This window comes from Panthera onca, chromosome F2 (assembly GCF_046562875.1).
Source record: "Panthera onca isolate mPanOnc1 chromosome F2, mPanOnc1 haplotype 2, whole genome shotgun sequence".
Classification (NCBI taxonomy): Eukaryota; Metazoa; Chordata; class Mammalia; order Carnivora; family Felidae; genus Panthera; species Panthera onca.
The window spans coordinates 82,590,401-82,706,386 of record NC_138356.1 but is presented as its reverse complement, the minus strand read 5'-3'; the positions used below and the strand labels follow the sequence as shown (position 1 = coordinate 82,706,386).

General features: G+C 62.5%; 8 protein-coding genes and 4 long non-coding RNA genes across 49 annotated transcripts; 7 read left to right on the top strand and 5 right to left on the bottom strand.

Annotated features, from left to right (window-relative positions):
• The first annotated feature begins 2,699 nt into the window (after positions 1 to 2,699).
• EPPK1 (epiplakin 1) lies at positions 2,700 to 18,735 on the top strand. 3 transcript variants are annotated; one of them, XM_078441742.2, is made up of 3 exons: positions 2,700 to 3,663; positions 8,083 to 8,178; positions 9,070 to 18,735. In XM_078441742.2, the coding sequence occupies exon 3, from the start codon at positions 9,125 to 9,127 to the stop codon at positions 17,954 to 17,956; it is 8,832 nt and encodes a 2,943-aa protein (XP_078297868.2). In that variant the 5' UTR covers positions 2,700 to 3,663; positions 8,083 to 8,178; positions 9,070 to 9,124; the 3' UTR covers positions 17,957 to 18,735. The 3 variants fall into 3 exon arrangements, with proteins under 3 accessions (XP_078297868.2, XP_078297869.2, XP_081648166.1); XM_078441743.2 differs by lacking the exon at positions 8,083 to 8,178; XM_081792040.1 differs by lacking the exons at positions 2,700 to 3,663; positions 8,083 to 8,178 and adding an exon at positions 4,219 to 4,295.
• Positions 18,736 to 20,971: 2,236 nt separating this feature from the next.
• NRBP2 (nuclear receptor binding protein 2) lies at positions 20,972 to 29,042 on the top strand. 4 transcript variants are annotated; one of them, XM_060611628.3, is made up of 18 exons: positions 20,976 to 21,385; positions 21,921 to 22,043; positions 22,119 to 22,220; positions 22,343 to 22,432; positions 22,599 to 22,639; positions 22,726 to 22,820; positions 22,946 to 22,969; positions 23,040 to 23,123; positions 23,209 to 23,264; positions 23,361 to 23,456; positions 24,512 to 24,644; positions 24,777 to 24,879; positions 25,005 to 25,055; positions 25,130 to 25,265; positions 26,126 to 26,179; positions 26,279 to 26,342; positions 26,445 to 26,500; positions 26,587 to 29,042. In XM_060611628.3, the coding sequence occupies exons 1-18, from the start codon at positions 21,251 to 21,253 to the stop codon at positions 26,653 to 26,655; spliced, it is 1,512 nt and encodes a 503-aa protein (XP_060467611.1). In that variant the 5' UTR covers positions 20,976 to 21,250; the 3' UTR covers positions 26,656 to 29,042. The 4 variants fall into 4 exon arrangements, with proteins under 4 accessions (XP_060467612.1, XP_060467613.1, XP_060467611.1 ...); XM_060611631.3 differs by having other exon boundaries at positions 21,272 to 21,385; positions 21,886 to 22,043; XM_060611629.3 differs by lacking the exon at positions 22,119 to 22,220 and having other exon boundaries at positions 20,972 to 21,385.
• A 3,127-nt stretch (positions 29,043 to 32,169) lies between these two features.
• PUF60 (poly(U) binding splicing factor 60) lies at positions 32,170 to 44,942 on the top strand. Of its 9 annotated transcripts, none has more exons than XM_060611622.3 (12): positions 32,170 to 32,341; positions 36,952 to 37,053; positions 39,370 to 39,465; positions 39,583 to 39,672; positions 40,615 to 40,665; positions 42,792 to 42,953; positions 43,041 to 43,133; positions 43,271 to 43,484; positions 43,564 to 43,754; positions 43,895 to 44,030; positions 44,197 to 44,432; positions 44,515 to 44,942. In XM_060611622.3, exons 1-12 carry the CDS (start codon positions 32,318 to 32,320, stop codon positions 44,812 to 44,814), a joined length of 1,695 nt encoding a protein of 564 aa, XP_060467605.1. In that variant the 5' UTR covers positions 32,170 to 32,317; the 3' UTR covers positions 44,815 to 44,942. The 9 variants fall into 9 exon arrangements, with proteins under 9 accessions (XP_060467605.1, XP_060467602.1, XP_060467606.1 ...); XM_060611617.3 differs by having other exon boundaries at positions 32,213 to 32,341; positions 36,955 to 37,053; XM_060611621.3 differs by lacking the exon at positions 32,170 to 32,341 and adding an exon at positions 32,568 to 32,697.
• Positions 37,466 to 39,373, bottom strand: LOC132664777 (uncharacterized). Its single transcript, XR_009603828.3, has 3 exons — positions 39,112 to 39,373; positions 38,585 to 38,682; positions 37,466 to 37,784 (listed from the first exon to the last, which is right to left on the bottom strand). It is a non-coding gene; the product is annotated as an uncharacterized LOC132664777 (long non-coding RNA).
• Positions 44,943 to 45,922: 980 nt separating the features above from the next.
• On the top strand, positions 45,923 to 67,027 carry SCRIB (scribble planar cell polarity protein). Of its 5 annotated transcripts, none has more exons than XM_060611587.3 (37): positions 45,923 to 46,084; positions 47,317 to 47,434; positions 47,543 to 47,621; positions 47,719 to 47,808; positions 47,912 to 47,968; positions 48,067 to 48,130; positions 48,226 to 48,300; positions 48,369 to 48,513; positions 48,851 to 48,969; positions 49,191 to 49,390; positions 49,485 to 49,651; positions 49,734 to 49,861; positions 49,937 to 50,062; positions 50,830 to 50,997; positions 51,120 to 51,521; positions 52,184 to 52,228; positions 52,631 to 52,720; positions 53,230 to 53,307; positions 53,960 to 54,283; positions 54,437 to 54,517; positions 54,602 to 54,856; positions 55,399 to 55,509; positions 55,612 to 55,905; positions 55,996 to 56,184; positions 62,829 to 62,939; positions 63,043 to 63,090; positions 63,285 to 63,359; positions 64,277 to 64,345; positions 64,960 to 65,064; positions 65,152 to 65,311; positions 65,409 to 65,538; positions 65,641 to 65,826; positions 65,920 to 66,062; positions 66,151 to 66,188; positions 66,298 to 66,372; positions 66,555 to 66,606; positions 66,687 to 67,027. In XM_060611587.3, exons 1-37 carry the CDS (start codon positions 45,926 to 45,928, stop codon positions 66,821 to 66,823), a joined length of 4,893 nt encoding a protein of 1,630 aa, XP_060467570.3. In that variant the 5' UTR covers positions 45,923 to 45,925; the 3' UTR covers positions 66,824 to 67,027. The 5 variants fall into 5 exon arrangements, with proteins under 5 accessions (XP_060467570.3, XP_060467569.3, XP_060467572.3 ...); XM_060611586.3 differs by having other exon boundaries at positions 52,166 to 52,228; XM_060611589.3 differs by lacking the exon at positions 52,184 to 52,228.
• Positions 67,028 to 67,106: 79 nt separating this feature from the next.
• IQANK1 (IQ motif and ankyrin repeat containing 1) lies at positions 67,107 to 90,881 on the bottom strand. The gene is given in 15 exon segments (XM_081792039.1): positions 67,107 to 67,585; positions 67,648 to 67,782; positions 67,859 to 67,967; positions 68,056 to 68,173; positions 68,365 to 68,457; positions 68,600 to 68,725; positions 68,727 to 68,876; positions 69,337 to 69,465; positions 69,543 to 69,731; positions 69,793 to 69,888; positions 69,891 to 69,959; positions 70,089 to 70,222; positions 85,426 to 85,494; positions 88,919 to 89,019; positions 90,766 to 90,881. Coding segments are annotated over 14 exon segments (1,818 nt in total). The 5' UTR covers positions 89,016 to 89,019; positions 90,766 to 90,881; the 3' UTR covers positions 67,107 to 67,281.
• On the bottom strand, positions 78,488 to 80,631 carry LOC145713390 (uncharacterized). Its single transcript, XR_014136504.1, has 2 exons — positions 80,453 to 80,631; positions 78,488 to 79,981 (listed from the first exon to the last, which is right to left on the bottom strand). It is a non-coding gene; the product is annotated as an uncharacterized LOC145713390 (long non-coding RNA).
• On the top strand, positions 79,957 to 80,565 carry LOC144615039 (uncharacterized). Its single transcript, XR_013553382.2, has 2 exons — positions 79,957 to 80,044; positions 80,301 to 80,565. It is a non-coding gene; the product is annotated as an uncharacterized LOC144615039 (long non-coding RNA).
• Positions 90,882 to 91,013: 132 nt separating the features above from the next.
• On the top strand, positions 91,014 to 100,728 carry SACK1H (scaffolding CK1 anchoring protein H). 5 transcript variants are annotated; one of them, XM_060611600.3, is made up of 5 exons: positions 91,014 to 91,256; positions 94,458 to 94,919; positions 95,754 to 95,918; positions 95,993 to 96,117; positions 96,315 to 100,728. In XM_060611600.3, the coding sequence occupies exons 2-5, from the start codon at positions 94,473 to 94,475 to the stop codon at positions 99,058 to 99,060; spliced, it is 3,483 nt and encodes a 1,160-aa protein (XP_060467583.3). In that variant the 5' UTR covers positions 91,014 to 91,256; positions 94,458 to 94,472; the 3' UTR covers positions 99,061 to 100,728. The 5 variants fall into 5 exon arrangements, with proteins under 5 accessions (XP_060467583.3, XP_060467585.3, XP_060467584.3 ...); XM_060611602.3 differs by lacking the exon at positions 91,014 to 91,256 and adding an exon at positions 91,275 to 93,891; XM_060611601.3 differs by lacking the exon at positions 91,014 to 91,256 and adding an exon at positions 94,188 to 94,348.
• A 1,400-nt stretch (positions 100,729 to 102,128) lies between these two features.
• MAPK15 (mitogen-activated protein kinase 15) lies at positions 102,129 to 108,381 on the bottom strand. 2 transcript variants are annotated; one of them, XM_078441925.2, is made up of 13 exons: positions 108,082 to 108,381; positions 106,780 to 106,878; positions 106,299 to 106,328; positions 106,091 to 106,181; positions 105,436 to 105,566; positions 105,192 to 105,355; positions 104,846 to 104,985; positions 104,106 to 104,163; positions 103,616 to 103,753; positions 103,388 to 103,493; positions 103,047 to 103,248; positions 102,806 to 102,948; positions 102,129 to 102,718 (listed from the first exon to the last, which is right to left on the bottom strand). In XM_078441925.2, the coding sequence occupies exons 1-13, from the start codon at positions 108,148 to 108,150 to the stop codon at positions 102,323 to 102,325; spliced, it is 1,767 nt and encodes a 588-aa protein (XP_078298051.2). In that variant the 5' UTR covers positions 108,151 to 108,381; the 3' UTR covers positions 102,129 to 102,322. The 2 variants fall into 2 exon arrangements, with proteins under 2 accessions (XP_078298051.2, XP_078298052.1); XM_078441926.2 differs by lacking the exon at positions 102,806 to 102,948.
• Positions 108,382 to 108,571: 190 nt separating this feature from the next.
• On the top strand, positions 108,572 to 111,413 carry LOC132664700 (uncharacterized). Its single transcript, XM_060611558.3, has 2 exons — positions 108,572 to 108,732; positions 109,923 to 111,413. The coding sequence occupies exons 1-2, from the start codon at positions 108,691 to 108,693 to the stop codon at positions 110,946 to 110,948; spliced, it is 1,068 nt and encodes a 355-aa protein (XP_060467541.3). The 5' UTR covers positions 108,572 to 108,690; the 3' UTR covers positions 110,949 to 111,413.
• On the bottom strand, positions 109,575 to 110,991 carry LOC144615131 (uncharacterized). 16 transcript variants are annotated; one of them, XR_014136491.1, is made up of 6 exons: positions 110,889 to 110,991; positions 110,729 to 110,835; positions 110,568 to 110,688; positions 110,364 to 110,485; positions 110,045 to 110,218; positions 109,575 to 110,003 (listed from the first exon to the last, which is right to left on the bottom strand). It is a non-coding gene; the product is annotated as an uncharacterized LOC144615131 (long non-coding RNA). The 16 variants fall into 16 exon arrangements; XR_014136502.1 differs by having other exon boundaries at positions 109,575 to 109,990; XR_014136500.1 differs by having other exon boundaries at positions 109,575 to 109,990; positions 110,058 to 110,218.
• Positions 111,414 to 115,986: the final 4,573 nt, after the last annotated feature.

Genomic DNA, 115,986 nt, shown 5'->3' with positions numbered 1-115,986 from the left:
GCATCTTGCCTAGTTTAATCCACCCTCGATGCCCAGCCTGGGAGTCGCCAGATGGGTCCACCCTGGCCGCACCTTCCCCTCGCCCCCTTCATCTGTCCTGTAGCACAGGGGCGGCGGGGCCTGAAGGAGCGGCTTCCAGGTCTCCCCCTGTGCCGAAGTCCCAGACCCCGTCTTCACTTGCTCTGCCAGGTTTGGTTCTCACAACTGGGGACTATCTCCGTTTGCACAGGCTGAGTGGTTTAAGCAACAGAAATGAAAAACGAGGGGCGCCAGGGTGGCTCAGTCGGTTAAGCATCCGACTTCAGCTCGGGTCACGATCTCGTCATCCATGGGTTCGAGCCCTGCATCCGGCTGTGTGCTGACGGCTCAGAGCCTGGAGCCTGCTTCGGATTCTGTGTCTCCCTCTCTCTCTGCCCCTCCCCCGCTTGCTCTCTCTATCTCTCTCTGTCTCTCTCTCTCTGTCTTTCTCTCAAAAATAAATAAGCATTAAAACAATTTAAAAAAAAAAAAAGGAAAAACAAATTGACTCACGGTTCTGGAGTCTGGAAGCCCGCAGTCCAGCCATGGGCAGGGTTGATTCCTTTTAAAGGGTACAAGGGAAGGGTCTGCTCCAGGCCCCCTGCCTTGGTTTGCAGGTGGTATCTTCCCTCGTGCGTCTGTCCAAAATCCCCTTTTCGTGAGGACGGCAGTCGGGACTTCAGGAGGCCCCATCTTAACTGATTACCCCTGCAACGACCTTCGATATGAGGGCATGTTCTCAGGAGCTCAGGGGTCAAGACTTCATATATGAGCATGGGGGAGGGACACAATGCCACCCCTAACAGGGCATAACCCTGTCAGCTCACCCCAGCGCTGAGCGTCCGGCACGACAGCCTGTCTGGGCAGAGGCTCCCCGCCCCCACCCCCCCAGCTATGTCCTGAGGCTCACAGCCGCCTGGGCTAAGCCAGGCCATGGCCCAGTCCTCCGGCTGCACTGCCCGGGCCCGCCTGTGCCGTGAGTCCTTGCTGACAGAGGGAGCAGCATGAGGCACGGGGTGGGGGGCCCAGGATAGGGGGGTACTGAGGGGGTAAGAGGCAGCGGCGCCTCTTGGAGGCAGGCATGTCATGAGGCCCCTCTAATGACAGGGGTTCCCGTGGGAGCCGCGGGGAGCACAGCTTCCTTCTGCCCCTTTGCTGGAGGGGCCCGGCCCTGCAAGGAGGGGCTGCCTTCGTGGGTACCAACCCCCGGGCCTGCCGCTGGAGCCACTGGGCTGCCACAGAGACGTCAGCCGGCCGCTCCGCTCCCTGCCCACCTCTGCCACGCTGCCACGCTAGGCTGCGCCTCCTGGAGGAGACAGGGCCGCTCTCCGAGGGCCACTCTGTGGACGAGCTGCCGTACGGACCCATAGGCTGAGTCGGGCCGAGCCCTACAGGCCCCTAGTGGGGCCTGTAGCCGAGCGCCGCAGCCCACACGGCCACCTCCTAGACCAGGCCAGGGTCAGCACGGTAACATGGCCCTGGGACCCCCTCCTCGGAGCCTCTGGCCCACAGGGCCTCTAGGGGAAGCAGGACAGCTGGCTGGGGTAGGGCCACCAGCTTCAGGACATGATGGCCACAGGTAGAGCAGTTGGCAGGACTGAATAGGGGGAGTCACCCCACTGGCCTCCTGACACCACAGCCCCTCCCCCTAATTCCCTGAGGCCCTCCCTGCTGTGCCGCAGTGCAGGCCTAGGCCTGGGGGTGGCTGGGCAGACGCACTGGGCTGGGGCTCTGGGAAGGCACCGGCTCTGAGAGGTCCTGATCGGGGTCGGCTTGGGGGCCGGGGAGGTAGGACAGTCACCCAGGCTTGCTCCCCAGGGGGTCCCGGAGGCTGACCTGGAGGCTCCTGCAAGAAACTGGAGACACCGGGAGAGGACCAGTGGGCACAGCGCGGGGACAGGGCCAGCCTTTGTCCTCCTTCCCACGAGAGGGGCTGGCACGCACCTGGGTTTCGAGGCCTGGTGGCGATGCTGCCTGCACGGCTTGGTCGTGGGCAGGAGTGACTCTGAGGCACTTTCTGGGCCACAAGCCACAGCCAGCACAGCCACGCTTCCCAGCGGGCCATCGCGGACGGTGTCCCGGGGCCTCGCGGGCAGAGATGCAGCTGGGCCAGCGCCCCTTGCTGGACACGGGCCCCTGCCGGAGCTCACTACCCTTGGGGGTGGGGGCTCCCCGGTGGCCAGCGGCAGCCACACAGAACGTCAAGCGTGGATGGGTGGATGTGCACCAGGGCACACAGGTGGCCAGAGGCCAGCTCCGGGGGCCAGGGAGCCTTGGTGAGCAGGTGGGAGTGTGGGCCTGGTAGGTGGGGGTGAGGGCAGAGCCACGGGGGTGGACCCCAGAACCCTCCACCCCAGAAATGCCTGCACCTGCACGGGCGTCTCCAGGTACACTTTCGGTGACTGTCAGGGTGGCCCTGTTCAAGTATGTGGTCAAGAATGAACCAGGCAGGGGTGCCCGGGTGGCTCAGTCGGTTAAGCGTCCGACTTCGGCTCAGGTCACGATCTCACAGTTCGTGAGTTCGAGACCTGCGTCAGGCCCTGTGCTGACAGCTCAGAGCCTGGAGCCTGCCTCGGATACTGTGTCTCCCTCTCTCTCTGCCCCATCCCCACTCATGCTCTGTCTCTCTCTGTCTTAAAAATAAATAAAACATTTAAAAACAAAATTAAAAAAAAAAAATAACCAGGCAAAGATAAGGGCTAGGGGGGCAGAGAGACTGAGCCCTCGAGGCAGGGACTGGGGGATGGGAGAGAGCCTCGGGCTCTGCTTTGGTGGGAGGCACCAAGGTGGTGCCCCCAAGGTTCCGGGCCTCTATCCCCAACACCTCTAGCAGCCACTGCCTCACGGTGCCAGGGTGGGCCTCTGAGAGGAGGGCCAGGAGCTCTGGGATACACCCGGGACCTCCTCTGAGCCCAGGGGGAGGCTCCTCAGCCGAGGTAGGGTGAAGTCTGGCCATCTTTTCCAGACAGGGGAACCAGCTGGGGACACAGAAACCCCAGTTCTTCCAAGGGGCACACAGAGGGGAGCCCCTGCGGAACCCTGGCTCAGCCCACCCAGGACCTAAGCAGCAGTGGGGGGAGCTGACCCCCAGCCCCCCTGACTGAGCAGACCCAGCAGGTGGCCAGCAGTGCGCACTCCCCCCACACCCCCACACACATGTGAGCAGAGGAGCTGTGCGAACCCCTCCCGACCGGCTCTCCGCAATACAGTCGCGTTTTGGAAAGTGAAACCGCCGGTCAGGTGTGCATTTCCTTTACAAAGTCCACTGAACCCGCTGAGAGGGGCGGGGGGGATGGACCCCTCCCCCAGCACCCTGTGCCCACCTCCGCTCCCTCGCGGGGACTCTGGGGAAGGGGTCAAAGGGGCAGGAGGGAGAGGGCAGCCGCCCCCCTGCAATTCGGGGCCATTCCTCACCAGGGGTGCTCACGGGTGGCCAGCCTACCGAGGGGCGCGCCCGGGGCGCCGCCCTGGCCCCCGCCGGGTTCTGGGTACCCGCCCGCCCCACCCGGATTCGGGGCGCGCCCCCCACCCCGGGCCGCCGCCCCCAGATGAGGGCGGGGCCGCGGCCGGTTTAAATTCGGGTGGCGCGGGCCCAGCCGCGAGCCGAGAGACTGCGTTCGGAGCGCTGGGGCGCCGCGCGGGCAGGTGGGACACCCAGGCCTGGGCCAGACCCGGGCAGGCCAGGGAGCAGAGACCGAAGCTCCTTCGACGGGCGCTGAGCTCGGGTCCGGGAGGCTGGGGCGGGCGTGGGGGGGCAAGGCGCCGGTGGAGCGGGGAGCGGCCGGGAGCTCCGCGCTCTGGCTCGCCCGGACCCGGCAGTCTGAGCCCCGGGCCGGCCGCCCTCCCTGGTGGGCGAGGGTGCAGGTTACCGGCAGGGACGTGGGAGATGCGGCCCGGGGAGGTGGGGGTGGGCGGTGGCGGGGTGGGGGTGGGGGTTCCTCCCGGCTCCAGCGGTTTCCCGGCAGGGGGCAGGGCTGGGGTGGCCCCGGGCGGGTGTGCGGGTCAGGTTCCGCCTGCCGCCCCCCTTCGGCGGAGGGTGGAGGCGCCCTGGGCGGAGGTAATCGGTAATCAGGCTGACAGATTGAGAGGGCGGTGCTGCTCCTGGCTGGGGCGCTGACCAATCCGGGAGCCACCTGCTGTCCCCCGTGGGGAGGCGGCAGGGACACCGCATGGGGTCATCTCAAGACCCTTGCCAGGACGGGGCTCAGGAGGGCTGCCTTCCCTGTACCCACCTGTCTTACCAAGCTCCTTCTGCCGCTGGCCTCTGACCCGAGGAGGTGAGTGGGATCCTTCCGCAGCTGCCCGATGGGGCAGAGCCAAGATTGCCGCCTCCCTGTGTGGGCCTGAGGCAGCCTGCAACCTAGTTCTGTCCTTATCTGGCTCAGGTGGACAGCCAGCCCTCTGCCCTCCTCCCGGCCCCAGGCTGGAGAGGGGGGATGTCCTTCAGGGCAGAGGCAGAAGGTGGCCCACAGCCAAGGAATGCAGACCCACCCTCCTCAGGATTGTCCTCCCTCCCCTTGTCACCCAGGGCTGTCCCCCCACCGTCCCCTCCTCCAGGGAAGCCGCAGGAAGAGCCCTCTTCCCTTTCAGATTCCCTTTTCCTTCCTGGAAAATCTGCTCAGCCCCAAGGCCCTTACCCCTCGGGTCACACACCATGCCCACCTTCTGCTGCTGGCCACCTCTGTGGGACATTGGGCTGGCCAGGGTGTCCTGCCCTTGAAGCCGCCCCCTCCCCCACTCCCTGGGCCCTGGACACCAGTCACATACCATGGTCTTCTCTCCCGAGCTCCAGACCCCTCTGTCCAGCTGCCTTCCCAAGGTCTCCACTCCACAACCCTGCTCCTGTCTCACCTGGGCAGAGTCCAAAGAGGCTCCTACCTGGCCCAAGGTCACTGCCAACCAAATAGGGGGCGTGGCCCAACTGCCAAGGGCACAGGGCCTGTCCTGGCCTTAGGCCCCCACTTCCTGCTCGAGTACTCCGTCAGGCTCCTGGGTCCCCTCTCCCACCATGAATCCCCTTTGTTTGTTTTTTTAATTTTTTAATGTTTATTTTTGAGAGAGAGAGAGAGAGAGAGAGAGCACGAGAGAGAGCAGGGGAGGGTCAGAAAGAAGGAGACACAGAATCTGAAGCAGGCTCCAGGCTCCAGCTGTCAGCACAGAGCCCGACGTGGGGCTCAAACCCATGAAACTTGAGATCATGACCTGATCATGAGCTGAAGTTGGACGCTTAACCGACGGAGCCCCCCAGGCACCCTCCCCCATGAGTCCCCTTTGTGCGGGGAACTGGAACCTCCTGCTCCCCAAGCTGGTGACTGCTCTGGTTTTCCTGTCTGGGTGCTGCCCCTCCCCAACCAGCACAGCCCCATCAGGGCTCTGGGCCGGCTATGTCCAGGCCAAGGGCTGGCTCCGAATGTCCCTCCTTCCCTTTGCTGGGCAGTGAGGTCCCTCTCCTCTCCACACCTTTGTCCATTGCCAAGGGAAAGTCACGCTCTTCTAGCTATCTAACTGCCCCAGTAGCCGTGTCACCTGGCATTCCTGCCGAGACGGGCAGGCCTGTCCCGGGCTCACAGACCCACTGAAGGCAGTCCTGGCACAGGGCACCCTGTGCCAAGGGAGTATCCCGGCCGGCAGCCAGGCATGTGTCCAGGCCGGGCCCCAGAAGCAGGGTCTGATGGCAAGCATATTGGGGAGTGGACTCGGGGTGGCCCCTGTTGAGTGCAGGACACAAAACAGGAGAGAGCCAGCCTCTGGTGCAGCCCCGCTCGCAGCTGGAAGGAGGTCGAGGCAGCCGTGCACTCACCGCCGTCAACCAGGCCCTGGAACCCTGCTCCCAGGGCACCCGTGGGCTTCTCTTCCTGGGGAGACGCACGGGGGACGGTGAACAGGTGGGCCCCCAGCCAGAGCTGCGGCATGGGCCTCGTCTCTAAGGCTCCACTCCTCCTTCTCCTCGCCCACCCCTACCGCACATCTGCCTGGCCTGGTGCTCACCTGGGGTGTGCAAACCCTTGCCCCTGAGGTCCCTTGTGGCTACACGTGTCCATTAGCTGCAGGAATGGCCACACCCCTGCCTCCACCCCACCCAGACCCTGCCTTCTCCTGGTGGTCGGGTCACTCCCGGACCCTTGGTCCTGGACGCAAGGAGCCGGGGTGCCCTGGGAGCAGCCGTGGCCTTCAGCTCAGTGGGACTGCGGCTGTGTCCGTGGCAGAAGTACTCATCCTGTGGGACTGACCCCGGAGCTGCAGGGATGGGTGGCGGGGTCATCGGAGGCATGGTGGGGGCCACGTCTGCTCCCATCGCTTGGTTCCTGGACCCATATGGTCCAGCTGCAGGGACAGACACATCACATTCTAGAATGGTCACTGCCCCTCCCCGCCCCCCCCCCCCCCCCCCCCGCCCCGGGCACGGGACCACCGGTGAGCTGGTGCTGGAGCTTGCCTGCGGTGGCCCTTTCACGATGGAGCCTTCAGCCTGCCCTGCGCTGCAGAGATCAGAGCCTCTTGACTGGTCACTACAAAGCCTCAGGTGTCCACAAGGACTTTTTGTCATCCAGCTGGTCACTCACAGCCTTTTGTGTTCGTCCAAAGTCTCGTTGTTTAGCAATGCCCCCCACCCCCACCGTGTGCTCTGCACTAACCCCCATCCCAGATGCCTGATCCCACACTCCGTTTACTCGGAACGCTGGCAGACGGAGGCACTTCCCCGATCCCTGCTCACACGGCCAGCCGGGTGGCAGTGTGCCCCTCCAGAGCCTCGCCCAGTGTCTGCCTGGTCCTGGCACCACCAGTCTGAGCTGAGCAGCACGCGAGCTGCAGGGGGTGGGAAGGGCCCCTCGTCTGTGTAGGGAAGGGGTGAGGCAGGATTTCACCCACTCCCAGGGGCTGGGCTTACGTGCGGGCCCCATGTCAAGTCAAGGGCCTGAGCCAGTGCAGCCCCAGGACGGGCAAGGCAATTCCCGAGGGGGCCGAAGCGGGGGCCGTCTGCCAACAGCCCTCCTGAAGCCCCAGATGGGGTCTGGGTCACACCCCCAAGCGTCCACCCTTCCAGATGTGTGTGTTGTCGGAGCCCCCAGCTTCTTACTGTCACTGGGGGGCGCTCGACACCCCCTGGGCCATGCTGCCCCCTGCACCGCCCTGGCGCTGAGGCCTCCCATGGATGCCTCATGGCCACTTGCTGATCCCACCCTGCTCCTGGGCCGGAGGTCGGTGGAGAGGGCAGGAGCAACGAAGGTGGCCTTGAGCGCCACAGTAGGTAACTAGCAAGCCACGGAGGCTGTAGGACAGGAGAGGGGCCGGCGTGAAACAGCGACCCCATGTGGGGCCAGTGAGGGCGAGTGGGGGCTGAGCAATTCAGGGCTCAGGCTGCACGGAGAGGGTGTGGGGGAACCCTTTACAGAACACCAGCAGTCGTGGGGGTGCAGTGGAGTTTGAGGCACCTTGTGAGACCGGGGCACGTGGTTCTTGGACTCCGGGACGGGCTGGGCCTGAGACACGGTGTGAGGGGTTCCCTGATGTAATGGGCGAGTGGGGGCAGAGCGGAGCCCTGTCACCGGCGAGAAGGCCCCACACCCACGACCCAGAGGCAATGAGATCCAAAATGCATTTGTTGGGTTTGGCAACCACAGTCCGAGTTCATCTTAGTGAGAGCTTCGGGGCGGGGGCGAGCCAGCTGCCTGAGCGGGCACGGGAGCAGGCTTGGGGGGCAGGCTGGGGGCTGGCTGGGAGGCCAGGACAGACGTGTTCGGGCTCTTGAGCAGACAGCCGGTGCCAGCGGGAGCAAAGTGTGGGCTTGCGCCCGGGGGGAGGGGGAAGGGGGGCCCGGGTGTGGTTCTGCAGAAACCGGGTGTGGGCCGGCTGGAAGGGCGGAGGCGGGAGGGAGGCTATGGCTCCCTAAGCTGTCGCAACAATTACCACAACCTGGATGGCTTCAAACAACAGAAACTCCTTCTCGGTTCAAGGGGCCGAAATCTGAGGTCAATGCTTCTGGGCTTGGTGGTCCTCGATGCGTCTGGGCTTGTGGCCGCTCCAGACGGCGCCCCATGGGCTCTCTCCTGTGTCTTCCTATAGAGACTCAAGTCATTTTGGATTAGGGCCATTCCTCCTCCGTGACCTCAACTGAGTTACATCTGCAAAGACTATTTCCAAATAAGGCTACAGTCATAGGTACTGGCGGTCAGGACTTGGATATATCTCTCAGGGGGACACAATTTAATCCCACAGGAAGGGGACAGGCCTGGGTGGAGGAGTTGGTGTGCAGGTGTGAAGCACTTGTCACTGCTGCTCAGAGAATTGGGGCACAGAGCCGTCTGCTGAGAGGGGACAGCCTTGGAGCCTCTCTGGGGCTTGGAGCCAGCTGACCAGAGACGTGGCCATACCCATGGCTCCCACGGGACTGGCACGCAAACACGGAGTCTGTGTTCCCTCAGGCCCCCGAGTCGAGTGCGGGCACAAAGAGGCCATAGCCCAGAGAGCACAAGGATTGGAGTGGGCAGAGGAGGACACAGACAGAGCCAGCCTGGGGCGGGACACCGTGGGGGCTTCTGGCTGGAGCCCAGTGGAGATCTGGGAAGGAACAGAAGCCAGAGCAGAGGGTCTGGGGCAGGGCCGGGGGTTGGAGGCGGTGACTGGAAGAGGGAAGGGTGCTGATGTCCCTGAACCCAAGGATGGGGGAGGAGCCCTGGGGAGCAGACGGGAGGTTAGGGTGAGAGATGGGGGGAGGGGCTCTGGCCCAGGTGGCCCAGCCCCCACCACGGGACCCTGAGGGCAGGAGCTGAGGGGATTGGGCTGGGATGGAGAGCAGAGGATGGCCTGCAGGAAAACAGAGCCCACGCGTCCTGGAGGCCGCCCTGGCTGGCCGGAGGTCCCCCATGGTCCCTCCTGGGACCCCATGGGGCAAGGCAAAAGACCTTACTTGGATGCTGACCCCCATCCCCCAGGAGGGCAAGCCATGTCTGGAGGCTGATTCAGGGTCTGGGATTGACCTCTTGACTCTCTCCCTCCCGTCCACCTGGGCCATTCCAGGGCCCCTAACAGGGCCTTTTCTACCCCCTACAGGGAGCAGACGCAGTGGACCTTGGGTGAGTGAGTTCTACACAACAGGCTGAGCGTGATGAATGGCCACGCCTCTCCTCCTCTTGATGTCCTGGTCACCAACAACACTGACCCGGCCATCGTCCCCAAGACCATGAAGGCCGTGCCGGGAACCAGCACCCCTTCTGGGCCTCCGTCTGCCCAGCCTAAGAGCATCGCTGGGGTGTACGTGGAGGCCTCCGGCCAGGCACAGAGTCTCTACGCTGCCATGAAGCAGGGCCTCCTGCCCGTTGAGCTTGGGCTGGCTCTGCTGGAGGCCCAGGCGGCCACCGGGGGCCTCGTGGACCCCACGCAAGGCCGGTTCCTCCCTGTGTCCGAGGCCCTGCAGCAGGGCCTGGTGGGCCTGGAGCTAAAGGAGAAGCTGCTGGTGGCCGAGCGCGCAGTCACTGGGTACCCTGACCCCTACGGTGGCGGGAAGCTGGCACTTTTCCAGGCCATCGGGAAGGAGGTGGTAGACCGAGCGCTGGGGCGGGGCTGGCTGGAGGCCCAGCTGGCCACAGGGGGCTTGGTGGATCCCATTCGGGCTACACGGGTGGCCCCGGGGCCGGCCTGTCAGCAGGGTCTCCTGGACCAGGACACGTGGCGTGGCCTGTCTGAGCGCAAGCCCAGCCCCAGTGCCCCTGGCTTCCTGGACCCCAACACCCTGGAGCGGCTGTCATACCGCGAGCTGCTGGGCCGGTGTGTGAGAGCCCCTGACACAGGGTTGGCGCTGCTGCCCCTCAAGACCACCTTCCCCACCCTGAGTGGGGCAGTGAGCTTGGCCGAGCTGCTAGAGGTGGGGGTCCTGGATGACGAGGCCGCCCGGGGCCTTCGGGAAGGCAGGCTGGCGGCCCGAGAGGTGAGCGCGCGGGCTGACGTGAGGCGCTACCTGCAGGGCACCGGCAGCATCGCGGGGGCTGTCCTGCTGCCCGCGGGCCACAAGAAGAGCTTCTTCCGGGCCGTCAGCGAGCACCTGCTCGCCATGGGCACCGCGCTCCCGCTCCTGGAGGCTCAGGCCGCCACCGGCACACTGGTGGACCCGGCCACCGGCCGGCGGCTCCGGGTGGACGAGGCGGTCAGGTCGGGCCTGGTCGGCCCAGAGCTCCACAGGCAGCTCCTGGTGGCGGAAGAGGCGGTGACGGGGTACCATGACCCCTTCAGCGGCGCCCGAGTGCCCCTCTTCCAGGCCATGAAGAAGGAGCTGGTGGACAGGCCTCTGGCTCTGCGACTCCTAGATGCCCAGCTGGCCACAGGTGGGCTGGTATGTCCGGCCCGCAGGCTCCGGCTGCCCCCGGAGGCCGCCCTGCGCTTCAGATGCCTGGACCAAGAGACTCAGCAGTGTCTGTCCCGGGCCACCGGCTTCTGGGACCCCAACACACAGGAGAGCGTGGGCTATGGGCAGCTACTGGCCCGCTGCGTCACCGACCCAGAAACAGGACTGGCCTTCCTCCCCCTCTCAGGGGGCCCCCTTGGAGAAGAGCCACGAGGACTCCCGTTCATTGACCACAGCACCCGGGAGGCCTTGAGTGAGGCCATGACCACCGTCACCGTGGGCGAGTTCCAGGGCCGGCCTGCCTCACTCTGGGACCTGCTCTTCTCTGAGCCCATCCCTGCGCAGCAGCGGGCGGCACTGGCCCAGCGCCACAAGGAAGGTGCCATCTCGGGGGAGGAACTGGCAGCTGCGCTGAGGGCCACCCTTGAGCAGGCTGCGGCCACGGCCAGGACCACCTTTGCCGGCCTGAGGGTGCCCGTGGCCCCAGGAGAGCTGCTGAGAGCAGAGATCATCGACCAGGACACGTACGAGCGGCTGGAGCGAGGGCAGACCACAGCCCAGGAGGTGGGCAGGCTGGGCTCGGTGCACAGGTTCCTGCAGGGCACCGGCGGCATCGCAGGCCTGCTGCTGCCGGGCTCCCAGGAGCGGCTCGCCATCTACGAGGCTCGCGGGAGGGGGCTCCTCAGGCACGGCACGGCCCTCATCCTCCTGGAGGCACAGGCGGCCACGGGCTTCATTCTCGACCCGAAGGAAAACAAGAGATATTCTGTGGAGGAGGCACTGAGGGCTGGCCTCGTAGGGCCCGACGTGTTTGCAAAGCTGCTGTCGGCCGAGCGCGCCGTCACCGGCTACACCGACCCCTACACCGGGGAGCGCATCTCCCTCTTCCAGGCCATGAAGAAGGACCTCATCGTGCGGGAGCACGGCATCCGCCTGCTGGAGGCCCAGATCGCCACGGGCGGCATCATCGACCCGGTGCACAGCCACCGCCTGCCCGTGGACGTGGCCTACCGGCGCGGCTACTTCGACGAGGAGACGAACCGCGTCCTGGCGGACCCGAGCGACGACACCAAGGGCTTCTTCGACCCCAACACGCACGAGAACCTCACCTACCTGCAGCTGCTGGAGCGCTGCGTGGAGGACCCCGAGACGGGCCTGCGCCTGCTGCCCCTGAACGGCACCCAGCCCCCGCTCGTGGACGGCACCACCCGGCAGGCCTTCCAGAGCCTGCTGCTGTCGGGGAAGTTCGGGCGTTTCCAGGGGCGGAGAGTTTCCGCGTGGGAGCTGATCAACTCAGAATGCTTCAGCGAGGACCAGAGGAGGCAGCTCCTGCGGAGGTACCGGCAGCACAGCATCTCCCTGGAGCAGGTGGCGCAGTGGCTGGAGAGGGAGATGGGGAGGTGGGCGGACATCACGCTGCCCGGGCTGCGGGGCCCGGTCGCGGCCTACCAGCTCCTGGAGGCCCGTATCATCGACCAGGAGCTCCTGGACCGGGTGCTGGAGGGGGCGGTCAGCCCCGAAGCCCTCCTCCACACGGACTGCGTCCGGAGGTACCTACGCGGCTCCGGCGCCCTCGGCGGCGTGCTGCTGGGACCCGCCAGCCGGCGGCTCAGCCTGTACGAGGCCATGAGGCAGAAGGTCCTGGGGCCAGGGGTGGCCCTCGCCCTGCTGGAGGCCCAAGCGGCCACTGGAGCCATCGTGGACCCCCACAGTCTGGAGACCCTGTCGGTGGATGAGGCCGTGCGCGGGAAGCTGGTGGGGCCAGAGCTGTATCGCCAGCTGAGACGGGCTGAGGACGCTGTCACTGGCTTCCGAGATCCCTTCTCTGGGAAGCGTGTGTCCCTGTTCCAGGCCATGAAGAAGGGCCTCATCCCTGAGGAGCAGGCCGCCCGCCTCCTGGATGCCCAGCTGGCCACAGGGGGGGTCATTGACCCCACAGGCCACTACCGCCTCCCCATGCCCGTGGCCACCCAGCGGGGCTACATAGACCAGGAGATGGAGGAGGCCTTGTCCAGCTCATCCGAGACCTTCCCCACGCCGGACGGCCGGGGACACACCAGCTACGCCCGGCTGCTGGAGCGGTGTCTGAGGGATGAGGCTTCTGGCCTTTACTTCCTGCCCCTGCCCGAAGACGCTCCGGCCATCCCCACCGACAAGCAGGTCCAGGAGACCCTACGGGCGGCGCAGGGGACTGAGGACGGCACGTCCCTCTGGGAGCTGCTGGGCTCTGGCCACTTCACCGAGGAGCAGCGGAACAGCTTCGTGGAGGACTTCAGGCTGGGGAGGACCACCTTGCAGCAGCTGCAGGCAGCTGTGCACAAGCGGGTGCGGGAGGCGGAACTCCTGGCGCGGGCTCACGTCACAGTGCCCGGCCCCAGGGGGGAGGTTCCCGCCGTCTGGCTGCGTGACGCCGGCATCATCACCGCGGAGACCCTGGCGGCCCTGGCTCGGGGCACGCGGTCACCCGCGGAGGTCGCCGAGGAGCCCAGCGTGAAGGCCCATCTGTGGGGGACGGGCTGCGTGGCGGGCCTGCTGTTGCAGCCGTCGGGGACCAAGGCCAGCATCGGCCAGGCCATGAGGGACGGCCTCCTACCCGAGGGCCTGGGGCGAAGGCTGCTGGAGGCCCAAGTGGCATGTGGCTCCCTCATTGACCCTCTGACCAGCCAGAGACTGTCTGTGGAAGGCGCAGTGAAGGCGGGCCTGGTGGGCGGGGCACTGAGCGAGCAGCTCCAGCAGGCCGAGAGGGCCGTGGCTGGGTACACGGACCCCTACACAGGAGGCTCCCTCTCACTGTGGCAGGCCGTGGAGAAGGGGCTGGTGCCCCAAAGTGAGGGCCTCCGGCTCCTACAGGTGCAGCTGGCCACGGGGGGCGCAGTGGACCCTGTGCACGGGGTGCACCTGCCCCAGGAGGCAGCCTGCAGGTTTGGCCTCCTGGATGAGCAGGTCAGCCGGGTGCTGACCTCAAAAGACGAGGACAACAAGTTCTTCTTCGACCCCAGCACGCGAGACAAGGTGACGTACATGCAGCTCAAGGAGGGCTGTGTCTCCGACAGGGACACCGGCCTCTGGCTGCTGCCGCTCGCCCAGGACATGGTGCTCGAAGTGGATGAGCACACGGTGGTGGCCCTGAGGGCCACGAAGGTACCTGTCAGCACCGGGAGGTTCAAAGGTCTCCGCGTGTCACTGTGGGACCTGCTGCACTCCGAGTACGTCGGCGTCCACAAGCGGCGAGAGCTGGCGGCCCTCTGCCAGTCCGGGAGGGCCACAGCCGTGCGGCAGGTGGCTACGGCAGTCAGCACCCTGGTCGAGGCTGCAGAGACACAGCCCTCACGGGCCGCCTTTAGAGGACTCCGGAAGCAGGTGTCGGCCAACGACTTGTTCAGGTCCCAGCTCATTGACAAGGAGACACTGGACGAGCTGAATCAGGGGAGAAAGACTGTGCAGGAGGTGACAGAGATGGACAGTGTGAGGCGGTACCTGGAGGGAAGCAACTTCATTGCCGGGGTCCTCGTCCAGGGCACGAAGGAGAAGATGAGCGTCTCCGAGGCCCTAAGGAGGCACATCCTGCGGCCGGGCACGGCCCTGGTGCTGCTGGAGGCGCAGGCGGCCACCGGCTTCCTCATCGACCCCGTGCGCAACCAGAGGCTGACTGTGGAGGAGGCGTTCGCATCAGGGATGTTTGGCAGGGAAACCTACCAGAAGCTGCTGTCGGCCGAGCGCGCCGTCACCGGCTACACCGACCCCTACACCGGGGAGCGCATCTCCCTCTTCCAGGCCATGAAGAAGGACCTCATCGTGCGGGAGCACGGCATCCGCCTGCTGGAGGCCCAGATCGCCACGGGCGGCATCATCGACCCGGTGCACAGCCACCGCCTGCCCGTGGACGTGGCCTACCGGCGCGGCTACTTCGACGAGGAGATGAACCGCGTCCTGGCGGACCCGAGCGACGACACCAAGGGCTTCTTCGACCCCAACACGCACGAGAACCTCACCTACCTGCAGCTGCTGGAGCGCTGCGTGGAGGACCCCGAGACGGGCCTGTACATGTTACAAATTGTAAAGAAAGGAGAGACCTACGTTTATATCGATGAAACCACAAAACAAGTCCTACGGTCCAGAACTACACAAATGCACGTGGGGAGGTTTGCCAATCAGAAAGTCTCCTTCTGGGACCTGCTTTCCTCCCAGTACTTCCCAGAGGAAAGGAAGCGGGAACTCATCCAGGAGTATAGAGCCCAGAATCTACCCCTCGAGCGGCTGCTGGAGCTCATCACGGCTACCGTGGAGGAAACAGAAAAGCAGTACGAGGCGATCCAGGTGCCAGGCATCGGTGGACAGGTGACAGCTGCGGAGTTGTTCAACTCTGGAATCATCGATAAAAGGACCCTGGATGTACTGCACAGAGAGGCACGGGGTGAGCAGGATCTCAGCCGGTTGGCACATGTGAAGACCTATCTGGAAGGTCGTGGCTGCATCGCGGGGGTGACTATGCCCTCCACCCAAGAGGTGATGAGCCTCTATGACGCCAGCAGGAAAGGACTCATCCCCATGGGCTTTGCGGCTCAGCTGCTGGAGGCCCAGGCGGCCACTGGGTTCATGCTGGATCCCTGCAGCCATAGGAGGCTCTCTGTGCAACAGGCCGTGGCTGAGGGCCTGGTGGGTGAGGACATGCAGGAAAGGCTTCTGGACGCCCAGAAGGCCGCCCAAGGCTACACAGACCCGGTCACGGGACACAAAGTCCCGCTATTCCAGGCCATGAAAAAGAACTTAGTCAGAAGAGAGGACGCGCTCAGACTGCTTGAGGCACAGGAGGCCACAGGGGGTATCATCGACCCACAGCACCACCACCGCCTGCCTGTGGATGTGGCCTACAGACGGGGGTGTCTACACCAGGACACATACCCGCTCATTTCAGATCAGAAGCACATGAATAAAAGGTTTGTGGATCCGAACACTCGGGAGAGGGTCACCTACCGACGACTACAGGAAAGGAGCCAAAAGGAAGCAGGGACAGGCTGGGCGCTCTTCCCGGTGGTAAAGGACCAACAGAAGCCTGCCTACATCGATGAGCCAACGAGGAGGGCCCTGGAGGCTGAGCAGGTGGAAGTACAGGTGGGAAGGTTCAAGGACCAGAAGCCATCGCTATGGGAGATCCTGAACTCAGAATACGTGACGGAGGAGAGAAAGCTCGACTTGACAGGTGAATACAAAAAGGGCACGGCCCAAGAGTTACAGAAGGTAGTAAACATCGTCTTAGGAATAATCGATGAGAGGGAAAAAGGCAACAAACAATTGTGGTTCCGAGGGATCAGAAAACAAATCACAGCTTCCGAACTGTTCGACTCTGGAATCATCACCCAGGAGATGCTAGAGGACATGGTCAAGGGGGCCAGCACCTCAGATGTCATCGGAGAAAAAGAACAGGTCAAACGCTACCTGCAGGGCACGAGCTGCATCGCGGGCGTGCTGGTGCCCGCCAAGGACGAGCCCGGGCGGCAGGAGAAGATGAGCATCTACCAGGCCATGTGGAAGGGCGTCCTGCGGCCCGGCACGGCCCTGGTGCTGCTGGAGGCGCAGGCGGCCACCGGCTTCGTCGTCGACCCCGTGCGCAACCAGAGGCTGTCCGTGGAGGAGGCGGTGGCGGCGGGCGTGGTGGGCGGCGAGATCCAGGAGAAGCTGCTGTCGGCCGAGCGCGCCGTCACCGGCTACACCGACCCCTACACCGGGGAGCGCATCTCCCTCTTCCAGGCCATGAAGAAGGACCTCATCGTGCGGGAGCACGGCATCCGCCTGCTGGAGGCCCAGATCGCCACGGGCGGCATCATCGACCCGGTGCACAGCCACCGCCTGCCCGTGGACGTGGCCTACCGGCGCGGCTACTTCGACGAGGAGATGAACCGCGTCCTGGCGGACCCGAGCGACGACACCAAGGGCTTCTTCGACCCCAACACGCACGAGAACCTCACCTACGTGCAGCTGCTTCGCCGCTGCGTGCAGGACCCCGGCACCGGGCTCTACATGCTGCAGCTGGCCGGCCGGGGCTCCGCCGTGCACGAGCTGAGCGAGGAGCTGCGCGGCGCCCTGCGTGAGGCCCGCGTGACCCCGGACGCGGGCGCCCTCCGGGGCCAGAGCGTCTCCATCTGGGAGCTCCTCTTCTACCGGGAGGTGCCCGAGGGCCTGAGGCAGGACCTGCTGCGCAGGTACCAGGCGGGCACGCTGACCGCGCAGGAGGTGGGGGCCGCCCTCACCCCGCTGCTGGCCCGTGCCGAGGACGGGAGCCCACGCCCGGCGCCCCCGGACCCTCGGGGGGCCCTGCGTGCCGCCACCATGGAGGTCAAGGTGGGCCGCCTGCGCGGGCCGGCGGTGCCCGTGTGGGACGTGCTGGCGTCCAGCTACGTGAGCGGCGTTACGCGCGAGCACCTGCTGGCCGGCTTCGGCTCGGGGACGCTGGGCCTGCCCGCGCTGACCCGCAGGCTGACCACCATCATCGAGGAGGCGGAGGCGGCCGGCGGGACCGAGGGCGCGTCGGGGGACGCCGCCCGCGGCCAGCGGGAGCCCCGGCCCCCCGGGCGCGGCGACGGCGACGCGGGCCCCTCCCCGGCCGGGGCCGACGCCGAGCCCGCCAGCGGCCTCCAGGAGCGGGCCCTGCGTGCCGCCACCATGGAGGTGCGCGCCGGGCAGTTCCGGGGCCAGCGCCCCTCCGTGTGGGACGTCCTCTTCTCCTCCTACCTGAGCCAGGCCCGCCGGGACGAGCTCCTGGCCCAGCACGCGGCCGGCGCCCTGGCCGTGCCCGCCCTCATCGCCATCCTCACCCAGGCCATCGAGGAGGCGGAGGAGCGGCTGAGCAAGGCGTCCTTCCCGGGCCTGAGGCGCCAGGTGTCCGCGTCCGAGCTGCACACGTCCGGGATCCTGGGCCCCGAGACCCTGCGGGACCTGGCCCAGGGCACCAAGACCCTGCAGGAGGTGACAGAGATGGACTCGGTCAAACGCTACCTGCAGGGCACGAGCTGCATCGCGGGCGTGCTGGTGCCCGCCAAGGACGAGCCCGGGCGGCAGGAGAAGATGAGCATCTACCAGGCCATGTGGAAGGGCGTCCTGCGGCCCGGCACGGCCCTGGTGCTGCTGGAGGCGCAGGCGGCCACCGGCTTCGTCGTCGACCCCGTGCGCAACCAGAGGCTGTCCGTGGAGGAGGCGGTGGCGGCGGGCGTGGTGGGCGGCGAGATCCAGGAGAAGCTGCTGTCGGCCGAGCGCGCCGTCACCGGCTACACCGACCCCTACACCGGGGAGCGCATCTCCCTCTTCCAGGCCATGAAGAAGGACCTCATCGTGCGGGAGCACGGCATCCGCCTGCTGGAGGCCCAGATCGCCACGGGCGGCATCATCGACCCGGTGCACAGCCACCGCCTGCCCGTGGACGTGGCCTACCGGCGCGGCTACTTCGACGAGGAGATGAACCGCGTCCTGGCGGACCCGAGCGACGACACCAAGGGCTTCTTCGACCCCAACACGCACGAGAACCTCACCTACCTGCAACTCATGGAGAGAGCTACTGCTGATCCTGAGACTGGACTGTTATTTATGTCTCTGAGTGGAGTTTGAATCGCCGTTCTCCTTGTTGCTATGTAGAGATATAAAAGCATCTGTCATTAATGCAAAATTCTAGGTATATTCCAATTAATTGTCTTTCTTTTGTCACTCGTGCTATATATGTATCTGGTAAGGTACCCAAAATTCTTATCATCCCCCTAGTTCCCCCACATCCCATTTTGTGGGAAAATAACATAACCCCCACTCCTCATACCGGTCTGCACTTCTCCCTGTTTTCTTACTTGTGAATTTTTATTATGTGTGTGTCTTTTGGATGGATGTTGAGACATTCTGTATTAAACTGTGTTGCAGTAATAGTTAAAATAGTTAAAATTTTTCCCTTTTTTGTTGCTGTTTTTGTATATACGTTAGTTTCTTATGTTCTTTTTTTTTAAATGCTCTGTTTTCCATTTTATTTTTTCCTTTTTTTAAAGTTTAGTTATGTTGAGAAAGACAAAGAAAACATGAGGGGGGAGGGGTAAAGATGGGAGAGAGAGAAGAGGGAGAATCCCCAACAGGATCCCGAGCTGTCAGCACACGGCCCAAGGTGGGGCTTGAACCCATGAACTGTGAGATCATGACCCGACTCAAAACCAAGTGTCAAACGCTTCACTCACTGAGCCATCCAGGTACCCCTTTCCTTTCCACTTTTAAGATATGTCCTGCTTGTGGATTAACTCATTTCCCATCAAGTTTTGTTTTCAATTCAGTGGTTCGTGGCTATTTCGGGTCCCTCTTTGGTCGCCGTGTTTCCCATTGCTTTGCTCAATAAAGCTCAGCCTGAATATGTTCTTGGCATGGCCCTTCTATTAGGTATGTCCCCTCGTGGGTTGGTAACTAGCACGTTTTGTAACTATGTGCTTTATAATTTACAAAGAAATGTTTGTGTTTAACGAAAGGTCTCTGATTTCAGAGTTTTGAGTGGTGGATGTTTTAATTGTAGAAATAAGTTAAACAAGGAAAATAACCATCACAAATGTAGGGTGACATAGACTTACATTTAGAATAGTCTCTTAAAACGCTGCAGCTAATGGGTGCGTGGGTAGCTCTGTTGGTTGAGCATCTGATTCTTGATTTTACCTCAGGTCACGATCCCAGGGACGTGGGATTCAGCCCCATGTTGGGCTCCACGCTGAGTATGGAGCCTGCTTAAGAATCTCAGGGCACCTGGGTGGCTCAGTTGGTTAAGTGTCCGACTCTTAGTTTTAGCTCAGGTCATGATCTCGCAGTCTGTGGGTTCGAGCCCTGCATTGGGCTCTATGCTGACAGCTCAGAGCCTGCTGGGGAGTCTCTCTCTCCCTTTCTGCCCCTCTCCCCACTCTCTCTCTCTCTCTCTGTGTCTCAAAAATAAACATTAAAAAAAGATCTCTCCTCTCTCTTTCCCTCTCCCCCTCTCCCCACTGGTGCTCACTCGTTGTCTCTCTAAAATGAAATAGTAATAAAAGAACACTGTAGTTAGGTCATACTCAAAGACTGCTTGAAGAGCTTGGTAATTCAGTCATTAATTAAAGGGTGTGCAGTTGGGACAAAGGGCCAGTCCTCCCTGGTCTCCTTCTTCATTATATGGAGTAGTGAGAGGGTGAGTGACATTTTCAAAGTACTGCTGGGTCCTGGGGGGGAAGCTGGGACACAGGGAGCAAGCTGCTGGGTGGTCTTGGTGAGCAAAGCTGGTCATAGAAGCCTGACAGCCACAGGGATGTTGGAAGCAGTCAGATGTCATCCACAGCAGCATCTGGGGAAAAGAGAAGTGTCCCTATTGACTCTGATACACCAGTGGGGCTGAAGGCCTATACACAGAAATAAGAGTTCAAGGTTGGGGTTCGAGTGTGAGAGGAGGCACGTGTGTGCGTGCACCACTTTTCTCTCTAGAAAGAAATGATGAAGTTGGGGTGAGGGATCAGCAGCTGTGACAGGGTGAAACCATGGGAAGGCAGTGGGGAGGTGTGGGGTAAAGGGAGCCTTTGGACAAGAATTCGAGAGCCTGTCTCTTGTTGACATGGCCAGAGGGTGTCGCCGGGGGCCTCCTGGAGAGAAAGGCGCTGCATGTGAGGAGGGAGGGGCTCCCCACGCTGGGCTCCTCTGTGCCAGGGGAGCCATCAGCAGAACGGCAAGAGAAAAGAATAAATTGGCATTTTGGAGTGTGGGAAGGTGACCGAGCAAGTGAAAGGCAAGCCCAGAAGGGCAGGCGGGATGGGGGGGGGGGGGGGGGGGCGGGGAGGGGCGGGGCGGGTTGTGATCATGAATTAAAGTCTCCCGGTCAGCCTGCTGGTGTGTTTATCACTTCAGTGGCCCTCCCACGTGTTCCCTGGCGGAGGCGCGACGCACCAGGAGAGCTGGCCTTCCAGATGCCCCATCCCAGGTCCTCTCCTAGACCCTCGGGGAGCAGCCCCCAGGCCGCGCTCCACACTGGGCCCACACTGGGCCCACCCTGGGACGGAAGCCTGGAGACAACCGCAGTGCCGCGCGAGGGTGGTGGGCAAGTGGTGCGGGAAGGACCTGCGGCTCCAAGGGCTGCACAGGGGCGTTTCCCGGAGCCCCGGGCCCGGTCCATGCAGGTCACGGAGCGCCCGTGGAGGACCCGACGTACACGGCTCCAGGCCGGCGCCGAACCCCCTGTGGTCGGCTCGCTGGACTCCGGCTGGCGGCGTGGCCTCTTCTGAGAGCGGAGGCTTGCTGCAGGAGCGTCTTACCCCGACCGGAGCTGGACGCCCGGGGCGCGGGCTCTAGTCCGGATAGGCTGGGCCTCAGCCCGGGCGGACTCCTTGGGGCGGGGCCTTAGGCAGGGCTACGGCCTGGGAGGGCGCCTCACATGGGATGGGGCTCGCGAGTGGGGTCTCTGCCCAGGGCGACCCCTCGGGTGGGGCGGGGCCAAAGGGCGCGGCCTTACCTGGGGGTGGGCGGGGCCTGGGGCTTGCGGCCTCAGATGGGGCGTGGCCGTAGCGGGGCGGGGGGGGTGGGGAGGCCGGAGGCGGGACCTTCACCTTCATGGGGCCTGGGGTGTGGCCCGGGGCGTGGCCTTGTCCGGTGGTGGGCGGGGCCAGCGCGGGCTCTGCCCTCCGCCAGGAATCTCCATTAGGGCTCCGGCCCCAGGAGGCGGCTCCGGAGGGGCGGGCGGGTTCCACCCCCGGCTGGCCGCGCGCCCGCGCCTCCCAATTCCCGGAGCAGGGCGCGGGCTCCCGGCGGCAGTCGGCGGCTCCGCTCCCGCCTGGGCGTCTGGGCTCTGGGCCAGGGCGGGCTGGGAGCGGCGGCGGCGGCGGCTCGGGGCCGCGGATCCCACGGAGGGCGGCGGCCTGGGCCAGCCAAGCCATGGCGGCTCCGGAGCCGGCGCCGAGGCGGGGCCGGGAGCGGGAGCGGGAGCGGGAGCGGGAGGATGAGAGCGAGGACGAGAGCGACATCCTGGAGGAGAGCCCTTGCGGCCGCTGGCAGAAGCGGCGGGAGCAGGTGGGCACGGCGGAGCGGGGAGGGGGGAGCGGGGGGGGGGGTAGGGTGGTCATCCCCCACCTCCGGCGGAGGGCCCGGGAGGCCACGGCGGGGCCGTGGGACCTCTGGGCAAGCCGGGAGGCCAGAAACCTCTCCGCGGCTTCGCGCAGACAGCCCCCTAATTGGGCGGCCCTTGCACCCGTCTGGTCTGGTCCCCACGCCCTGGTGACGACCCTCCCAATTTCCTAAAGTCCAGCCTCCTCCCAGGACCACTTCCCCGTGCCTCTGTGACCAGACCAGCCGCCCCCCACCCCCCGCCCCCCACACCATCCTGAATCCCCCGAACCTCGCTCCGAATCTCTTCGGCCCAGCCCCTGGATACCACCACTTAGCCGGTAGAGCCCAACCTGCCTCCAGTCCCGCGGCTTCCCCTAGAGGGGGTCAGAGCCAGCACCCCAAGCTAGCTTCCCCCTCCAAGGGTGTGGGCGGAGACCAAGCCCCCACTCCGTCTCCTGACACAGATCAGCACACTCATACGCCCTTCCCCCACTGCCAGGTGAACCAGGGGAACATGCCAGGGGTCCAGAGCACCTTCCTGGCCATGGACACTGAGGAGGGGGTGGAGGTGGTGTGGAATGAGTTGCACTTCGGGGACAGGAAGGCTTTCGCAACCCATGAGGTGAGGCTTGCCCACCCCTCGAGCGACTGCGGCCCCCCCACCCCCACCACCCCGTGACCGCACCCCCCTTCCCAGGAGAAGATCCAGACCATGTTTGAGCAGCTGGCGCTGGTAGACCACCCCAACATTGTCAAGCTGCACAAACACTGGCTGGATGCCTCGGAAGCCCGGGCACGGGTGAGCCACGGTCACGGGCACACCACGGGCACACCACGGGGTGGGATGTGGCCACAGGCCGGGTGGGGGTGGGGCGGTGGCAGCCATCCACCCGCAGTTGGCGGAGCTTGCCCGCCCCACAGGTCATCTTCATCACCGAGTACGTGTCGTCAGGCAGCCTCAAGCAATTCCTCAAGAAGACCAAGAAAAACCACAAAGCCATGAACGCCCGGGTATGGGGAGTGGGACAGGGCTGCGCTGGGGAGGTGGGTGAGGGGCAGCTCCGGGGACCTAAACGGGCCGGGGCCAGGGCAGGGATGCGAGGTGAGGGTGCAGGGTGGGCACCGAAGGCCCAGCTGCCTCTCCCGCACCGGTCGGACAGAGTCCATCCGCCACCAGGCCTGGAAGCGCTGGTGCACACAGATCCTGTCGGCGCTCAGGTGAGGGTCTGGGCTCACCCCGCCACACGCCTACGGCCCCCGGTGACCCCTGACCTGACCGCACGTGCTCTCCTTTCCCCCTGCAGCTTTCTACACGCCTGCAACCCCCCCATCATCCACGGGAACCTGACCAGCGATACCATCTTCATACAACACAATGGCCTCATCAAGATTGGCTCTGGTGCTGGCGGGGCTGGGGGGGGGGGCTGCAGGGGGAGGAGGGGGCTGCCGGAAGCCGTGGGCAGAAGACACGCGGCGCCCCACCACACTGACGCCTGCTCTTTCTCCCTGCGGTGGCGGGTGCAGTGTGGCACCGCATCTTCTCCAATGGTGCGTGGGGGCCCTGGGGGGATGGAGGGCATGGAGAGGCCAGCCTGCTCATCTTCGCCTGTCTCCACAGCGCTCCCAGATGATCTCCGGAGCCCTATCCGTGTGGAGCGTGAGGAACCACGGAACCTGCACTTCTTCCCACCAGAGTACGGCGGTGAGTCCAGAATCCAGGCGCCCCGGCCGTGCCCCGCGAACACCTCGTGTGCCGCACCCAGCCTGACTTGCTCCCCCACTTTCAGAGGTGGCTGATGGCACTGCCGTGGACATCTTCTCCTTTGGGATGTGTGCACTGGAGGTACCAGCCCGGTGGCCTTGTGGCCTCCCAGCTAGCTCACCCTGCTTCTTACCTGTGCTGTCTCTTTTCCACGCCTGACCTGGCCCTGCCTCCCAGATGGCTGTGCTGGAGATCCAAGCCAATGGAGACACCCGGGTCACAGAGGAGGCCATCACTCGCGCCAGGCACTCACTCAGCGACCCCAACATGCGGGTAAGCACCTTGCCTTGCCCCTCCCGGCTGACTCTCAGTGCTCCGGGTAGGGCCAGGAAGGTGCTTCGAGCAGGCCTGGAGGTGCAGCGGGCCGGTGCCGCTGAGGGGTATGCCAGCCCCGGTGCCCAAAGGCCTGCCCGCAGGAGGCCCTTACCCACCGCCCTAAGGCTCTGAGGCGCATTCTAAGGAAGGGGAGACCAGAGGGATGCTCCTCGTGTGAGCACCATCGTTGTGCCTGTCTTGGAGATGAGAAAGAGGCTCAGAGAGGCCAAGTACTTTGCCCAAGGCTTTGGGAGAAGTGGCAGACCCAGGGTTCTACCCCGCATCCCTGCCTTTAGGCCTCCAGGAAACAAGGTAGAGGCAATGTGGCTCCAGCTTAGGTGGGGGGGGAGGGGGGGGGGGCGGGGTAGGGGAGAAGGGGAGTAGGGAGCTGTAGGGGGATGTAGTTGTAGCCACAATCTCTCTAGAGATTGTGCTTGACCACATGGCTTCTGGGGTCAGAAGTGATAGGGCCTTGGGGAGCCTGGGTGGCTCAGTCGGCTAAGCATCTGACTCTTGGTTTTGGCTCACGTCGTGATCTCAGAGTCTGTGAGATCAAGCCCAAGTCAGGCTCCTCACTGAGTGTGGAGCCTGCTTGAGATTCTCTCTCTCTCTGTGCCTCCCCTGCTCACACACACACGTGTGTGTGTGTGTGTGTGTGTTCTCTATCTTTCTTAAATTAAGTAAATAAACTTAAAAAAAAAAAAAAAGGAGTGATGGGACTAGATGAGGCTGGTGAGAAGTAGGCCCGGAATAGATATGAGAGGCGACAGAGGACATGTGTGCAGTAGGGTAGAGAGCTGTGAAGGTCATCTTAGGAGTCGGGCCTGAACGGACGCAATCAAAAGAGGGGCAGTCTGTGGGTAGGGGGGTTTCTGCTAGGCTACACTGACCTGCAAGAGCCTGGAGGACGGGACCCTTGGGGTCTGGGGACTTCAGGGGCCTCCTCTCCTCACCCTGTGGAGCTACGGCACCGAGGCTCCACCCACTGTGGCCTTTCCCCTCCACGTCCCCAGGAGTTCATCCTCTCCTGCCTGGCCCGGGACCCCAGCCGGCGGCCCTCAGCCCACAACCTCCTCTTCCACCGCGTGCTCTTCGAAGTGCACTCCCTGAAGCTCCTGGCCGCTCACTGCTTCCTCCAGCACCAATGTGAGGGGCAGGCAGGCTGGGGGTGCACCAAAGGCCTGGCCGGGGTGGGGGGTGGGGGGCGGGACACGAGAAGGGCCCTGGCAGGACCTGTGGCTCGGGGTGCGCTGCCCTGACTGCTCCTGCGGCCTGCAGACCTCATGCCTGAGAACGTGGTGGAGGAAAAGACCAAGGCGGTGGACCTGAATGCAGTCCTGGCGGAGCTTCCCCGGCCGCCCCGGCCCCCACTGCAGTGGCGGTGCGTGCCTGTTGCCCAGAGGCCTCCGCTCTCGGCCAGCCCCTCCCCCAGTCCTGTCCCCACCCCCCCCCACCCCCCAGCGGGGCGGACTGGCTGCCCTCATGTGGTTGTCCCCCCCATGCCAGGTACTCAGAGGTCTCCTACCTGGAGCTCGACAAATTCCTGGAGGATGTCAGGTGAGAGCTGTCTTAAGTTTGGGGATCCGGTGGCTACCAGGCCTGGGCCCCCAGCCACCCCAGTGTATCCCCAGGAATGGGATCTACCCGCTGATGAACTTTGCCGCTGCTCGACCCCTGGGGCTTCCCCGAGTGCTGGCCCCACCGCCTGAGGAGACCCAGAAGGCCAAGACCCCGACACCGGAACCTTTTGACTCAGAGACCAGAAAGGTGAGCCCCTGCTCCTGCTGCATGGTGCCCATCCTCAGGCCTGTCCACAGCCCACAGGGGTCCCTTTTCTGGCGCTTTGAGCGGCCCCCCCCCCCCCCCCGCCACCGCTCAGCTCTCTTCCCGGCTGCCAGAGACCAGGTCCCAGCTGACCCTTTTGTTGGGGGTAGGAGACAAGCCAGGATACCCCCTTTTCAGAGGCTCCTTGCCCCCTGAAGTCCCCTCCCCTTGCTCCCTGCCTCCCCCCCCCCACCTACCCCCTGCCTGCCAGCCCCCCATCCCTGCCCCATCCTTGCTGTGTTCCAAGCAGCCTCCATCTGGGAATCTCATCCACCCCTAGGCATCTCTGCTTCCCTGCCCTTGGCTTGGCTTGCTAAGCCTCCCCCCCCCCCCCCCCCCCCCCCCCCCCCCCCCCCCCGACTTCCCTCCACAGTGCAGCCAGGATTCATGTGCTAACGTCCAAAGCGGCGATGGTGGGGGGTCCTCAGCATGACTCCCAGGTGCTCTGAGGCCTGGCCCTGCTGGCGCCCCCTGCGTCTGCTCCTTCATGTTCCTCCTGACCCCTCTCCTCCACTGCTGTCCCAGCTGGCTCCTTATTGAGGTGTTCTCTCCACCTGTGAAAACTCTGTTTCTCCCTCATTGCCCAGACTCGGTGTCTACTCTTCTGGAAGTTTTCCTTAACTTGCCAGACCACTCATGTGATGTGATGTGACGTGAGATGTGCTTTCTAGGCTCTCCTTAGAGATTTACCCCCGTTTCCAGTCCTTACTCTTCCTTCTGGGCCCCCTAAGGTGGCATCTGCCCTTGTACTCGGTGCTGAGGTCAAGCCTCTGAGGGTGACCTTGATCCGCCCCTATCCCCAGGTGATCCAGATGCAATGCAACCTGGAGAGGAGTGAGGACAAGGCCCGCTGGCATGTGAGCAGGGCCGGCGCTGGGACCCGCAGAGGTACAGGGTAAGGGAAGTGGGGGATGGGGTGGACTCTAGGAGCCAACCGCGCCCTCCTGCCTCCCCAGCTCACTCTGCTGCTGGTGCTGGAGGACCGGCTGCACCGGCAGCTCACTTACGACCTGCTCCCAAGTAAGCCGGGCGGGCGGGGCCCTGGGCAGGGATGAGTGCGGGTGTGGGCACAGGCGGTGGCCTCACGCCTCTGCCCCGCCCCTGCCTGTGTCCCTGCCTCAGCGGACAGTGCCCAGGACCTTGCTGCCGAGCTGGTACACTACGGCTTCGTTCACGAGGTGTGTGGCCAGCCCGGCCAGCTGGGAGGGGGGCACAGCAGAGTCTGCACCCCTCTGTCACCCCACGCCTTCCTCCCACCCTGCAGGATGACCGGACCAAGCTGGCTGCCTTCCTGGAAAGCACCTTCCTCAAGTACCTTGGAGCTCAGCCGTGACCTCCCAACCCCAGCCCCTAGGGACCAGCCCTGGCAGCCCGCATGGGGATGCTCAGCATTGGCCCAGGGTTCAGAGGACCAGGGGCTGTCCTCTGCTTACATGCTGGGGGCTGATGACCAAACACCTGCCTTCTACAGCTTCCAAGGAGGCCCTGGAGTGGGGTGGGGAAGGTGGTGGCTTTGGAGCTACAGGGGGACGATCAGGGGGTGAAGGAGCCTAGGTTGGGGGTCAGGGGAGTCATTAGGTCCCACATGTCCTTAGGATCAGGATCCCCCCCCCACCTAGCCAGCTTCCACAACTCAGAATCCCTTCCCGTGTCCGCCATTTCCTGGCCAGAGCTCTCCCCCCACCCCAGGATATCCGGCCAGTGATTGTACCTTCAGCATGGGGGAGGCTGCCCCTCAGGGAAGCCCAGTGCTGAGGGTGGGGGACCCGTGTTCTGGACAGATGTCTGGCCAGGGAAATGCTCCACCCCCTGTTGGAACCACAGACCCACGTGAGGAACCCCCACATTAAGCCAGTGGCACCACACCTGCAGACGTCAGGCACAGTGCTGGGCACAGGACAGGGCCACAACCTGGCAGGAGAAGCAGTTGACAGAGAAGTTTCCAGGAGCCCAAGTTCATAGTTTGATGTGGCCTCTGCACAGCCCTCCAACCGCTGCCCAGTGCAGACCCACCATGGAGCCCCCTTCAGACTTTCCACTGCTCTGAGACAGGGATCTGCCAGCCCTCTGCAGATACTCTCTGGTCCCTGCACCCCTCCAAAGGGCTCTTTTCTCTTCCATTCCCTGGCCTGGACGGGTTGGGCTCGGGCAGATACCCGCTCTTCACTGTGCCTCCTCTCAAACCCCTTACCCCCTTTGTTACCTCCCTCACCTCTTCCCATGGCGGCTGCCTCCCAGGTCCTGAGACTGTCAGCTCCTGATTCCCCGTCTCTCCCCCTCAACTCCTTCCCACCCCTCATTGCCCTGGCCTCATTTCTCCCAGACTGCCTCCCCTCCATCTTCAAATTGAGTTTAACATTCTTAAACATTTTAAATCGCATGTATACATTTAGTGCGTTCAGATTCCTTTTTAAGTATTTCTAGTATCAAATCAGGAAAGCCCACGGTTGCATTAGTTCTCTGTCGTTGCTATAAGAATTTACCACAAACTTAGTGGCTTAAAATACCACAAATTTATTATAGTTCTGCAAGTCAAAAGTCTGGTACAGGTCTCACCAGACTAAACTCAAGCTGTTAGCAAGGCTATGTTCCTTTCTGGAAGTTCTAGGGGAGCCTAGAGCCATTTCCTAGGTTTCCATTTTCTGTTCCTTCAGCTTGGGTCTGCAGGTGTCAGGCATGGTGCAAGCTGTGGGCACTGGGCAGGAATTCATTTCCTTGCAATGGTAGGGCCAAGGTCCCCATTTTCTTGCCCTGAAAGAAACTGAAGGTCATTGTCAGCTTCCACAGGCACCACATTCCTTGGCTCACGTACCCATCTTCCATCTCCAAAGCCAGCAACAACTAGTTAAGTCTTTCTCATGAACCGTCTGTCTGGTTTTTTGCAGCCAGGAAAGCCTCATGTAATTAGGTTGGGTCTACCTGGATAATCCAGAATAATCTCCCTACCGCAAGGTTCCTTAATCATACCTACAAAATCCTTTTTGCCATATAAAGTAACATTCACAGGTTCTGGGGTTACAGCACGGACATCTTGGAGGGAAGGTGTCCTTTCTCCACCTACCACATTGCCCTAACCAAAAACCAAACCAAAACCAAGTTACCAAGGTGTCTCAAATAAATTAAATGTACAAACATGGTGAATCTCAAGTTGTCTTAAACACCCCAATACTCTACAAAGTTATCCAAATTCTTACATCTTCCAACTTAAATAACAAATCTAAAATAACTTACACGTCCAGTTAGAAATCCTAATGCTATCACCTTAAAATAATTTGAGTGTCAAATGCATAACAGATTGTACCCGTGATTTTTTTTTTAATTTTTTTTTTAGCGTTTATTCATTTTTGAGACAGAGAGAGACAGAGCATGAATGGGGGAAGGTCAGAGAGAGAGAGAGGGAGACACAGAATCTGAAACAGGCTCCAGGCTCTGAGCTGTCAGCACAGAGCCCGATGCGGGGCTCAAACTCACGGACCGCGAGATCATGACCTGAGCCGAGGTCGGATGCCCAACTGACTGAGCCACCCAGGCGCCCCAGATTGTACCCGTGATTAAACTGAACGCAAAAATATCAATACTATCATGGCTCCATTTAATCATGCTTATGTTGAGGTTTTCATTTCAACTTTTATCTTTTCAAAGTTATATACATATCGTTTTAAAAGTGGAATGCATTTTTTTTTTTTTTAACCAACAATAAATAACCAATGCAGCCTCCAACTCTGTTTCCAAATTTAACTCTTAGCTATTTCTTCGGGCGTGTAAAACCCATCTTCCACAAAACGACAGATGCTTTTACTGCTTTTTATTGGGTTTTCTACATTAAGGTCTTCCCCGGCTGGTGTCCTGGGAGAAGAGCAGGATCACTAGCCTCAGTTTCCTGACCCAGCATCATCCCAGTGTGGTGGGTATTATTACAGCTTCATTACTGCAGGTCTCAGCAGAGAACAAGGTGTCCTAGGGTTATATTTGCTTTCTTGCACAACTTTTTGTTTTGCCTGGAGTTAATAATTGCCTTATTTTTTGGTTTGCTTAGTTTTCTATACATGTCTCATGAATTCATTCTTAGATTCTCCTACTGAAGTGTGAACCTCTCAATACTTGAGATTCATTGCATAACTGACTTCTCAGTTTCATCTTTTCCCAGAGCCCCCACTGTGCCAGCTCTCTGCCTGCCCCAGGCTGCTTGTTCTTGGGCCTGTGACCCAGCTGTCAGCATGAGTTAGTTGTTCCTTCACCAGCATCCTGGAGCACCTCCTTTCTCTTTTGGATCCTTAGCTCTCATCTTCCTTCCTTCACCCTCTGTTTGAGGAGGAACATCCTCCAAGTTTCCTGAGAGAGGGTACATGGGAAGTTATGGAGTCTGCCTATTTGTCCCTAGCCTACTCTTACATCTGCTTGTTAGTGTAGCTAGGCACAAAAGTTTGCCTAAGTTGAAAATTATTTCTCCCAAGGATTTTGAGAGTATCATGTGATTTTCTTCTAGTCCCAAGAATTCTCATGCCTTTCTGAATTCTGACCCCTTGTGATTTCTGTCTCTCTCACTTCCTCTTCCTCTCTCTCCCTCCCTTTGGAAATTCTCAATGATAGTTCTTCATTTAAAACTTCTCTTTTATCTGTTGTCCAGAGATCCCAATCTTCGGTTCTAGGAATTTTTTTTTTTTTTGGTTGACTTTCCCCTTCTTATTTTGAGGAATTTTTATTATTTAGATGTTGAGCTTTGAGAGGCACAATACACGGTAGTTAAGGGCATAGGCTGTGGGGCCATTCCGCTTCCTGAGGTATGATAGCATGCCCCTACTTTCTTGTCTGTAAAAATGGGATAATAACAGTACCCACTCCATGGGATCATTGTAAAGATCACACAGGTAATGTTTGTAAAGTAACGAGAACAGTGCCCAGAACACAAGCACTCTGAATGCCTTTTATACATCAATGTCAAATGTCACAGGGGAAGCTGCCACCAGACAGTGGTGCTTGTGCCTCCCACTCTCCTGCAGTGGTGGTGGTGGCAAGCCCCAGCCCATTCACTACTTCACCCATCCCTCTCTATCATGGAGGCCACTGAAGTGCCAGTCCAGTTGTAAGCACTGAAGAATACTGATCAGTGTGATTATGGTTACATTTGATCTTCTCTACCTATCTGGTTTTGTTCTATACATCCTAGAAGATTTCAACTGTATCTTTCAACCCTCTACTGAATTGTTCATTTTCCTCCCATATGTTTCATTTGTAAGCACTCTTTAACATTTGCTGAATATTCTTTCTTTATAGCCTCCTGTTCTTGATTTTGTTTTTCTTTTTTAAAAAAGTTCTCATTTTACTTCCAGTTAGCTGACGTGCAGTGTTAGGTTTCAGGTGTGCAATATATTGCTTGTTCTTGATTTTGGATGCAACATCCTCTCTAGTGTCTGAGGATATGAGTTTAGCTTTTCTTCTTTTTTTCTTTGCTTTATTGTCTCTGCTCCTTCTGAGTTCCTTTTCCATTTCCATTTTTGTTCCTTCTCCTTAGGTGTCTGGTGATCCTGGGCTGTCCAGTTGCTCTTAAGAGTGATACGATCTTAATGGTGGGGCTTATTGCCTGGTGAGCTTTGAGGCCAGGGATCTAGCCAGGCCATTCTCCTGAGCACCCTCCAGCTACCAGTCTTCTTTTGAGCCAGGAGCTACTGCAGAGAGGAGCTCTGAGTTTTGTGGTGGGCACATGCTGGGGGCTAGACTTCGAGCCAGGGTGGAGGTGGGGACAGGGCAAGAATCTCACTCCCTTTCAGAACAGGGTTCTGCTCTGACAGCCCAGCCACTGCCAGTAGGGATAGAGGTCCTGGGGGTCTCCTCTTTCTTGCAGCTGCATTTTCACACACGACCCCTCAGATGCTAACCTCCAGGTGGCTAAACAGACCCCCTTCTCCACCTTCCTCCAGTTCCACAATATTTCACTTCTGTGTTCGTGGGTTTTTGTCTTTATAAAATTCTATCATTTTAGAGGGGAGGGGTATGAAGAAAATATCCAACCCTGTTTAACTAGACGGTAAAGCCTCCCAGGATTGAGAAGAGACCTGCCTAACTGGGAAAGACACTTTGTTGCCTCAGGTAGGCCGAAGTTGTTGGACTGACAATTTCACTGAGCTTACAGATGTGGCTTCATTGTGTTACGGTCTTGGGGCTGGGTGTGACATATGGCAGACGTCTAGGGCAGCTCAAGGCCCCGATGGGGACTCTGGGTGCAGGCCCTTCCCACTGGATGGGTTCACAAGCCTGTCTTTTGGATCCCCGTTCTACCGACTGCATGTCATTGAATCCATGACGCCATCAGTTTCAAGATGCACTGCTGTCTTATGACTCACTAGGAAAGAGAATGAGGCTAATTAAACGAAGGCACATCATTCACTGGTAGGCGCATGCTGACTTCAGAGACGGCACGACGCAAAGAAGATGTAACTTGAAATCTGACTCTGAAATATGGCGACTCTTCGTGACCTCTTTCAACAAGATCGTTTGGGCAGATGGGACTTCTTCAGCCCTGGAGGGGATCCAAACTTCCTCTGTCCTGCCTCTTGGGTGAGAGCGGGGACGCAGGAGACACACACATCACCCGTTTTTCTGTTAAGGAGGCAGAAAAGTGGAGCAGCGGCGGGAAGAGGGGCAGGAGGGCGAAGCGAGGGGCTAACAGACACACTGAGCCTGGACGGCCCTCCGCCGGCGAAGGGTAAGCGCTGCGAAAGACAAGATGTGTGAGGCAACCGGGAAAGAGGTGCGCGCCGCCGGCCCCGCCCACACGGCCCCGGCCCCGCCCCGTCCGCCGGCTCCTCTTCGGGCCCTTAACGGTCCCTCCCCACACCGGAAGCTCATTCCTCTGTCTTCCCTCGTCGAGGGCGAAGGGGCCTTTTGTCGCGAGACTTCCCCCCTTCTCCGGGCGCATCCGCTGGCAAACCAGATCGCGCGAGACCGCGGAGGGAGCAGGAGCGTGTGGCGCGCGCGGCGGCCGCGACGGACGCAAGATGGCGACGGCGACCATAGCTCTCGTAAGTGAGCCGCCGGTGAGCGCAGGCCGCCGCTCGGTCGGCGGGAGTGGGTCGTCGGCCGGGCCAGGGCGCCGAAGGCCTCTTGGGGACGCAGCGGTAGCTCCCGGGCCCCCGCGGCTCTCGGTTCTGCGAGGCGGGGGCGGGGGCGGGCGCGAGGCGGGGCCGGGCCCGCGGCCGCAGCTTCCGGCTCGCGGGCTACAGCTTCCGGCGGTCGGAGTCTGGGGGCCGTGAGGCGCGCCCAGGGCGGCCCGGTCGGGGGGGCGGCCGGCCGGGCCTGCGCGAGCGGCCTCGGGTCGCGCCGCCGAGTCGCAGCCTCAGGGCGGAGCCGGGCGGCTGTCGTACCCTTCTGCCGACGGGTGCGCCTGTGGCCGGGGCTTGACTGCGGGGCTCCTGGCAGTGATGGCGTCTCCTCCTGTCCGTGGGAACGAGCCGCCAGGCGTGCAGGGCCTGTAGGAAGGCATCTTGGCCCGGTGGGAAGGGTGGTGGCCTTGGCTCCTTGCATCCACAGCTGCGACTCTGCTGCTCTCCGCTGATGCTCCGCGGGAAGTGGTTACCAGCTAACAGGGACTCCATCCCGGCTTCCTTATTCGGGAAGGAGAGAATGTGCTCTCGCATCACGTTTCTTGAGCAGTTTCTTTGCCCCAGGCTCTGTCCGAGCACTTGGGGGCACAGTGGGCAACTACACGTAGTCCCGGCCCCCTTCTGGGGTCTGGTGGACCCTGAGGACCAGTTGCCACCCACGGGGCCCATGTATACTGTGAGCTCGAGGGACCTGTGCTCAGGGTGGTGTGGACATCCAGCGGAAGGAGCCTCTCCCTCCCCTGCTCAGTGCTCACCTACCTTTCAGTCACCTGGAGCGATTAGCATTGATGGAGAACGCTTACATACACCACACTTCATGGTGAAGTCTCCCTTGACCCTTTTTTCTTCCTATTCGGTTTAAATGACTGTTCTCCTGGACCTTGCACAACGTCATTCCGTTGCTTTATTTACCTTCCCCCCCGCCCCTAATCCATACCCACGGTGACATGGTGAGGTCTGTCAGAGAAGGCACCTGTTGCAGGTGGCTGGACGCTGGACTGATGGGGAAGACACCTGAGGTCAGGGAGTGGACTTAGGTTAGAACTAGATCTTGGCCAGGCCTTCTGCTGGGGGCCGACACCCATGAGGGAGGCTGGACCTATGTCACTGGGAGTCACTGGGACAGGAACAGGCTGGGGGGTGGGGGGAGGCCCCAGCTTGTGAGGGGAGCCCAGCGTGTGATTCTCCGACCTTGCTAACTTTACTGTCCTCTTTCTACCGCGTCCCGCTCCCTGTTGAAACCACAGGAGCAAACGACCTGCCTGAGAGGAAGTTAGAAAAGAGACGGAGATAGAGGACTTGGCGACTGTCCCGGACAGTGGTTAGAATTGGACAGCGAAGGAGAGGGAGGCTTGGAGACGAGGACCCAGACTCCTGGGAAAGTGTGGAATGTGGAGGAGGAGAAGCCAGTGAAGAGTGGGTGCCTGGTTTCCCTCGAGCCTCCTGCAGCGGCAGCATGGACACCGAGCGCTGGCCTCGCTGGGTGCTGGAGGCTGGAGCTGGCAGCGCCCTGCACTCACGGACCCTGAGGGATGAGTTGGGCTCAGTTGCGCCGTGGCGTGGTGCCAGACAGAGGTGACCTCACAGTAGAGGTGGCCACGGGCAGTGAGTCTGAGTCCCGCAAACCGAGGTTTTCCGTAGGGGTGTTTGTTGCTCATTTGAATTCTCTCAAGAGGTTGACACGTACATACGTTGGTGGGCGTCCGAAAACCGTACAGTCTCAGGCTCACGTCAGATTCTGGGAGTGAGGTCCAGGCTGTGGTCTGACACGTTCCTCTTCTGACCTTTCCAGTGGGTGGGTCTCTAGACAGCCTGTGTTCTGTCTTGGTCGGGCATAGTGAGAGCCTGTTCTGTTCCGTGGTCCGTGCATGCTGAGCAGCACAGGTGCTGTCCTGAGATGTGGCTTCAGCTCTCGTGGGACGTGGGGATAGAGTGGCACCGAATTTGGCTGACAGCGATCACTAGGGAAGGACGCAGGAAGATGCGGAAGTGCCGCTTGTCCCTTCTGTGCCTTCCACCTGTTGGCTGCAGAAACAGGCCACGGCCCCTTCTCGTTAGGGGCGTGGTCTTCTGGTGGCATCGTGTGTCTGTGACTTATCACTCCGTTCTTCCCTACCTGTGACCACTGGGCTCACTCCCACTTGGAGCCATTCCTCTTGGTCTCCGTCTATGCGGCAGGGGCGCCAGACCCTCTCCCTTCCCTGTGGGCACCGGTGCTTGCTTCTCCTTCTGAAGATGGTCCGCACCTACCTCGTCGGCCTTCCCTGGCTGCCTCAGCGGAGCACCCTCGGTGCCTTTCTTCGCATCCTGCGCTCGCTTGGTGGTTTCTTCTTGTGCTCGTGAACTACAGCAGTCTTCTTATGTAGGTGCCACCTGCCTGGTTTTTGCTGCAAAGTGCCCAGCACAGAGCCCAGCCGTCTGGTAGACCACGTGGCACCGTGTAAAGAGGACTGAACAGACGGAGGGCGTCCCGCAGTGGCTCTGCTCTGGGGATTTGACGCTGGGTGTTGTACCAGTGCTGATAATGGCTAAGACCTAGAGCTGCTTGCTCTGTGCCGGGAGAGCCTTGAGTACTTTACACGGGGTGACTTGCCAGCCCCGGGACACAGGCCTGAAGAGGCCGAGTCTTGGACACGTTAAGTAATTACTTTAAATTCTCTGGCATTTCTGATGGAAGTACTCGTCTTGAGCCTAGGCCGGTGAGCAGTGGCAGTGCTGGAGTTTGGGGCCCAGAATCACAGGGCCGCACTGCCTCCCAGAGGGGACTTCTCACCCTTTGAGGCACTGCTGCCTGATGACAGGGAGCTTTGTGACTGCAAAGCCGCCTGTTTTCATTGCCAGAAGGTGACAGCACGTGGCCATCTGTGATCATAAACAGCAGTTTTCTCCAAGCTTTCTTAGCAGAACCGTGGGCTCTGTGAGACTAGCTCCTTGGTGTCCGAGGAGGTGGTGGCATGTTCCTTGTGGTCTCCCCTGCCAGCCTGACTGTTCCTGAGAGGTCTCTTCTGAGTCGTGTACTACCTTCAGCAATGGCCTGTTTCCTATGTTGGCTGTTATATTAGTTTGGGAGACCAAGAAGTCGTTGATAAATGTGCCCTCGGGTTGGCTCTGTTCACAGGCCTAGGTGCTGGATTGCTTTCGCAGACCTGAAGTCAGCTCTTGCTGTGAGCCTCGAGAGGGCAGCCTCGGCTCCAGATGTGCTCCTGGGGGTGCCAGGGTGCTTGAGGCAAGCCAGACATGGACCCTGACCCCAGCTGCCATACGCCCAGTCGGTGGGGCCATGCCACAAGGGTCCCCCATCCTTTGGCTCTCTGTGGGGCATCGTTCCTAAGTAGCAGTGGTGCTGAGCTCAGCAACTGAGTGGTGCAGCTCTGGGCAAGGCGCAGGGCTGGGTTAGCCACAGCTCCTGTGCCCACTGGCCGTGTGTCCAGCACAGACAGGCTTGTGTTGCCGTCTTCTTTGGAGCTAGAGGGCCTGAGACGAGCTCTGACCAAGTCATCCCAGCCTCTGGCTTTGTGCACAGGGCTCCCAGGGTAAGCGTGGTTGTCCCCTGTGTTCCTAGATGTCTGTGGGTCTTGTGAGCTGGGAGTGGGGAAAGTGTGTTCTGCTCTCAGTTCCCGCTGTGTGGCCTGAGAAGGTGGAGTAGATCTCCGGGCCCTTCCACCGAGTCCCCCAGCCCCCATCGTTGCTGCCTCCTGCCTGTGGCCTGTCTTTGCTCCTGCTGAGCTGAGTTGAGAGCTGTTCTCTCCTTTGGGCTATCTCTGCCTGGCAGTGGCTCCATGCCCCTCTGGGTGTGGAGTATGGCCAAGCTCTCGGCTGCCCTCCCTGCAGTTAGACAGCCCCGGACAGTTTGACTGCGGGGGAAGGGAGGCTTGTGTGTGCAGACCACGTACCAGAGCCTGTTATTCGGAGAACAGCCCTCCTCAGAGGTGTCTTCAGGAAGGGTTTGGGGTGTGGGCTTGGCCAGAGCCTGTGGAAGGCACTGGGACTGATGCTGAGCCATGGGGCCGGCCCAGACGTGTGTGCAGGCAGCTAGAGAGGTTCCGCTGTCTGCCTCAGGGGGGGGATGTGGGGGATGGCCAGCTGTGCCCCCTGTCATCCCTTGTGGCCTGGCCCAGCCTGCCGGCAGGAAAGGAACTGATCTTTAAGACCTCGGCTGTGTGGCCAGAGGGCAGTTTTAGACCTAGGGAAGGATGCCTTTCCTCGACATGGGGCAGGAGCTCTTATCCTCTGTCCTGTCCTTTCCTGGTGACTCATTGCCAACTCTGGGCTGCCCTAGACTCTGACAGGCCAGCCCCTTTTGCCAGGACCCTGATCAGCTGCAGGTGTCCTGGAGGAATGGGCGGTGTGGGGTGGAGTGGGACACTGTCGGATGCTCAGGGGCCAAGCCAGAGCTGGTCTTGTCCTGTGCCTCTGCTGCCTCTCTTTCTCGTCCATGGACACTTGGCCTTTAGCTAGGGAAGGGGAGAGAGGGCCGGGGTGGGTGGGTCTTATAACTGTCCGTTACCACATGTCTTTCCTGCCTGCAGCAGGTCAATGGCCAGCAAGGAGGGGGGTCCGAGCCTGCGGCGGCGGCGGCAGCGGCGGCGGCGGCAGTGGTGGCAGCGGGAGACAAATGGAAACCTCCACAGGTACTGACCTTAACCGTCCTTGCCCTCAGGCCTGCCCGCCTGCCCGCCTGCCTGCCCGCCCGCCCGCCCGCCTGCCTGCCTGCCTGCGTGTCCCTGGGCCTAGAGAGGTGGGGGTGGGGTGGGAGGAGCTCTAGGGACTCTTCTCTACCTTCTGGGTGCAGGCACCTGTCTTGTCCCCTCACCACCCGGCCTCAGGCCTGGCTCTCCCCTTAGCATCTGCCCTGCTTTTGTGGTGGGTCACAGCCTCGTGTCTTCAGACGTCGGGCAGATAGTGACGATGGTTAGCTGGGGGCTGACCCAGAGCTAGTGCACGCCCTTTGCCACGGGTGTCCTAGAAGAGGGCAGATGTGCCCTTTCAGAGTGTGATGGGTGTTAAGAGCCAGAAACAGAGATTTTCACTTCAGACCTCGAATTTAGATAAAACAGCGAAGCAGAACATGTGTAAGTCAGAGCACGGGGTCTGCATGGGACTCGGGCCAGACTTCAGAGTGGGTCTGGGCAGATCTCGTCCTGCTCCAGTTTCTTTGTCCTCGGGAGCTTGTCCTATGGGAGGTGGAGCCAGTCCTTGTCCCTGGGCAGTAGGGTTCTTTGTGCTTCTCCATGGCAGCGCCTGCCCCCAGCGGGTTCCAGTGGGGGCTCAACAAGGTGGTCTGGGGGCCGGCTGGAGTGGGACCCTCCTGCGGGCCCCCACACACTCAGGGGACGTTTGGCCGTGATATGCGGCTTGGATCCTGGGAAGTTATGGGGGCTGAAGCAGATGGGCAGAGGGGCCAGGGTGTCCATCTAGCCAGCCCTCCCCTGCCCTGATTGATGAGAGAAGGGCCTTTTGTTTACCAAGACAAAGAGGAGATTGAAAAGTTTCTAAGGGGCTGAAAGGGGGTTGGCATTGGTTACCATGGTGACAGCCTGCTCTAGAGTCACAGCCCCTGGCACTCTTGCCTTTGTCTCACTAAGGAGAACCTGGCTTGGGGCCAGCCGGGAGGGTAGAGAGGACAAGCCTCTGGGCCAGACTGGGTCGCCAGAGTAGGGACCTCCAGGCCCCTTCTGCCCTTTGATCCTGTGCTGGAAACCTAATTCTTGGGCTGGTCAGGATGGGGATTCCTGGGGGTTGGGTCAGCTGGCCCCTTCCTGCCTCCTCTGATGTCCTTGCTCATCATGCCTGCGCTGGGGGTCTGTCTGTCTCCTCTGCTGTCCCTCCCAAGGCTGTGCTGGGAGCTGCAGAGCATCCCCTCTGGAGGGGGCTGGTGGTGGTCTATCCTTGCGGTTGCTGGGGTAGCCCCAGGCCCTCTGAGCTCCTGGGCAGGCAGGTGTGGTCTGACTCCTGAGACACGTACTCTTTGGTCTGATGGCTGTGGTTTTTTTCTTGCTCACAGAACTGTATTCTTTCGCCTGCACACAGCTTAGAAATGTATTTTGGCAGAAAGAATGTAACCTTAATCCTAGCTGCATTCGCTCTGGTCTGCAGCAGGCTGTGCCTGCTCCCCCCCCCCCCCCCCACCTCCCCAAAATGTCTCCTGGTCCCCATGCTCACCTGGCTAGGGTGCTGGCAGGTCCACTTTTCTTCTGTGGCTGGTCTGCTCCTGGCTTCTCTTCCCAGGAGACTGGAGTCCTCCTTGGGGCTGTGGTGGCCTGGGAGAGCAAGTCCAGGTTTTCAACAGTGTGCAGGGATAGGGGATGGGGCGCTGCCTGAAGGTATGCTGGGAGGGAGGCCCTTTCCCACACTTGCTCCTTGAGTGGTCCCTGGTACTCCACCCAATCAGGAAAGCTGAGTCTGTGACCATGGCTGGGTCTGTGGGGCGGTGTGGAGGGCAGAGGTGGGTGACAGGCAGTCCGGGAATGAGGAGTCCCAGCACATCCAGAGAACCATGGTCCCTCTTCCTTATAAGGGATGGCTAAGGCCAGCTTTCTTGCACCGTGTGGGCCTGAGGTTCTGGGGTCAGGCTTGCTCCAAGGGATGGGCCCCTCTTACTACTCGCTGCCTGTCTCGGTATCTCGTGAGGAGGCCATTGTGGCCTGGGCCCCAAAACTGTTCAGGGTTGTCCACGGGCCCCGATGTACCTGCCTTCCTCAGCGTGTGTCCTGCTCAGGAGTCTTGGGAGAGGGCGGACTAGGGACAGGCACAGGGATGGCGGAGGGGCAGACGCATATCTAGGCCAGGCCAGAGACCGCCCGTGACTAGGAGCTGTCTGTCCCTGGGAACGGACTGGGCCCGAGGCCACGTGCAGGTGTAGGGGGAGGCAGGTGGGGTGGGGTTCCTGGGGCCACGTGGGGTGGCCTTGAGCTTATTCTTAATGATTTCCCGCTCCCCACTACCAGGGGACGGACTCCATCAAGATGGAGAACGGGCAGAACACAACCGCGAAGCTGGGACTGCCTCCTCTGACGCCCGAGCAGCAAGAGGCCCTCCAGAAGGTGAGAGTGTACCTGCTGGGGAACCAGGGCACAGCGGGGGCGGGGAGCAGGTGGCGGAGGAAAGCGCATCTCCCGCAGGCCGGGCCCCCCAGTGCTCCTCACCGCCTTCTCCCGCAGGCCAAGAAGTATGCCATGGAGCAGAGCATCAAGAGCGTGCTGGTGAAGCAGACCATCGCGCACCAGCAACAGCAGCTCACCAACCTGCAGGTGAGCCGCCCGCGCCCCGCCCTCCGGCCTCGGTGCCGGCTCCGCCTGAGGCCGGCCCCGCCCGCCCGGGCAGGGAGCCTCGCCCGCCCCTCCCCGCCACCCACCTCCTCTTCCTTCTCTTCCTCCTCCTGTGCCTGTGGCCGTCCCCGCGAGGTGTCGCGGTTCTTTTTCTCAAGGACTCGTTCTTGGGACGCCCAGGCTTCTCCGCGAGGCACGAGTGGCCCAGCCTTACCCATCTGCTGAGTGCCCGCGGCCCCTTCCCGCCCTTCTCTGTAGCCCTGCCCCGCACCCTGAGTTGGCTCCTCCTCTCGGACTTGAAAGCGTTGCCTCAGGTCGCCTCTGCGCCCAGTTGAGGGTGCAGCATGTAGGGGCGTTCCTCCCCACCCCCCACGACCTCGGATCAGAGGTGTCAGGCCCCGACCCCTGCAGTGAGCCCAGACCACCCGGACTGGGGTCTGGGACGGAGAGGACAGGCTGGGAGCACTTCCAACAGGGCCCTGTTCTGGCCCTGTGACGGGAAGCCGCAGTGGCTGTGGGGAAGAGGCCAGGGAGAGGCTGACTGGTGCCTGGGCCTCGAGCCCCTTGCCCCCCTGCCCGGCCCTCAGATATCCACACTGCCAGGAGACGCCCTGGCTCTTCACCTTGTTCCGTCCGCACCCTCCTCCTCTTCCTTCTCCTCCTTCTCCTCCTCCCCCTCCCCCCCTCCTCCCCCTCCCTTCCTTCTGCCCCGCCGGCCAGGCTGCGGGGCGGGGCACCTGGGGCTCTGAGGCCCCCCCTGGGCAGGTGCCGGCGGCTGGCCAGTTGGCCGGCAGTTTGGGAAGGCAGGCGGGCCTCCCTGGCAGGGCGGGGACTCCGGGCCTTGCCGCTGTCTGCGTGAGGTGTGACAAGAGCGGGAGACTGCTCGGCTCCAACAGACTGAACTCTGTCTTTACTGTCTTTCAGATGGCAGCAGTGACAATGGGCTTTGGAGATCCTCTCTCACCTTTGCAATCGGTCAATAGAAATGCTCACTTCTTCCGGGGCTCATGTCCTTAGTCAGGGCTAGAGGGGGGCAGTGCAGCCCGCGTGCTGGGGACCTTGCTCCCCTAGCCGGCCCTGCCCGCCAGCTCGGGACGAGCGCAGCAGAGCGCCAGGCGTGGCGGGGCCAGTGGTGTGGGCGGGCACCCACCCGGGACCGCCCCTGGGGAGGCCTCCATCTGCTCTGAGGTCCCGCCTTAAAACTAACCGGCCAGGTAACTGCGGAGGGCAGCAGGCCAGGAGGGCAGCTGCCCACGCCAGGCCCACCTTCACCCATGTCGCCTGCACGCACGAGGCGCAGCGCCTGGGCCTTCAGCTCTGCCGGTCTCCAGGCTGCCCGGGCTCCTGGGTTGGGGTCAGGCCCCCGAGGAGAGACGAGTCCTAACTCCCGGCCCCATCAGACCCTGGAGGGAGGATGGATGGATGGGGCGGGGGGCTGGGGGGTCCCAAGCAAGCAGGAGAGGGAAGGGCAAGAATTTGGTCCTCTGGGCCTGGCTGTCAGCAAGGGGTAGAGGCCATGCAGCCAGGGAGCAGGCAGGGGCTGAGCCCAGAGTGGGCCAGGGAGGAGGCAGAGGCGGTGGCTGTGGCCTTGGCTGCCGTGGGCGGAGGAGTCTGGGAAAGAGACACTGCTCCATCCCCTGGGGGTCATCCCTGGGTGTGCTGCTCTCACAGGGGAGATGTGGCCCTGTCGAGGGCCAGACAGACCCGACGTCCTCGCTGAGGAGTGTCTGTCTATGGGGAGATGTCAGGGAGGAGGGCTCTTGGCCCACCTGCTGTTGGGAAGCCCACCCTGGAGAGGAGATGTGCTGTTATCTTGGGGGGTTTTGACCTGAGGGGTAGATGGTGTATGTGTGGGGTGTCTGGTGCGAGAGGGGACGTAGTTCCACCTTTGCTGGTCCTTGGTCTCTGCAGGGGCCTGAGGCCGACTTGTCAGGAGCCCAGTTTGAGAAGGGCAGTCCCATTTGGGGGGAAATTCCTAGTTGGGGGAACACACGGATCTGATTTTCAGGCTCCTCTTTGAGGGAGGGGGAGGTCTGGTCTACATAAGAGGCCGGTTGGTGTCTAAAGAGGGAAACTAGCCTCTGGTTATGGGGAGCCTTTTGAGGGTGAGGGGAGCCCGTGTTTATGGAGGGACTAGAGCCAGGATCCCATCTTCTTTGCCTGCCCTGGGCCTCTGATGTCTTCCCCGGGGCCCAGCTCCTGGCCGCCCACTGCATATGGCTCTGGGAACCCCCCTGCCTGGCACGTCACGTGTGAGGTGGCGGGGGTGGGAACCCCGTCCCTGAGGGGCATGGGGAGGTCCCTGGGCCCAAGCTTGCCCCGGCGGCGCAGAGGCAGCGTCTGCCCAAGCAGAGTCCTGGGCCCGCTGGGCCTGTTCCCTCCCTGCTCCAAGGAGCCCTGGGGCTTCTCTTTTTGGCAGCTCTGCCACCTTCTGACATTCCTGGGGGCGGGGCCTTGGGGCTGCAGGGGTGAGCTCCAGCCAGCCCTTTTTTGTCAGGTGTTCAACACACTGGGGGGCTTGCCAAATGCTAAGCCCCCACCTGAGTTGGCCCTGCATGAGCAGCTGCCCTTTGTCTCTGCAGGGAGCCCCCATCTGGGCTCCTGACCTCCTCCCCTGGGCTCTCTTCTGGGCAGTAGCTGCCCTGTCTTCTGCCCCCTCTCTTGCCTCCACACCAGTGGGTCCCTGAAGCTTGGATGGCTTCCCCTTCCCTCTTCTGCTAGAGCACTTGACCAGGACCCTGGGAGGATCTTCTAGCCCAGCTTGGGGTACCTGGCCCCCAGACTGGAAGGTGGGCAGGGTGGGAGGGCGTGCAGCCCTGCCTCCCAGCCGCTTGTCAGCTTTGCTGCCAGTCTGCCCAGGACCTGGATGGGCCGGGGTGCGTCCGTGTCCTGCCTTTGGGCCTGGCCTTCCTTCCTGGGGGTAGGGTCCTGTTGACCCCTGCTCCCCTGACTGCAGGAGCTGAGCCTGCACCTTGTTGCCGTGTGGGGAGCTCTCCCCACAGCGGAGCTGGGTAGGTGGGCCAGGAGGGGAGTGGGCTGCCCAGCCTCTTGCAACCCCCTCACAAGCCAGTGGCTCTCTCTCCCCTTGTGTCCTGCTCCAGATGGCAGCTCAGCGGCAGCGGGCGCTGGCCATCATGTGTCGGGTCTACGTGGGTTCCATCTACTATGAGCTTGGGGAGGACACCATTCGCCAGGCTTTTGCTCCCTTCGGACCCATCAAGAGCATTGACATGTCCTGGGACTCCGTCACCATGAAGCACAAGGTGAGATTTAGTCTGCCCCGCCCCACCCCGCCCCACCCCCCACCCCGGGCCCTGTTGGCCTAACGACAGGCACATTCACGTGTCCAGGGCTTTGCCTTTGTGGAGTACGAGGTCCCAGAAGCTGCGCAGCTCGCCTTGGAGCAGATGAACTCAGTGATGCTAGGAGGCAGGAACATCAAGGTAGGGGCTAAGGAGGTGGGCCTCGGGGCCGGGACGTCGGGTGTGCTCTAGTTTCAGTCCCCTGGGAGACGCAGAGCAGCCCGAAGTGGCCAGGCCTGGGCTGACTGGGGACTCTTTGTCCCCTGCCTCTCTCCCAGGTGGGCAGACCCAGCAATATAGGGCAGGCCCAGCCTATCATAGACCAGCTGGCTGAGGAGGCGCGAGCTTTCAACCGCATCTACGTGGCTTCTGTGCACCAGGATCTTTCCGACGATGACATCAAGAGCGTATTTGAGGCCTTTGGCAAGATCAAATCTTGCACACTGGCCCGGGACCCCACAACTGGCAAGCACAAGGGTTATGGGTTCATTGGTGAGTTTGGGGAGACGGAGGTGAGGGTGGGGCCCACCTGGCACTGGGGCTAACCCTCACTGCTGCCTCTGCCCTGCAGAGTATGAGAAGGCCCAGTCATCCCAGGATGCCGTGTCTTCCATGAACCTGTTTGATCTGGGTGGCCAGTACTTGCGGGTGGGCAAGGCTGTCACACCCCCCATGCCCCTGCTCACACCTGCCACACCCGGAGGCCTCCCACCTGCTGCTGCTGTGGCCGCAGCTGCAGCCACAGCCAAGATCACAGCTCAGGTGAGGGCTGGTGCAGTTGTGTGGTTCATTTGTGGGTGACAGCGCCTCTCTCCCTCATCCTTTGGGGATTGGCTCTTTGGGTGGTCTTGAGTGGAGGCAGCCAGATCGGGGACTGAGTGTGGTGGCTTTCTGAGTTGCAGGAAGCAGTGGCTGGAGCAGCGGTGCTGGGTACCCTGGCTACTCCTGGACTGGTGTCCCCTGCACTGACTCTGGCCCAACCTCTGGGGGCTTTGCCCCAGGCTGTCATGGCTGCCCAGGCGCCAGGAGTCATCACAGGTGAGCCTGGGTGGGTCAGGGCCTCCCTTCTTCTCCTGCCCCTCTGCGCATAGCCCTCTGTGGCCAGGACAGGCCATGGTTCAGGCCTGGGTAGGTGGTGCTACACTCCTTCCTGGGAAGGGCAGAGACGGGGGAGTGACCAGTGGACCTGGTGGGTTTGCTGCAGGTGTGACCCCAGCCCGGCCTCCCATTCCGGTCACCATCCCCTCTGTGGGAGTGGTGAACCCCATCCTGGCCAGCCCCCCGACGCTGGGTCTCCTGGAGCCCAAGAAGGAGAAGGAGGAGGAGGAGCTCTTCCCTGAGTCGGAGCGGCCAGAGATGCTCAGCGAGCAGGAGCACATGAGCATCTCCGGTAGTAGTGCCCGCCACATGGTGATGCAGAAGCTGCTCCGAAAGCAGGAGGTGGGCATCCGGGGCCACTGGGGTGGGTGGGGCAGGGTGACCCAGCCAGCCATAGCTCTCAGCTGTCCCCTCCCCTGCACAGTCCACGGTGATGGTTCTGCGTAACATGGTGGACCCCAAGGACATCGACGATGACCTGGAGGGGGAGGTGACCGAGGAGTGTGGCAAGTTTGGTGCTGTGAACCGTGTCATCATATACCAGGAGAAGCAGGGCGAGGAGGAGGACGCAGAGATCATCGTCAAGATTTTTGTGGAGTTTTCCATAGCCTCCGAGACTCACAAGGCCATCCAGGCCCTCAATGGGCGCTGGTTTGCTGGCCGCAAGGTGGTGGCTGAAGTGTATGACCAGGAGCGTTTTGATAACAGTGACCTTTCTGCGTGACCTTGGCCCTATTCCCTGGACTTGCACTTGCTCCTTGTTTCCTCTGGGTTTTATAGAGTGATTTGTTGGTGTCTCAGGCCTAGCCACCCAGCGTGGGGATAAAGGTGCAGATGCTGTTGGCCCCAAAAGTCCCTGTGTAACAGTGGTCCTGTGCTTATTGTCTCCCGGAAGTCAGCCTGGGGGAAGGGATGGGCAGAGGGGGCCTTGAATTCAGGCCTGCTGGAGAACAGGGGAGGAAGGCGTTTGCAGTGCTCGTCAAGGCCTGCTTGGTTACATCCTGCCCTGAGCAGCCCCCGTACAGAGTGGGGCTCTCCTGCTCCGCGGTCCTGGCATCGCCTGTGCAGGTTTAGTGCCGGAAGACTGGCACGGGGCACCTCACGCCCCGGGACGAAGTCGGCCCGGAAGTGGAGCGCCGGCTCCGCTGGTCGCCTTGCCCCGAGGGAGCCCAGGTCCCGGTGGGAGGGGCGGCTGGCTGAGCCAGTGGTCGCGGGACCCACCCCAGGGAAGGGCCCGGGCGGAACCTCCGGAAAAGCCTTCGGCCAGCGTCGCGAGCTCGGTCCTTGTGCGGACTTCAAGTCCCATCGTGCTTCGCGCCCGGGCACCGGAGCTGAGCTTCCCGACAGGCTGTGCGCGGGACCGCTACGGGTTCTCGGAGGCGCCGACACCGCGGGGCCTTGTGGGGGTTGCAGTTCCCGGCGGCGATGGGCGGCGAGGGCGGGCCTCGGCTTCCCGGCGGGCTGCGCGGCGGCCGGCGGTTGTCGGCGGGGCAGTCCGGCGGGCAGCGGCGGCCGTTCCGGCTGCGGCACAGCGGCGGGCGAGCGGGCTGGGCGGGATGCGGGGCCGCCGCCGCCGTCTCCCGAGAGTCTGAGCGCCGGCCGGGCCGCGCGCCCCCCCCACCCCCTCCCCTCTCGGGCCGCCTCGGGCCGAGCGTTCCGAGCGCGGCCCGGGCCCAGCGCCGCCGCCGCCGCCGCCGCCGCCGCCGCCGCCGCCCCGCCCCTCCCCCGCCCGGCCGGCCGGCCCGGCGCTCATGCGGACCGGGCCCCGCCCCCCGGCCGAGCCCGCCGCCCGAGCCCGCGCCTGAGCCAGCGCCGCGCGCCCGCCAGCCCGCACCATGCTCAAGTGCATCCCGCTGTGGCGCTGCAACCGGCACGTGGAGTCGGTGGACAAGCGGCACTGCTCGCTGCAGGCCGTGCCCGAGGAGATCTACCGCTACAGCCGCAGCCTGGAGGAGCTGCTCCTCGACGCCAACCAGCTGCGCGAGCTGCCCAAGGTGAGCGGCCGCCCGCACCTACCTGCCGCCCGGCCCGGCCCTGGGCACCGGTGGGCACCGGTCGGCAGGATCGGCCCCGCGGCGGCTCCCGCTCGCCCAGGGCTCGTCAGCAGGCGCTGGCCCCGGGCGGGGCACCGCAGCCTCCAGCTGGCCCTGCTGGTTCTTACTGGCCAGCCCCACCCTCCTCACCCACCTCGGGTGCTGGCGCCAGGTGGCAGTGCTCCTCGGGTGCCTGCCTGGGGGTGACAGGGATAGCCACAGTCTAGGAACGAAGGGAGCGCAAGCACGGGGGCGGTGGATGGGAGGGAGCCCGTCGAGGTGGGTAGGCGAACCTGGTCTGGCAGGTGAAGACTACTTTTTCACACTGCCCAGGAGGCGAGGAGCCCGGCGTTCTCCGACTGCTCTCCTCCTAGGGGCTGAGGCAGGGTAGGGGAGCTGTCCTCAAGGTCCTTGTCCCTGATAGGTCTGCCGCCTGTCTACCTCTCCTTGCGGTTGTGCGTCCCGGTCAGCTTGCTTTCCTTCTAAGGCTGCTCTGGAGAAGAGGTTACTAAAGGAAGCAGGTCATAAAAGGATTTCCTTTTTGGAGACCGGTTGCTAAGCGGCCCAGTGCTTGGGGCTGTGTGCCACAAAGGGTGTGGTGACCCTGTTCTGGGCTTGGATGGGAGGGCTCTGTCCCTCACCACCTCCAGGAGTCTTCGGCCCCCCTGTACACGAAACCACTGTACTTGGGGTACTTTGCTGATTTTGTCACTTTTCTTCATGACTGCCCAGTCCTTGCCGCAGATCTGGGCCGGGTCGGTTGGGTGCAGCAGCAGAGCCAGCAGGGGCCCTGGAGGACTCGCCGCTGGACGGGGGGAAGAGGGCTTTCAGGTTGCACGTGGAGTCATTAAGGGAGCACACAGGGTGAGGAATGGAGAATCACCCAGCTAGACGTGAGAGTACTCACCAGCCAGGATTTGGAACGCTTTGGAAAGAGAGCGGCAGGGAACGTGTCTGAGTTGACGAGAAGGGACCAGGTACCAAAAGGAACTTAGAAGCTTGGAGAGACGGGGGTGTGCGTTTTTCTCTCCTTTTCCTGCTGCAGACTGAGGTGATGTGGCAGGACCCTGGGTTTCTGTGGGGCCTGCAGCAGGCAGGGGCCCATGGGATCCGTGAGCTGTGAATTCGTGTCTGCTCTCGGAGGGGCCCTCTGCTAGAGTCCAGGCACCCCTGACCCCACTGCCTGCCCACAGCCCTTCTTTCGTCTGCTGAACTTGCGGAAGCTGGGCCTGAGTGACAACGAGATCCAGCGGTTGCCCCCCGAGGTGGCCAACTTTATGCAGCTGGTGGAGCTGGACGTGTCCCGGAACGGTGCGGAGCCCAGGGCGGGACCGGGGTGGAGCCTAGGGGAGGCAGGAAGGACTGGGAGTCCTCAGAGACCACGGGTGTCTCTCCATGGCGATCCCTCTCCTGCCACAGACATTCCGGAGATCCCCGAGAGCATCAAGTTCTGCAAGGCCCTGGAGATCGCAGACTTCAGCGGGAACCCTTTGTCTAGGTGGGTGATGGCCATGGCAGGGGTGGGGGGCAGTAGTGGGTGCGGGAGGTTATGCAGCCCTGTTCTGGACACCTGAGGTCCCCTTCCTCTGGCGCAGGCTCCCGGAAGGCTTCACTCAGCTGCGCAGCCTGGCTCACCTGGCCCTGAATGACGTGTCCCTGCAGGCGCTGCCCGGGGACGTGGGCAAGTGAGTGCCCTCCAGGGCAGGGGAACTCGGCTCGGCCCTGCTTCTCCGCTTGTCCCCACCATCTCTCTGTTTCTGTCACGCCCCACCGTGATCTCTCTTTCAGCCTCGCCAACCTGGTGACCCTGGAGCTCCGGGAGAACCTGCTCAAGTCTCTGCCTGCGTGAGTGGGCTCGGGTCCTCATCCGGTGCCTGCCTGGGCCGAGGCCCTCGGGGCTTCAGGCCGCGCAGTCGAGGCGACACCTGCTGTTTGTTCTGCAGGTCCCTGTCCTTCCTGGTCAAGCTGGAACAGCTGGATCTGGGAGGCAATGAGCTGGAAGTGCTGGTGCGGAGAGGGCGGGGCTGTCTCGGGCGAGGCAGGGCGGGGGACCTCAGGTGCTCGCTCTGAGCCTGTCGTCCTGTCCCCGTCTGTTTTCGCAGCCTGATACCCTGGGGGCTCTGCCCAATCTTCGAGAGCTGTGGCTGGACCGCAACCAGTTGTCCGCACTGCCCCCGGTGAGTGAGGGTGCGGCACCCCCTGGCCCATGCTCAGCTGCTCCCTGACCCCCTGCGCCCACCTCCAGGAGCTCGGGAACCTGCGGCGCCTGGTGTGCCTGGACGTGTCGGAGAACCGGCTGGAGGAGCTGCCCTCTGAGCTCGGCGGGCTGCTGCTGCTCACGGACCTGCTGCTCTCCCAGAACCTGCTGCAGCGGCTCCCTGATGGCATCGGTCGGCACCGGCCGGGGCACTGGGGGGGGGGGCGTGGCTGGCGGGGAACCCCGGCCTGGAGGAGGGCCCTTTCGGGGAGGGCTCTGACTCTACTTACCTGGACTCCGAGAGATGCCCCCGAGAAGGGGAATTAAACTGGGGTGGGGATGGGCCCGGTGAGCGAGTGAGGGAGCTTGGCGGTTCAGCTCCAGGGCAGGGAGCTCAAAGGGCTGCAAGGGCAGGTGGGTTGGGTGATGGGGGCCGGGTCTGCAGCAGGGCAGGGCTCTGAGCTGTGCCCCACACGGGCAGCCGGGCCCTTGCCCCACACGGCGGTGTCATCGTGTCTCCCCGATACCAGGTCAGCTGAAACAGCTGTCCATCCTGAAGGTGGACCAGAACCGTCTGTGCGAGGTGACGGAGGCCATCGGTGACTGCGAGAACCTCTCGGAGCTGATCCTCACGGAGAACCTGCTGACGGTAGGCCCCGGCCCGGTGGGACCGGGGACGCTGAGGCGGGGAGAGAGGAGCACCGTGCGGCAGGCCCCGGGGGTCTGCTTGGATGGGAGGCTATGGCCGGAAGCGGTTCCCTGCGGGGGACAGGGAGCGGTGCCAGACCGAACCTCGCAGAAAGGTCCTCTTCTACTTCCGGACCGGGGCAGTTTCCCACCAACCTGTGACCCTCCCTCGGCCCCGACCAGGCTCTGCCCCGCTCTCTGGGGAAGCTGACCAAGCTGACCAATCTCAACGCGGACCGCAACCGTCTGGAGGCGCTGCCGCCCGAGATCGGAGGCTGTGTGGCTCTCAGTGTCCTTTCCTTGAGGGACAACCGTCTGGCCGCCCTGCCGCCCGAGCTCGCCCACACGGCTGAGCTGCACGTGCTGGACGTGGCTGGAAACCGGTGAGTGCTCGCCCTGCCCGGCCCCCGCTGAGCCAGCCGAGCCTGCCGGCCCCCGCTGAACCTCCCGTGCCACCCGCCCCCCCCCGGCCCCCAGGCTGCGGAGTCTGCCGTTTGCGCTCACCCACCTCAACCTCAAGGCCCTATGGCTGGCTGAGAACCAGGCACAGCCTATGCTCCGGTTCCAGACGGAGGACGACGCCCAGACCGGCGAAAAGGTTCTCACCTGCTACCTGCTGCCGCAGCAGCCCCCACCCAGCCTCGGTAGGTGACCGGCCACGGGGCCCCGGGGTGGCTGTGTCTGAGGGGCAGGGCCGGGCATCCCCTTGACGACCGCGTCCTTCAGAGGAGCCGGGGCAGCGGAGCCCTTCTGAGAGCTGGAGCGACGCCCCGCTCGGTCGCGTCAGCGTCATCCAGTTTCTGGAGGTCCCCGCTTGTGGCGACGACGCCGAGGAAGCTGCTGCTGAGAAGCGGGTATGGTGGGGGTGCCCCGGGGGGGAGGGGGCGCATCCTCCCCGCCCCCCCCCCTCACCCCCCTGCACACTGCAGGGCCTGCAACGTCGGGCCACGCCTCACCCCAGCGAGCTGAAGGTGATGAAGAGGGGTGTCGAGGAACGTCGGGGCGAAGCCTTGTCCTGCAGGCCCGAGTCTGGGCCACCCTCACCTTTGGAGGAGGTGCCTATGGGAACCCGCCTGGCACAGAAGGGACCCTGGCCCCGGGTGTCTTGTCCATCATGGGTGTGGGGCTTTGGGCGCCTAGGGGTGGGCGCGGGGGCTGGGAGGAGATGAGCCTGAGGGGCAGGGGTCCAGGGCCAAGTCCACCACGCTCTCCAGCGGAGCAGGGCCACGTCACACAAGGGCCACTGGCGCGAGTGCAGGGGGACGTGTGGTGTAGACACGCCGGGTAGGAACCAGAGGCGGTGTAGGGGCGGAGAGCGAGGCGAGCGGGTCACACCTGCCTCGGGTCCTCACACAGCCGGAAGGGGCACGGCCGGCTTTGGCATGGCACGCGGGGACCTGAGTCAGGTGGGCCCGGTGGTGCTCGTTTAGAGGTTCCTGGCGTTGGGGTCGGGGAAAGCTTGGGGACGCTTCGGGTGCAGCAGGGTGTCTGAAGCCTGGAGGGACGTGGAGCCGGGCCACCCGCTCTGTGAAGCCGCCGTGGCTTATGTGCGGAACCGTGCTCACGTCTGGGCGCCTGGCGGTTGTCGGTCTGGTGGTCTTCTGGAACCTACCTGGTCCCCGTCTTGTGTCTTGCGGGAAGACCCCTGAGGGGCTGCGCCACGGATCTGTGGCTTCGCACACCGTCTCTCCATCTTGATGGCGGCGTGGCTTCCCTGGGGGCTGGGACGGGCTCCATCTACCCGTCGGGGTGAGCCCACCGGGGGCTCTGCAGGCGGGGCAGCAGAACGCCCAGGCCGACCAGCTGCCTGACCCTGCCGCAGGAGAAGAGGCTGAGCACCGAGTCTGGCCTGAGCAAGGACTCACAGCCGTCTGCTAGCACGGCCTCCGAGGGTGACCCCGAGGGGCCGCTGACCGAGACGCAGGGGCCGAGCCAGCAGGAAGCCGGCCCGGGCACCCCAGAGGAGCCTGCGGAGGAGACTTACGAGGAGGTGAGGCCGGGCCTCTGCCCCGCGGAGGTCTGCAGCGGCGTGCTGCCCAGCGTCCGGGAGCCGCGTCCGGGCAGGGGGCCCGTGCAGACCACGCCGCCGTCCTCACGCCCGGCTTCACGCAGCCCACAGTGCGCTTCGCGGAGGACACGCTGCTGCTGCCCCCGAGGGAAGACGGCGAGAGTGAGGAGGGGCAGCCGGAGGCGCCCTGGCCCCTGCCCGGTGGGAGACAGCGCCTTATCCGCAAGGACACGCCTCACTATAAGAAGCACTTCAAGATTTCCAAGCTGCCCCAGCCCGAGGCCGTCGTGGCCCTGCTGCAGGGAGCACAGCCGGACGGGGAGGGCCCGGCAGGGCCTGGGGGCTGGCACAACGGCCTCCACACAGCCTGGGCTCCTCAGGACGAAGAGGAAGGTGAGAAGGAAGAGGAGGAAGAGGAGGCGGAGGAGGAGGCTCCTCTGGACCAAGAGGAGGCTGAGAAGGAGGCGGCGGAGGAGGCGACCCTGGTCTCCGCACCCTCCATCAAGGTGGGTCTCAGCTCACACACCCGGTCGACCCAGGCTCTGCTGGCCCCCGCAGGGTCTACACTCCTCCTCAGCGGGCCTCCATCCACACTGGTATCTCGGGGCACTCACGGCAGCTCTCCGCTCCTCCCCAAGGGCTGCTGCCCGCGAGGTCTTCCTGGGCTGGGTTCGGACTTGGGTCCCGAGGCCCTGCCGGCCCCACTGTGGACCCACGCCCCAGTCCTCTCCCTAGCCCTCAGGGGGCTCTCGTGGGCCCGCACAAGGTCCTGCCTGCTCCCTGGGGACACGTCAGCACCACAGCACTTCTGTGCATCTGACATCGAGGTTGTGCATGGAGAGCGGGTGTGATGCCGTGGCAGCTGAGGGGCCTAGGTGGCCGTACTCTGGGACAGCCAGACACAGGCTCAGCCTGCCCTGGGGGCCCCCGACCCGCTAAGCCCGCCCCATTTGGTGTTTTGGCGGTGGCAGTGGTAGCCCTGTGTCTGGAGCGGAGGGGACCGCGTGCCCCGGGAGACGGGCCGGTGCTCGGGCTGCGGGAGCTTGGTGTGGTCTTTCTTCTCTTTTCTGCTCTCTGCCGGGCCGGGTAAGGCAGTGGCAGGGCAGGGTCGGGGCTCACCTGCATGCCTTCGCTGGTCCCGTCCTAACAGGGGGTGTCGTTTGACCAGGCCAATAACCTGCTGATAGAGCCCGCACGCATTGAGGAGGAAGAGGTCTGTACCTGCTCTGGGCTCTGCTCTGTGCTCTGTGTCCCGGGCTGCTGGTCTTGCTTCCCGGGCTGTGAGCTCTCACGCCTCTTGCCCCCCCGCCCCCCCCGCCCCCCTGCCCCCACACGCCTGGGCAGATCCCGCCCACCTCCCCGGTGCCGGGGCCAGCCGTCCCTCTGACCCAGACGGACAGAGATGGGTGCGGGCCTGGGGCAGGCAGCCGGTGTCAGCAGGGGTGCTGGGGCGTCCCCTGCCTTCCCAGCCGTGGGGACCCTGGAGCTTTGAGGCAGTATCTACGGGTGGGGGCAGGGCCTTGGGCACGGTCCAGGCTGTGCTCTGCTCTGTCAGTGCCCGTCGCCGTGCAGGCCCCCAGGCGGCCCTCGGACAGCCAGCCTGTTCTGTTTCCAGCTCACGCTCACCATCGTGCGGCAGACGGGGGGACTGGGTATCAGCATCGCTGGTGGCAGGGGTTCTACGCCCTACAAAGGGGATGACGAGGTGAGGACCTAGGGCCCACGAGGCCCCCTCTCCCTGCATCCCCGCCTTTTTTCTGCGAGGCTTTTCGTGGTTTTGAGAGCTGTTCCACTGCACTCTCCAACCTCACGGCGTGGTTTCTTCTGGTGCCTGCTCACCCTCAGGGACCCCTGGCCCCGGGTGCCCGGCCCTGATGTCTGACCGGGGACAGAGCCGGGGAGGCTAGTTGGAGGCAGTGCCGGGTGCCCACGCTCTCCTCGGCATCCCGCTTTCCCTCCGTGGGTCACCCCTGTTGGGTCTGGGATTGAAAACCGTCTCAAGAGATTGACCTGGGCCTTCTAGCTCCCTGACTCACAGGACTTCCGGCGGCGAGCCCAGCGCCCGTGACTGCCCTGCGCCCTCGGGCATCTTTGCCGGCCTGGTGCAGGGTTTCCAGGCATTGCCCAGCTGCTCCCCCGACGGGACGGGACAGCATGGGACCCCCTCCGCGGCCTCCGTCCTGTCTCTCCGCTCAGCCTCTGCTTCTTCTCCAGGGTATATTCATCTCTCGAGTGTCAGAGGAGGGCCCTGCAGCCCGGGCGGGAGTCCGGGTGGGTGACAAGCTCCTCGAGGTGGGTCAGGGCCCCCCCCCCCCCCCCCCCCCGCCCTCCCCAGGCTGCACACAGCCCTTGCTGTCAGGGAGGGAATCCGGGTGGTGCAGGGCACTGGCCGTGCCGGGGGTGGAGGCTGGTCGGGGAGGTGGTCACACCTCTGGCAGGCTGGGTCGCTGGCTTGGTTTCCTGCTCCTGAGCCTGGGCAGGGGCATCCGGGAGCTCTTGGGGGACACACCGGGGCGAGGTCTGAGGGCAACGTGCCCTTTCTGCAGGGCCCAGAAGGGGCCGGGAACGGAGGCTATGGGCCAGGCTGGCGTTCGCCCAGGCAGGGCTGAGACCACGCTGCAGCTCTCTGTGGAGGAGTGTGTGCCGTGGCCAGTACGGCAGGGAGAGCGGAGGAGAGGGAGCCCGACCAGGCTGGGGTCAGGGAGGAGGGATGGCGTCAGACACCCGGCGACCCTGGGCGTCTTCAGTCGAGCCGCTGGGCCGAGGGACGGGTGCGGACCAGCAGAAAGGACACCCTCGTGTCCGTCAGCCGACCCGCGGCCTCACCCCGGGTTTGTGCGAGTCGCGGGGCTGGCTCTTTTGCCCGTCTCCCGTCTGTGGAGGGAGCGTGCGCGGTGCCTCCCTGCGGCCGTGGCCCCAGCCTGACCGGTGTCCCGCCCCGCAGGTGAACGGCGTGGCCTTGCACGGTGCCGAGCACCACCAGGCGGTGGAGGCGCTGCGGGGGGCCGGCAGCACTGTGCAGATGCGGCTGTGGCGGGAGCGCATGGTGGAACCGGAGAACGCGGTCACCGTCACGCCCCTGCGGCCGGAGGACGACTACAGCCCTCGGGAATGGCGGGGAGCTGCCCTGCGCCTGCCCCTGCTCCAGCCGGACCCCGCCGGGCCCCTCCGCCAGCGCCACGTGGCCTGCCTTGTGCGCAGCGAGAAGGGGCTGGGCTTCAGCATCGCCGGCGGGAAAGGCTCCACGCCTTACCGGGCTGGGGATGGGGTGAGGCGGGGGCCGGGGGTGGGGTGAGGCTGGGGCCACAGATGGGGTGAGGCAGGGGCCGGGGATGGGGTGAGGCGGGCGATGGGGTGAGGCAGGGCCTGGGTTCCGGGCCGGGGTCGTGCGCGTGCCACTCAGCTCTCCTTTCCCCTGCAGGGCATCTTCATTTCCCGCATCGCAGAGGGGGGCGCTGCCCACCGGGCGGGTACTCTGCAGGTCGGCGACCGAGTCCTCTCGGTGAGTGGGCGTCGTGGGGCCGGCTGACCGCCACATCTGCTCCACCCACCTCCCGGGGCTCCCTGACGGGCCTCGCTCTTGCAGATCAACGGGGTGGACATGACCGAAGCCAGGCACGACCACGCCGTCTCTCTGCTGACCGCCGCTTCCCCCACCATCGCCCTGCTGCTGGAGCGTGGGGCCGGAGGGCCCCTTCCCCCCAGCCCTCCGCCACCCCCCCCCACACCTCCCAGTGTGGCCAGCACCGCCGTGGCCGCTGCCACCCCTGGGGAGTCTGGGCCGCTGCGGCTGGCCCCCAGCCTACCGGCTGCCACCTTGGAGGGGCCATACCCAGTGGAGGTGAGACCGTGGCCCTCCCCCTGCCTGTCCCTTGCTCCCCTCCACGTCCCGAGGGTTCACACCGGGTGGGAGGAGCGCCCCGCCCTCTCCGTTCTGGTGCCGGGCCACTGGGCATTCGTTTCTTTTTTTTTACTTTTTATTTAAAAACAAATTTTTTTTTGGTGCTTGTTCTCGAGAGGGACAGAGTGTGAGCAGGGGAGGGGCAGAGAGAGGGAGACATAGAATCCGAAACAGGCTCCAGGCTCTGAGCTGTCTAACTCGGTGCTCGAACTCAAAAATCGTGAGATCGTGACCTGACAGAAGTGGAAAGCTCAACTGACTGACTGCGCCACCCAGGCGCCCCTGGGCCTTCGTTTCTTGGCCACCTCCCCACGTGGTCTTTTTGTCAGTCCTGACGTGGCGGGGCCGCCGCCCAGCATCCCTGACAACCTGTCTGCGTGCAGCCGCCCTGGGCCCGTACACCCTCTGGGTTGGAGAAGCATCCCTTTGCTGCTCCAACAGGCTCATTCCAACCAGCTCCTCACGCCCTTGGGTATCCCCAGGAGATCTGCCTGCCGAGAGCCGGGGGCCCACTGGGGCTCAGCATCGTCGGGGGCTCTGATCACTCCAGCCACCCGTTTGGTATCCAGGAGCCTGGCGTATTCATCTCCAAGGTAGAGTGGGCCCCGCGTGTGTCTCTGCTAGGAGGGCCCGGCCCAGGCAGGGGGCAGCAAGGCCTGCAGCCCACCGGACCTCACCCCTACCCCCGCTGACAGGTGCTCCCACGGGGCCTGGCTGCACGCAGCGGCCTCCGGGTTGGGGACCGCATCCTGGCAGTGAACGGGCAGGACATTCGGGAGGCCACGCACCAGGAGGCGGTCAGTGCCCTGCTTCGGCCCTGCCTGGAGCTGGTCTTGCTTGTGAGGAGGGACCCGCCACCCCCGGGCATGCGGGAACTCTGTATCCAGAAGGCTCCCGGCGAGAAGCTGGGCATCAGCATCCGAGGGGGCGCCAAGGGCCATGCGGGGAACCCCTGCGACCCCACAGACGAGGGCATCTTCATTTCCAAGGTGAGGGCCCCTCCTCGGCCAGCCCCGCCCCACTGGGTTCCTCGGGGAAGAGGAACCATCGTAGACCTCGAGGTCCGGGTCTCTCTGCAGGTGAGCCCCACGGGAGCAGCGGGGCGTGACGGCCGGCTGCGGGTGGGGCTGCGGCTGCTGGAGGTGAACCAGCAGAGCTTGCTGGGCCTGACACACGGCGAGGCCGTGCGGCTGCTGCGCGGCGTGGGCGACACCCTCACCGTGCTCGTCTGTGACGGCTTCGACACCGACGCTGCCGCCCCTGCCGAGGTCAGTGCCCACCCCCATCGGCGCCCTGCCACAAGGACAGGGTCCTGTTTGCAGCGCAGCCTAGACGTTCGAGGAGTGACCCTGTGTGGGCTGGGAGAGCTGGTCTTTCCGTCTCTAGGCCTGGGGAAGCCCTCGGCCACTGTGAGTCCACGTGGGAGGGGGCTGCGGTCCCGGGTGGGACAGGGCGTGTGAACTGACGGCACGATCGGGCCCTAGAGGAAGCCGGTGCCTTCAGGTGGGCGGCATCTGCAGGGCAGGGCCACGAGCCGCGACAGCATGGCTTTGAGCCACGCACGCGGCGAGGTTGGGGCCCCTCGGGACTCTGCCTGCAGACACGCGTGGGGACCCCTCAGGGGACCTTGCTTCCCAGGACCTGCCTCAGAGCGGAAGCCACGTGGGGCGTGTGCGGGGCCCTCGGTCTGAACGAGTCTGGCCTCTGAGCCCGGCTTCCCCTCTGCTCTGGAGGGTCCCCCGTCTCACCCTCTCCCACCTTCTCCACTGCTGTCCCCGGGGCCCCCGGGCAAAAGGTGACGCGGCTGTGCCTGCGCCCCAAACGGGCCTCTGAGGACCCTTCGCCACAGTGGCTGCCTACTCTGCCTGGGGATGGGGCGGCCCCCTCAGACTGGCCGTCTGCAGCGCATCCTGGGGACGGTGGCTCCCTGCCAGCCTGTCCCTGCACTGCCAGTGGGGGCTCATCCCTGGTTCTGTGTATCGTCTGCTGCGTGAAAGGGAGGCCGTGCTCACGCTCTGCACTCCAGGCCAGGCCGGATGCCCCGCGCCCACACCTCCCTTTGCCTTCACGGGAACCCCGGTGGTGGCTTCTGGGAGGGGTTTCTCTTAGGACTTGAGGTTTAGACCGTGTGGTCCCAGAAAAGGCTTTACCTTTTGTGCGTTTCCCGTGTGTGTTTAGAAAAGTTTACAAGTTTGCTGACTTGAAAGCCTTTCAGTTGAAGAGAAAAGAACAGCTACGTGGTGAGGGGCTCAAACCCCCGAGGGAGTGGGGCTGGCATGTCCCCGAGTTACGGGGGTGCCCACACTTGGCTTTGCCGTCTGGGCACGTGGTTCTGCTGGTAGCCCTTTCACGTGGCTGTGCCTAGTGGTCCCTCCACAGGTCGCCACGTCTGCGCCTTCCTCCAGCACGCTGGCCAGCAGGCTCGGGAGCCCGTCTCTGTGCTTTGGGGGCGTTTGTGCGGGAAGGAGGCCTGGGGGCACTCGGACCGTCCGTCCGTCCTCGCAGACCGACACGTGCTCTTTCGTGTTTTGAGCGTCAGCTTTTTGTTACGTGGGACGCGATTGTTTTTATCGCTTTTGCTTTTTAAGAGTGATTTCTTTGAGGTTTTAGAAACCTAAGTTTTCTGTGAATTAAGTTTTCTGATCTTTCCCTTGTGTCTTTGGATCTTGGGCTTTGCTTCCTTGCTTCAAAGAATTGTCAGAACGTCGCTGTGTGTTTCTTGCCTTTACTAACGTAACTTTTTAAAGACAGAGCTCTGCAGTCCCCCCGGATTGTTTTCTGAGTGGGCGATGTGTCATCTCAGGAGTGGGGACGCTCACCTGTCGCTCCCCATGGGTCTGAGGACCTGGGGCCATCTCTGTGAGAGTTCAGTGTGTCCAGAGCTGCTGCACGTGGTCCTAAATACTGTCACTTTCTGGTGCGCTTGGATCCCCGATGGGTCAAGTCACCTTTTGCTTCTACTTGAGAAAAGCTTCAGTCTATTTCTCTGCGTTTTCTGTTCCAAACAAACCTGTCAAGTTCTGTAACAAAAGTTGATTAGGACTCGAGAATTAGCTCTGATCTCGGGAGTTCTTCCGCGAGAATGTGTTTTTTCCAAGCCCGCGTGTGGACCGCTCTGCTTTTGCTTACCGTCCTCCGCGTGGAGGTCCTGCGTCCTGAGCGGCGTATGCGGGTCTCGCTTCCTGGTCAGGCCCCTCTGGTCCGCTCTGGTGGCCTTGTCCCCGTGCCAGCAGTGAGAAGTGGACCGCACACACTTCTGTGTGCCCCAGGGCACGGGGCAGGGCCCTCGGAATGCTCTCCTCGCTGCCCGCCCCCCCCCCCCACCCCCGGTGTCGTACCCCATGTGTCAGGCTCGTGTGAGAGCCCGTCTGAGCCCCGTAGGGTCCGGGCTTGCCGAGTGTCCCCTGAACCCTTTCGGGTCCTGGAAACCAGTCTCAGTGCCAGCTGGTGCACTGGCCGCCTTCCTCCCCAGCGCCCCCGGCAGCTCGTTAGAGGCGGGGCTCACGAGAACTTGCTGCAGCCGGCTCCACCGGCGAGGCCAGTGCTCCCTCTGTTCCAGCACAACCCGGGGCACAGCCCTTCCTTGCTGCGGAGCCTTGGGCGGGCGCTGGCTTCCCGGCCTCGGTGTCCTCGCCTGCGCAGCGTAGCGTCCGCTTCCGGGGAGCATCGGGCGGCGGGAGCGGCACGGCACACGCCCACCGTCCCGTGCGCACGGACGGCCACCTGGCTCCCTCATCCCACCCTCTGCGCCCACGGCCCTTCCCCTGTGCGGTCGCGTCCCTTCCTCATGGCGCAGCTGTCATCTTGCCCTCCGGCTCACGTTTGCCAGCGTGTCTCTTACTGGCTTTCCCGGGGGCCGGCATTCGGGCTTTGGCCACGGGTACCTTTCCTTTCCGGCGCTCCCTTGGTCTCTGCCGTGAGGGAGGACTCGCCCCGCACGCCTCCGTGTGCCTCCAGGAAGAGAGCCCCTCCCGGCCGCTGGGCCCGAGACGAGGCGCTGCCCGGGACAGGCGAGACCGCACGCCGGGTCCCTCCCGTTGTCCTGACGGGATTTTTTAAAAAAAAAATTTTTTTTTTTTTTAATGTTTATTTTTGAGACAGAGCATGAATGGGGGAGGGGCAGAGAGCGAGGGAGACACAGAATCGGAAGCGGGCTCCAGGCTCTGAGCCGTCAGCCCAGAGCCCGACGCGGGGCTCGAACTCACAAACGTGAGTTCATGACCTGAGCTGAAGTCGGACGCTCAACCGACTGAGCCACCCAGGCGCCCCCTGACGGGGTTTTAAATAACAAGCTGGGGCCTCGGAAAGCTTCAAGGGTAGCAACCGAACCCTTTTTTGTTTTTGTTTTTAGCGTTACTGTGAATTCACAGGTCTGCGTGTTCTTGATGTCTTTGAACCCATTGTGTTTTGCACTCACACCGTCCCCTCATTGGACATGTGGCTTCTGTTTAGTGTGGCACCTGTCATTCGATAGCTTCCTTGCCCTCCTGAGTGACCAGGTATTTCCTCCCCCGGCCCTGGAATCGGCCATTTCTGAGAGGACTCTGGCACCTCTCAGCCACGGGTGGCGCTTCGGCACCCCCACCCCCGCCCCGCCCCGTACTGGCCTGCGGCACTCATGGTGCTGGGCTCATTGCTTCCCAGCCTCTGCAGCACGTGCGGCCCAGGATGTGGATGTTTCTAGAAAGAGGAAAGCCATGAGTTTGTACTGTTCTTTATTTTTTTATGTAGGCTCCACACTGAACATGGGGCTTGAACTCGTGACCCTGAGATCGAGAGTCACATACATGTTCCATTGATTAGTCAGCCAGGTGTCACTGTGCTGTTTTTGTTTTTGTTTTTTTTAACGTTTACTTATTTATTTTGAGATAGCAAGTATAGGGGAGGGACAGAGAGAGAGAATCCCAAGCAGGCTCTGCACTGTCAGCACAGAGCCCAACATGGGGCTCGAACCCACAAACCATAAGATCCTGCTCTGAGCCGAAACCAAGAATCAGATGCCTAACTGAGCCACCCAGGCGTCCCACTGTGCTGTTATTTTTAATTCATAATTAAGTTTGCAGGGTTTTTACGTTCGATTTTATATTTGTGTCTCTTTTCTATCAAAACTTTTAAGTATTGTTATTATGTTCGATAGTTCTGAAGCTGTTAATACCAAGGTTGTTGAGAGCAAGTTAAGATTTCCCCGAGTTCTTAAGATTTATGGGGCGCCTGAGTGGCTCAGTCGGTTGAGCGTCCGACTTCGGCTCAGGTCACGATCTTGCAGTCTGTGAGTTCAAGCCCTGCATCGGGCTCTGTGCTGACAGCTCAGAGCCTGGAGCGTGTTTCGGATTCTGTGTCTCTCTCCCCCTCTGCCCCTCCCCTGCTCATGCTCTGTCTCTCTCTCTCTGTCAAAAGTAAATTAAAAAAAAAAAAAAAAAAAGACTTACTAGGGTGTATAATCCCAATACTGTATTTTAAGTGACTTGGAATAACTCGTCGTGTTGTTATGCTGCCAGCCTGGTAGGCAGCTGGGCTTCCTCATTCTCGGTTTTTAGGGATGGTTTCAAACCGCTCTTTTGTGCTAGTGTGAGTCTTTATGTGGTCCCAAAGCCAAAACTACAAACAGCACTTTGACGAGTCTGACTTCTGTCCCTGCAGGCCACCAGGTGTGTCGGTCTGGGGTTAGTCTGCATGATTTCTTTTTGAAAAATATGAGCAAGTACATAAAATGATTTTAAATTTGGAAAAAGGCAAGAACAGACCACAGAATCTCTCGCCCAGAGGCCGTGTGTGCGCCTCCCCCACGGTCCCACGGCGTCTCTCGTCGCAGAGGGCTCAGTGCGGGAGTGCGCGGGTGGGAGCCTGGTGGCCGCGTCTCTGCAGCCTCCCCGACCCTGACCTTGTGCACCGTGGCCCGTGGCCGCTCCCCGCAGGCTGACCTCTGTCCCCCCAGAGCCTCCTGGCAGGGTGCACAGATGGCGGTCTGGCCCGTCACCCGCGGTCTCCACAGTGCTGTCCCCAGGTGTCCTCACTGTAAAGTGACTCTTTTCCCTTTGAAATTAGTATCTTGTGGGGGGACATTGAGAGTATCTGAAAGTCCGTCACTCGTCCCGTGTCCGCCACCAACCCTAGCGCCTGCAGGTGTCTCTCGCGTCAGTGTCGCGGTCGTTGCCAATGATGACATTCTGAACTTGCTCCTCCCGCGTTTGTCGGTCGGCCTTGTGCTGCCAGGAGGGGCTCTCCCTTCCCTGCAGTTAGATACTCCCCCGTCTGCCCCGATCGCAGACTCACTGGCCTCCACGTTGTTTTCACGGTGATGGTTTGTCGCCGTGGCCGCTGCTTTCATGCTCCAGGAGCCCTGGAGTTGGCCGATGGAAGGGGCTTCCCGCCAGCCCCTCTAACCTGGCCCACGATCCTTTGAGCAACCTAGTTTCCGGCACAACGGATCACTCTGGGCTCATGTCATGTTCTCCCGCCCGACTCTGTGGCACATTTCTCCAAGGAGTGCTCGTTCCTTTTAGCGGAAAGTGGTATTTAGAAGCCAAGATCTGGGCCCCAGGTGTGCTCGTGGCCTCAGCGCCTCTCGGCGGCCGGGCTCTTCCATGAGTGGGTGCGTGTTGACATTTGCGTCTCTGACTGTGGAAAAGCAGGAGTTCACGTCGTCATCCACCATCCCAGTGGCCTCCCGGGCCGGCCCCTCCCTGTGTACGTGGCCTCCTCTGCCACGAGGGACCCGGCCGCCTTGCCGCTTGTGCTCTCCGCTCAGTCCCCGTGCGCGACTGTGCTCCCTGGTCTGAGGGCCCCGCCTCTCTCAGGCCCGCCTGCGGCCTTCTGACTGCCGTGTTCCAGAAGTTGAGAAGGTGGGCTCCTTAGCGTCTGTTACATCTTCCACTGTTGCCAGAATCTCAGTCCCAGTTGGGGGTCTCCTGCTGCAGGGTTTCTGTCGAGCCCGCGTTCCTAGCAGACTCTGCTCTCCCCCTCTAGCCTCTCGCCTGTCCGGCACCCAGTTCGTGTTGTCATACCTGCCTCATGGATGGCTCCGTCCGGCATGACAGCGTCCCTGTCTGTCCACTGTTTCCATCCTTGAGCCCCTCTTCTCTGCTGTGGGCACCCCCTGTCCTCGTTCTCCATGTGGCTGGCACCTCTCTGCCCTCCCCTCGCTCACCCTTTCACTCGGGCTTTCGAAGTGTCGGCCGCAGCCGGATAGGTGTTTTGGCCCACACCGACAGCCGCCCCCGTCAGCGGGAGCCATTCACCCCGAGGGGAGTCTCCGTGCCTCCCGTGCCGCCCCTCCGGTTCCTGCTGCTGCTCACGGCTGAGTTCTCCCTCTTGTCTCGCATGGGGTTGGAGTGAGCCCTTCCCGTGTTTCCGCCCACCTGTGTTCACCCTCGGGGCTCACGGTTAAAGCGCAGTTTGTGGACAGACCGTACGCTCTTACCCTCCTTCCTCCCACCGCTCTGCCGGCCGGTACCTGGCAGGAGACGGTGCCCGCCCCCTTACCACCCCGAGCTGCCGGGCTGCCTCCTGCATTGCGTCCTTTGTTTCAGAATGCTTTCTGGGCGCTCGCGCTGCAGATTCCAGAAGCAGCCTGTGAGTCGGAAGAGGCTTTGTGCCGCCAGGCACCCCTGCCCGGTGCCCCCCATCCCCACCCCATCTCGGTGTTGTCACCTGCTTCCCGGGCTGAGTGTACACGGTCAGCCTCCCCTGCCTCCTGCCACGTGTCAGAATGGCCTCTGGTGCTCGTGATGTGCATCCATGTTCTGAGGCAGATGCAGTGACAGCACAACGTCCGGGGTGCCGGCGGTACCCGGTCACGGATCCGCCCACCCCAGAGGCCGCCTCAGCCGTATGGGTCGCTGGCAGGTTCAGCCTACCTGCGGAGGGGACCCCGAGACCGGGGGTCCCGCCCTAAGCCCACGTCTCTCCTTAGGTGTCCCCGGGTGTCATTGCCAACCCCTTCGCGGCAGGAATTGGCCGCCGGAACAGCCTGGAGAGCATCTCCTCCGTCGACCGGGAGCTGAGCCCCGAGGGCTCTGGCAAGGTCAGAACCACCTGCAGTTCAGCCCCAGGGGGCGGGGTGGGGGGAGGGGTGGGCGCGGAGCCTGAGGCCGGTGGTCCCTGACTAGTGTCTTCTCTGCTCATAGGAGAAGGAGCTACCAGGACAGACCCCACAGTGGGGACTGGAAGCTGTGGTGAGTGTCCAGGTGTCCTTGCCCTGTACACTAGGCTTCCCTTCACACTCGGGCCTGGGGCGCCGCAGGGTGCCAGGGTGGACAGTAGGCAGCGGCCCAGATGCCCACCAGGCCCTCCCTTCCCCTGGCAGCGACCTGTCCCACACTCGGGTGCAGACACGGCCTTTCACACCACTGTCTACTCTGCTCCCCAGGGTCGGGGCCCGGAGGGCCTGAAGCTGGACCACCGCACCCTGGCCGCCACGCCCGGCGCTGGCAGCACGCAGAGGGTCAGTGACCAGGTCACAGCCCGGCCCACTCTCTCGTCTGCCCTCTAGGCTCTGACCCACCCCTGCCTTAGCCCCCCTCCTCCCCCAAGACCCCAGGGACCAGGCAGGGCCCACAGGGGCACCTGAGGCGGAGGCACGCGGGGCTTGGGGGCCGGGTCCCAGGAAGCCCCCTCCCCTCAGACCCACCGGAGGAGAGCCTGAGCCTGGCCTGAGGGCTGGGGAGGGGCGGGCGGAGGCAGCTGGAGGCCTCCAGGGCCACTGGGGGTCTGCCATCGAGGAGGACAGCTTTGAGCAGCCTTGATGAAGGCCGGGCCGGAGGGAAGTGGCCCGCTGCTGACAGCTGTGCTGGACGGGACGGACGTCGGGTCCTCGGCCCTCCCCCACGAGATGGGAGCAGCCCTCCCAGCAGCTGCCCGAGGCGCCAACATGACCGAGAGCGGTGGGGAGTCGTGCCGGGGGGCATCTCGGAGGCTTCGGTTGTAGACCTTCCCTCAACTGTGAACAGCTGAGAGCGGGAACCCCACGGCAGGGTTGGGGCCCGTGTCCTCTGACCAGGAGGACTATGCCACGGGGTGGCAGGCGAGGGTCCGGGCCTCCCTGGCTCACGCCCCTTCAGAGAACACGGGGAGGGGAGCCGGGGGCGCTGCCCACGGAACAGCTGCCTTCGCTGTGGTCAGAGCCTCCTTCCTGTCCCCCTGGCATCGTGGGGTGCAGAGGGGATCCTGGGGGGCTCCAGGCTGTGGCCTTTGGGGGGTGGGGGGGACCCTTCACACTGGCCAAACAGGTGTTTATGTCCACCTGGGAGTGCCCCCTGGACTGGGGTCAGGTCAGGAGCCGAAGACCAGCTTCTGCCAAGCGCCCCACCCCCTGCGAGGCCCCACCCCTGCCTGACCCTCACTCCAGCCTGACGCCTGCAGGTCCTGTCTGGAACAGCCGGAGGGAAGATGGCCGAGGCTCCCTGCTCCCCCTCCCCCAGCTGCCAGCAGGTGAGTGCCTAGTGGGTGGGGGGGGGAGGGGACAGCACCTCCCCCCAGCTGCCACTCGGACTGTGAGGGCACAGCCTGCCGGCACCTCCCTGGCCAGAGGTGGTTGGTGATGTGGGTGAGGGCTCCCCGGGGCCCCCGGGGTCAGGGCTGCCTCACCCCTGCCTGTCCTCTTGTCTGCGAGGCCCTGGGGGCCAGCTTGGCCCTACTCAGGCTCCCTGGGTCGGCTGCATGAGAGGGCAGCGGGGGGTGGGCACTGGCAATGCCAACTCAGAGGCCAGCTCCTGGCCTCTGCCCCTGCTCAGCAGACGGCAGGCAGGTAAGTGTCGGCCCCGTGCCCCTGGGTACCCAACCTGACCGCTCACCTTGGCTCCGTGTCTCTTTCCTGCACCAACTCCCCCCCCCCCCCCCCCCTTACCTGAACCCCGATCCTTCCCTCTGCTGACAAAAGCGGCTGAGGCCTGGCCAGGGGACTCTGTGGCCCCCAGGGATAGAGGTGATCCCCGTTTTGTGAGCGCTCTGACCTCCAGTGTGCGGGCGTCTCGGGCAGCTGGTGGGGACAGCTGGTGGCTGATGATGGCTGTCTCTGCATGACTCACGTGCGCCCCACCCCTCAGCTCCCCTCCCCGCCCTCCCCCGACGCACTGCCCACCAACGTGAAGCAGGCCTACAGGACCTTTGCCGCCGTGCCCGGCCCACACCCGCCGGACACCCCCGCCCAGGTACACGGTGGGCGGCCCGCCCTTCCTCTGCGTGTGCTTGCGGGGCGCGTGCCGGAGGGGCCGGGCCTCAGGACCCACTCTCCCCAGGCCCCCACACCTGGGCCCGCGGCCTCCCCGGAGCAGCTCTCCTTCCGCGAGCGGCAAAAGTACTTTGAACTGGAGGTGCGGCTGCCCCAAGCCGAGGGGCCCCCCAAGCGCGTGTCCCTGGTGGGTGCCGACGATCTGCGCAAGATGCAGGAGGAGGAAGGTGAGCGGCCGGATGGGCAGCGGGGAGGGCTGGGGCCAGGCCAGGGCCTGACCTGTCGGCCCCCCCACACACACACCCCTTTCCTCCTCCCCCCCAGCCCGGAAGCTGCAGCAGAAGAGGGCGCAGATGATGCGGGAGGCAGAGGGCACCGGGCCCCCCCTGGACCTGGATGGGGAACCCCCCGATGAGCCAGAGGAGCTGCCTCCCCCGACCGGCCCCACCACAGGGTGAGGGGGCAGCACCCAGCGTCTCCCCGGGTGCCCCTGTACCCCCAGCACTCCACCCACCCGGCCCTCCTGTCCCATCTCCTGTCCCATCTCCTCTCCCAGGCTCGGACCCTCGTCCCCCCTGCCTCCGGGAGGCAGCGCCCCGGTGCGCACAGCCAAAGCGGAGCGGCGCCATCAGGAGCGACTCCGTGTCCAGAGCCCCGAGTTGCCTGCGCCCGATCGGGCTCTGTCCCCTGCCGAGCGCCGTGCCCTGGAGGCCGAGAAGCGCGCATTGTGGCGGGCGGCCAGGTGAGGCCCCTGCGGCCCAGCGAGGCCTCCCCTGCCCCCGCTGCCTGCGGCCACCGCACCGCCTGCCCAGCCCCACCTCCCGTTTGCTCTCAGGATGAAGTCCCTGGAACAGGACGCCCTCCGTGCACAGATGGTCCTCAGCAAGTCCCAGGAGGGCCGAGGCAGGCGCGGGCCCCTGGAGCGGCTGGCGGAGGCCCCCTCACCGGCGCCCACCCCGTCACCCACCCCGTTGGAAGGTCTGCGTCCCGGTAGGGGAGGCGGCGGGTCTGCCCTGCAGCCCACACCTCCCCCAACACCCACTTCTTGTCCCCCCTCCCCCGCCAGACCTCGGCCCCCAGACCAGCACCTCTCCTGGACGCCTGGTGAGGAGTCAGCAGTCGATGCCTGTCCCGTACCCCCCTCCCCAGACCCTGCCTCTCCCCTCACCCTTTTCACGCTCTCTGCCTTTCTCCCTCACGCTGTCCTTTCAAGGCCTTGTCTGGGAGGAAGTTTGACTACAGGGTGTTTGCAGCCCTCCCTTCTTCCAGACCTGTCTATGACCTGCAGGTACAGGCCCTTCCGCGGGACAGCCGCATGGGCTCCTGCCGCCTTTGCACCAGGCCTGTCCCGCCCTCTCTGCCTGTCTCCGGTCCTGTTCCGTGGGCGCGGGGACCCCCACCCCGGCTCTCAGGGGTGGTTGCAGGCAGCCCCTGGCTGCAGTCCTGACCCAACCCTTCTCCCCATCACAGTCCCCAGATTTTGCTGAGGAGCTGAGGTCCTTGGAACCGTCTCCTGGCCCTGGTAAGTGACAGGTGAGGCCCGGGGGTGCCCCCAGGCCACCCCACCCCCTGTCGGCTCACTGCCCTGCCTCTGCCCACCAGGCCTGCAGGAGGAGGACGGAGAGGTGGCCGTGGTGCTCCTGGGCAGGCCCTCGCCTGGCCCCGAGGAGGTGACGCTGTGCAGCAGCCGCCGCCCGATCCGGCCAGGGCGCCGCGGCCTGGGCCCAGTGCCCTCCTAGAGGTCCTGGGTACCTCCCCTGACTCGGGTGGGGGCCCTGCCCGCAGCACCACCGCCCCTGCCCCGAGTCTTTTAACCTGGGTGTTAGCATTTTAAAGAGGCCCCTCCCCAGTTGGGACCTGTTGGCAAGACTGTAACTAGTGACGTTTGTACAACCAAAGACTCTATTTTGTGGTTTAAGAAGAATAAAGTTGACTACGTTTTACCTCCTGTCTGCCTGCCCACACCCCACGGCTGGGGTTCATGGTGGTTGGGGGGGGGGGGGGCGGGCCGGAAACAACCCTGAACCCCCAGGCCCTCCCCCATCCCGTGCACCCGGGAGCAGCGTGCCCTCCGTCCGGGGCCCCCACGCACACCCCGCCCCACTCCCCACACCGGGTGGCGTGCACACAGTGGGAGGCGGGGACGGTCCTGGGGGTCACGCCCCGCATCCCGGGGCCGACTTTATTGGGCCGGGCGCTAGAGGCCCCCGCGGGGCAGCTGCACGCGCACGGGGAGCAGCACCCGCAGCTGCTCCTCCGACGGCCGCTGAGCCCTGGTGACGAAGAGGAGGCGGAAGTGCCGCAGGCGCGCCTCCTGGAACCCGGCGGGGCCGTACTCGGGGCCGTCGGCGGGCCGCACCAGCGACAGGTACCGCTCCCGCTCCAGGAGCCCGCGGCCCAGCAGCTCCTGCGCCAGGCCGGGCTGCACCGCCTCCAGCTGCTGCCGCACCGTGGGGAACAGGTCCACGTCGCACAGGTCGAACACCAGCGGCTTCCCGAACCTGCGGGGCAGGCGGGTGGGTGAGGGGCCGGCGGGGGGGCCCCTGCCCTCCGCCCACCTTACCTGAGCGCCCCCAGCAGCGCCAGCCGGATCCTCTCCGGCCGCAAGTGGTCCGGGTTCACCGCGTCCACATAGTTGGTGTCCTGGTAGCGCAGGAAGGTGGCTGCCTGGCCCGAAGGGTCGATGACAAGAGGCCACCTGGGAGCGGCCGCCGGGTCACCGCCGTCCACCCAAACCCTCCTCCGCTCACTGTCACCCAACCCAGGCTATTGACCTGCCATCCGCGCGGATGCGGTCGCCCACATCCTTCATCAGTACGTCGTGCAGCTCAGTGACCTGGCATTTCAGCCCCGGCGCCGCGGCTGCCTCCTCCTCCTCCTCCCCTGCGGGGTCGCAGGATGGTGGCCGCGAGGCAGGAGGACCCAAAGCCCCCACCCCCCACTCGCCCAGGAGTGGGCCCCGCCCCCCAGCCCCGCCCACCCTCCTGGGTCTGCTCCCGCAGCTCCAGCCTGGCCATGGCCAGCGTCTCCTCCGCCTTCCGGGCCTCCAGACGTAGCCTGTCCACTTGGGCCTCCGCGTCCTTGATGGCCTGGAGGAGGGGCCCCACTCCGCTCAGAGCAAGGCCCTACCCCTCCACACGGGGCGTCCCGTACACCCAAGGAGGGGATAGCGGGCCCCCTTCCACCCCGGGAGGCTGCTGCTGGAAGGTGACACCCCTCATTGGGGGGGGGGGGGAGACCCCTGCCCCAGAGCCCCAGGCCGGAGAGGGAGAAAGCCCACCTGCAGCGTGAGCTCAGTGCGGCCCAGGCGCCTCCCTTCACACTTGTCGTGCTCCGTGATCCTCCGGTTGAGCTCACAGTGGGCCTGCTGCAGCTGGGCGGGAGGGCCCGGGGGAGGCTGGCCTGGAGCCCCGCGAACCGGCTCAGCGCCTCCCAGCGCCTCCCTCCGGGGCCAGCAGCCTGCGGGGGGCCTCCCGCCCCGCCCCCCGGCTTCCCACCGGCCAGGCTCCCCTCACCTCTCTGTGGCGCCGCCGCCCTTCCTTAGCCAGCTGCTGCACTCGAGACTTCAGGCTGCTGGGGGAGGGGACAGCCCGCTCAGAGCCGCCCCTTGCCGCCGCCGCCACCCCCGCCCTCCCCCACCCCCCGGCCGCACCGCTTGGCCTGTGCCTCCTCCTGTCGCTCGGCCTCCCGGGCCCGGCGCTGCCGCTCGGCCTCCATGCTCTGCAGCATGGCCTCAGTGAGGCCTAGGTCCCAGGACCTCAGCACACTAACCACGGCGTCCAGGGAGGCCACCTAGTGACAGAGGACGCCGGTGAGGAGCTCAGCACGTGTGTCCTGTGTTCCGCCTGGCCTGGGAGGAGGCTCGGTTACTCTCCCGTTTAGAGAAAAGGGTGCAGCTGTCACAGCTCACCCTCCGAGGGCCCCCGAAGCCCTGACCGTCATGGTGCAGCTCCCCCCAAAGACCGGGACCGCCGAGGGTCCTCCGGGCCTCCCTCCCAAGACCAAACAGGTCTCCTTTTCCCACCCCCACCCCCAGTCCCTCCTCCCTCCCCAGGCCCCCTGCAGAAACAGGCGTCCACTGCCCGGGTCGCCCTTGGCACTGAGGGTTCCAGCCCTCGGTTCCCGTTCTTGGCTGTCCGCAGGACACCGCCCGCGCCCCCCTCCTCTCAAGCCTCCCCCCCACCCCCACCCCCACCCCCCCCCCCCGACGACCGAGGAGGGCGGTGCGAGGCGGTGCTCCAGCCATGCTCACACACCTGCTCGGGGTGCTACCGTCTTCTGCGTACACCCGGGGGTCCGCTCCGAGCTCCAGAAGCGCCTCCACAGCCTCCAGGTGCCCCCCGAAGGCCGCCCGGTACAGCGGCGTCCGGCCGTAGGCGCCCTGCGCGAGGGGCTCCTGAGCGAGGCCCGGGGGCCGCGGGCGCCCCCCCCCCCCCCGCCCCGGGCCCCCGCGCCCACCTTGCTGTTGGGGCTGGCGCCCTGCTCGGCCAGCAGCCGGATGGCCAGGGTCTGCCCGCCGGCCGCCGCCTCCGACAGCGGCGTGTTCCCGCCGCGGTCCTCGCTCTCCACCAGGGCCACGCGCCCCCGCCGCAGCGCCAACCCCGCCTCGTCGTGGCCCACGCCCTCGCGAGTCAGCAGCTCGTCCACCTGCGCGCGGGCCCGCGGTCACCGCGCGGGCCCCGGGGGCGCCCCGCCCCCCGCCTCCCACCTCCCGCAGGACCGCCTTGATCTCGCCCAGGTCCCCGGCGAAGGCCGCCTCCCGCAGCCGCGCCCCGCGCTGTCGATCCTCCTGCCGCCGCCGCTCTCAGCCGCCTCCTCCGCCTCCCGCCGCCTCCGCGCCGCCTCCTGCTCCCTCCGCACCAGGGCCACGAAGGCCTGCGGGCAGACCCGCACCGAGGAGTCGCGCGCCCCGGGTCACCGGCCGGCCCGCGGTCACACCCCGGCTGTGCAGAGTTCCCGCCACTGGGATCGGACCTCCGGGCCCAGCCAGCCCGGCCGCCTCACCTCCCTCTCCAGCCGTTCAACGCGCTGCAGGTAGTTGCGGTGCTCCTGCCGGCGGCGGGCCAGGGCCCTTCGGGCCAGGAGCTGCCGGAACGCACACTGGATGATCGTGGCCGCTCCATCCTCCGCGGCGGGCCCTGGGGGTGGAGAGAGGGCTCGGGGCTCCCGGTCCCCTCCAAGCCGCAGTCACGCAGCCGCTGGGACCCCAACGCCAGGCGTGCCAGACCTCCAGGTTCACCCCACCAAAGGACAGAAATGTTCTAAAGTCTGCAAACACAGGGGCACCTGGCCGGCTTGGTTGGTAGAGCAGTGACTCTCCATCTCAAGGTTGTAAGTCCCAGCCACATGTGGGGTGTAGAGGTCACTTCAAAATAAAATCTTTAAGATTGGCAAATGTGGCCGCTCGGGAATAATCCACCGGCCGAGAGCAAAGGTGGAGGAGGACCCACAGGCAAGAGTAGAGTTAGGCCCCCAACTCCTGACCTGCCCCACCCCAGACACAGCTGGGACCCCCAGAGACCCCCGCTGCGGAAGACCAGCCGGAGAAGCTAGTTGGCACCGGAGGAATGGTGAGAAACATGGCCTCGGGCAGAGAAGCCCCCACGTGCCCCCCACAGGCCCCGCCTGGGCATGCAGGGGCTGGGCACGGCGGGCACAAGCCCACGGGGACTCGGAAGAGGGAGCCCAAGGTGCCTGCGGCCCGAGCTCCAGGCCCCACGCAGCCTCCGTGGGGGGCTATGCACCCCGCAGAGAGCACGGGAACCCGACCCGCACTGGACGAGGGTCCGCACCCCGTGCCCTGGCCCCTGCCCACCTGAGGTCGGGTGGGTTGACCTCTCTGGGCCTCCGCGTCCCTTTCTGCAAAACGGGGTAACCGTGACGGTGACACCCCACGGGGCCCCTGCGGGCTCCCAAGACTTACTCAGTGCTCGGCACGTGCTCCTGGAGTCGTGCGCCAGAGCGGCAGGGCGGTAGCCACGCCTGAGTGTGGCAGGGCCACCGCAGCGCGACCTCGCGGCGTCGGGCCACGAAGGCCGCTCACCCAAAGCGCCCAGAGCCGCGGAAGAGCCTGAGAGGGACTCGGTGTGACAAGGAGTCGAGGGGCGGGGACAGTGAGCGAGGCCGGGCGGCCAGAAAGCTGGTGCGGCGGAAAGTGGACAAGATAAGCGGAGACGGCGTAGAAAGGGAGGCGAGAACAACGAAACGTGAGGATAATTCGAGACTCTGGAGGTCTCCCCGTTGTGGTCTCCGCGTTCCAGAGATAAAACACCAACAGATCTCCTGACTTGAGTCTTACGGGTGGCGAGAAAAACGTACCGGGAAACGGACCTCAGGCATCAGGCGCACCGCAACTAGGTCGCTGAACCTTCAAACAACAGCCAGAAAGCTTCTCGAGCCTCCGGATCGAAAGAGAAGCCGACGGGGGCTTCTCCTAAGACACTTCCGGCCACAGGAAAGGTCACGGGTCAGGGACTTGGTGTCCACAAAACTGAAGGGAAAAGAGGAGCTGAAGATCCACAGGGACTCTTCTCCCAGTGGCAGAGCGGGGCGTTCAGACCGCCACACAGGAGGACAGCATGACTGCGTCGCAGGTGCGAGTGGAAGGGGGGAGGGGGAGCGGCCGGCCCGGGAAGGGGGCCGCAGACCCAGCAGGGCGTCGCCAGGGGGACAAAACCTGCATGTGATCCGGAGCGCGCCCGTAAGGCTTTGGGCTTAGGCTCAGCTAATGGAAATACAGAAGGCAGTTTGGGAGCCGCACGGGAAGAAAAGGACCCGTTGCTTCCCTGAAACGCAAATGTCAGTGAGCGCCCTCCTCTCACGGGGCACCACACTGGGCGGGGGCCCTGAAGGAGCCAGTCTTGGGGACGAGGAACAGAAGCCCCAGCAAATCCATCAGTCCCTGACGGGATCCAGATCTGGAGCCGCCCCCCCTCCCCATGCCTGCCCGAGACCAAACAAATGGGCCCTGCAGGAGGATGGTGCTGCCCAGGGCTTTGGCACGTTCCAGAATGTTTTGGGTGCCACGTACCAAAATCATCAGGCACATGAAGAAACACCATCTCGCTGAAAAAGAAAATGAACAACAGAAATAAACCCAGATAGAGCAAATAAGGAGTTCTTGGACGCGGACCTCATGTCTGAGTGACACATTCTCAGAATTAAAGACAAATTAAAAAGCTTTGGGACACCTGGGTGGCTCAGTCTGTTCAGCGTCCGACTTCGGCTCAGGTCGTGAGCCCTGCGTCCGGCTCTGTGCCGACAGCTCGGAGCCTGGAGCCTGCTCCAGATTCTGTGTCTCCCTCTCTCTGCCCCTCCCCCAGTCTCACTCCCTCTCTCAAAAATAAATAACATTAAAAAACAATTTTTTGAAACATTAAAAAAAAATGGGGGGCGCCTGGGTGGCTCAGTCGGTGAAGCGTCCCACTTCCGCTCAGGTCATAATCTCACGGTTCGTGGGTTCCAGCCTCGTGTCGGGCTCTGGGCCGACAGGGCAGAGCCTATTTGGAATTCTCTCTCTTTCCCTCTCTGCGCCTCCCCTGCTCACGCTTTCTCCCTCTCTCTCAAAATAAATAAACTTAATAAAAAAAATTGGGGCAGAGAACTGGAAACGATAATAATAAAGCACTAAATGGAAATCTGAGAAGGTAAAAATATAAAACCTGAAGTTGAGAGTTCAATGAGCAAGCTCAATGGGATATTAGACACAGCTGAAAACAGAACAAAACTGGAAGCGAGACACATGGAGACACCAGGTTAAAGGCGCAGAGGCCAGAGGAAAGGTCTAGCACACGCGAACTCAAGTTGCAAGATTAAGGGACAGGCATGAGGTAGCAACATTCAAAGAAAACTTTTCAAAACTAACAAAAGACGTGGAAAACAAACAGGGGCTCACACCCACAGCACGCCACGGTAAAACTGCTAAAAACTAAAGACGGCAAGAAAAGTCTTCAAATTAAAGAAAAAAGGTCTATCGCCTTCAAAGGGATAAAAAAAAAATTAAGGCAAAACGAACACACCTTTGGACACACAAAGGGGCCTCAGCAGCCGCGGAGCAGCCCAGCAGGGGTGCAGGTGCGGGCAGGGGCAGGGGCAGGGGCAGGGGCAGGGGCAGGGGCCACGGAGAGAACGCACGTGCGGGGCAGATGCTCCCCAGACAGCGCTGCCGTCGCAAACACAGCTGGGCTAGGACACGCACAACACCGGGGCATGTGCCCAGAGGAGGGCAGGGGTAGTTCAAAGTGCCGAGGCCCGCGCCCTGTCAGGACGGGGGACAGTCCCACCGGACTTGAAGACTCCAGGACAGGTGACCGCAGCAGGATCAGTACAGAAACACTGGCAGGCACGCCTGGGGTGGCGCCCAGCAGTTTGGGCCCCGTGTCCGCCCTCCCCTGGAACAGGGGTGCCGTCCGTGTGGCGCAGGCGGTGGGCGTTGCGCCCCGCGGCTACCCCACGCTCTACAGGGCTCCCCCCCTTGGCAGACGGGGACCGCTGTTGTGGGCCCCGCGAGAAGGCCACGGGGAGGCACACGCACACGCCCGGGCCGCAGGAGTGCAACACGGCACACGCGAGCTGTCTTCCGTTACTGAGTTTGTGGCCATTTGTCAAGGCAGCAACAGAAAACACAAAGTTACGCCCAACTGCGAGTGGTAAGTAAAGTCTAAGGCAACAGGCGTCTCTAGAGCTAAAGAACATTCCAGAAGGGGAGGGAGCAGTCTGCCAGGCAGTATGGCTCTTACAAAGACGTCCACCTCTGCTGACAAGGCCTCAAAATGCACCGAGCAAAACTATGAACAGAAACCGACGAATCTAAAATCGCACTAGGGGGGCGCCTGGGGGCTCAGTCGGTGAAGCGTCCGACTTCGGCTCGGGTCATGATCTCGCGGTTCACGGGTTCGAGCCCCACGTCGGGCTCTGTGCTGACGGCTCAGTCTGGAACCTCCTTCGGATTGTGTGTCTCCCTCTCTCTGCTCCTCCCCCGCTCACTCTCTGTCTCTCAAAACTGAATAAACGTTAATAAATAAAACCATAACGTGTGTAATGACACAGGAAACGTCTATTTTACGGCTAACACTCTGCCTGGCCGACATGTTGAAAATGCAGGACCCAGTCACCACCGAACCCCGTCACCGCGGGACTCTGTCACCACTGAACCCTGTTGACAGGGAGCACGGGGCAGGCCGGGGCCCAGCACAAGCTAGCACCTTCCCCCCCCCCCCCATCATGGGTTATGGGGGACATTCCTCAGGCCCTCCCGGCTGCCCAAGGACAAAGGAGAGGAAAGGAAACCAATGCTTAACCGATAGAGATCACAGTCCTGCAGGGCCTGAGTCTCCAAGTAAATTCCAAGAAAAAGGCAGTCTTCTCAATGGCCTCATCTCCAGAAACTCCCTCCTGCCTCAGGGCTAATGCTTTGCTAGAGGGAAAAACCACCTCAGCGTGACACTAGCTGGGCCTCCAGGAATCTCGAATCCTCTTTAGCATGTGGAAATCCCTTCCAGAAACTTCCTCCTGAGGTTATCTCCCGACCGACCGCACAGCGTACGAGCAGTCACTCTGCACGACCCCAGGGCAGCTCTCCCTGCCCTCGGGTCCTGGCCCCGGGCTTTACTAAAATCACCTTCTTGCACCAAAGACGACTTCGAGGGTTCTTTCTCGGCGGTGGGCTCCGGACCCCCCACCGTCACCCCCAAACCTCATCACCTGTCACCACGGTTAAGGTTAAGATCAAATAAGGAAAAATCAAGTAGGGATACCCATATATTTAGAAATTCTGAAGTACGTTTTACAATAAGCCGCGCGTCAGAGGAGGAAAACGATAAAGTACGTGGAAGCAAATGTTCACGGCGCGCGTGGGTCCCGCCGCGGGGTCAGAGGGCGCCGAGCGCTATCCGAGGGCGATGCCTCCTCCGTGGGTCGGGCCGCGCGGCAGAGCCCGAGGGGGGAGTAAGCTTTTGCCATTTGAAACCAAGAAACTTGTTCCTGAAGACCCGGCCCATCCTGACCGATTCAGAAGCAGGTGGCAGACGTTCAGACTGAACCGTGTGGCCTGGGCTTCGGGCCGAGGCGGGGGGCGCTCAGAGGACGCCCTCTGGGACACACGAGGCACCGCGTGAACTTGTGGCGCCAGGAGGCCGGGCGGGAGCACACGTTGGCAGCGCGCCCCTGGCTGCTTTTGACAAAGATGAGCTCAGAGCACGAGGGGCTGTTTTGCGAGTAGAAGGGGAAAGCGGATGGAAACGGTAACTCTTTCAAATCCCAGATAGCGCGGGGTAACATTGAGGGGACGTTTGAGGGACACGCGCAGTGAGAACTCAGCCCCGCGTCGAGGACAGAGCCGCGGGCAGGGCCGGGTCTGGGGAGTCCTCTCCCGTGACTGGGCACGACCCTCCCATCGGCCCCGGTAGACTCCAGGTAGCCACGATGAACGACAGGGATGAAAGACAGTGAGGGGAGGCGAGACAGGGAGACGGACCCCGCCGGCCAGGGCTCCCGGCGCGAAGTCGTCCGGAGCCGCACAGGGGGCCGGGCAGGGGGGGGGGGGGGGGGGTAGAAAACCGGACATCACGCGTGTCCACGCTGCCTCGTTCCGAACGGCGGGGCGCATGGGTGATTTGTTGCTTTTTCCTTTGATTTTCTGGCACGGCTTCAAATTTGTATGAGTGCGTGGGGCTTGGGGGTGCTATCTCATAGTCGTGCACCCGTCCTGCACGGCTGGGACCGTCGGCTGTGGAGGTCCCTCCGGCCGGCGCCCCCCGACGGCTGGCGCTTCTCTCTCTATCCTCCCATCGCTAGAAGGTCCGATCGGAAGAACACGGACGCTTCAAGAATTACGGGGTCCTCGAGAGAGAGCGACGCGCTATGAACACCCCTAAGTTCCCAGATGGAGGCCTCAGGGGCTGCCGGAGACCTTGTTAAAACGACCTCTTGCATCTCACAGACGCAGGACAGGCAGATAAGCACCAACTCCAGGCTCTGTCGCATGCGTCGGAAAACCACCACCACCGTCCCCACCTGCTTCACGGGGTTTTGGCTTTGGTTCTTTGTATTTGTTAGTCGGATACAAAATACTTAGGGCGGGGTCTCACCCGCAGTGAGCATGCGAGAAGTGTGACGATCAGTGTCCTCATCGTCGTTGTTATTGTACGAAAAGCCAAGTGGGAGAGCCGTGAACTTCCTACCAGAAGAGTAAATCAAAGAAAAGATAGCATAATTAAGACGATGTATAGATTCACGGCACAGTGGAGGAACTGAGCTCTTCAGTTTTCGTACCGCAGCAGACGGACAGGATCATGAGTTCGAGCCCCACCCTGGATGTAAAGATTACTTAAATAAGCTTTAAAAAGAAAACATCCGGGGCGCCGGGGCGCCTTGGCGTCCAACTTCGGCTCAGGTCACGATCTCGTGGTTTGTAGGTTCGAGCCCCCGCGTCGGGCCCTGTGCTGACGGCTCAGAGCCTGGGGCCTCCTTTGGATTCTGTGCCTCCCTCTCTCTCTGCCCCTCCCCTGCTCACACTCTATCTCTCTCTCTCAAAAATAAATAAACATTAAAACAATTTTAAACAATAAAAAATGAAAAAAATAAAAAAAGTTCTTCTGGGTTGTCACTACTGTTACTTTTAGCACACAACTGCTCAAAGCGACAAACATATTTCAAAAGTCGGAGGTATGATCACACAACATAAATACACAAGTGGTGCGAGCAAGCAGAAGGGTAGTGAAATAGAATTTGCATGAGACTAGCCAGTGAGCCCAGCATCTCTCCCGCCCCTGCCGCAGGCCTTGGAAAAGGAGCCCGATGAAGTAACCAGAGCCGCAGGCAGGGACGCCCCTGCGGGGGCCCATCATCCCGGGTCCCCCCACCCCACCCCTGCCTCCATGCAGGTGCAGCGAAGGCGTTCCAGGCTCTGACTTCTGGGGAGGTGACAACTGAAGTGAGTCTCGCACGCGTCCTGAGTGTGGGGTCTGGGACGGCCACCCTTCCGAAATCTAGGCGGCCCTCGGCAGCCTGCAGGTGCCCCGAGGCCGGGCCTCCGCTGCCCACTCGGAGGCGGACGCCCAGCTCTTGGGGGCCCGCCGCTGGGCTCCTGGCCTGCACAGCCGCCCAGGTACCGGCCTCCCACAAGCTCCTGAGCTCGGGCCGTCCCCTCGACAGCCCCTTGCCCGCCCAGGGAAGATGGCCACTTCTGAGGCTCATCTCTGTGAGCTTCCGTGTTCCCTTCCTGATTTTTTAGACTCCCAACAGCTGTTCAACCAACTGTCCTATTAAAGTCTGTCTTCTGATTTCAGCAAGCTTCTGTTTCCTGGAGGGCGTTCTGACAGGGACAGTACCTGGTACCAGAACAGACCCTAAAAGACACAATCACACGATCAGTTTGGTCCCGCTCTCGTCTTTGACCGTGGTACCGAGCTCCTGGCCAGCAGGAAGTGAGATGCCCGTGATCCGTGGCAAGAAGCAGCGTCGCGACGAACCAGACCGGCACCTGTGCTTGAACAGGAGGCCTGGATGCCTTCGGGGGGGACCCTGAGCCCCTCGCAGTCAACCCGCCTCCAAGCTCCCCAACGGCCCCGTTTGCGAGGGGGACTCGGCCCCGGAGGGAGGGCAGGGGCCAGAATTCGGACCAAGCACCGGGGCCCCCAAAACACCACCGTGGCCCTCTAGTGACAGCGGGGGCTTCTCGTGGGCAGATGGTGGAACTGGGGCACAAGAGGGGGCCGAAGGCAGGAGGAGGGAGAAGGGGCTTGCTCTCCCCCTCTGCTGCGCATTCTCACACCGCCCCGGCCACGCAGCCGCTTCCGTGTCAGAGGAGGCCGGTCTTCTGAACCACGCGGTGGCCTCCGCCGAAGCGGCCGCCCTGAGAGGCGAGGCCCCCGTGACCTCTCACCGCACCGGCCCATAATCAGAGCCAGGGGTCCGAGCAGACGGCCGGGGAAGTGCAAGCCGGCTCCGGGAAGAAATAGCCGGCTTTCAAAAAACTCTTTTTTGCAGGAAACGGTTGATGTGAGTCTGTAAAGCCTCCGCCTGACTGGGATCCTTGGGCACCCCCTGTGCTAAAACAGTAAGAAGGACACTTGTGGGGTCGCCCGGGCGGCTCGGTCAGTTAAGCCTGCCTGGGATTCTCTCGCTCTCGCCCCCTCCCCCGCTCGTGCTCGGTCTCTCTCTCTCAAAATAAATACACTCGAAAAGAAAAAAGAAAAAAGAGGGGTGTCTGGGTGGCTCAGCTGAGCTTCCGACTCTTGACTTCAGCTCGGGTGGTGATCTTGAGGTTCATGGGTTTGGGCCCCGCATCACCCTCTGTGCTGGCGGCTCGGAGCCTGCCTGGGATTCTCTCTCCCTCTCTCTCTCTCTCTCTCTCTCTCTCCCTCCCCTGCTCTCTCACTCAAAAAATAAACAAGCTCATTTGAAAAATTACTTTAAAAAGACAAAAGGAAGAAAGACACTCGTGAGTGACCGCGGAGCTCAGTGGCGACTCTGAGGGGAGTGACCAGTTTCGGGAAGAGAAGCGGTTAAGCGGCTGCAGGGTGGCGTCGTGTCAGGCAGAGGGCAGAGTGGTGGCCGGGGCGCTCTGACGTGCCATGGGACACGTGGCAGTGTGTGGGGCACCGTTCGATCTGTAAAGTCGGAATAACCCCAGGTCTGCCGAGCAGATATCTGACGTCAGCCGTCACAGTCGCCCTCGGTCCCAGACAGGCGCCAAAGTCAAAGACGGAGCCGCTCTGGGAGGAGGACCCGGCCACAAGCTCTGTCCCGACGCCGAACACTCTCCCAGTCCTTCCTCAGAGGGGTCCGTGGCCCTGTAGCTGAATGAAGCGTACACTGGGCAACGGGGGGAGGGGTGTAGACCTTCAGAGGGCCCCCGGGGGTGGCATCTAGACTGCCACCGCCACCCGCAGCTTTGCAGCAGCGTCAGGGTCCTCTGCTCGCAGAAGGGGCGTCCGCGAGGAAGGCGCCGTGGCTTGAGTCGTCTCCCCCGGGCCCGGCAGGTCTATGGATCCGACCTGTACGTTGGGGTAGATCTGCTTAGCCGCTGGCAGGACGCTCACCTCGGCGCCTCGACCAGCGGGGTCATTACGGCAGGAAGAGCCAAGCGGGGCCCCAGGGAACTTCCTCCCGACCAAGATGTGGACAAGATAGAAACAGTGCTTTCCTGGAGGACTCGTAGAGATCAGCCGCGACACCAAGGACTGGAGGGACCCACATAAATAGTCAACTGATCTTTACAAAGAAGCAAAGGCCGCCTTTCCAACGAACGGGCAGGGACAGCTGGTCACCCACGCGCCAAGGGGGAGAGAACGTAGGCTCACACTCGGACACACTTCACAGAAATTCACTCACAGTGGATCACAGACCGGGGGCGACCGACCGGCTCAGCTGGTGAGGTGTGCGATTCCTGATCTCGGGGTGGTGGGTGCAAGCCCCACACTGGGTGGAGAGATTACTTAAAAAACCAAAATCTTAAAAAAAAAAAAAAATGGATCACAGCCCTGAACGTAAAATGCAAAACTATAAAGCTCTTAGAAGATGACACAGGAGAAAACCTGGATGGCCGTGGGTATGCTGCCCATCTTTAGATGCAACTTCAAAGGCACCATCCAGAAAGGAAATCACTGATACGCTGGACCTCATTAACTTAAAAAATTCCTGCTCTGTGAAAGACAGTGTCAGAGAGTGAGAAGACAAGCCACAGACGGGAGAAAACATCGGCAAAAGACACATCTGGTAAAAGCATGTCACACGGGGCGCCCACTCTTGATTTCGGCGCAGGTCAGGATCTCGTGGTTCTTGAGTTTGAGTCCTGCATCAGGTTTGGCACTGACGGTAAGGAGCCTGCTTGGGACGCTCTCTCTCTCTCTCTCTCTCCCTTTTTTGCTCTCTCCCTCTTCAAATACATAAATAAACTTAAAAAAAGAAAAAAAAACCCACGTTATCCAGAGTATACAAAGAACTCTTGAAACTCAGCAGTGGGGCGCCTGGGTGGCGCAGTCGGTTAAGCGTCCGACTTCAGCCAGGTCACGATCTCGCGGTCCGTGAGTTCGAGCCCCGCGTCGGGCTCTGGGCTGATGGCTTGGAGCCTGGAGCCTGTTTCCGATTCTGTGTCTCCCTCTCTCTCTGCCCCTCCCCCGTTCATGCTCTGTCTCTCTCTGTCCCAAAAATAAATAAAAAACGTTGAAAAAAAAATTAAAAAAAAAAAAAAAAAAAAAGAAACTCAGCAGTAAGGAAACAAACGACACAATTAAAAAACAGGCCAGAGGCCTTAAGAGACAAGTCCCCCAAAGAAGATAAACAGATGGCAAACAATCATATAAAAGATGCTCCACATCACGTTATGTGGGAAATGCAAATTAAGACAACGAGATCCGCCCGCACACCTACTAGAACGGCCAAAATCCAGAGCACCAACAACACCCGATGCTGGTGAGGACGCGGAGCCACAGGAACGTTGGCTCGTGGCTGGTGGGAAAACGGAACGGGGCAGCCACTTTGGAAGACAGTCTGGAGAGTTCTTATAAAATTAAACATGCTCTGGCCACGTGATCCTGGAGTCACGCTCCTTGCCGTCTACTAGACCTAAAGGAGATGAGAACTTGGTTGGGTCCACACGACAACCTGCACACGGGTGTTCACAGCGGCTTCATCCAGAGCCCCCAAACCCTGGAACAGCCGAGGTGTCCGTCAGCAGGTGAACGGACAACCTGCGGTCCATTCAGACAACGGGATGTGGGTCGGCACTAAGTAGGAACGGGCTGTCGAGCCGTGAAAAGACCCGGAGGGACCCTAGATGCGTATTACGAGGTAAAAGAAGCCAGTCCGAAAAGGCTACGCGCGGTACGATTCCAAGTCTGTGACATTCTGGAAAAGGCAAAACCGTGGAGACGGTAAAAGACGAGTGGGGGCCGGGGGTCAGGGGGACGGGAGGGACAGAGGGTTCGGGGCAGTGAAGCTACTCCGGGTGACTCTCGGTATCGGGCACACGGATCGCACGTCTGTCCAAACCCGCAGACTGTACGGGCCTCGAGTGAGCCCGGAGGTAAACTGTGGATGCCGGCTGCTGACGAGGCATCACGATCAGGTACCCGTGTCCGTTCACTGACTGGGACGCAGGTACCACTCTGGCGGGGATGCTGACAGCTGGAGAGATCGCACACGCGTGGGGGCAGGGGGTGTATGTGAAGTCTGTGTACTTTCCCCTCAGTGCTGCTGGGAACCTGAAAGCGCTATAGAAAATAAAGCCTTAATTTAAACAAGAAGGCAGGAAGGCTCGAGGAGAGCGGGAGCGGGGTCCCCGGAATATCTCCATTGAACTCACCAATCTGGCCTTTGCAGAAAGTGACTAATGGCGGAAGATGACGGAGCACGAGCACGGTGACCTTGAATGGGTGGCAGGGCCGGTGGGGTCTGCCGTCCGGAAGTGGCGCCTTCGTATGTGGCGACTGACTCGGCACATGCTTTCCCCTCGACAGCCATCACCGGGTGGGCCCGGCCAGGGCGGCAGTCTCCCTTCACCGTGTCTTCTCAAGACCCCGGCTACGCTCTGCCTTCTACTCCGCTACGGCCCATAGGGACCGTGGGAGACAGAACGATGCCCCTGCCGAAGACGCCCACGTGCCGGTCCCTGGAGCCTGCGAATGTGCTGTGTTACATGCAGGAAGGACTTAAGGTTGAAGATGGACTTGAGGCACTAATCAGCTGACCTTCAAATAGGATGATCACCCTGGGTTATGCAGGTGGACGCGATGCAATCACAAGGCTTCTCACAAGTAGCAGAGACAGGGGGCGCCTGGGCGGCTCAGTCCGTTGAGCGTCTGACTCTTGATTTTGACCCAGGTCATGATCTCACGGTTCGTGAGTTCCAGCCCCATGTCGGGCTCTGTGATGACAGTGCGGAGCCTGCTTGGGATTTCCTCTCTGCCCCACCCCTGCTCATGTGCTCTCTCTCAAAATATAGAAGCTTAAAAAAAAAAAAAAAAAGTGGAAGAAAGAAAGAAGAGGCCATAGGGAGCTGTGACCCGAAAGAAGGTCAAACAGATGCCACACTGCTGACCCGGAAGGTGAGGAAGGGCCAGGAGCCGGGAACGTGGGCACCTCCAGGAGGGAGGATACAGATTTCCCTCTGGAGCCCCAGGAAGGATCTCGGTCTTGCCATGGCCTTCCTGTCACCCGCTGAGGCCCGTGTCGGACTTCTAAGCTCCAGTGCTGGCTGTCACAGCAACTGCAGACAGTGGACACGGGAACCCAGATGCTCCTGGCACCTCCCCGGTCCAGGGAGCTCCAGACAGCGGAGGCAAAACCACGCCGGTGAAGTCTTAAGGGTTCATGAATCCGGGGCGCGTTGGGACATGTCAAGGTAAAAGAGAAATGGCTGTGCCCCGTTCGAGGAACAGGCAGGCCCGTGAGGACTTGAGAGCAGCACAAACCATACCTGGGAGTACGGCCCACCCCGCTTACTGAGAGACCCAGAAAAGGCTACCGGCTCCAGCAGGGCCCGGAGGTTGTGGCGGAGGCAGGCCCGCCCTGCCGGAGGGTCTGTGGGGAGAAGGATGCCGTCAGCAAGGCCGGGGGACGGCCGCAGACTCTAGAGGAAGGCTCTGCCTTCCGGGACAGAACACCATTCGTGGTTTGGCCCCTGGGGAGGCGGGCGTCCGGCTGGGGCACCGGAGGACGTGCAAACTGGGCGGTCAATCGCCGCCTGGGGTCCTCGCCCGTGGACCCCCGGCACGGGGCACACGCAGCGGCAATCCACTGCGTGACAACAACGAGCCACCGAGGAGGCACAGTACATTCCGTGACCCAGACGGTCCTGCCGTCCTGTCCTCTCTCCAGCAGGATCACAGCCTCGCCACCTGGGAGGACAGGAGGCGGAGCGAAGTCTCGCCTTGAGGCACAGGAGGCTCAGCCCTGTGATCGCCGCCTATTACGCTCCTCTGTCAGGGGGACCCTAAAAGACGGCGGTGGAGGGGCTCCCCCAGGGGCACCTGGTCACCCCTCCCTATGGGTGGGAAGAGTGGCCGCGACTGTGCAGAAAATGGGACCCCAGGACACTGGTGAAAGGCTTGGCTGGCTCCTCAGGAACACACACTGAGCAGGACTGGGATGACAGAGACACGCAGGCCTGGAAAGGCACGAGGATAGGCACGCGGCAGGAGCAGGCTGGGGACACCAGACAAGGGTGGCTGGCTCTGCATCTCACTGTGACACGCCCAGACACAGCCCGCTGCGGAGGAGACGACAAACACCCAGGTGGACAGCACAAGGGACCCGTGGGTATCGGCCGGCCCCTCTGCCCGGCCGCCCAGTGCTCACGTGCGGGCCTGCGGTGAGCGGAGTGGCCGCAGTGGCGGGGACGCCGGTGACACTCGGACCCAACAGCATGAGCCCCTCTCATCGAGGCTGACCCAGATCAGATGCTGTCCCGCCCGATGGCCTTCTCCATAGCAGCTCACGTCCGGGACTTGGGGGGCGGCAAGGAGCCCGGGGAGGACTCCCTCCGAAGGGACTTCTCGGAATAAACCCAGAGCGTGAGAACACTCCGTGCTCCCCCCTGTGGCCGGGCCCCTCCCCCCCCCCCCCGCTGCAGAGGTGGCTCTGGCTTAGCAAACGGACGCGGAGACTGTCCCAGGGCTCAGGAGCCACATGCCCCCGGCAGCAGGGCAGGGCCACGCACACCCTCCCCCTCCGGGTGCCCGGGCCCGAACACACCTCCGTGCAAAGGGGACACCATTTATTCTGGCTGACGTGGGTTCCCACAGGGAGGCTCCTGCTGGGCCGCCTGCTCTGCTCACGGTGCCATCTGCACAGACCTGCTAACCCCCAGTGCCAGTCCCGACCCCCGGCTCACAGCAGAAAGGCACGGTGCAGGGGCCCGTCGGGTCTCACCCCGCGCCCCAGAACAGCTGGCCTCGGACACGAGTGGCAGGGCCTGCTGGAGGCTCAGGACTCCCACCCTGTTGGACTGGGTGCTGTTCCGGGGGATTCGGTGGGAGCCCGCTGCCCACTACGGAAACCTAAGCAGAAGGCAGGGAATGACGTCTGTTCCTCCTTCCCCTGACACTGAGAGCGGGACCTAAGTGCGGACAGCGTCTCCCCAGGAGTCTTGGAAAAGTCACACCGGGCCACGGGCTCAGCAGAGACAGTTCTCCGTGGAGCTCCAGAGTCCAGTCCAGCCGGCACTGGCTTCCAGTGACAGGAGGGACATCCTACGCAGCCTTCGTCCAGGGTCTGACCTTGCCTGCGTCCTGTACTCCCGATCACTTCTGCCTCTTTCCCAGCCCAAATCCCCAGCTAATGAATATCCTTCCAGTACATTCCATTTCTACTTAAACTGCATAGAATATGTTCCTTCTGTACGTAATCCAGAACCATGACGAATACATCGGGCATATATAGCTTTTATAAAACCATTAGCTTTCACAAACCTTCTGTGGTCCACCCCTGTCCTCAGGACAAGGTCAGGCTCCTTGTCCTGGCCCTTGGTGTGGGTGGGGTGCTGGGAGTTCATCCTGGAGCCAGGCCAGCACCACCCGCACAAGACCGAGTCTGTGTGGGGTGTGAGCCCGCTCGCCCTCGGGGGACTAGACTAGAAGTAAAATGGGACTGGGGAGGCAAAAAGACCAGGGCCAGGGGAGGGAAAGAAACCGAGGACACGAAGAGCTCTCCGTGGGCACGAGAGCTCTGGCTCAGGTCACCAGGGAGCAGTCTTGGGAGACTGGACAGCAGAGAGGAAGGGTCTACCCTTGGATGCGCTGGCGAGTTTGAGGACACCCGGGAGAGGGCTGGGGGGCTGAGCCGAATAGGGGATCGCGCACAGGAGGACGGTTTGGTAAAGACATAGCCCTGGAAGTCAGTGCCCATAGACGGCAGCGGAGGCTGTGCGAGGGAAGACGGCCTGGGACGGGGCCCCAGGCGCAGACGCCCAAGAGTGAGCAGGAGAGGCCCGGTGGGACACTAAGGCGATGCCTCCCTCCAGTCCCCGGGACACCTGCCGGCCGCCGGAGCTGAGGAAGGACGGACACGACCACAGGGAGTTAAAGGCAGGAGGGAGAGGGACTCCCGAGAGGCCGCGCCCCTGGGAGGCAGGCACGGAGCCAACCCCGCCCAGCCCTCACCTCCCCGGGAAAGCAGGAGGCCGGAGGCATCAGAGGGAGGGAGGGCCCGGGTTCGCGCGCCGCCTGCTCCCGGGAGGGCCGCGCGGCTGCACGAGCCCCCGCGCGCATGCACGCTCACACTCGCACACACGCGCGCACTCCCGTGCATGCTGGCCACGCGCGTCCCGGCCCAGGGCAGCCCCTTTCCCGCCGGCCCACCCCCCAGTCCTCCCCCTCCCCGCCGGCCCCCAGGCTCTCACCTGCGGGGGCCTCGGCCTGCGGGCCGGTCTCCCTCTGCCCTGGCGGCTGGCGGTGCGCTCCCGGCTTCCCTGGGGGAGGGGGCGGTCAGCGCGCTCGAGACGTGGACCCTCCCTCTCCCCTCAACCTCGGGAGGCGACTCTGCACCGAGTGCAGTCACCTCCTGGCCAAGCAAGTTGCCTCCCGCCGTTAAGGAGCGCCCACCCCGGGGGCCGGCCCTCCACGGAGAGCAGAGCATCGCCCCTGGGGTTGCCGCGCGGGGGCGCCGGTGAGCCCGGCAGGCAGGGCCGCCCCTGCACCTGGGTCCCGAGGCCCCAGCTCCCGCGAGCCCAGGTGCGGCGAAGCCTCCGGGAGGAGGAGCTGCTGTTTGCTCCACCCCTAGGGCCGCCCGCATCTGGTGCCGCGTCGGTCGCGCAGGCCCTACTCCCTGTGTGTCCGCCTGTGCTCCCCCGAAGCTTCAGGGGCGAGGGCCGAGCGGGAGGACGAAGAGGGTGCTCCCAGCAGGGCTCGGGGAGGCAAACCGGTCAAGCCAGTGTGGCAGAGCCGGCTGGGATGGGGCCCTGGGCGTGGGTGTGAGTCAGCGGCCCCAGGCTGGGGAAACGCTGGGGAGGAGGGCTGGGGAGGAGGCCGTCTGGGGCCTCCTCCCAACAGGAAGCCCCGGGGGACGCCAGCACTCTTCTGGCCCTGTGCACCCCCCCACCAGCCAAGGTCCGTCCCTGGGGATCCAAAGGCCTTTGCTTCTGTGGGCAGGGCAGCTGGACCCCCAAGCGCGAGGCTTCCAGAGCCACGGCCCCACCCCAGGGCAGGATGGACTGTTGCTTACTGCCCCATGTCAGTCCACAAAATGCCTTTCAAGGCCCCACCTCTCCCGTCAGCCCCCACCGAGTGCCAACCCCCAAGAGGCCACCACTCTGGGCGAACAGCTCTGTCACCTCCACAGAGCACCCCAGGCAAGCGTGGGCCCCCGTGGGGCCCCTCTGGCCGGCTGGGGGGTGGGGGGGGGGGTGCCAGGGTGCTCACTGTGATCTGGAGCCTCCCATGCCAGTTGGGTTGGGACTCTCTGTGGTCAGGCTGGGATGCAGCTCCCCGCCCGGCCAGGCCGGCCCTGAGCTGGACCAGGGGTGGGGCGGGGGCAGGGGTGGGCGGTGGGGGGCGGAGGCACTGTTGCCCGCCCAGGGCAGGACCAGACTCGCTACACACAGCCCGCGATCTGGTTGCCGAGTCACCTCCGCCAGTTTCTCAGTCTCCCTCCCAGTCTGGCCAACGAGGCCCGTGGCCTGTAAAGTCCTGCGCCCTGTGTCAGCACGTTAGTCAGCCCTCGCGCCTGGGTGAGCCACCACGCCGCCGGAGTCCCTATAAACTCCCCAGCGTGGCCCAGCCCAACGAGCGGGGCCCGTGAGCCCCACAGGCAGAGCCAGGGCCCGGAGCCGCCGCATCATAGACACCAGCCAAGGGGCAGGGCAGGAGCGGAGGACCCACTGTGGCCTCCCGGGGATGGCCCCTGAGCCCGCCTGATCAAGGCCGGCCGGCAATGAGCTAGGGCCCCGGGGCAGCAGACACCTGGTAAAAGGCGCCGGATCGCGGGGCCATGTCGGGGAGACGAAGTCGGGCTCGAAGAGCCCGAGCCAGGAGGGCGGGCAAGGCACAGCAGGCCTCGGGTCAGCAGGGCCCTGAGGCCAAGCCCCCGCCCCCTGCCGCAGGGGGCCCTCGGGACGAGGTGGGGGTGGCCCCTGCAGGGCACGTGACCAGCAACAAGCCAGCTGCCCAGGGACACCCCAGGGTGGCCGAGCCAGAGCGGCCACAGGTAGCCGAGCGGCCAGTGCAGGCCACCGCTCTGGGGTCCGAGCTGGTGTCAGTCCCCCCTGCGGACATGGAAGGCTGTGGAGCGGGGGGCCTGGCCCCGGGCCTGGGTCCCGAGCTGCTGAGGCTCCACGAGGTCCAGCTGTGCCTGGCCCAGGAGCAGCTGCTGCTGGAGGACCGGCGGCAGCAGGTGCAGCTGCAGATGCAGCTGTGGCAGGAGGAGCAGCTGTGGAGGGAGCAGCTGTGGCAGGAGGAGCAGCTGTGGAGGGAGCAGCTGCAGGAGCAGCAGGCCTGGGTTCGCGTGGAGGGGCTGGAGCTGGCCATGGCCCTGGAGCAACTCCGGAGCGAGGGCCTTGAGGTGCTGCAGACCCAAGGCCAGGTAAGGGGGTGGAGGGGGGGCTCCGGACGACGTGTGGGGGTGTGGTGACCGTGCAGGCGGCTCACAGGTACCCGCCGAGGGCCAGCCGCCTGCTGTCGTGTGTGCTGCGGCCGGGGTGGCTGCGGGCTAACCGTGGGCCCGTTTTCGTATTTGCAAGTCGAGGCTGGTGCCCACGGCACAGGGCGCTACAAAGACCGTGCGACAGCAAGCCGTCCCGGGACATTTGTTCAGGGAAATCGAGGCAGAGGTGTTCCTACAGAGGACCCGGGGGTCCTGGCCAGCTGGGCCAGGACAGGTGGCTGCAGGAGCCGTCTGGGGCAATGTCGGGGTACACAGGGTCACCTGCGGCAGGGACCCGGGTGGACAGTCAGCAGGCAGCGGAAGCGAGGACATGCCTGCCCCCAGGCCCCCAACGCGGCCTCCAGGCCTGCTGGCCCTGCCTCCACTGTTTACCGCAGCGTGTGCTCCCAGGGCTTGAGATCACAGAGGCAGCGTGCGGCCCTCAGCCTGTCATCCTCATTCCAGAAAGGCTGCTTCCTCAGACGCCGCTGGGGCTATTTTGGGAAACTAGGGTCTGACCCCGGCTTGACATGAAGAGGAGTCACCACCGTCCCAACCGTCCCGGCAGGTCATGCGCTCTGTGAGCCCTCTGGGGTCCAGGGACTTGGACCGCCCCCCTCCAAGCAGAGGGGCCGCATCTGGGGAACAGGGTGGGTGCTCCGTTATCCACCACAGACCCCTGGTGCAGGCTGGGAGCTGGAGGGACCCAGAACCGCCGCCGGGAAGGCCGGTGGCTAAGTAGACAACTCAGACGAACGCCACGACAGAGAAGACGTGGGACTCAGAGAAGGGAAGGACGAGGGCTGGGGGGAGGTGCCCCTCCGACCCCTGGCAGGGCTGAGCCAAGGGCCAGCGGTCACCCTTCAGCCTGGAAGTGGCTATGGAGAGGGTGGCCCGAGAGAGCAGCAGCAGGCAGGGAAAAGCAGCGGATGGCCCAGGTGGAACAGAGGGTCAGAGCGGACCACACACTTAGCCCGAGGATCCCCAGCGCGAATTGTCGCCGAGCTCTGTCTCAAGCTGTGCTCCTCCGTGCACTGCTCCCCAGTCCCAGCCCGGGGGTGCAAGCCTCAGGGTCAGGGCCTGGAACGGACTGCTGAGCCCTGAACCCTCAGTCTGTCATACCCAAGCCCATCTCAGAGGTCCCCTGAAAGCCACTCTCAGGGGGAAGGGTCTTCTCAGACCATCCCCGGTGGCTGCGCAGAGGGTCTCACAAGCCGGTGTCTGAGTGGAGGTGCCCGGAGATCAGACTCACGTACCGGCAACGGCTCTCGGGGCTCCCGGCCTGGCTCCAGGGACGGATGTCTGCCGCTTCCCTGATGGTGCAGCTTTGGCACCCCCCTTCTTGCTGCTCATTTTCCTGGGGCGGGGGGCGGGGAGGAAAGGTCAAGGAGTGTGTGCTTAGAGTGGCAGCGGCAGCAAGGACCAGCTTCGCGCACGGACTTGGGCCTGTGTGGACCCCCCCCCGCCCCCCGCCCCCCGCCCCGAACACAGCTTCCCTCCGGCTTCCTGGCCCACCTGCCTGCCCCTGGCCACTGGCTTGTGTGCGCCCAGCAGCTCAGGGGGAGTGCGCGACAAGAACATCCAGCCACAGCTCACCCCCTTGCCCTTGTTCACCTGCTGTCTCCACCCCCTGGCTCATCCATCCTTGGTTCCCAGGCCCTGACCGGCACCCCCAGCGCTGGGCGTCTGGAACCTACGTCCCTGCTCCAAACCACCGGGCGGCCAGCTGGACAAGCTTCCTCCTAACGCACAGCTCAGTCCCACTCCGCTAAAGCCTCCGTGCTCCCCCCACTGCCCCCAGCGCCCCCAAAACACTGACACTTCTGTGACCCCAACCGGCTCTTGTTTCCGCCCTGGCAGGTGTTCCTGTCAGGGCCTGGAAGCAATCCCTTTCTCCCTAGTCCAGGCGGCTGACCCCAGAGTTGATTTCCCCCCGGGAGGTCTCCTTGGCCCAGGCTGGGTCGGGTCCCCTTGCCTCCCCCCATGGACAGGTGACTCACCGTAGCACTGCATGGGCCCTGGTGTGACCCCAGGCCCGTGTGCGTGCCACTTGCGCTGCTGGTGTCTCACAGTGTTCGGGAAAGGAATTAGTGAAACTGACCCAGAAAACGGGGTCATGTGGCAAGAGGGACACGGAGGAAGGTGAGCAGAGACCGGCAGGAAGAGGGAGGGAAGGGGGGGAAGGGGGAAGCCTTGGACAGTTGGACAGGGGACCTGGCTCGGACACATGGCTGACCACAGGGCAGGGCCTAAGGGGGTGAGGGGACTTCAGTGGAGTCTGATGGGGGACTGGGGCAAAGATCTGCAGTGTTTGGTGGGGGGGGGGGGCCCGAGGGCTGCTTTGAGGGTGTCAGTGCGTGCATCCAGGGCCCCCTGTCCTGTGGAGTAGTACTAGCAGGTGCCTGCTGGGCGGAGGACTCCCGGTGTTCGTGTGGGGTCCCGAACAGGGCGCGGGTCTGTGGGGGAGGGTCCCGATGCTCGTGGAATCGTGTGCGTGGGGGATCAGCGGAGGCGGGGTCCCCTGTCTGCGTGTGGGGCCGGTGTGTGAGGGCTTCGCAAGTGCACGGGGCGTCTCTTACGCGTGTGGGTGGACGTTGGCGTGTGCCTGGGTAACAGGCATGTGGAGGTGGTGTGCATGTAGGGTCCCCTAAGCGCGCAGGGGTCCCCGTGGTGGGTCCCCATTGGTGCGGAGGGAGGTAAGCGTGTGTGGACCCCATGTGCCTGTAGAGTCCCTCGTCCTTGTGGAGGTGGGTGTGTGCAGAGGCCCCTGTGCCCGCAGGGTCCCTACGCGGGTCCCTCTGTTCTTGGGGGGTCCAACCTACATAGGGGGCATTGGCCTGGGAGGGTCTATAGGTGTGGGGAGAGGGTCGGTGTACGTGTGTGTGGTGGCGGCGGGGGTGTCTATGACCGCAGCGTCCCTGCGTGCCAGTGGGGGCCCAGGTACTTGGGAGTGTTGTGTGCGGGGCGGCGGCGGTGGGTCCTCGGTGAGGGTATCAGGTTAGCGGGCGCTCGAGTGTGGCGGGGGACCCCCGGCGCTCGCAGGGTCCCCGGGCCCGGGCCCGCCCCGGGCTCGACACCGCCCCCGCGACCTCACCTGCCTCACCTGCCTCCCCCAACTCGCGGACCCCGGGCGAGAAGCCCCGCCCCGCACGTCGGGCCGACCCGTTTCCTAGCGACCGAGCCGGAACTTCCGAGTCACCTCGACTTCCGGGGCGAGGGTCAGGGGTCGGGCGTAGGGACCCGGAGCTGGGGCGGGCGGATGGGCCCCGGGGGCGGCGGGCCGCGGGGGGCGGGGCGGCCGGGGGCGCGGGGCCGGGGGGCGCGGCGGGGGCCGGGGGCCGGGGGCGCGCGGGCGGCGGCGGCGGCGGGCGGCGGAATGCGGGCGCGCCGCGGGTGGGGCCGCCCCGCCCCCAGGTGCTGCCCGGGCAGGCCGGCGGCGGGAGCGGCGGGCGGGGCGGGGGCGGGCGCGTGAATCAGGCCGCGCGGCGGGCGGGCCGCGACAGGGAGTGGCTGCCGGACCGACCGGACCGCGAGGCCGCTGGGCGGCGGTCGGCTCCTGCTGCCCTTGTCCCGAGACCCCGCGCACCTGGCCAGGTAGGGCCCCCTCCCCCGGCTCGAGCGGGGCGGGGCGCGCCGGAGGGGAGGGGGGGGGAGGGGGAGGCCGCGGCCGGGCCCGCGGGGCGGGGTCGGCGCGCTCGGCGCCCCTCGGCGCGGCCTCACCTGGGCGGCGCTCCCACCCGCACCTGGGCCGGGGCCGCGAGGCCGGCGGCGGGGCCGCGGGAGCGCGGGGGCCGGGCCAGGTGGGCCCGGGCGGGGAGCGGAGGGCGCCGAGGCCGGGTGTGCCGGGGTGGACGCGCGCGCCCTCGCACGACGCCGGCCCGGCAGGGGCCGAGTGGAAAGGGGCCGGAGGGGGGGGGGGGGGCCGAGGCCATCCGCGCTCGCTCGCTCCCTCCCTCGCGGCCTAGCTGGAGCTTGGGGAGAGTGCCGGGCCCGGCCTGACCGCTTCCCTGGGGGCGCCTGGGCCTGGGGACGGCTGGGGTGGCCCAGGCGGTCTGGTTTCCTGCGTGGAGCGTAGGGAGAGCGGGAGGCCCGCGTCCCCTCGCGCCCGGAGTCCCGAACTGGGGCGGGTGGAGGGGACGCCAGGCCTGGGCGGTCGCTGACTCCTTGGGTGCAGTAATCCCTTTGGGTCCTGCGGGGCACACCCCGAAAACTACGACTCGCCAACTTCCAGTCTGTGAGTCCCATCGGGCCGACCCCCGCCCCCCTCCCGCGCCCCCGCCTCCACATGCCTAACGCTTCCACATGCTTCCTGCGGTGAGCCTCCCGCACACGTCCGCACGGAGCCCGGGGTCACCTCCTGTGCATTAGCCCCAGAGCCTTCCCTCCTACCCGTCACTTAGAAAACCCACCTCCTGCCCAGGTGGGAAGGACCCACGCTCTGAAAGCTCCTAGAGCCCTCAGGGCCCTGGAGGATTTGTCGGCCTTGTGTCAGAGGTCAGAGGTCAGCAGCGGAGGTGCAGATCCCTGCTGAGTCATGGGCTTGGGTGGGATAGTGCCCCTCCCTCCCTTAGGGCAGGCCTGCGGTGGACGACGGGTTCCCCAGAGGGGGCTGGAGAGCGGCCTCTGCCCGGTCCACAGTTCAGGGGTGTGCAAAGTGAAAGGACTAAGGTCATCGGATTATGGATGTATTATGGCGTGAGGCCATGCAGGGTCACCAGTGTGGTCACTCAGGATGGGCACCCCCTTCCTGGTGGGCCCTGGCGGATGAGCTGGCTCCTTGTTCATCATGGGATTTCCACCACCACCACCCCCCCCCCACCCCCACCCCCACCCCCGTTGCAGGCAGCCTGGACAGGTTGTGTTGAATCCCCTTCTGAGTAAAGTGCAGGGGGCGGGGTCCCTTCTGTGGTTCCCCACCTTGGGAAGTGCTCCGTCTCAAATGTAGTGAGCAGGAGAGTGCCCCCAAGCCCTGCCTGGCCCAACACTGACCCCATACAGCCAGGTCCACAGTGTCTGCCCAGCACCACCCTCTGTCAGATACTGTGTGAAACACGCACCACCACCACCACCACCACCCCCAGCCCCGGGGTCAGGCACAGTGGGAGGCCCCACTACAGACCGGCCTGCACCTTGTTCCTTAACGTGGTCCTGCTATGAGGACAGCATGGGGATCCTGTATGTAACCACACCAGAGGGTGGTGCCCCCACGAGGGAGTGTTCGAAGAACTTTTCCTTAATACACCAGGTAGCATCTGCTGGATGTGGACTGGATGGCACAGAGAAGTACCCCCCCCCCACCTTCGGGTTAGCTTGTCCCCCACCCCAGAAGGTGGACAGGCCCCCCTACCTAACCTTCACATCATGCTCAGCCTGTCACCGAAGGTGGACAGGAAAGTTTCCTCAGGTCACCGCACACAACAGTCTTGGTCCCAATGTTCCCTGGCTGCCCAGTGTCCCCATCCAGTCAGCGTCACCCGCCGCTCCTGCTGAGCAGGGCACACTGGGGAGTCTCTCAGGACCGGCATCCGGGAACCCGTGAGCTGGGCGGGATCTGAAATCCAGCTCAGTCCCAGCCCCAAGTTGCAGCCTCGGCGGGGTGGGCAGTGCGTGGGGCTCTCCTTCCAGGGTATCCAGGCAGTTCTGGCGATTGTGGATCCGAAAGCGGCCCCCACGTGGCCTTCCGGAGCTCATGGTAGCTCCTCCCAGCCTAGGTCCCCACGGGCCCTTGGGGAACAGGGGGACTGGAGCGGGCCACGCCTGGCTTGGGTGTCAGTGTGAGGTTGGGACAAGTGGTGAGGACGGGGAGGCACATTTGGGGCCCAGGAGGAGCCTGACGGCCACAGCAAAGGGCTCTGGTTTCATCTGGAACACGGGGACTTGGGAAGACCACCGCTGCCCACATCTGCCGGGGTGGGGGGGGGCGCGCTCGGGAGATTTTATCTGGAAATAAATAGTGGCTAAAAACAGTGGAGGGGTGGGCCAGAGGGAAGCAAGTGGTCCCGGTGGGCAGGGGTCAGAGTTGGAAGGGCTGTGAAGTCCGTGAATGGGCTGTGGGGCTCACGGTGACCCATAGGATGGGGTGCCCCATAGGAAGTTCTTGAGCTTCACGCCGGGTCCTGGGACAAAAGTAGTGACAGGTTTGTGTGCTGAGCTCATGTTGGGCCGGGTGTGGTATCAGGTCGACCCTGACAGCTGCATTTTCCAGTGGAGATAATGAGCCAGAGAGGCAGTGAGTGGCCCTGGGTCCCCTCTCAGCCCCCTGCACTGCGGACAGACAGGCGGGGGGCCACCCGACTGGTCGGTACACACAATGCCAGAGGCCCACAAAAATACATTAATGCCAAAGGCAGAAGGAAAAAGTGACTATAATAAAGAATCCGGTCTGGATCGTGTTTTCCTTATAACAACAATCATAAAATACTGATTTTCTTCCATGGAGGAAGGGCCCACAAAGAGGTGCCTGGGTCACAGAGTTCGTAAAATAACCCCGAGCGGGGTCTGCGTGCAGCCGGAACCCCTGCGGGGAAACCAGGCCGCAAGCACTCCTGAGGTCCTGGCCAGAGCAAGGGCCCAGCCAGCACGGAACAACATGAGACCGGGCCGGGGGCGGGCCTGTGCCCGGTTGCTCTGCTGGCTGCCCCAGCTGGGGGGCAGTCTGGGTCCAGGCGTGTCTGGAAGGCCTGCAGGTATGGCCTGCACTCCACCAGCCCTTTTCTACAACGTGTGTCTGCTGGGGGGGGTGGGGGGCGGGCACGGAGCCCCTGCCCCAGTAACGTGTCTCCCTGCCCCTCCCAGGCCGCTGGCCCCGACATGGCCCGTCGCTCCCAGAGCTCCTCGCAGGGGGACAACCCACTGGCACCTGGGTACCTGCCGCCTCACTACAAAGAGTACTACCGCCTGGCGGTGGACGCCCTGGCTGAGGGCGGGCCAGAGGCCTACAGCCGCTTCCTGGCGGCCGAGGGGGCACCTGCCTTCCTGTGCCCTGAGGAGCTGGAGCATGTGAGCCGTCACCTGCGGCCCCCACAGCATGTCGCTCGAGAGCCCCCTGAAGGCAGTCCTCCCAATGTGGACATGGATGGCTCCTCAGGCACCTACTGGCCCCTGAACTCAGACCAGGCAGTGCCCGAACTCGACCTAGGCTGGCCCCTGACCTTCGGCTTCCAGGGCACTGAGGTTACCACCCTGGTGCAGCCGCCACCGCCCGACAGCCCCAGCATCAAGGATGAGGCTCGAAGGATGATCCGCTCAGCCCAGCAGGTGCGCTGTCATGGGCTGGGTGGACCGTGGGGGCAGGGCAGCCCGAGCTGGACCCTGAAGCATGAGTAGGAGTGTGCAGGTGAAAGAAATATGAGCATGCCCAGCTTCGGGGGCAAGGGTGAGGCCAGGGTAGCTGGCCGCGCCTTTCCAGCCTTCAAGCACCAGCGAGGGCTCCCTGGCTGACAACTTTTGGGGTCACCAAGGGTCTGGTTATTGCAGGCTGCATGCTGCACAGGCTTGCTTGCCGGTGGTCCTGGACAGTGTCCAGAAACTCAGGGGCTCTGGGATGGCTGCACACGTCTCCCGGTTGGATTTATGGTTCAGAAAAGTCTCTCTAGTTTTAACTTTGACCCAGCTGAGGGCTTCTTACCCCCACCAAACAGGTGGCAAACAGCAAAGGAAGCCTGGTAAATCTTGGAGGTGGGGGCCACAGGTCCTGCAGCTAAAGACCCCAACTGCCCTCTGCACCCCGGGCAGCACTAGAGCCTGGGCTCCGCCATCTATGGGGTGGGGTGGCGGGGGCTGTCGCAGGGGTTTCCTTTGCCTTTGCCCCTTCCCAGAAGGAGGTGGGCCCTCTGTGCCTGCCTAGAAGGCCCTGTCTGGCCATCATGGGCCACCCACCCGCCAGCAGCCCCACAGTCCCCCATGATAGGCCTTTTCCTCCTGAGCCCTGTTCCCCGACAGGGTCCCTGCTCTCCTCTGGGAAGGGCTAGAGGACAATTTGCAGTGTTTGTGGGAGATCCAGAGGCCCCCGTGCGGGCCATGCAGGTATGGCCAGAGAATGGTGGGGACGGCAGAGGGGTCTGTCCCCTGTCCCTAACTCGACCCCTGCAGGTGGTGGCCGTGGTGATGGACATGTTCACCGACGTGGACCTGCTTGGGGAAGTGCTGGAGGCAGCGGCACGCCGCGTCCCGGTCTACATCCTCCTGGATGAGATGAACGCGCAGCACTTCCTAGACATGGCCGACAAGTGCCGTGTCAACCTGCACCACGTGGATGTGAGTGACAGAGAGGGGGCGGGGAGGGAGGTGGGAGACTCCCGCGCACAGACCTAACGCCTCTCGCTCCCCAGTTCTTGCGTGTGCGCACTGTGGCGGGCCCCACCTACTACTGCCGCACTGGGAAGTCCTTCAAGGGCCACGTGAAGGAGAAGTTCCTGCTGGTGGACTGCGCCGTGGTCATGAGTGGGAGCTACAGGTGCGCCCGGCCCCGCGGCCCCAGCACCTCCCCACCTAAGGGCCTCCCCTGCAGGAGCCCGGGTCCCGCAGCCCCTGACGCGCCTCCGCCCCGGGGTTCGGGTAGGCTTCACGCTTCCGGGGCGGGCCGCGGGTGGGGGCTCTGCGGCCCTCGCGGCTGCTTGGCCCCGCCCCTGACCCGCCCCGCCCCGCCCGCAGCTTTATGTGGTCCTTCGAGAAGATCCACCGAAGCCTGGCGCACGTGTTCCAAGGCGAGCTGGTCTCCAGCTTCGATGAGGAGTTCCGCATCCTTTTCGCGCAGTCCGAGCCGCTGGTGCCCTCGGCCGGGGCGCTGGCCCGCATGGACGCTTACGCCCTGGCTCCGTACGCGGGGGCCGGGCCCCTTATGGGCGGCCAGGTGACCGGGGCGCCGACCCCTTTCTCCTTCTCTAAGCGAGCGCACCTCCTGTTCCCACCGCCCCGGGAAGAGGGCCTGGGCTTCCCCTCCTTCCTCGACCCCGACCGCCACTTCTTGTCGGCCTTCCGCCGGGAGGAGCCCACGCGGATGCCCGCGGGAGCCCTGGAGCCGCACGCGGGGCTGCGGCCGCTGTCGCGGCGGCTGGACGCCGAGGCGGGACCGGGCGGGGAGCTCGCGGGCCCGCGGGGCTTCTTCCAGGCCCGGCATCTGGAGATGGACGCCTTCAAGCGGCACAGCTACGCGGCCGCCGACGGCGCGGGCGCGGTGGAGAACTTCGCGGCCGCGCGGCAGGTGTCGCGGCAGACGTTCCTCAGCCACGGTGACGACTTCCGCTTCCAGACCAGTCACTTCCACCGCGACCAGCTCTACCAGCAGCATTACCAGTGGGACCCGCAGCTGGCGCCGGCGCGCCCTCAGGGCCTGTTCGAGAAGCTGCGCGCCGGCCGCCCCGGCTTCGGCGACCACGACGACCTCGCGCTGGGGGGCGGGCCACGCTTCCCCGAGCTCGGCCCGGACGGACACCAGCGGCTGGACTACGTGCCGTCCAGCGCGTCGCGCGAGGTGCGCCACGGCTCGGACCCGGCCTTGGGCCCCGGGCCCCGCGGCCTGGAACCCGGCGCGGCCCCGCGCCCCAACCTTGGCCAGCGCTTCCCGTGCCAGGCGGTGGCGAGGCTGGGCCCCGAGGCCGCGCCCGACGCGGAGCCCGAGCGCAGGGGCGGCCCTGAGGGGCGGGCCGGGCTGCGGCACTGGCGCTTGGCCTCCTACCTGAGCGGCTGCCATGGCGAGGACGCGGCCGACGAGGGCCTGCCGGTACCCATGGAGGCCGAGGCCTACGAAGACGATGTTCTGGTGCCCGGGGGACGAGTGGCCCCCGGGGACCTGCTCCCCTCGGCCTCCCGCGGGCCCGCACTCTTCCCGGCCAAGGGCGGTGGCGACGGCCCGGAGCGCGACGGCCCGGAGGAGGCGGGCCTGGCCAAGCAGGACTCCTTCCGCTCGCGCCTGAACCCGCTGGTGCAGCGCAGCTCGCGCCTGCGCTCCTCGCTGATCTTCAGCGCTTCGCAGGCCGAGGGCGCGGGTGGGGCCACGACGGCCACCGCCGAGAAGGTGCAGCTGCTGCACAAGGAGCAGACGGTCAGCGAGACGCTGGGCCCCGGCGGCGAGGCCATGCGCTCCGCCACCTCCGCCAAGGTGGCCGAGCTCCTGGAGAAATACAAGGGCCCGGCGCGTGATGCCGGAGGGGCGGGGGCTCCGGTCACGGTCGCCAGCCACAGCAAGGCTGTCGTGTCCCAGGCGTGGCGGGAGGAGGTGGTGGCGCCGGGTGGCGCAGGAAGCGAGCGCCGCAGCCTCGAGAGCTGCCTGCTGGACCTGCGCGACTCCTTCGCACAGCGGCTGCATCAGGAGGCCGAGAGGCAGCCCGGAGCGGCCACGCTCACTGCCACCCAGCTGCTAGACACGCTGGGCCGGAGCGGCACCGACCGGCTGCCCTCTCGCTACCTTTCTGCCCAGGGCCGTTCCTCCTCCCCACAAGGGCGGGACAGCCCCCCGCTGGAGGGAGGCGCCCGCCAGGCGCCCCACGCTGAGCCAAAAGGGAGCCCCACCTCTGCCTACCCTGAGCCGAAAGGGAGCCCCACCTCGGCCTATCCCGAGCGCAGGGGCAGCCCCGTGCCTCCTGTGCCAGAGCGCAGGGGCAGCCCCGTGCCCCCCTTGCCGGAGCGCAGGGGCAGCCCCGTGCCCCCCGTGCCGGAGCGCAGAGGCAGCCTCACCCTTACCTTCTCCGGGGAGTCTCCCAAGACGGGGACCGCGGAGGAGCCGGCCGGCGGCCCCATGGAAGTCCTGCGCAAGGGCTCCCTGCGCCTCCGCCAGCTGCTGAGCCCCAAGGGTGAGCGGCGCACGGAGGATGAGGGCGGCTTCCCAGCGCCACAGGAGAACGGGCAGCCAGAGAGCCCCCGGCGGCCGTCGCTGGGCAGGGGTGATAGCGCCGAGGCTGCCGCCGGGGACGAGCGGAGCCCGCGGGCGCGCATGACCTCCGCCACGGCCAATGCCTTGTACAGCAGCAACCTGCGGGATGACACGAAAGCCATTCTGGAGCAGATCAGCGCCCACGGCCAGAAGCACCGCGGGGCCCCGGCCCCGGGCCTGGCTCACAGCAGTCCCGAACTAGGCCGCTCACCAGCTGCCGGCGGCCTGGCCCCGGACATGTCCGACAAGGACAAATGTTCTGCCATCTTCCGCTCGGACAGCCCGGGGACACAGGGCAGGCTGAGCCGCACGATGCCCGCCAGCGCGGAGGAGCGCGACCGGCTGCTGCGTCGCATGGAGAGCATGCGCAAAGAGAAACGCGTCTACAGCCGATTCGAGGTCTTCTGCAAAAAGGAAGAGGCCGGGGGCACGGGGGCAGGGGAGGCCCCTGCAGAGGAGGACACCAGGGACAGCAAGGTGGGCAAGTTCATGCCCAAGATCCTGGGCACCTTCAAAAGCAAGAAGTGAGTCTCCTGGCCCGGCAGCAGCCCAGGTCCAGGTGCCTGCCGTCACTGCCACCCACCAGGCAGAGCACCTGCTCTCACGGGCGGGCGGGCGGGCGGGGGGGGGGGGGGGGGGGGGGGCGGGGCCGCCCGCGGAGCACAGCCTGAGCCTGGCTCCGCCCCGAGCTCACCCAGCGGCGGGCCTGCCTTTTGCCTCTGGCCTCTCCCCTCTGGGGCTCCAGCCCCTCACTGCCCTGCGCCTCCGGCTCCATGCCCGCCCCTGTGCCCTGAGCCTCCCCCTTCAGATTCCTCTGCCTCCACCCCCTGGTTGAGTTTCAGGTCCCCTATAGACCTTCGTTCGCCTCAGGGCTTCATCTCTTTGTGCCTTAGGCCCCCATCTTTTGGGGGGCCCACCTCTTTCTGCCTCGGCCCCCATCTTCTTGGGGGGCCATCTATGCACCTCAGCCCCCCATTCTTTGGGGGCCTCACGTCTCAGGGCTTCCGTGTCTCAGGGTTCCCCTCTGCTCACTGCCTCCCCGCTCTGCTGCTGCTGCTTGGCGGTCCTTCTTTCCCGGCTGGCTCCCGGCAGCCCCAGCCCCTCTCCCTCAGCCTCCCCCCCTCCCCAGAGCCCGGTGTGTCCCCCCCACCCCCCACCAAGACAGGTGGCTCAGGTCTCACTTCCTGCCCTGCTTGCTCTCCTCACTGCCTCCCTCTCTGCCTCCTGGTACCTTTCGTAGCCGCCCATCCTCTCCCTGTGGGGACAGAGCTGCTTGTGGGTGACGCATGATGGGGGTGGAGCCAGACCCAAAGGCGGTCCCTCAGGAGGCACTGTCCTGTCTGCTGGGCCACTGGCAGATGGGGGCGCAAAGGACCTGAGAGATTGCCCTGCCAAGAGAACTGAGGCGGGCCTGGCCACATCCCGGCCGTGCTCCAGCCAGCACCTGCTGAGGGGTAAGAGCTCCGGGTTTTGCAGCACAAAACCCTTCAGGTGGATGAGGCCGGCCCGAGAAGGGCTGGATGTGGAGTGCCGGGCCAGTACTCACGGGTGAGGGTTCTGGTTCAGGTCCCAGCCGACCCCAAGTCCGCCCCGTTCTGGCTCCTTTCTTCTTTGTCACCAACCCACGAGATCGGAGTTTCCCTGCCGACCTTTCTTGTGTCTTTTTCACCTGTGGAGAGTGACTTTCGTTTGGAATGACACGTTTTGGCACCAAATGCTGAGGAAGACCCCTGCTGTAAGTTTTAACATTGTGCAATTAGTGTTTGTGCAACAGTTTTGGGGGTTTAAGTATAAAAAATGGCAGTCACTCGGACCGGGGAAGGACTGGACACACGAGGTCACTGAGCAAAGGCAGTACTGTGACTCCACGTGGCAGGAGAGGGAGGCTGGGGGGACAGTTGCTCCTCAGCAGCTCAGTCTGGTTACCAAAGCCACTAGCCAGGTGAGGCGACAGCAGGGACTTTGGGCCAGGCGGAAAAGGTCCCCCAGGAACCAGATGCGCTGCAGTGCCCTTGGCCTGGCCGCACTTGCTGATAAGTCCGCTTGTACCCTCCTGGTGCCAGCCTGTTGCCAAGGGGCGCCCTGGCAGCCTCCTGTGTGCGTCCTCTGCCTCGTGCCGAATAACATCTCAAATGTGACCCTGCACATTTCGGTGTTAACAATAAAACACAAGATTTTCCAACACGTTCCTAAATACCTATGATCGCCCAGTTGTACGTTGCAAACTTTAGTCCTGTGAACTTGTCAGATGTCCCTCTGGACTCCACCGCCCATCCCTGTGGGGACCACGGAAGATCCCCACCTGCCCGCCTGTACCGCAAACACCTCTCGCCACATCCCCTAACCTCGAAGACAGACTCCTTCCACCTCAGCCCTCTCCCGTGACCGTGATCGTGACCATGATCGTGACTGGCTCCCCTTCAGGGCCAACCTGCTTTAGCCCACTACTCCCGCTCCCCACTCCCACCAGCCCTGCGCCCCTCACTGGTGCGCCCCTGGGGGATCCAGGTCACCGAGCCCACACACACTTCCCAGCCTCCCCTGCGCTGGGTGCCCAGATGTCTGGACCTCTCAGGGCCCCCAGGTCTGTGTTCGCAGGGGTGGACTTCCTGGGGCCTCGCCTGCTCCTTTCTGGGCTGCCGTGCCACTTCCCAGGGCCTCATCCGCCCCCCTGTCCATCAGCCGGGGGCTCTAGGACCCCGACACGCTGCCCCCTCCGTGGCTGGCTTACCTCCGAGCCTGGACCGGAGCATTTATCCTTGCCGCCCCTCTTGGCCTCCTCCCAAATCCTGTTCTGCTTTCTGTCTCTCTTGTGCCCCCCCCTCCCCCGGCCTGGCCAGCTCTCCTGGCCCTTCCCTCCTGTGCCTCCCCCAGTGGCCCCTAGCTTTTCCAGGAGCTCACAGCCCCTGCTACGAGCAGCCCCGCCCCCAGCACAGCAAAGGCCGCACCCTTTAGACTGGGAGCTCCCACCAGGCAGCCTGAAAACAGCCTCCCCTGTGTTCCAACCCCTGCCCAGGGTCACGTGTGGTGCCAGGCACCCTGGAGCCATGAGACAGGTGCCCACCAGGCCCCTTGGATCTCTTCAGCTCCCACACCCTGGACCCACCCCCCGCCAGGACAAACCAGCTGCCAGTCACTGTTGGTGACAGAGGTGGCTGGGGTCAGCAACAACAGCCAGTCAGGAGCTGTACCCCGGGGCACCACCCCAACATCTCTTCCAGTTTTACTCTGGCTCAGGGTCACAAATGCAGTCGTGTGATGGCTTGCATCCAGGCAGCAGGTGCACAAGCCCCTGCCCTTCCAGGAACCCCTGGGGACAGCGTGGTCCCTCTGATGGGCACCACGCAGTCCCCAGAGCATTTGTGGACAGAGGACGGGAAGCTGGACCCAAGGAGCCCCCCCCCCCCCCCCGCCAGGGGCCAGCCTTTGGTGATGTGAGCCTAGAGGGAAAGCACTGGGTGCTGGGCAGAGGGGGGCCACGCAGCTTCTCATAGACTCTATACTAGACATCTGGGTCCTCGGAAGGGGGTGGACTCCGTGGCCTCAGAGGGAGTCCCTCACTGAGGACAAAAGACGAACAGGTAGACTGTGGCCAAACACGACTTTATTGGAGGAAGTGGCTGGGGGTGGGTGGGGACCTCTCCCACTCCCCCAGACACGGCTGGACAAGCTCCCTGGAACTCAAGGGTGTGGGCAGGCAAAAGGGGGAGCGGGTAGGAGGGGGTGGGCAGCACGGGGCACTCGGGGGCAGATCCAGGGCTGGGCGAGGGACGCGGGCTGAGCACAGGAGCTAGGTCGTGGGCTGGCAGGGCGGCTTACGCGCGGGGCCCGGGAGCAGGAGCAAGCGGCCCAGCGCCGAATGGCAGACGGTACCGTAGGCTTGAGAATAGCCCCCGAGCGCGGCCCTCGCGGCGCCCTGCGCCCCCTGCCAGGCCGGGGCGCCGAACATCCTCCGGCCCGGCCGGGGCTCGGGCCGCGCATCCACAGGAAGCCCGCGAGGGACCCGCACACAGTCTGGGGGCCGCGCGAGGGGACGGGGCCGGGGGGCTGGGGGAGCGGTCGGGGGGCCGCTCGCCCTCACCCCACGGCCCGGATTCCAGTCGCTCCGGATCAGGGCCTGGACGGCCACCCGGGCGGCGGCCTGAGAGGCCAGGGAGGGCGCCGCCCCCTTCACGCTGGGCTTCACCTGGGAGGGGGCGCGTCACAGGGTCACCGCCCAACCGGGCGCCGCCCTCGGAAGTACAGTGAGAGGGGCCCTCCCCGGTCAACCTACCCACGAGTGGCCCGAGGGGGCCTGTGCCGTCACCCCAGGGGGCCTTTCCGCCCTCCCGAGACCCCCTGGGGGCGGGGGCTGGAGCAGGGGCACCACGTTCGGCCGGGGAAGGTTCTCGGCTCCGCAGGGAACGTCTGTGGGGTCTGAAGACCAACCCCCGGGGTTAGTCCGGCGCTGCGGACCCTTGGTGGCTCCACCCAGAAGGGTCAGGGGCCGCGCTCCGGGGGGGCGGGGCACACACCGTGTGCGGACTGCTGACCCAGGCTGCTCTGGGCGACGGCACCGGGCTTCTGCGAGGGCGAGCCCGGGGACAGCTGAGGGACGGCTCTGGGTGAGCGCAGGCGCGCCTGGGCCCGGGGGGCGCTGGGCTCCGTCCCCGGGGGCGTGCCCCCCGGGCCCTTCCCTCTCGGGCCGGGGCCGCCGCCCCTGCGCTCCAGGATCATCTGCGGGAGGCGAGGGGCGCTCAGAGGTGGACGGCGCGGGTGTAGAGGGTTCTGGGGGTCGCTGAGGCGGGGGGGGGGGGGGGGGGGCACTCGAGGGTGAGCGTGGGTGTGGGAAGATCGTGGTCGCGGACCGGAGCACCTGATAGACGCGGCGGCGGTACTCAGGGGCTGACAGCTGAACTCCTTCGAGCACCGGGAGCCGCACAGCCGCATCCAGGGTCTGCTCGCGAGCGGGGCAGTGGAACCTGCGGGGAGCCAGCCTCGGGCTGCGGTCAAGACGGCCTCTCCGGCCGAGCCCAGGTCCGGGACCCAACACCCAAGACAAGACGGGCAAAGCAGGAGCTGGGCCAGGGGACCCCGCCCCTACCTCTGCACGTAGGGGTGCCGCAGCGCCTGCGCTGCGCTAAGCCGCTTGCCCGGGGCAAATACCAGGAGTCCCTTGAGGAGATCCAGGGCCTCCGGGGGGGTGTCTGGCGGCAGGAGGGCGTCCAGCGTCTGCCGTGGCCTGTAGGTGCCTGCATATTGTTCCCTTTCCAGGGCGGGCCCCTCCCCGTCCTCCGCCCAGCCACTTAACTGCCTCCTGCATCTCCCCTCCCCACACGACACCCCCAGGCAGCATGGCACTGATGGCCCACCCCTCCCTGCCTCGTCCTCTGGTCCCTTGCTCTCCACGCCCCGCGAAGTGCAGTTCCCGCCGGCCCGCCCATGCCCCCAGGCCAAGCCGGGCGGTGCTGGAAATTCCAACTCGCTGGGTTTGGGCCTGCCATCAGAAGGCCAGGGCCCGGGTCTGGGCGGGCAGACTGGCCAGCAAATTTACAGGAGGAGTGCCAGCCAGGCTCCTCAGCAGCCCCGCTCACCGGGACCCCAGGCAGGGCAGGACTGAGGCGCTGAAGCTTGAGCTGAGAGCCAGGAGGTCTGCAGGGAGGGTGGACAGGGGTGGTGTGTGCTCAGGGGGGCCGGGCCCAGGGAGGTCTGGGGCCAGTCGTTCCTCCCGCCCCAGGGAGTGGCCTCTCTGCAGGGCTTCAGTATCTGGATTCGGGCCCCACCCGTGTGCTGGCCCTTGCACACTTACACCCCCACGCATGCACTCCACATCCAGGCACCCCCACCTCCACGGAAGAACCCCTTCCCCGACTTCCCCACCTGGTCCTTCCCCTCTCTTGCTCTGCTCCCTCCCCCAGGAACAAGGACAGACCCTCCCCACCCCCCACCCCCACCTAAGCCACCTACCTCTGCTGCAGCCTACCTTCCTCCACATCTTCCCCCAACCCCCAACCTCCCCTGCCCGGCCCCCATCCCTCAGCCGCTCAGCCGGACCCTTTATGAGCATCGCTCGGCCCTCAAGGACCTGTGGCCAGGCCCTGCCCGCCTTGCAGACCCGTCCAGTTGCTATCCCAAAGCCCCCAGCAGCTCCTCCCTGGGCCTACTATGTGTGGGGCCTGCCCTTTCAGGTTTTCCTGAAACTTTGGACCTTCCCCACCCCTCTTCCCCAGACTCCTCCCTACCACTCCTGGCCCATCATGTGCTTGCCCCCAGAGCTGGGTGCTCTGACCCTTGGGATCGCCAGTGCCCAGCAGGCCCCTGGACACATACTCACCCTCCTTGGATGGAGGCGGGATGGTCTCCAGGATCAGCTCCAGCTGGTGGAGTGTAGATGTGCCTGGGAACAGGGGTCTCCCCCGAAGCATCTCCCCCAGGACGCAGCCCAGACTCCACATGTCCACCCCAGGGGTGTACCTGGGGCAGGAAGGGGTGGAGGCTTGGGGGGGGGGGACCCCAGAGGTAGATGTGGAGGGAGGAGGAGAGACACTCAAAGGGGCAGGGCCTGGGGTGCTAGGAGGGGGCCGGTGAGGGCACAAAGCGAAGGCACAGGAAGGCCTCGGGGCCTTGGCTGGGTGAGAAGACACAGGGGGTACTGCAGGGGGAGGGGGCGACGCTGTTACCAGCTCGAGGACAGCAGCACCTCCGGAGCCCGGTACCAGCGTGTGGCCACGTAGTCTGTCAGGGCCGGGCCCTCAGGCCCCTCAGGGAGGCCCCCGAGAGGGCGGGCGAGACCAAAGTCACAGAGTTTCACCAAGCAGCTGGCGTCCAGGAGAATGTTGGACGGCTGCAGGAGAGGAGGTGGGCTGAGGGCTAATGGTGGGTGCACACGCTGGGGGGCAGCCGTGACTGGACTGTGGGTGGCACCTTCTGGTCCCGGTGGATGACGCCTCCTGAGTGGATGAACTTGGTGGCCCGCAGGAGCTGGTACATGATGAAGCGCTTGTGGACGTCCTTCAGCAGCCTGCCCTTACAGATGACGGCGTTCAGGTCAGTGTCTGGGGGAGCACGCAGGTCAGTCTGGGGGGCCTGGGGACACTGGACAAGTCTGCCCCACCTTTGACCCTTGTAGGGGTGCTCAGCCCTCCCCCGGTCGCGGTCCCCAGGTGGCACCAGCCACCCTCAGAACCCTGTTCCTAACCCTGTCCCGGGTACACACGCTTCCCAGTGGCTCTCGCAGGCTTCTTCGGGCCTGCTCTGTCTTTGCCAGCACAGCAATAACAGTGTCTGGGGTGATTTTTAATACTTTATCTCATGTTGCTTTGTTTTAGAACATGGGTAGAAAGAGGAAAAACAGTTGCAAACAGTGGAAAAAGCAGGAGCCTCATGGAGGTGGGCTCCAGGGGTCACTGCCAGGCCCAGGCGCTGACCATGCGCACCAGCCACACCAAGAAACTGTTCTGGGTGACAACTGACCACTGCGGTGACCCGGCCGCAGAGGGACATGTAAAGGGATCCGGGCCACTGGAGGGTCCTGGACCAGGACTGAGGTGAGGCTGGAGGGTGAGAAGGCCTCACTTACCCATAGACTCAAACACCAGGTAAATGTCCCTGTCGTTCTCCGCCCGGATCACGTCCAGGAGGCGGATGATGTTAGGATGGTCCCCAAGTTGCTGAGGAAAGAGCCAGGGGCTGTGTGCTTTGGGGGGGACGCAGATCTGGGTTTCCCCCCCCACCTTGCTGGGAGAACCTGCACCTGGAGGGGCTGCCAGGTGGCCCGGGCTGCTCACCTGGAGCAGCATGATTTCCCGGAACGTTCTCTGGAGTGAGACAGAAATTTGAGCGTAAGTATGGGGCGAGAAGGAAGCCCGCCTCCTTTTTTTTTTTGGAAAGACAGAAAAAGAGAGCACCTGTGTGAGCAGGAGAGGTGCAGAGGAAGACAATCGTAAGCCGTCTCCAAGGCTAGCAGAGCCCTACGCTGGGCTCAGTCTCACAGATCGTGAGATCATGACCAGAGCCGGAATCACGAGTCAGACGCTTAACTAACTGAGCCCCCCAGGCTCCCCGGAAGCTCATTTCTCGAAAGGATCCACAGGGATTGACAGACGTCACCCACACCTGCTGGACCACAGGTTCCGGTCATGTCTGAGCAATTATAGAGACCTGCTGTGAATCGGCTTCAGAAATACACTGGAGCTTCCAGGCACCAAGGCAGAAGGGGTCCCCCCCGCACCCCTGCCCTTGTCCTTCTCACGCCTCCTCTCCACTCACCTGGGCGTCCGTCTTATCCCTAAAGGCATCGAAGATTTTCTTGATGGCCACGACTTCACCAGTCCTCCTATCCACTGCCTTCCACACAATGCCGTAGGCCTGCGAGGACGGTGGTCAGCTTGCTGGGCACGGGGCCAGCCTCCTGTCCAGCCCTCCCCTGCCCAGCAGGCTGCCTGAGGCTCCGGGGAGGGAGTGAGGGTGTGGTGAGGGCCTATGGCTCCGGGCAAGGTCCCCACAGCTGCGGGCTGCTAAGGCTGCTGCAGCAGCACCCCCCCCCCCCACACCCACCCCAGGTTTTCCAGAAGATGGTGATGAGAAGCAAGGCTCCAGGAAGAAATAAGGTTACAAAAGGGAGATTCAGGGTGGAAGCCAAAGCCTGTTCTGGGCACCTCTCCCCTCTTTCACACCCTGCATCCAGCCTATCAGCAAATCCTGTTCGCTCCACCTCCAAACTTCATCAGAATCTGACCTCTTGCTGCCCCACCTGGGACTCTTGCCTCTCCCCCATCTCTTGTCTGGATCGCTACACTAACCTCTTAACTGGCCTCCCTAGCCCACACTACAGTCTGTCCTCTACACAGCAGGCAGGGTGAGCCTTGTAAAGCGGCACCAATGTCTGCTACCACTGCGTGTCATGCCCAGAAATCTCTGCAGTTTCCCAAAGCCACAGGTGATCCCAGCCCTCCCGTAGTTATTCTTAACCAGTTCACATCAACTCTGCTGTTTCCCCACAGCCAGCAAGTTCTTACCTCAGGGCCTTTGCACCTGCTGTCTGTGCTGTTTGGAACGTGCTTTTCTTCTCCCCAATACCACCCACCCAGCCACACACCTTCACAAACACTCTTGTACACAATCCCACATGCTGTCACACACAAACGCACAATCGCTCACATGTGGCTCGCTCCATGCCCATTTACCCGCTCAGGCCCTTCCTGGGCCAGGCTTGGGACCCACCCATCGCCTTTAGTGATCGGAGTGGGTGGGCCCGGCCTCCTTAGTGTTCTATGGGCCCAGGAGAGGCAGCTGGCAGCAGGGGACGGGGGACGGGGTGGGGGGAGTGTTTGTCCACGATCCCTCTGACCTGAGGCCGCTGTGGACCTAGAGCCAGGCGACAGGTTCACTTGCAGTGGGCGCTGTTAGAGCCCCCCTACAGGAAACTGAGGCCCGAGGGGCTCGGTGGCTTGCCCAAGCCACCGTCCAGTCCACGGAGGAAACAGGACGTGAGCCCAGGGATCCCTGGCCGCGTCGGAGGGAACAGACCTCCGACTGGACCTTCCCCCGCCCTGCAGGTGCCGGGCTCACCCCCTTCCCCAGCCGCCGCTTGAGCAGGTATCTCTGGGCAACTTGATGGTCCACCTCCGCGGCGCACATGCCTACAGGTGGGCGCCCGGGGGCCTCCGGACGCCGGCAGCGCAGAAACTGTTGAACCCGGTTGCCTTGGAAACTGGGGGGGGGGTGGGGAGGGCGTGGTGATACCCCTCCCTTGCGCCTCCGCGGCGCTGGCGTGGGGCGGGATCTACGGCCCAAGCCCCGCCCGATCCGGATAGGCCCAGAGCTCCTCCCGGCCGCCCCGCCCCCGCCCGCCCCGCCCCCGCCCGCCTTACTGCCTCCTGCCTCCGCCCCCGCCGCGCTCCCACCCCCACTTCCGCACCCCGTTCCCTCCCAGGCCCCCGCTGCGGTCCCCACGCCTCTACCCCTACCCCGTAACCCCGCCTCCGCAGCACCCCCGACCCTCCTCCCACCCCGTAACCCCACCCCCGCTGCGCTCCCCACGCCGCCCCCCTCTCCCCCCCCCGCCCGGGTCCCCACCGCCCCGCGGCGGCCCCCTCCCCCTCCCTGGTCCCGCTGCCCCTTTGCGCCCCCCACCCCGCTGGGCCCCGGGGCCTCTGAAGCCGGACTGCGGGGCCAGGCATGCTCTCTCCCTCCCGGCCGCCTCCTTGCAGTTCCTTGAGCGTAAGTTCACCGTGACCCCGGCGTTCTTCCCTGGGTGCTTGCCCAAGAGAAATGAAAACCTGGGTCCACACGGAGAATCACGCACGGATGTTCGTAGCAGCCCCAGACTGGAAACGACCCGAATTTGAGACAGGAGTGCATAAACCACAGGCGGCTGCGCCTCCGGTGGCGCGGGGCTCAGCAAACAAGGGAGAAGCGCCTGCGAACACACACGCTGGACCTCGGAGGCGGTCGGCCCACTGGGCCGCACTTCTCGCGAGCCCCGCTGTGTGATTCCGTTTTTCCAGAGCTGCAGAAAATGCTTCGCACAGCGTGGAGAGGCGGGGGGAGGCGAGGGGCGCGGTTGCGAGCCCCCCAGAGCTTCCCAAGGCCTCAGAAGCGCTGGGTTGTGCGGACGCGCTCAGGGTGCACACTTGGGTCTGAAGTGTCTCAGTCGTGTACCTGCAGTGTGTGCCACTTCAGTCGTAACACGGTATGAAGCTGGAGGACGCGGAGAGCGAACAGGGGAAAGAAACCCGGAAGGACCAAGAGAGGCCGCTCTTCCGTTCCGACCGAGTCACCAGCACTGGACGCGCCCTCCCCCGGGAAACAGCTGGAAAACTGGACAAAACATGTGCAACTGTCTGGAGGTTGGGCACCCAGCGGCGCAGGACCGCGATCTTGGCAAAACAGGAACAAACAAGGTCCTCCGATTCCAGGGCCGGCCTGTGTCTGGGGAGGAGTGGGAGAAGGTCCCCCCAGGCTGAGACGGGGAAGCTGAAGGACTCCATACAAATCTGCTTTTTGCTCCTTTTCCTGCCTGCCTTTTTTTTTCTCTTAACGTTTATTTATTTTTGAGAGACAGAGAGAGAGAGAGAGAGAGAGAGAGCACGAATAGGGAGGGAGCAGAGGGAGGGGAGACACAGAATCCTAAGCTGTCAGCGCAGAGCTTAAGGTGGGACTGGAACCTCCAGAACCTTGAGATCATGACCCCCGTTGAAGTCAGGCCTCTAACCGATGGAGCCACCCAGGCGCCCCGCTGCTTCTGTTCTTGGTAGGGCCCGCAGCCCACTCTACACATGCCTCAGAATGCAAACAGTGTACATCCTCCATGTAAGGAACAAGGAGTTCATGATTTCTCTAGAACAGAGAATGTCTAAGGAAGGACAGGGTGAGAAAGACCTGACAAAGTCATTACACGTGTATTCCAGACATCAATGTCAGACCACCAAGCCAGACCTCCAAGCCAGACCTTCATGCCAAGACCTCCAAGCCAGACCTCCATGCCAAGACTCCACGCCAAGACCACCAAGCCATATCTCCATGCCAAGACCGCCAAGCCAGACCTCCAAGCCAGACCTCCATGCCAAGACTCCATGCCAAGACCACCAAGCCAGACCTCCATGCCAAGACCTCCAAGCCAAGACCTCCAAGCCAGACCACCAAACCAGACCTCCATGCCAAGACTCCATGCCAAGACCACCAAGCCATATCTCCATCCCAAGACCTCCAAGCCAGACCTCCAAGCCAGACCTTCATGCCAAGACCACCAAGCCACACCTCCAAGCCAGACCACCAAGCCAGACCTCCATGCCAAGACCACCAAGCCACACCTCCAAGCCAGACCACAAAGCCAGACCTTCATGCCAGACCTCCATGCCAAGACCACCAAACCAGACCACCAAGCCAGATCTCCATGCCAAGACCACCAAACCAGACCACCAAGCCAGACCTCCATGCCAAGACCTCCATGCCAAGACCTCCATGCCAAGACCTCCAAGCCAAGACCTCCAAGCCAGACCTCCATGCCAAGACCTCCAAGCCAAGACCACCAAGCCAAACCTCCATGCCAAGACCTCCATGCCAAGACCACCAAGCCAGACCTCCAAGCCAGACCACCAAGCCAGACCTTCATGCCAAGACCACCAAGCCAGACCTCCAAGCCAGACCTCCATGCCAAGACCTCCAAGCCAAGACCTCCAAGCCAAGACCTCCAAGCCAGACCACCAAGCCAGACCTCCAAGCCAGACCACCAAGCCAGACCTCCATGCCAAGACCTCCATGCCAAGATCTCCAAGCCAGACCTTCATGCCAAGACCTCCAAGCCAGACCTCCAAGTCAGACCTCCAAGTGAGACCACCAAGCCAGACCTCCATGCCAAGATCTCCAAGTCAGACCTCCAGGCCAAGACCTCCTGGCTCTCAGGAATAACCCATATGCCCTGGTGTTTGTTCTGACCAGTTCCTGGATGCCGGAGAGGACACCTACGCCAGACCACCATCCTCAGTGAAAACCCCAGACCCAAGGGCACCTGGTTGGCTCAGTCGTTAGAGCATGTGACTCTTGATCTTGGGGTTGTGAGTTTGAGCCCCACGTTAGGTGTAGAGTTTACTTAAAAATAAAACAGGGCACCTAGGTGGCTCAGTCGGTTAAGCATCTGACTTCAGCTTGGGTCACGATCTCACAGTTCATGAGTTTGAGCCCTGTATCAGGCTCTCTGCTGTCAGTGCAGAGGCTGGAGCCTGCTTCGGATTCTGTGTCTCCCTTTCTCTCTGCCCCTTCCCCAGTCGTGCTTTGTCTCTCTTCCACTCTCAGAAATAAGTAAACATTAAAAAAATATTACTTTAAATGAGACAAAAATAGGGGCTCAGTCAGCTGAGCATTCAACAAAAAATCTTTTTTTTTTTTAAGTAAAAGAAAACCCAAACCCCAGACAAAGATGAGACTCATGGTCCTTTCCTTTCTGAGTCTCCCAGATGCTCTGTCTGTATCTGGTCTCCCTGTAGCTTCAATAATGTCTGCTCTCACTTCCTGTTGACTCATGTTTGATTTCCGTCCTGCGTCCTTCATGAAGCCAAGGAGAGTCCTGGCTGGTCCTATAGGATCCCCTGGGTCCTCGAACCTGGCCTACTGCCATCAAGTCCAGGCAAAGAACAACTTGGCGTCAGGGGGTGGGGCCTGGAGGTGTGGGAGTTGCTGAACAATTCTCAGGTTTCACTTAGGTAGGGAGGTCGTTAACTGCCAAGAAGCCACGTTGGACACCAGAGCATTCAGGAGAGAGCCGAGACAGGTCACATCTCAGTAAAGTGACTGAACCAGCTCTAGACTAAAGCCTACTCCACACCCATCATGAGTGTGGAGAACAAGCCTTGAAAGGAACAAGATTATACAAACATAGCTTAAATGCTTGCCAGAAAACGTCAACACTCTTTAAAGGGAAACACCAAAGGGGCGCCTGGGTGGCTCAGTCGGTTGAGCTTCCAACTTTGGCTCAGGTCATGATCTCTCAGTTTGTGAGTTCCAGCCCTGCGTCAGGCTCAGTGCTGACAGCTCAGAGCCCGGAGCCTGCCTCAGATCCCATGTCTCTCCCTCTCTCTCTCTCTCTCTCTCTGCCCTCCCCCACTCATGCTTTCTCTCTCAAAAATAATAAACATTTAAAAAATTTTAGAAAAAAGGACTGAAGTTTGGCTACATGTTACAATGTGGTGAGTCTCAGAAACATTGTGCTAAGTGAAAGAGGTTAGATTCAAAAAGTCACACATACAATGCCACATATATGAAATATTCAGAATAAGTACGTGTATAGGGACAGAGAGCAGATAGGTGGTTTCCCGGGGGCAGAGGGGGTTGGGAAGAGGAATGGGTAGTGACTACTTAGTGGATACAGGTTCCCTTTAGGATGATGAAAACGTTCTGTAACTAGATCGAGGTAGTGGTTACTTAACACTGTGAAAGTACCAAATGCCACTGAGATGTATACTTTAATGTAGGTAATTTTATGTGAATTTTACCTCAATAAAAAAGTTACAAAGCTTATGAGGAAGGAGGAACACATGATCCAGACCCAGGAGAAAAGCCAGTTGACAGAACTAGACCCATAAGTGACAGAGATGACGGAATTGGCAATGACTTAAGAAATAGCTGTTATGGGGCGCCTGGGTGGCGCAGTCGGTTAAGCGTCCGACTTCAGCCAGGTCACGATCTCGCGGTCCGTGAGTTCGAGCCCCGCGTCAGGCTCTGGGCTGACAGCTCGGAGCCTGGAGCCTCTTTCCGATTCTGTGTCTCCTTCTCTCTCTGCCCCTCCCCCGTTCATGCTTTGTCTCTCTCTGTCCCAAAAATAAAAAAAAAAAAAAAAAAAAAAAAAAAAAAAAAAAAAAACGTTGAAAAAAAGAAATAGCTGTTATAAACATGCCCAGGGATTTAAAGAAAGACATGAATATGATGAGATGAGAAGTTATAAAAAAGAACTTGCTAGAGTTGAAAAATAAAATCTCTGAAGCGAAAATTCATTGGATGAACTTAACAGCAGAAGAGATATCAGTGAACTTGAAGACACAGCAATAGGAACTATCCACGTTGAAACAGAGGGGAAAAAAACAAAACTAAACCGAAGAACCTGTGGGATCATATCAACAAAAGAGAGCGATGCAGAAAGTATCATTGGGAGCAATGGCTGAAAATTTTGCAGATTTGAAGGAAAAATCATACACTCACAAATCTAGGAATTTCAATGAAACCTAAGTAGGAAAAACCCAAAGGAAGCCACAATAAGCACATGATAAATAAATTGCTGAAAAAGTGATAAAAGTACTACAATTATCAAAAAAAAAAAATACAGAGAAACAAAAATAACTATGACTGCAGAGTTCTTGTCAGAAAATAATTTTAGGCCAGAAGACAAAGCAAGAACATGATTAGTGAACTAAAAACAAAAAGAAAAATAAACAAAACAAAAACACTGCCAATCTAGAGTTATATACTCAGAGAAAATATCCTTCAAAAATGAAGACAATAGTTTTTTCAAAGAAAAAAAATTGGAAGTATATAACACCTGCAGACCCACACTACAAAATAAAATAAAATAAAGTTTTCTTGGATGAAGAAAAATAATTCTAGATGAAAATCTGGATCGACATTAAAAAAAAAAAAAAAAAAAAAAAAAAAAAACAGCCCTGGAAATGGGAGACAGGTGGGTAAATATAAAAGACATTTTTCTCATCTCATCTACTAAATTTCATTAAAAGATAGTTGACTGCCCCACTTAGACCTGATAACTCAACGATATAATCAAAAGTCTCTCTCGAATCAAATTACAACCATAATGAGATACCACCTCATGCCTATTAGGATGGCAAAGAACAAAAACAAAAACAACAAAGCAAAGCAAAGCAAAGCAAACAAAAAATGAAAATGGTAAAATTGGTGGTGAGGATGTGGAACTGGAACCCTTGGACACTGTTGATGGGATTATAAAATGGTGTAACCAATATGGAAAACAGTATGATTATTCCTAAAAGAATTAAAATTAGAACCACTCTATGAGTCAGCAATCTCGCTTCCAAAAGTGAGCATATATCCAAAAGAATTAAAGGCAGGGTCTCAAGGAGATATTAGCACATCCTTCTTCATAACATTATTCACAATAACCAAGAGGTAGAGACAGCCCAAATGTCCATTGGTGGATGGATAAACAAAATGTAGCTATACATACAATTGAATATTATTCACCCTCAAAAAGGAAGGAAATCTTGTTATATGCTACAACATGAGTGAACATGGACATTATGCTGAGTGAAATAAACCAATCACAAAAAGACACACACCGTGTGGGGCGCCTGAGTGCTTCAGTCAGCTGAGTGTCTGACTCTTGATTTCTGTTCAGGTTGTGATCTCATGGGTTCGTGGGATCAAGCCCTGCACCATGCTCCGAACTGCCAGCACAGAGCCTGCTTGGGTTCTCTCTCTCTCTCTCTCTCTCTCTCTCTCTCTCTCTCTCCCTCTCTCTCTCTTTCTCAAAATAAATAAGTAAACATTAAAAAGATACATACTGTGCGGTTCTTCTTATATGGATATATAAAGTAGTCAAACTCATAGAAACAAAGTAGAATGGTGGTTAACAGGGGCTGTGGGGAAGAGAGAATGGGGAGTCATTGTTTAGTGCATATCAAGCTTCAGATTGCAAGATTAAAAAATTCTGGAGATCTGTGAACATGTGAATATACTTAATATAAATACATTTAACACTACTGAACTATACACTTAAAATAGTTAAGGTAGTAACTTTTATGTTGTGTTTTTCTTTACCACAATTAAAAATAATTTTTAAAAAGATAGTTAACCAGGATGCCTGGGTGGCTCAGTCAGTTAAATGTCCAACTCTTGATTTTGGCTCAGGTCATGATCTCAGTTTGTGGGATCGAGCCCCACGACAGGCTCTCACTAGCAGAGTAGGGCCTGCTTGGGATTCTCTCTCTCTACCCTCCATGGCTCTTGCATGTGCACTATCTTTCTAAAAATAAACAAATAAAACATTAAAAAGATAGTTAACTGTTTAAAGTAGATAGAATAACAACATATTGTGAGATCTATAACCTGTAAAAGTAAAATGTATTATATCAATATGCCAAGGAGGAAAATGGAAATATACTATTGTAAGGTTCTTAAATTACATGTGAAGAATTACAATATTATTTAAAGATAGATAAAATAAAATAAAAGTAAATTAAAAAAAAATAAAATAAAAACATACCTAAAGAGACAGAGCTAATAAGCCCATAGTCTAGATAAAATGAAATATTAAAAATTACTCAATCAGAAAGAAGGTAGAAAAAGAAGAGGACTAAGAAGAAACAGATAAGACAAATAGAAAACAAATACTGAGATGGTATACTTAAACCCAACCATATAAATGATTACATTAAATGTAAATAGTCTCAATGCTCCAACAAAAAGGCAGCAGTTGGGGCACCTGGTTGGCTCAGTAGGAAGAATGCACGACTCTTGATCTGGGGTCATGAGTTTAAGCCCCACATTGGGTTTAGAGATTACTTAAGTAAATAGAGAAAATTTTAAGGCAACAGTTGCATAACCTTATTTTTGTTTAAATTTTTTTCTTGACATTTATTCTTTTTTGAGAGACAGAGCATGAGCGGGGGAGGGGCAGAGAGAGAGGGAGACACAGAATCCGAAGCAGGGTCCAGGCTCCAAGCTGTCAGCACAGAGCCCGATAAGGGGCTCCAACCCACAGACCACCGCAATCATGACCTGAGCCAAAGTTAGATGCTCAAGCGACTGAGCTACCCAGGCACCCACAACCTTATTTTTTTTTTATCAGAATCCAAGAATATGCAATCTACAAGAAAGGCACCTTAAGTATACAGACATAGAGAAGTTAAATGAATGATGCTGTGGTCTGAGTATTGGTGCCTCTCACCCCAGAACTCATATGTTGAGACATTGTGGTAATATCAGGAAGTGGTGCTTTTAGGAGGTGCT

Coding starts and splice junctions, on each gene's coding strand:
- PUF60 (XM_060611615.3), top strand. CDS start 32,874: ATGCTCCGCGGGAAGTGGTTACCAGCTAACAGGGACTCCATCCCGGCT. Junction 42,954..43,040: donor CCGTCACCATGAAGCACAAG/GTGAGATTTAGT, acceptor TCACGTGTCCAG/GGCTTTGCCTTTGTGGAGTA. Junction 43,755..43,894: donor CAGCCAAGATCACAGCTCAG/GTGAGGGCTGGT, acceptor TCTGAGTTGCAG/GAAGCAGTGGCTGGAGCAGC.
- SACK1H (XM_060611600.3), top strand. CDS start 94,473: ATGGCCCGTCGCTCCCAGAGCTCCTCGCAGGGGGACAACCCACTGGCA. Junction 94,920..95,753: donor TGATCCGCTCAGCCCAGCAG/GTGCGCTGTCAT, acceptor CGACCCCTGCAG/GTGGTGGCCGTGGTGATGGA. Junction 95,919..95,992: donor TCAACCTGCACCACGTGGAT/GTGAGTGACAGA, acceptor CTCGCTCCCCAG/TTCTTGCGTGTGCGCACTGT.
- LOC132664700 (XM_060611558.3), top strand. CDS start 108,691: ATGCTCTCTCCCTCCCGGCCGCCTCCTTGCAGTTCCTTGAGC. Junction 108,733..109,922: donor CTCCTTGCAGTTCCTTGAGC/GTAAGTTCACCG, acceptor CGTGTATTCCAG/ACATCAATGTCAGACCACCA.
- SCRIB (XM_060611586.3), top strand. CDS start 45,926: ATGCTCAAGTGCATCCCGCTGTGGCGCTGCAACCGGCACGTGGAGTCG. Junction 50,998..51,119: donor CGGAGGAGACTTACGAGGAG/GTGAGGCCGGGC, acceptor GGCTTCACGCAG/CCCACAGTGCGCTTCGCGGA. Junction 52,721..53,229: donor CCTACAAAGGGGATGACGAG/GTGAGGACCTAG, acceptor CTTCTTCTCCAG/GGTATATTCATCTCTCGAGT.
- MAPK15 (XM_078441925.2), bottom strand. CDS start 108,150: ATGTGCGCCGCGGAGGTGGACCATCAAGTTGCCCAGAGATACCTGCTC. Junction 106,182..106,298: donor GGGAAATCATGCTGCTCCAG/GTGAGCAGCCCG, acceptor CTCTTTCCTCAG/CAACTTGGGGACCATCCTAA. Junction 105,567..106,090: donor CCTGGTGTTTGAGTCTATGG/GTAAGTGAGGCC, acceptor GTGCTCCCCCAG/ACACTGACCTGAACGCCGTC.
- NRBP2 (XM_060611628.3), top strand. CDS start 21,251: ATGGCGGCTCCGGAGCCGGCGCCGAGGCGGGGCCGGGAGCGGGAGCGG. Junction 22,044..22,118: donor AGGCTTTCGCAACCCATGAG/GTGAGGCTTGCC, acceptor CCCCCTTCCCAG/GAGAAGATCCAGACCATGTT. Junction 25,056..25,129: donor AAATTCCTGGAGGATGTCAG/GTGAGAGCTGTC, acceptor GTGTATCCCCAG/GAATGGGATCTACCCGCTGA.
- EPPK1 (XM_078441743.2), top strand. CDS start 9,125: ATGAATGGCCACGCCTCTCCTCCTCTTGATGTCCTGGTCACCAACAAC.